At 41.5% G+C, this 143,064-nt stretch overlaps 2 protein-coding genes across 2 annotated transcripts in view; one reads left to right on the top strand and one right to left on the bottom strand.

Moving 5' to 3' along the window:
• Positions 1-5,103, top strand: part of ITIH5 (inter-alpha-trypsin inhibitor heavy chain 5) — a 55,356-nt gene extending 50,253 nt beyond the window's left edge. The window contains exons 12-14 of the mRNA XM_075208592.1: positions 602-718; positions 1,674-2,051; positions 4,505-5,103. Coding sequence (XP_075064693.1) covers positions 602-718; positions 1,674-2,051; positions 4,505-4,782 — 773 coding nt within the window. The 3' untranslated portion in view covers positions 4,783-5,103. The remainder of the gene's footprint in view (positions 1-601; positions 719-1,673; positions 2,052-4,504) is intronic.
• Positions 5,104-32,493: 27,390 nt separating this feature from the next.
• LOC142152212 (store-operated calcium entry regulator STIMATE-like) lies at positions 32,494-109,510 on the bottom strand. The gene is made up of 8 exons (XM_075208591.1): positions 109,195-109,510; positions 67,806-67,854; positions 66,488-66,583; positions 65,209-65,330; positions 48,003-48,115; positions 46,295-46,378; positions 42,014-42,136; positions 32,494-33,178 (listed from the first exon to the last, which is right to left on the bottom strand). The coding sequence occupies exons 1-8, from the start codon at positions 109,358-109,360 to the stop codon at positions 33,140-33,142; spliced, it is 792 nt and encodes a 263-aa protein (XP_075064692.1). The 5' UTR covers positions 109,361-109,510; the 3' UTR covers positions 32,494-33,139.
• Positions 109,511-143,064: the final 33,554 nt, after the last annotated feature.

The raw sequence follows: 143,064 nt of genomic DNA, 5'->3' as shown, positions 1-143,064 counted from the left end.
GAGTATGCTAAATTTGGAACCATGGTCAATTTACTGAAGAACAATGCAGTGTAATGCTGGCCACACATGCAGCAATCTCGCAGCTGTGCTCAAGAGTTAAATTTGGCAACACACATTGGTGACAGAATTGGACAAGATCCAGCTGTTCATCATTCTGGCTGGATCACTTCAGATATCATAAGGCCTGTTAGTGTGATCACAGGTCAATAGCAGTCATCTTCTGATCACATTTATCAACAGTTCTGATAATAATGTCATCGATTTTGGATCAGTTCAATGTAGCCACAACCACTTTAATATCGGGAAGACATTGCAATGTCTGTGATCAGCATAACTTCACCTCCGTTAATATATTGATTCATATAAGACAACAACCAAAAACAACAGTCCGTTTTCTTGGCTGAAACCTGAGAATTACTACAAATGTTTCCAAGTGTTGACTTGAAACATTGAAGAGACAAAAATATTTTTGCATCTGTAAAAACAACAGATTGGGAACTAACAGTAAATGGAAACATTTGCTTTACAACTGGAAATAACAATTCATGTTTAATATTTTGTGAGGTGACCTTTTCTACTGTTTTTTTCTGTATCCTTCCAGCGGATGGAGACCCACATTTTGTTGTCGACTTTCCGTTGAGTAAGCTGACAGTGTGTTTCAACATTGATGGTCAACCTGGTGACATACTGAGGCTGGTGTCAGACCACAAACAATCTGGTAATTTATTATTCATCAAATTACAAAAACAAATCAATTCACCCACACTATCTATCAAATGTGATTGATGAAACTCTTTAAAGAGACACAGCTGATTTCTTACTAGATTAATAACAGATAGTAATGGTATTTATACTCATTCTAAGTTATGTTTACTGCATTTTTATAGCATACAGCATATTTTCCTTTAGTTCCTGTTATCAATTACTGGAATTAATAGGAAGAAGACGTAACAAATGACCTTATTATTTTAGATGTTTACTTAGCTCTATACCAGATGATCTTCTGTATTCAGAAGATGCATCTTCTTGAGTGTCCCAGCTATTACTGGTATCTGTTTCTGCTAATCATATGACCTACCTAGTACAGCAACACCGGGACTCCATGAACTTGAGTGCCTTAGTGATCTGAGCAGCATGTGAGCATCATGTTTGTTCTCCGATGTAACAAACAGTGGTTTATGTCATCAATAGCAACAGATGCCAGTGTACAGTAGGTGTTGGAAACGCCAAAGCAACTGTGGGTGGTAGAGAGCATGCGCATATGCATGGAGTTGGGGGAGCTGGAGTTAATGTAAGAAAAAGAAAAATGAAATGGAAAAATAAATGAATGCAAAAAGAAAAAGAAAAAGGTGTATATGTGTTTCTTTCATAATGTCCCTTACCTTTGTGCTTTTGTCAGTGGTACATGTGTTTTTGCTTGTCAATTTCTTTAAGAAACAAAAAAAACGTTAGTATTATAAGGCATAATATACTCCAGATATTAAAAATCATCTTGAAGTTCCATGACCTGTATTAATAGTCATTGGCCAGTGCTTTTGTGGATTTATATAGTCATAGAATTCTTTAGTGTCTTCTAACACCTTTATAATGTATAGTAAGGGTTATCTATATCATGTGTATATATGTGTAATTAGAATCACTTAAATAAATTATACATTCTGTATTATTTTTAGGTGTAACAGTAAATGGACAGCTGATCGGGGCACCGGCCCCACCAAATGGTCATAAGAAACAAAGGACTTATTTTAGCAGAATTACCATAATTATCAGCAAACCAAAGCGCTCTTATATAGAAATTACTCCTGCCAAGGTCATCCTGGATAGCAAGGATCGGCTCATTCTGACATGCGACAAAAGTGCAACAGTGAAGAGTGATGACCTAATGGTGGTGGTTGCTGCCAAATCCAATGTCACAGTTACCATCCAAGGGACCATCAGCTTTGTAATCCTGGTCCATCATTACAAGAATCCAGCACCATATCAGAGAAACCACTTGGGATTTTACATTTCTAACAGCAAAGGATTGTCTTCTAATTCTCATGGACTTTTAGGTAAGTTGGATTGCATTATGAATCATAAAACACTGAAAAGTAGTATTACATATTAAACCAAAACTGAGTGCATATTATAATTATAAAGTTAACAGAAAAAACTTATACAGCAGAATAGTCATAGATATAGGCGATATCTGTTTCACAAATATTAATTGGTAGATCTCTCAGAAGCTGAAAGGTACTCAAACATTGTTCTTCACACATTACGTTTTTTCTTCTTTTCTTCTTTGATCTTTCAGTTTTCTGGTGCAGTTTAGAATAAAGAAGGCAAAAATCTGGTGGCTATGGAAAACCCCAGTTATTTCCTATACACCCTTTTTCAGACCTCAATAGTAATTGATATACGTGTAGTAGATAGACAAATATTATTAAGTTCTCACTGTGAAAACAGAGTGTCCTAATCTTAAACATATAAAATTGTAAAATAACATTCCTCCTAATCTGTCTGAATATCCTCTTTTCATTTGATCCCACAAGTGAAGAGGAAGTTTCTACTCTATTCTTATCTTCCTACTCTATCTCCTGTCCTCTTGATCCCATACCCTCACTAATTGGTAGGTCCTTGTCTCATGTGATCATTCCACCTCTAACTAAAATCTATAATCTCTCTCTCTCTCTCTCTACTGGTATCTTTCCATTACTATTCAAGTACGCAGTGATTACTCTTACTCTAAAAAACAACATTCTGACCCAAACTTTTTCTCAAATTATCGCCCCATCTCTCAACTCCCATGCCCCTCCAAACTTCTTGAGGGAATTGCCTACACTCACCTCACGTTTCCTTTCTGCAAACAACCTATTGGATCCGCTTCAATCAGGCTTTCGACAGTCCACAGAGACTGTGCTGACCAAGGTTGTCAATGATCTGATCACAGCTAAAACTAAAGGCGATTACTCTCTTCTAATTCTCCTGGATCTCTCTGCTGCATTCAACACTGTTAACCACTCTCTCCTTATACAGATGCTACAATCCCTAGGTCTTCAAGACACATTCCTATCCCGGTTCTCATCCTACCTATCTAATCGCTCTTTCAGTGTTAATTTATCTGGAACAACCTCCACTCCGCTTCCTTTATCAGTTGGAGTACCACAAGGCTCAGTCCTAGGTCCTCTGTTATTCTATATCCACTATTCTCTATCTACACCACTTCTCTTTTTAAAATTAATAAGCTCCTTTGGATTTCAGTATCATCTCTATGCGGGTGATACACAAGTTTATCTATCCTCTCCTGATCTCTCACCATCCGCGTTGTCTCGCGTTACTGACTGTCTTTCTGCTATTTCATCTTGGATGTCCTCTCGCCAACTTAAACTCATTCTTTCAAAAACAGAATTAATAATATTCCCACCCAACAGTAAAAGCTCCCTACCTGACATTTCTATTTCTGTTGACAACATGACCATAAATCCCACCCCACAAGCTTGCTGCCTAGGTGTAATCCTTGACTCACAATTATCCTTTGTTCCCCACATCGACTCTATAGCTAAATTATTTTACATACATCTAAAAAACATTTCCAGAATACGTACATATCTCACACAAGACACTGCCAAAACTTTAATTCATGCACTCATCATCTCCCACATCTACTATTGTAATTCCCTCCTTTACTGGTCTTCCCAAAATCAGACTCGAGCCACTACAATCTATTTTGAACACAGCGGCTAGATTAATTTTCCTTGCAAGCCATTCTTCCTCTGCTGATTCACTCTGTCATTCCCTATATTGGTTGCCTGGTTTTCAATGAATTTAATATAAATTGTTCTACAAACATACAAGGCCATCAACAAAATTGCACCGACATACATCTCCTCACTTGTCTCAAAATATCTTCCAACCTCCGTTCTGCATAAGATCTGCGTCTCTCTTCCAGTCTCATCACTTCCTCCCATCCTTTTTTCGGACTGCACTCACTTTTTGGAATTTCCTCCCTCGCACCACAAGACTTTTCTCTAGTCTTCAAACCTTCAAGTGTTCTCTGAAAACCCACCTCTTCAGACGAGCTTCTAATATTCCTCTGCCACCCTCTTAATCTACATAGGTTACCCTATTACCACCCTCTACACAGCTAACACAAGACAAAAACCCTCTGTCTAACACAGTCACACAACATTGTTGTGTGACTGATCACACAGCTCACTAAATAATTTGTAACCTTACCCTTGTGTATCAAACCATTGTCCCATAGATTGTAAGCTTGCGAGCAGGGCCCTCTTACATCTCTGTATTATCCAGTATTATTACTGTTTGTTCCCAATTGTAAAGAGCTACAGAATCTGCTGGCGCTATATAAGTAAATGTTGATAATCATGATAATAGTGGCACTATATAAATAACTAATGATAATGATGATGATGATACTACAGGGAGTGTTTGTGTTTCTAAAATCTCAGCAGTTATTCAACAGATTTTTTTAGTAACAACAAAACATTTTCATTTCCCTCCATAGGTCAGTTCCTATATAATGAAGTTAAGGTCTCTAAAGTACCATTCAGCACCAATAACCAAGCATCAAACCAAACCTCAAATTCTATTAACATTTTGAAGGTGAGAAATCGTTCGGTCCCTGTAATCCGAAAGCAGAGGAGACTGTATAATGGCCTTCACCAGGTGGACTGTTGGTTTGCAAAGAATAATGCACACAAACTGATTGACGGGCTGTATCAGGATTATCTGGTGTCTCATCCCTTTGACTGTGGGAATGATTTAATAACAAATGATGTGTAAAACACCTAAATTATCACGTACAATTTTAGCTACATTCCACTTTTCATGCGCTAAGTAATGGTGGAAAAGAACAGTTGATTACCAAAAGACCTCCGCATAAACATTGTTTTTTCTACATAAAATGGATCCACCTTGCGTAGTGCGGTGAACCAGTTCTGTGTGTCCGAGTTACAGGATAATACTGGGACTTGCTTTGCACAGAGCGTACCTTGGAAACTCTTTTCAAACGGACCATTGCATAGATTTCCTGTGTAGCTATTGCATTGTTCTAGCTCATTGCCACATAAGTAGATATTAAAGTAAAACATCTTTTTATATGTATATGATATATCATTTCCAAGTTTTTTATCAAGTTGTTTTTACTAAATCACCTTATTTTATCTTATTTCTTGTTTTGGTTTCAGAATGTTATTTATAGAATGCCCTCAACACATATCCAATTTACGATGTGTAGAGGGGCAAGAATACTTAAAAAGAGTGGTCCACTTTAAGTGTGTTATAGAATAAAGACAATCTTTTTACCTTTAAACATATTCAATAGAGTTAGGCTGGGTATACACTATAGAAAATCTCTTCCGATGCAATATCAGTAATGATTTTGCCAACGGCTGAAGAAAAAAAGTCCCAATCAGCAATGCCAATTCATGTGTACACACTATACATGCTTTAAAAGATTTACCTTCACATATGTGCTCTTAATCTGCCATAACCGTCTGATGAAAAGATTGTGATTCTGTAAAGTCTATGGAGATCTGCCTACACTGCTGGTTGTGAGTGCACACACATTGCAGGATTGGAAGGACATTTCTCCATCGTTAAACAAGATTTTTAGTCCGGTTTAAAAATCAAATGAAATGATACAATGAGCTTTGGAATGACCATCTTTCATCGTTTCAGTGTACACACTAATGCTATATCAGGCCGAACAGTCTTTTATCGTGTGATTGGCACGATAATCGTCTGAAAAGCCTGTAGTGTGTACCCAGACTAAGACATCAGTGTAAACACACAGTTTTGCTTTGAATGCCTTTGAATCACGCTGTCAGTTTGACAACCAATGAAACCATTTTAGACCTATTTGGCTGCAAATTATCATATGTGGGCACAAACTGACCACCTCTCCCAATCACAATGTGATCAGAAACAAAAAAGGTTGGGTGTTCATATTTTACTAGAAGTTGACATAAATTTGGAGCCTTGGGTCAGATCTGCTTGTGTATGGGCATTTTAAGATGGACACACAATCTGGTTGGTCTGGCATTATTTTCTTTGCGGCTACGACAAACAATTATTCTGACAGATCAAAACACAAAATGTGTGAGGTTATTGGTCAGATTGCAAGCAGGAAGTGCCCTATTTAGTTTTTTATCTGACCTTTGGACTGATGACCAAATTATCAGATCTGTGGGTGGACAGATATAAAGGGATTGTTCTAAATGCAAATGAACATAAACTACATTCTACTATGCAAAACAATCATCACTCACTATAATTCACAATAATAGTTTAGATAAAGGAACAGTGATTATTCTTTTGGACCAAATCTGTCAGTCTTTGGTGTGTGCAACTTGTGTAGGTGCACATGGTGGAATTTATTCTGTGTGTTAGCAGGGGTTGTTGGTAAGGAAGTGAATGGATGCCTATTATTGCTACTAACTCCCTTAAAAAGAGCGAGTGACTTAGGACAAGGTGCCATTTTCAATCTCTACTAAAGTCACCAACAGACGAGCTGAGAGCTTGGGAAGTGATGTATTTGTAAAGAGCTATAGACAAGATTCAAAAAGTCACTATGAACAAGTATAAAACTATCTACTATTTGATCCTTCACAAATGATATGGTATTCAATAACAGCTGTGTGGAAGGATTACAGTGGTGTAAACATGTATAAATAAACGTACACTACACAAGACATCTGATATACACTGCACCCACGTAAGTATTTAAATTACAGTTCACCAGTAAACAATAGACAATTTGTAGTTTTGTTCTCTTCTGTAACCTTTATCTACTAGAAGCTCTTCTAATAGATGCTAAAATTGCACAGATTCATTAGATACTGTGTATCTACACATGATTGCTGAATTGCCGAATAGCTTGGACAGTACAGCTTTTCATATTGACGGTCACTTGTGAAGACTGGCTAATGTGAAATTATTTTTAATTTGTGAAATCACACAGATTTTAGGTTTAATGACATCCCATTTACTTCTAAGAACCCAACAAAACTGTGGCAAAGTCATTATTAGTTTTATACTTCCATTTATGAACGGAAATCTTTCACCTAAGTGTGAGTAAGAATAGCATAGAACTACAAATCAACCTAAACACATATATAAAAGCAGATGCTCACAGAACAAAGGGCTTACAAGCGCACAAAATTTACATGAAGTTTGTTTAAGGCAGAGAGAGCACTAGCTATGGGTGGATTCAAATCATCCCATGGTGTGTTGTTGACCACTTTTTTTTCAGATGGTAAATACAGCATAGTCATCTGGCCTAAAGGAATGCTGATTGACCTTAAAAAATATTTAATGTTTAGTCCACCAGGCATTTACTTTAGTGAAATAAATCACCTTGAATTGAATGCAACTCAAGACAAATACACCAGTGTTATATGTAGGAACATCTGCTAGTAAAATTGCATAGCTGATTATAAAACAATGCTATGAAGAAAATTCAATTGTTTTAAAATATATTAAATGATCAGAACCATTTTTCTGGTGCCACCTTACATATGTTAACGAAACTGCTAGGAAAAGAGCGGCTATATAAAGATATGATACACTGTTTTGGAAACTGTGACTTGTCTCACTGACTATGAAAACATCTTCATTCTACTGAAACTTTTCTTTATATATTTATATTATATGTATAGTGACAATTTGCCACTGTCTAATAGAGGAAAGAGTGGTGGTTTCCCTGGGAAACCACAGCCTAAAGGTGCAGAGGGTTAAATCTGCACACCCACACAAAGAGCAGGAGACCAGGTGGAGCAATTAAGGAGTCAGCCAGAGCATTGCATGATAGGAAGCTTAAAAAGCTGGGTTTGAGCTCTGTGTGGGAGACTGAAGCCAACAAGTGGCCAGTGCCCAGTTAAGAACCTAACTATGATAGCCAGAGTTTAGGGCTATGGGGCTATGTTTATTTCTTTGAATATTTGATTACTGAAGACACTGCTAAAACGGTTTATTCCATCCTGACAAGTAAAAAAACGTCAGAGTGGTTCAGCAGAAACCTGTGTGAGGAGCGATCTATCTGCACGATTTTCACAAAAAACAAAACAAAAATATTTATATAATATATATCCACAAAGAAGGTGGTGAACCAAAAGCTAAAAAGTACAATGAAAGTTTACTTTATTCTTTATTTAAATTGATTTTCAACTATTTAAATAAACTTTACTTTTATTTCTGTTTGTCTCATGTTGTTCATAGCACTGTATTTAAATGTGTATATAGAGTATACAAGCTAATCAAATGCGTTCTATTTTAACATCCGTTTTCAGTAGAAATAAGCATTCACAAATTAATTGGATACTGATTCATTGAAAAAGGGGTTTCACTCTACTTACAACATTAAGAATTAAAATTAAAAAACACATTGGTAAATAGATGTTAGCAGTAAATAACAACTAACCAGCACTTCTCAACTATTATTATGTATTATAATGCAGTACCGCCACTGTTTACCATGCCAGGGCTGCTTTGGGAGCCCAGGTGAAGATCTTGTGTAATTATCTTTTCCTATTCACCAGCAGCCTAACTCTGACAGTGGAAGGAGAAAGTGCTGTGCTCATGTGTGGCTAACGCATATACATATCATATATTGGTGAGGAATCCAGCGAAGCCAGGAAGGCTTCAAGTAGAACCCACGTTAAAGTCAAATAATGGCATCCTGAAATAATGAAAATACTTCATAAATTGCCTAAACCATTTTCCTCACAGAGGCCTATGGGTATCATTTTAAGCACCGGTAAATATGTTAAGGCCTGAGAAATCACTGATTTTGGCCCTTCACCACTTCTTAAATAGACCCTGAATACTTTATCTATATAACACAAAATAATAGTCCAGGGCTGGGTCCATGTTTGTCGGTATCTAGTGTAACCAATCTGTAATTACATCATCATTACAAAAAGCTCTCATAGGCGAGAGCTGTACATTATACATAATATCTATCATCTGACTCATTTTTGGGTGGGTTTGTCCTAAAAAAAATATCACTTAATTTGAGCCACACATTTATTTTTCCGTAAAAAAAGCTATTTCTTCTCATTTTCTTTCTTAACTTTATTCTTCAACATAACCTTTAATGAATTCAAGTTGGTGATATTGTGGCCTTTCAGTGAACTACTGCGTGTGCTGCTAATAACATACAGATGAAGAGATCCAAATACAATTGCAAAGGGAGTGACACACCAGTGCAGTACTTTACATGTACCTGATGTGCACAATTAATCAGACCATGCAATAGAAAACATAATTCGCAAGAGAAAATAGATGGAATCACTTTTGAACATGTATTATGGTTCAGCCAGTCAATCTATATACAGTGTCTCAGAAGTCTTACATTTCTGCTTAAGGGTCTTTAAACATAAGTAAACTTAATGTAAATTAAAAGGTTATTATTCCATTATTCTACATTGTTTTCAAGTACATTTAATATTGTAAATAGTTAATTTAAAATCAGTTATTTGTAATGGATTATACACCGATCAGTCACAACATTAAAACCACCTGCATTATATTGTGTAGGTCCCCCTTGTTCTGCCAAAACAGCTTTGATCCATTGAGGCACAAGACCTCTGAAGGTGTCCTGTGGTATCTGGCACCAAGACGTTAGCAGCAGATCCTTTAAGTCCTGTAAGTTGCAAGGTGGGGCCTCCATGGCTCAGATTTGTTTTTCCAATACATCCCACAGATGCTTGATTGAATTGATATATCTAGAAATTGGAGGCAAAGTCAACACATAGAACTATTTGTCATGTTCCTCAAACCATTCCTGAACAATTTTTGCAGTGTTATGCTGCTGAAAGAGGCCATTGCCATCATGGAATACTATTGGCATTCTTCCCATAGTGCACCCTGGTACCATCACTTCCCCAGGTAATCAAGCACATGCACCCGGTCATTCACATAATGTAAAAGAAAATGTGATTCATCAGACCAGGCCACTTTCTTTAATTGCTCCATGGTCCAGTTCTGGCGCTGACGTGCCCATTGTGGACGCTTTTGGCGGTTGACAGGGGTCAGCATGAGCACTCATCACCATCCTTTACTTATATAGCGCCACTGATTCCGCAGCGCTGCACAGAGAATTTATTCACATCAGTCCCACTCTGACTAGTCTGTGGCTGGGTAGCCCCATACGCAGCAAGCTGCGATGCACTGTGTTCTGACACCTCTCTATAATAGTCAGCATTAACTTTTTCAGCAATTTGTGCTACAGCAGCTCTTCTGTGGGATTGGACCAGATGGGCTCCCCACAAGCATCAATGAGCCTCTGGCACCAATGACTATCACCAGTTGTCTTTCCTTGGACCACTTTTAGTAGAAACTAACCACTTCATACCGGGATTACTCCACAAGACCTGTAATTTTGGAGATGCTTTGACCCAGTCATCTAACCATCACAATTTGGCCCTTGTCAATGTCGTTCAGATCATTACACTTGCCCATTTTTCCTGCTTCCAACACATCAACTTCAAGAATTGACTGTTCACTTGCTGCCTAATATATCCCGCCACTTGAGATGTGCCAATGTAATGAGATAATCAATGTTATTTAGTTCACATGTCAGTGGTTTTAATGTTGTGACTCATCGGTGTAAGAATGTAGTCAAATGCTCTTGTATTCACAAGGACCCAAAACTCTAGAAATAAATCTAAAATAGAAATTAAAGCATCCAGGTACGTTGGTTGAATAAAGAGCTCAGAATTTTCATCAGCTATAAAATTTATGTTTTATTTGTGCAAAATGTAAGATGTTTTATTTTATTCTCAGCCTTTTTCTTTTGCACTCTGAATTTTCAGCAGACATTCTATTCTATGAAATTCATGGGTAATTGGCACATTAAAAACAAACTTGATGACTATAGGAAGAGTAAGGTGTTCAAAAACAAATAGCAGATAGAGGCACAAAAATAGTGTTTTTTAGTGAATATTACAGAAAGCTCTTTCCTACAGAAGCAGCATAATATATTTAGGCATAACTGCAGGATATCACTATCTATAGTTTTTTATATTGTAATTTACACATACAGAAACATGTAAGTCTGTTTAAGAAAACCAAAAGTATGCTCCTGCACAGACAATATACAACTACACTTGCCAAGTACCTCTGGTTCATTGAACCAAGGATAATGATTCAGTCAGTCTGTCTTTAGCTAGTTTTATTAAATTCTTCAATAGACCAGCAAATGAGAGGGCAAATCCTGGATACTGTTTAGTTTAACTGTTTATTTGTATTGTTAAGGACAATGGCACAGGAGTTAGCATTGATGCCTCACAATGGTGAGGCATTGTGCTTGATTCCAACCAGGATGCTATCTGCATGTGCTTTATATGTTCTCCTAGTGTTCCTGTTTGGTTTCTTTCCAACGCCCATAAACGTGTGTACGTGTGTGTGTGTCTCTGGTGTGGTACAGACATCGGCCATCTTTTCCATTGGGCACGATGGGCAGGTGCCCGGGGGCCCCACGGGCAAGGGGGCCCCATAGGCAGGGCTCTTAATTAGAATAAATAATCCTGCAAAAGAAAAAACCTGCAAAAAAACCTTCAAGGGTCACTGAACAAGTGCATCTATCTATCTCTATATATATATATATATATATATATATATATATATATAATGTGTGTAGGGGCCCTGGTGCACTGCTTTGCCCAGGGGGCCATAATGTTGTTAAGATGGCCCTGGGTACAGAATAAGATAAATGCCACTGGACCAGTGAATGATGTGACTGAATAGATATTTTGTAAATGTGCTACATAATGTGTTCCATATAAAAGTATAATAGTATGTCAAAACAGAGACCATGGGGTAAATTTACTAAACATGTGGGTTTGAAAAAGTGGAGATGTTGCCTATAGCAACCAATCAGATTTTTGTTATCAATTATGTAATACATATTTTAAACTAAACCCGTAGTTTAGCAAATATAACCCCATGACTAATGACTACCTGTGCTGGCATTCTGAGGTTCCTAAATTCTGCTTAGAGGGGAAAGGAACTCTGGTCTTCCTTTTCTATCTGACCAGGAAACGAAGTAAAGAGTGGCATTGCGGAGCACACCTGGCAAGGGGGGGGGAGGGTGTCATAAAAACCTTGGGTGCACATTCAAAATTTTGTAATGGGGCTGCCAAGTTTCTAGATACTCCCTGGTGTCAGTCAGAGAATGCTGAAAACTGAAATAACATAGTTCCCAATGTTATAAAATAATTTCCAGGGACCCTTGCTGAGCAGGTGCAAGTTACAAGCAGTGTCTTGGCTGGCCGTGGTGTACTTATAATCCTCATAATGACAATTACTGATCATGGTTATTTTTTAATTATTTTGTGATTTTAAATACACATCTTCAATAAAATATTTCACTGGAACTCCGATAGTATCAAATATCTTCTATCATGCGCTTCATTTGGTCAAATAAGAGACCCAGGATCTCTGCTCGTATTTTACAATGCTCTCCAATGGCAGGTGGCCTCGGCATACCCAATCTTCACAATTATTATTATGCGGCACGTTTAGCTCAATGTGTCCAATGGCACTCCCTGCCTGGGGCCAGGGTGTGAGTTGATATAGAATCAGATCTATTAGGAGGCTCACCGTTTTGTTCTATCCTCTGGCTTTCAGCTACACAGCACCCAGCCCCCTCTCGAACTCACCCAGTAATAGCCCTCTCTCTATCAATCTGGTCTCGGTGTAGTAGAATGGCATCTCTATCTCCTGCTCCCCAGATACTTATACCTCTTTGGTTGAATCCAGCTTTTACACCAGGCCTATCACGTCCTATGTACACAAAATGGGCAGGGGAAGGTAAAATATTACTGCTAAACCACATAACAAGGACTTTAATGTTCCCTCAGTTCTTAGAGTTGACTGAACGGTGCGGGTTTGCAATGGGACAGTTTCACCAATACTTACAAATCAGACATTATCACCAACAGGTTAAGGTTCAGTTTTCTGCTAGACCCCCCACTGTGTTTGAGAACCTATGCCTATCGGGGACATCCTCAAAAGGTCTCATCTCAACGCTATATAATGCCCTACTCCCCACCTCCACGGAGGCCAAGGACCGTTTTCAGACACAGTGGGAGGCAGATTTGGGAACGTCTCTAGATCCAGAAGAATGGTCGGACATCTATGAGTGGACAGCACGTTGTTCCATAAATGTCCGTATTAAAGAAAACGCCAATAAATTGCAGCATAGATGGTACTACGTTCCCTCTAGGCTCCATATTATATACCCTCAAACAAGTCCAACATGTTAGAGAGACTGTGGCACACTGGTACCTTCATACACACATGGGGAGACTGCCGCAAATTGCACCCATTCTGGACAGAAGTTCTCGCATTAGCAACAGCTATTCTCGATACTTCTGTGCTCTCCGATCCAAAGCACGTATTATTGCCTCTACCTCTCCCAGACCTTCCAACGCATACCCATAAGCTTTTTTGGCATATAATCAGCGCAGTTACCTGTCAAATAGCTGCCTACTGGAAGAACCCCACACCTCCAACGCTCCAGATGGTCTGTGGTCAGATTTGGCACACCTATCAGATGGAACACATCCCCAGCGTGCTTAGGGGCTCCTCCGTGTCCTTCAACAAAGTCTGGTCTCCCTGGGCCTCATATTACAACCAACCCCTGCTTCAATTCTAGTTGTGCCCGATTCGTTACTGGAAATACCAGATTGAACTGATATCTTCTGCTAAAAACATAAAAGCGTGAATTCCCTCTCCCTTCCTCTAACCCTCCCATGCTGTTCTTTCCCCCCCATCTTGCCCTGTAACACCCCTTACCCCCTCCTCTTTATCTTCTCGCCCTTATTTTTATAATTTAAAACAAATTAACATCTACATGGTACCGTGCTGATACGAAGCTGAATTTGTATTGTAAAAGCTCTGTGAGAGAATGTCATACATATTGTTTAATGTATATGTGCACTTGTCATCTCACTGATGTACCTTTCGAGAAATTTTCTATTTTGTAATACTGTTCAAGATAAGATGTTACTAATAAAACATATTTAAAAATAAATAAAAATAGGAATAGAAAGTGAACTTTTTATTGAATATGCAGGATAGAAAAAATGTAATATACAGTTGAATATTGAAAAACAGGGACACTTCCATGGACAAATCTGTAAAACTCCGGATAGTTGGGCTGTGTGATCAGTCACACAGCAATGTTGGTCAGAGAGTTGTTGTCTTGTGTTACTGTGTAGAGGGTGGTAATCAGGGCCTGATTAACCCGAGGTCTAACTGGGCTATAGCCCAGGGGCCTCAGGCATCCAGGGGGCCCTTCAAAGTCCTCAGCAGCATTATTGATCGGTCCGGGGGCGGGGGCGCCCCCAGCCCGATCAATGCTGCTGAGTACTGTCAGTGCAGTCCTCCATCCACAGCGCTCAGTAATCTGCTTACTGAGATCTCGCGAGAGTGAACTCTCACAAGATCTCCTCAGTAAGGAGCTTACAGCACGCCGGGGACGGAGGACTGCACTGACAGGTAAGCACTTGGGGGGGCCTCACGGGGGACGGGGGGGCGGAGGGCGGCTCACATTGGGGGCCTCACGGGGGAATGGAGGCACCCTTAGCCCACGGGCCTCCATTCCCTTAATCTGGCCCTGGTGGTAATAGGGTAACCTAGGGAGATTAAGATGCTGGTTGAGGAATATCATAACCTTGTCTGAAGAGGTGGGTTTTCAGATAGCACTTCATGGTTTGAAGACTAGAGGAAAGTCTTGTGGTGCGAGGGAGGTAATTCCCTCGCACAATAAGTGGGTGCAGCCCCAAAAAAGTCCTGTAACTGAGAATGGGAGGATGTGATGAGAGTGGAAAAGAGACGCAGATCTTGTGCAGAACGGAGGTGTTTTGAGACAAGTGAGGAGATGTATGATGGTGCAATTTTGTTAATGGCCTTGTGTGTTAGTAGAAGAATTTTATATTGAATTTGTTGAAAAACAGGCAACCAATGTAGGGAATGACAGAGTGGCTCAGCAGAGGAAGAACGGATTGCAAGGAAAATTAATCTAGATGCTGCGTGCAAAATAGATTGTAGGGGTTCAAGTCTGATTTTGGGAAGACCAGTAAGGAGGGAATTGCAATAGTTGATGCAGGAGATGAGTGCATACTATATTGTGGAGAGGGAGTATGAGTGGGACACAATCAGTGGATCAGAATTAATGTCACTTATGCCTGGCTAATAAAAAAGTAGCAAACCTGTTAGCAGTCGCGGCGGCCGCGGGCACCGACGCGACTCTCACCTTCCTCCTGCAGGAGTCCCGGCCGTCGCTATGATGACCGGGACATCATTTCCGGGATCTACCCGACAGTTGCCAAGGCAACGGTCGGACACCAACAGCAGTAGCGCCGCGTCCCGGCGGCTGGGGACAGCCGGGCGCGTGCGCAAGAATAAACAAGCCTGTGGGCTAACTAAGTAATTATTACTGTCAGTACCCCTGTCCATGTGATTTAGTGTCAGGCTCTGATTGGCTGGTACTGGTATTTAAGGCAGTGAGGTCTGCAGCCTCACTGCCGGTTATAGCTTCTGAGCTCCAGTCTGCTGACCTGCTTGTTCCTGTTCCTGTATCCTGATACCACTACTGATTTCCCGTGTATGACCCTTGGCTTTGAATTGGACTTCGCTTGTGTTTCCTGTGACCCTGATCTCTGGCCTGTTTACCGTTTCTGCTATCCGCCTGTGACCCCTGACCTCAGCTTGTTCACCGATACTGTTGTCTGCTGCCGGCCCTTGACCTCTGCGTGAAAATCACTCCTCTTGCCTGGGTTCTCCCCAGCCGTACACACTTCACGACCCTCTGTCAGTCTGCGGCCCAGTCTGTCCCCACCATCAGGGGCTCCAGTGAACACCTGATTGGCAGAGTAGATTCCGGGTTGTGTTGTGCCGGCTGGAGGGGTTCCTAACATTATAACCGGCCCCCTCACGGAGACGAGGTTGGAATGGACGCAAGTGGATCTACACCGTCTCCGGCACAAGCCCTAGCAGCCCATGTTGAGTCCTTGTATCAGATGATCCAGGGATTGGCTGAGCGTCTGTCAGTTCAAGAAGAAACCGCAAAAACTTCACAACCCACTCCAAGTTCCACCTGTGAACCTAAGAAGAATTTTCCGGATCGCTTCTCTGGAAATAGATCTCTGTTCCGGAATTTCAGGGAGAGCTGCAAGCTCTATTTCCGGTTGAGACCCCGCTCCTCCGGGTCAGAGCATCAAAGAGTCTGGATTATTATTTCCCTCCTACAAGGTGACCCCCAGTCCTGGGCCATTTCTTTGCCACAGACCAGTCCTGCCATGCAGCCCGTAGACGCTTTCTTTGAGGCATTGGGTCTACTATATGATGACCCAGATCGAGTGGCCTCCGCGGAAGCTCATCTACGGGCCTTGAAACAAGGCCGGCGGTCGGCAGAAGAATACTGAATTCCGTAGATGGTCACCTGATAGTGGATGGAACGACCCCGCCTTACGTAGTCAGTTCCGTCTCAGCCTATCGGAACAGATCAAAGACTCTTTGGTGCAATACCCATCTCCTACCTCTCTGGAGGATCTGATGCACCTCTCCATTAAAATTGACAGGAGGTTTAAAGAGCGGAAAACCGAAAAGGAGACATCATCACCTCCATCCGCCTTCGTTTCTGTTTCCACGGATGGTGAGGAACCGATGCAATTAGGAGCATATCGTCTTTCCCCTGAGGAAAGAGATAGGAGACGATCACAAGGCCTATGTCTTTATTGTGGCACAAGAGGCCATTTCTCCCGTTCCTGCCCAAATAAGCCGGGAAAAGAGCATGCCTAGGGAACGAGGGGAAAGTTCACCTAGGTCTGCAGATTGTCTCCCCGAAAAATGCCGTATTGATTCCTGCACAGCTCACATTCAGTACTCGTTCCATGGACCTGGCAGCCTTCATTGACAGTGGAACTGCGGGTAACTTTCTTGACATCGGGTTCGCCCGCGCTGCTGAAATTCCAATGGTAAGACTCAAGTCTGCTATTACTGTCTGTGGCTTAGATGGAGGTCCGTTACCTGGTGGCAAGATTTCCTGGGAGACCCCGCCACTACAATTGAATATCGGAGCCCTCCATTCAGAGTCAATAACCTTCCTCCTTATTGATTGCTCATCGGTTCCCTTGATCCTGGACCACCCATGGCTTTCCCGGCATAACCCTGTAATGGACTGGGTAAAAGGAGAAATTGTCCAGTGGAGTTCTTATTGTGAGCAGTCCTGCTTGTCACTACCGCTGCGGGTGATCCAGTATATTTCGGAGCAACTTCCCTCACAATACCACTACTTCTGGGACGTGTTTTTCAAGAGAGCGGCGGATACTCTACCACCTCACCGTGACTTCGACTGCGCCATCGAGCTCATACCTGGTTCCAAGTTACCCAAGGGACGCCCGTATTCGCTCTCGGCTCCCGAGACCAAGTCCATGCAGGATTATATTGAGGAGAATTTGGCAAAGGGCTTCATCAGGATATCCAAATCTCCAGTAGGAGCTGGTTGTTTTTTTGTATCTAAAAAAGATGGAGGGCTAAGACCCTGTATTGACTACAGAGGATTGAACCTCATCACAGTCAAAAACACCTATCCACTTTCTCTCATCTCTGTATTGTTCGATCAACTAAGAGGTGCAACAGTCTTCACCAAAATTGATCTCCGGGGTGCATATAACCTCATACGTATAAGAGCAGGTGATGAGTGGAAGACGGCATTCAATACGCTCTCTGGCCACTATGAATATTTGGTCATGCCGTTTGGTCTTAGTAACACCCCTGCAGTATTTCAGGATCTAATTAATGAAGTGCTACGTGAGTTTCTGGGACATTTCGTTGTGGTTTACTTGGACGACATCCTCATATATTTGGACTCGTTGTCAGTACACCAGGGTCATGTCAGACAAGTTTTACAAAAGTTGAGAAAACATCATCTCTATGCTAAACTCGAAAAATGTGAGTTTGAGGTTCAGAAGGTATCCTTTCTTGGTTATATAATCTCCTCGGAAGGATTCTCCATGGACCCAACCAAGGTCCAAGCAATCTTAGACTGGGTACAACCGAATAACCTCAAGGCGGTCCAGAGATTCCTGGGATTCGCCAATTATTACAGGAGATTTATTGGCGGCTTTGCGGATATTGTGGCTCCTATTGTCACCTTGACTCGCAAGGGAGGCGACCCAGCTAACTGGACATCTCAGGCAATAACTGCGTTTGAAACCCTGAAGAACGCCTTCGTGTCTGCTCAGGTCCTCAGACACCTGGATCCTAAAGGCACCGTTTATTCTTGAGGTTGATGCCTCTGACGTCGGTGCGGGTGCCATCTTGTCTCAAAAAGATTCCCAGACTCACCGCTTACATCCATGTGCCTATTTCTCTCGCCAGTTCTCTTCAGCAGAGGCCAACTATGATGTGGGAAACCGAGAGCTGTTGGCAATCAAATGGGCCTTTGAGGAATGGCGACATTGGTTGGAAGGCGCTACACACCAGATCTCGGATCATAAAAATCTGCAGTATATACAGTTGGCCAAATGACTGAACCCTCGGCAGGCTCATTGGTCGCTGTTCTTCACCCGTTTTAACTTTGTAATTACATATCGCCCAGGTTCTAAGAATGTCCGGGCAGACGCCCTGTCCAGAAGCTTTCTGGCACACCATGCTCCGGTTACTAATCCAGAACCTATTATTCCCTTGTCTATGATCCATGCTGGGTTAACCCAAGACCTGAGCTGTACTTTACAAAGGTTTCAGAGATTAGCTCCTGATAATACTCCAGTAGGATGTTTGTTTGTCCCAGTTCATCTGAGGAGGGCAGTTCTTGCTGAAGCACACAATAGTCAAACTGCTGGACATCCGGGAGTCTTAAGACATTAGAAATCCTTTCCCGTACTGTATGGTGTCCATCTTTGTCTGCTGACGTCAAGAGTCACGTCCTGTCATGTGAGGTTTGTGCCAGAAACAAAGTCCCCAGGACCCGTCCAGTAGGTCAGTTAGTTCCTTTGACCATTCCTGCAAAACCGTGGACGCACTTGTCCATGGACTTTATAGTTGATCTACCACCTTCTGCAGGACACACTACCATTTTGGTCGTGGTAGACCGGTTCAGCAAAATGTCACATTTCATTCCATTAACCAGACTGCCTACTGCTTGGGATTTGGCCGTCTTATATATTCAACATATTTTCCGGCTCCATGGGTTTCCTACTAACATCGTCTCCGATCGGGGTTCTCAGTTCATAGCCCAATTCTGGAAATCCTTCTGTACTCTCCTTGGAATCAAGATCAGTTTGTCATCCGCATACCACCCTCAGTCAAATGGGCAAACTGAAAGGGTTAACCAGTCACTGGAACAGTTCCTCCGATGTTATACTTCAGAATTCCATGACAACTGGTCCTCTTTGCTGCCCTGGGCAGAGTTTGCCTACAATAACTCATCTCACTCATCTACTCAAACTTCCCCGTTCTACTGTAACTTCGGTTTCCATCCCAGGTCTAATTCTCTATATTCTCTCAAATCTGCTGGTATTCCGGAGATTCGTTCCACAGCTGCTGATCTGAAAGTAATTTGGAGGAAAGTTCAGTCCTCCTTGAAAAAATCTTCATTGTCTGCTAAAAAAAATTCGGACCGCCTTCGAACCACCTGCTCATTCAAAGTGGGCCAGAAAGTGTGGCTTTCAACTCGAAATGTTAGGCTCAGACAGCCTTGTAAAAAACTGGGGCCTAAATTAATTGGTCCGATCATGATTACTAAGCAGATTAATCTGGTAGCTTTTAGATTGAAGATTCCTGGCTCTCTGAAGATCCCCAACACGTTTCATTGTTCGTTACTTAAGCCAGTATTATACCCGAATCAATCCCAGCCTACAGGGCTTTCTGTGGGAAATAGGAGCATACCACAAAAACTTGTGGTCCAGAAAATCCTCGACTCTAAAAGAGTGCAGGGGCAGGTGCACTTCTTAGTACAGTGGAAGAATCGTGGATTAGAAGAGCGGTCTTGGGTTCCGTGGAGACAACTTCATGCCCCTAAACAGTTGCAGGAGTTCTTCAGGAAATTTCCAAGAAAACCTGGTTGTCGGGGTGCCTTGACCCCTCCTCAAGGGGTAGGTACTGTTAGCAGTCGCGGCGGCCACGGGCACCGCCGCGACTCTCACCTTCCTCCTGCAGGAGTCCCGGCCGTCGCTATGACGACTGGGATGTCATTTCCGGGATCTACCCGGCCGTTGCCAAGGCAACGGTCGGACGCCAACAGCAGTAGCGCCGCATCCCGGCGGCTGGGGACAGCCGGGCGCGTGCGCAAAAATAAACAAGCCTGTGGGCTAACTAAGTAATTATTACTGTCAGTACCCCTGTCCATGTGATTTAGTGTCAGGCTCTGATTGGCTGGTACTGGTATTTAAGGCAGTGAGGTCTGCAGCCTCACTGCCGGTTATAGCTTCTGAGCTCCAGTCTGCTGACCTGCTTGTTCCTGTTCCTGTATCCTGATACCACTACTGATTTCCCGTGTATGACCCTTGGCTTTGAATTGGACTTCGCTTGTGTTTCCTGTGACCCTGATCTCTGGCCTGTTTACCGTTTCTGCTATCCGCCTGTGACCCCTGACCTCAGCTTGTTCACCGATACTGTTGTCTGCTGCCGGCCCTTGACCTCTGCGTGGACCTCACTGCTCTTGCCTGGGTTCTCCCCAGCCGTACACACTTCACGACCCTCTGTCAGTCTGCGGCCCAGTCTGTCCCCACCATCAGGGGCTCCAGTGAACACCTGATTGGCAGAGTAGATTCCGGGTTGTGTGTTGCCGACTGGAGGGGTTCCTAACAAAACCCCATAAAGTATTTACTAAATGCATTAACAAAACCACCCTCTATATTACTAGTGAAGAAAATACTGTAATTATGATAAGTGTCAGCATTTGCCAATTAAGAGACTGTGTAGTCTCTAACATGTATTTGTAAAACAAACAAAAACCGTAAAACAGAGTTTGGCTGCGCAAGCTATTATCACAGAATCGTTTGTATATAAATCAATTTATTAAACTTTATAGGTGTTAAAAAAATGGAAAAATGACTTATGACTTATTACTAAATCAATTGGTAATAAGAATAATGCAGAAGTGATTACAAGGGGAATTAACAATGATTTATGAAAACAAATGATAACAAGATAGTTAGCGATTACTATAGCTGTCAGGTGTTTTTAATTAAGGATTAAGGAAATAAAAGTCTTAATGAGAGCAAGTATAGACTGATTCATTAAGGCTTGCAAACCAAATGTATTGTGCGTTTTTTTGAAAAATGTACGTAAATCAGGCAATGAGCAGATATAAACATACGTCTATTATTGAATACAGGTCTAGGTGCGCTCTGCTCTAACAGACAATACACTGCAGGATACATCCAATACCTATGTGGAATCTAGTTCCACAAGAATGCACAGAAAAAAACAAAAAACAAACTGTCATGTGTTAATAATATAGTCATTAATGACAAAACATTAAAAAAAAAAAGCTCTGCCCCCTCCGCCCATAAAATACATTAGGAGGTTATGAACATCTACAGTACATAAAATGCAGATTTACAGTTGCTCCTGATTGCAAACACATATAATAGCACGCATATCCGACCATTATCATTAGCAACACCGGACCTGTAGCTGGTGCAAGTGATATGACAGTAAAACACATACCTTAGAGATTTCCAAAGCTTCAACCGGACACTTCTGTGCCCTAATTATACATAGATTACGTGCATACACCCAGTCCCCTCCCCGTTCCGCCCCTAAAATTGTAGACTGTAGTAAGGGTCTTTTGTGCTCGAAGATGAATTGGATACACTTGCATTCTCTGGCATATAGTTCATTTCTGGACATGCGCAGAGCAAGTTAACCCAAAATACAGCAAGTATCAGCATTTGCGTTCCTTGTTGAATTATGCCCATTGTCTAAACAGAAGTCTCACCACATTATCCACCAGTGTCCATATCAATGGCTCTCAAGATGTCCAAATATCTGTGGAAATGAAAGTATCTTTTGGTCATGTCCATGAGAAAATCCCTTTGTTACAGCAATGAATGAACCACAATGTATAGAACAGCTGTTCCCGTGGTTTGGAATTATTCTAGACAGTTAAGAGATTTTTGTTGACACTGTATCAAAAATTAACGCGTTTCAGTGCTAACTTCCACTTTCTTCAGGAAGGAGAGGGAGTATAAGTGGGACACAATCACTTCATCAGAATTAATGTCTTAGTTATGCATGGCCAATAAAAAAAGAAAGTAGCATATCCCACAAAACATCCACTAAATGCATTAGCAATAGCAGTGATGTTAGGCAAAACATCATCTTTCATACCAGTATGTTCCTGAAAGCGAAATAGTGAAAATACATTATTAATGATCTTCCAGAATGATTTGCAGCTTTAAGCCACTGCTCAATACTATGACTATGTTTATTGAGTCTTGTTTCCCTAATACATATATTCTGCTTGGGTCTGTAGATACATTGGTTAGCATTGCTGCCTCAGTGCTGAGGTTACAAATTTAATTTTCACCATGTCCTTCTCCATGTGGAGTTTGTATCTTCTTTCCCAGGTGTAGTTTTCTTCCATGTACTACATTTCCTCTCACACAGTCCAAAAACATAATGGTAATTTAATGCCTTTCAAGAAAAATGGACCCTATTGTGTGTGGTAGGGAATTTAAACTGTAAGCTGCAATGGGGCAGGGATAGATGTGAAGGATTCCATAAAATCCCAGCTGACTACACAAAAGATATCTGCCTCACCCTCTACAACAATGTAAACTGCTTAGAGTCCTAGTGGAAGATAGGCGCTATATAAAAAATAATTATTATATCATAAATAGCACCATTTAATTTAGTGATCTTCCACAAGGCTTCTCTAAATCAGTTAGATTCAATGAGATCTGAAGTAACCCAGGGAAGCTGAGATACACGTACCCTAAGTTTACGCTTGGGAATATAGGTCTCATAGTTTTAAGGACTTGGACAGCAAAAATTAAAATGCAGGGTTAGGTATCAAGTTGATTCTATACCAGGAACAGTTGAAATTATCATTAAAGAAGTGATGGTGGCTGAAGTTTTTGAATGTTCTAATAAAAACAATTAAAACTATTTTTTATAAGTTTAATATTTTTTGTACACAATCGCATGGCCACTAAACAATACAGACAAAATACCAGAATGACGGCTATGTTTAAGGGAGGATGATAAGATCCAGTCTAGGGCTGAACAATTGAAAGAATTAAGTTGTGGTCTTAATTCTTAGTTGGCTGTGAAATTAGTTAATATTGATTTAGTATTTTGAAATGGCCATCTATAACTATGGGTTTAGAAAATGGGAGGTAAACTTTTGCAACTAGGTGTAATACAACATTTATAAAATAAGATAAGATATAAAAAAAGATTCCTGTGCATTTTTTTTACTTTCCTGTGTGTAGAATGACCATGGCTAAAGCTGTATCAGCAGTTTTGGGAATTAAGTTTCTGTTAGAAAATGGCTTTTATGCAGAGAGCACAAATACTTTAGTTCTAATTTGGTAGGAGACTATGAACATTTATATGGACAGCAAACAGTCCTTCAGCGAATTTGAAAGCTATAGTATGCAGAACATTGTTATGTGTTGATAGATAAGGCATGGCTTTGATTCAATATCACCTTTCAAGGAAAGAAGCAAAATGCTTTGCATTCTAGTTGCAGGAGATGGAAGGTTACAGGTAGAATGTTCGCCTCCCCTTTACATCCTGTATAACTCTTACTATACTGTGAATTCTTAACACATAGTTCTAGAACACACACCACAACTAACACACACCACAACTAGACCTACTACAAAGAAATCAATGCCCAAGCTTCATTTCCCCAAACAGAAAAAGTTAAATAAAACAATACATAGAAATCTGCATGCCAGAAATAAATAAAATTTGCACATCCTGAAGTTGACTAAATTATAGACATGATTTCCTGCTTGACCTTGTGAAACAATTCAACTTGTGAAATCATGAATGTGATAGATAAAAAGTATGGGGGTAAAACATTGGTCTTCTCTTTCTTGGTGGATGGATGTGGCCTCTGACACCATTTGCATCATTGGGCCCCACCTTCACTGCACCAGGAAGTACTCTTCATCATCACGCAGCAGTGGACGGGAATTGATGCAAATTATGTACTGACCATGCTACCGCTGCAGGACGACGACATTGCATCATTAAACACTAAGGGGCAGGCTGTGCTTACGCAAATCACAAGTCAAGTATGTCTTTACTGAAACACTACCACAAGCCTTTACAATTTCATTTTCAGCTAAAACCTTCAGTTTTGAGAAGTCATGGGGTTTTCACAGTAGAGTTGCTATTGGTATGCTTCAAGCTATATATTTACATTTCATCATCCATGCAGCAACAATAGTAAAATATTAATGTTTATCAAAATATATTACTTAAGATAATAAAAAAGGAGTCTACGGCAGCTGATGAATTGCTAAAAAAAACAAACAAAAAAACAAACCTTTGTATTGAAGTGGAATAATAAATGAGTCATTTTACACATGCTATGTACAGAGACTTTATTATACACACAAATACACACACAGTTGAACTTCTTGATCAAATATGTTTTAAAGCGAGATCAACATTCTTTTCTAGTGCAAAGAGGCAGCTGCATATTTGTGTAAAATTCAAATTTTCCATGTTGGTCAATTAAACAGTTTCATAGAATAAGGTGTAATATGTTTGAATAATACTATAACTTCTCCCATAATATAAAATGTATTAAACACATTTTTGTAAAGCTGCTTAATATTTTCTTTGTGTCATTAATCATGCAATCGGGAATCTTTAATGGCAACCCAAGTCTGTTGTAGATATTGGAACAAGCTGTCATATTACTAATAACATATCTGCACACAATTGGAAGATATTGTCTTATCTATGACATATACTATGAATTCTGTAGAGTAAAAAGCTTAATCTAATGGGTATAGGGAGAATCTTGTGTGCTATGCTACCGTGTACAACTGATTTTTCTTAGCAATATCTGTTTTTTAATACTAAGCTTGTGGTATAATACCCAGACCATAAACCCTGGGGGGAATAGTAGAGGCCTCAATTCTACAATGGATATATATTAAACCAGCTAAACAGAATCTCCTGGCCATTCTTGGAGAGTAGGTAAGTATGAGCTGTTTAAAATGCTTTGCTTCTTTTTTTTTTAAGCTTGAGGCCAGATCTAACATTATTTTCAACTCTTTGGTGTTGTCCTTCAAGGGTCCATAGTGTATTTTGGTAGCGTATGCTCCTGTCCAGCTGTATAGGGACCTAAACAGATAGTTTCTTTTGGCTGGTAAAGTGCAGTGCTCAAAGATGCCAATTTGACAGCAACCCAAAAGAAACACATGATTTAACAAGTCAGACAATCAGTGTATTCTTCAACCTGTCTGTTAGAAAGTTTATTTGCATACTTATTGAGATAAAGGCAGAAAACTAGTATAAAAAGAGCTGACTGTGATTTGTGTCGTCACAGTGTAAGAAGCAGTATTAAGATTTGCTCTATAATAAAAAATAATATTTTTATTTCTACAGACCTGGGCAATGTCCTCAATTACATGCAGCTAACAGGTTATAGAACCACAACAGCAGTGAAGGTCAGGAGCTTAAGAAAAATGTCAGTTAATAGCAACTCAGTGAAGTTCCCAGTGGTCAATCTGACAATCCAGAACTACCAGTCGTAATATAAAGTGAACATGCTGCTAATAATGGAAAGTATGTGGAAATATATACAAGCAACCAGGCACAACTCCCAGATGATTGGATCACAAAAGATCAAAAAGCATCCAGTATTATTGTGGCTGGATCACTTATAAATAACTGATTGTATAAGTATATTTAAAATTATTATCGCAGTGTGACAATTTATAAACTTAAAAAACTATAAACAAAACATACTGATATTGATACCCTGTTATCTTGGTGTATTAGAAATGTACTAATCCTGATACAATAGACATGTGTGTGAAGAAAATGTATTTTTGCAGCTGTCTGAAAAAAGGACCCCATGTTAATCTCATGTTAATTAGACCTTTTCAGCTCAGTAGCCAACAGGCCTTTCCAGCCTGAAAACCCAGGAAGGGGGTAGTTAACTGTATACTGCCTTGTTTAAAAAAGATAGACAAACTACATGAATAATGGTAACAGCAAGTTTTAGGAAATCACAGATTTATGTGAAATTTGTAAGTTAAATTGCGTTAACTCAATGTCTAGAGAAATATCACATCCCGATGTTAAATTGTCTGATGTTATAGCAGACATACCGGGGCCTCATCGGATAAAGGGCTGGGCTACCCCCTGACGTGTGTCAGAATCTGTATAAAAAGGAGCTCTGTTTGACCATGTAATGTATCATTTTCCAACAGACTTCTGGATGATCACCAGTACCACAAACTGGTGTGTAAAGTGTTTGTCAGGACTCTGAGCAATAAACCATCACTGCTTGTGACTATTAACCTGCTGTATACAGTGGCCAAAAGATAAAAGAGTTTACACTTTAATCTGTTCCCCGGCTGTCCTGTGTTGAACCCAGCATCTCTGTGTCAACACTCTGCCCGCTACCCAGCAGCCTTGATTCATAGTAAATGGTTAGGCGGTACCAGCCAGCCCACAGCAAAGAGGTATTACAGCAGCTATACCAGCTACCCCAGAAGTACACAGTTCTGAATGCAGCAATGGAGCCCAGTGGTGGCAGCTGAATTCTCCTAAAACTATTGCACAGTTAACATTCACAGTTGGCGAGTGTCTTGTGGCAAGGTGACACCAGTAGGTGTAGTCAGTAATGGTCAGTTACTGACAGTGAGGAGGAAACCAAGTTAAACTGTGCAGGAAGGACTTCCCTTTGTTCCTCCCTCTTCCCTACAGACCAGTTGGCGAAGTAACCATCAGGTCATAATCCTGTCTTCTATAGTAGCTGATTATCAAATTGTGCACATATGTAAATGTGAAACTACAAAATAAATATTAGAGAAGCTACAGAAAGAGCAAGTGTTATTAATTAATTATATTTAATCAGAATACTTAAACTAAGTTAACTACAAGCCAATAAATGTAGGACTACATAATAGTACTTTAGGAATTATGTAGTGTGCCTATGTGTATAAGTAATGAAAAAAGAAATAGAAACTTCCATGTAGCAGCATTGCTACCCAGTGTTCTCCTAGGCAGTTATGAAATGCTTTGACCACACTTGACGTTTGACCAAATGATAAGTTCACATTTGAATATGTGAAAGCCAAGCTTGAGAATTCATACAAATTGTAAAACATAGTAGAATCAGTATTAAAGACACAAGATTAAGGTAAAAACGATAGTCGGCAACGTGAAACAATTATGTTTTTATGCAAAAAAAATCTGGTCACCTAAGGCCCTGCAGAAGGCTAGAATAAAACCATTGAAGGCAAAAAGTGCTATGAGAAGATGATAACACTTCAGATATCGAGGCGGTCATCAAAGCATGCATGGTACATTAACCATATTAGCCATTAGTTACATGTTTAACAATAAGAGCTCTCATATTGACCAAAGTAAGATGAAATAAGTTTCCGTAGCGAATGGATGATATAGGACCTCATAAGGAGGGGTGGAGGTTGCAGTCTCTGCTCAGTCACTCATATACACATCAGGAACACATCAGTAAATAACGTATTATATGTATCTAATCTTGAAAACAGTAAAAAAATCTTGAAAAGTAAGGTAACCTTGTGACATTCAAGGTTAACAGCTGCATCATTAAAAAAGGGAGTCGTTCTCTAGCATAAGGAAAAACTCACTGATGAACTGTAGCAACTGAAGTGCAAAGTAGCAGTCAACACTGCCAATCAGGGTCAATATAGGAACTGCATCCAGAAGTGGCACCAACATCTAGGACATAGAAACCCAAAGGAATAATTAGAGTAGCTAAAGATCAGCTCACGAACAGTGTCAAGATTGAATAGTTCGGCCAGGTGACAAAATGCACAAGCTGCTTAAAAGGGAAAATGTTTTTAAAAAACTAGCAATGGCAGATCTGAATAGCTGAATAGATGGTTAAGGACCAATGAGCATTGAAACCATAGGCAGGTAGAATTATTTTGTCATGCAAATGGATAATTACTCAATATGCAGATAGTCGATCTGTTTCACAATAGGAATAGAGTACTGAAAAAACAAAGTATAACTTGCACAAGTAAACAACAAGTTTGATAGGACTCCAAAAGCATACAGGACCAGATTCATGTTCAGATGCAAATCCGTTTGCATTTGAAGTCATGCATGAAATAGTTCTGCACATACTGCAAACCGATCTTACACCAATGAACATAATTGCATGCAATTCATGTCCGAATGCAAAAGACACTTATGGCTTGAGGGGCGGGGCAGAACAGAGAGGAAAGGGGCGGAACAACCTAAGCTATGTACAGTAAGGGCGTGTCAAGAGCGTGACAGATGCGGCCAATTCAAGTGCGCTTGGTTATCAATTTATTTAAATGGTGCGACAAAGAGTCTGCAGTGCCGTACATTAAGCATAAGTCTAAACAGAACATGACATACAGGGCAGTACAAAAACATTAAAAACAACTCTGCTTAGAGCAGGTGCACAGGGCAAATAGGTATAAGGTAATGCCAGAACACTAGGAAAGGGGAGGAAGAGAAGTGGGAAATGAACTAAAGTAAGTTGAAGTAACAGGATCAAAGCAGTGATGAAGAAGCAAAGGGAAGGGAGAAGAGGAGAACCAAGGGCAGGTACCTAGTGTCGAGGTGCAAAAATGAAGCTGTGAGCTGAAGGTAAAAGCTAACATGAGAAGGAGGAGGAGGACAAAAGATTAGAGGCCTTGCTCAAGGGAGCTTAGATTCTGAAGGGAAGCGGCAGACTAACAGGAAACACAAAGTGGGGAGTCAGGGTGAGGGGCCTAGAAATCTAAAAGGAGAGATGAACAAGAGCGGGTACTTTGAGAAACTAAGGAAGAATAACGGTGAGGTATACCACGATTAGTGAAGAAGGATCATGAAGGGGAGGGTAGCAAAGTGGTAAGATAGAGGAAAGGTAGGATTTTCTGAACAGGTGGATTTTAAGGGATCATTTCAAGTTATGCATGCTAGGAGATAGCCTGATAGAACAAGGGCTACGATTCCAGAGAAGGGAGACAGCATGGGAGAAATTTTAAATGACTGAGTGAGACGTGGTAACCAGATGGGAGGTGAGGCGGCGGTGGTTAGCTGTCTGTAGAAGGAGATGAATCTAGATGAGACTGGAGATGTTAGGAGCATTGGAGTTGGAGAGGGCTTTGTAGGTGATAGTGAGGAGCTCAAAGAGGATTCTGTAACGCAGAGGAAGCCAGTGCAATGCTTGACAGGGAGGAGAAGCAGCTGTAGACCAGAGAGAGAGGAAGATTAGTCAGGTTGCAGATTGGAGTATGGACTAAAAAGAAGCAAGACTGATTCAGGGAGGCTAGAAAGGAGGAGGTTGCAGTAATCAAAGAAGGAGATGATTAGAGAATGGATAAGAGTTTTTGTGACATCAATGGAGAGGAAGGTTATAATATGAGCTATATTGCAGAGATGAAAGCAGCAGGATTTGGTGAGGGATTGGATGTCGGGAGTGAAGGAGAGGGAGGAGTCAAGGATGACACCCAGGCATCGAACTTGGGGAAAAGAGATGGTGGTATTACCAACAGTGATGGAAAGGGCGGGAGAGGAGGAGACTCTTGAGGAAGAGAAGATTAGAAGTTCAGATTTGACCATGTTGTGACATCCAGAAGTAGATGGCAGAGAGGCAGTAGGACACCTTAGTGAGGAGGGAAGGGGAGAGGGTTCAGGAGATGAGAGGTAGATTTGGGTGCCATTGGCATAGCGGTGGTACTGGAGGCTGAAGGAACTGATAAGTTCACCCAGTGAATAGGTGCACAAAGAAAGCAGCAGAGGGCCAAGGACAAAGCCCTGGGGGACACCTACGGGAAGTAAGGAGGAGTTGACCGAGGTAGAAACAGAGAAAGAGCAGTTGGGAGAGATTGGAGGTGATCAATCATATGTTACACATATGATTGTGCAGTCTGTTTTGTGTATCTACATATGGCAAGTAACTTTTAGGCAGAGAGTACTTACATCCAAGCTCTTTTTTAAACCCCAAGTTGTGTCAATACATGAATCAGGCCCACTATGTGCAGATGATGGAACTGAATACACAAGTGGTAAGACACACACCATCTTAAAAAAAAAAGAAAGGAATTGTGTTCCAGACCACACTAGCATATAAACCTGAACAGAATGGTATAGCAGAATGAAGAACAATACTCACTTTGGACACAGGCAACGTAAGTTCTTTGACGCAGATATATCAAAAATGTATTTGAGCGAAGCAATCAAAACAGTCTATGTACAAAACAAATTACTCCGTAAGGCCACAGAGAAAACTCCATATGAATAGTGGAAGAGAAGGAATCACATCAATTGATTTATTTAGAAGAAAGGCCTATGTACACATCTCAAACGAAAAGTGTGGCAAGTGGGAAACTTATGTGAGGAATTCTGATATGCTAAAGAAAGTGTGATGAAATTTCACCTAACCCTGAGCAACAAGCTCAATCAGAAACACAGGGGAAGGTGACTTTTCATGAATTTGGCTTCTGTTGTGATAGTGTTTGAAACATATAGGATAGACTTTTGGCTGGAATGCTCATGCTCCATATTGTGGATCTTCTAATACACTAAATGCAGAAATGGATTAAAAGTAACTGATTAGTAGATAAAAACTCCAAACCTCTTCCAGACCTTGGCACTTAGAAACAAGACTCACATTATAAGTAGTTGAATGGGGGTATTTGAATGTTTATTCATATATTTATTGTGACAACAACTTTACTGTGTGTGTGTGTTGTGTTTTTTTTGCTTTAAATACAATTTAATAAAAGAAACCCCTTTAACTTAATTATCTATAGACAATGTCCTGAATTATCTATTGCTATTACAGTGACAGATCAAATACTAAAAAAAAAAAAACAGAAGGTCAGAGGCAAAGCTATGGGACATTATTAGCCAGTAGTGTCCTGTTTTGAAGGGATTCCTACTATTATAGGCTAAAGGTATGTATTTATTATAATCATCATACACTGTGTGACGATTATGTAGTATATCTAATGACTGATTGTTATTTTCTGTTGAATTCATGTATGACAATGTTAATATTTTATGTAACCTTGTAATGTAATCTCAACGTGTGCTTTGCTAGATGACATGAGTTTGAACTTATGCAAGTGTCATCAATCTTTTGAAACTAGCCAGGCCCGAGATAGATAAGGGTCTTGGAGGAGTTTGAAGCCCCAAAGTTGTCAACCATCTAGCCACTCAAGCTAAACAGAGGTGAGAGATTCTCTGAGGTGCCCAAACATATATCTTAGTGACAGATAATTTACTTTGGAAAGCTCAGTGTCATTTTGGGAATCAATCTGACTTAATTGAAAATGTAATTCCTAAGGTGGGGGTGAAGAGCCTGTAAAAAGGGTTTAAAATCTTCTGACAACAATGTGTGCATTTTCATGAGGCGATCTATCAAGACTGAAATGTCCCATATTCCTCAATTGTGTTCCCTCACACTCAAGGTCTTAACTAGTAAGTAATAATTCTGATTGTATTTCCTATTTTATTTTCTGAAACTTATTTGTTAAAATATTGTATGTCTTATTATTCATTTTTGCAACTAAGCCTTGGAACCATTTTTAAGATTAAATAAATTTGTTCTCCGTGATTCTTTGTGAGGTTACGATGCCCAGGGAGGCTCATGCTACATGTGTATGTGATTTAAGTGTGAAACATTAATAAGTGGTTCTGGTGAACGTAAGGACACGATAAATCCTTTGTGGTGGCAGAAAAGGTGTATTCATCGCAAAGTGACTAAGGTGATGCCAGTCACGGCCACCTATTCAGATCGCTGTATCTGGGATAGGCTGAACGTTAGTGACACATTGAATTGTAATATTGTTTTATTGCATTAATTGAATAACTGAATTTAGTCTTTTATTTTATCAAGTGTTTAAACCGTCCCATAAAACAACTGCTTTTTAGATCATTTTATTTGGTTAAGGTTTATGTGTGTGTATCATCCGAATATAATTTTCTTTTCTCTTACTGTGAAGGAAGCGGTCTGCTGGGTTTGTGAAGGGATCTGTAGAGAATGTGCCACACAACTACAGAAAGGGAGGTTTTGTGGGAACATGCTCGGCCCTGCATGCCAAAATTTCCAGGTATTACTAGTAGAAACCAGCTTTGAGAGCTGCATGCAATATCATCTTTTAGTCTACAATACAAAATATGTATGTAACAGTGGGTGATGGCCATAATACAGCAAATTCAACATTAATTGGTAAATTAGTAATCCACTAAAGTAAAAAAAAAAAATTACATCATTATTCTGCATAGACAAAAAGCCCATTTGTATGACTAAAATATTTAATTTTCAGAAAAGATAATAAAAAAGATTTATTTTCCCCATAAAACAAGAAAACACAGAATATCAAAATACTTGCATATATACACACACATAAAGACTGTTTTTAATCACAAATAATAGGTTACTCACAAATGGACGGAGTCATATAATTTATCACTGTGTTTCGTGTGCTAAACACTCACACAGATGCAACACCCTATGGAAATAAAGTGTCAGAGAATGTAGTAAAGATGCACAAGGGCATATACAGCGACACTGTATATTAAACTAACTGCGTATCAACGTCAGACTTTTGTTTGGCCTCTGACAGCTAATAAAATCCAATAAAGCACAAAACATATACAAAGATAAACACTTTTGAGCATTTCAACAGAAATATATTTTTTTGAACCTGGTATATTTTAATAGAGAAAAACAAGTTTTAAATATTATGCAAAGAATATGATTACAACAATGTAATTATGTCAACAGCACATATCTTTTGGAAGCAACATTCTCTTGTGATTTACCACGAATATAATGTAAATTGTAATAGTTTTCTCTGGATGTCCTTCAATAATTGGAATGATGTGTGCTTATTTCTAAACCACATGGTACCAATTTCATAGGCGATGGTCAAGCACAGCAGGAGCAGAACACTTCACAATATCATCCGTGTTAACAGTACATACGAACAGGGGAAGGCCCAAGCAAAACCTGAAACAAGGAGAGGTAGTTAGACAAGTTTACAAAGAAATCAATATAACTTCCACTTTAGGGTAAAAACTAGGTAATTACCATTTATTAACAGAAAGATTAAAGTGGAAAGTATTGAAGGAACAATATACTTAACATTTATCTACAAAGCCTGGAAACTGGAAATATTTTATTGTGCAAGAGTAGCTTGATAATACATATAAGTGTACTCCCATTTCTTAGCCATTTTGCTGAAAATGTACATCTTGCTATTTGCAAACTTATTTTCATCAAGCTCAAGGTGACTGGAGGAACTGTTGTATAGGGATGACATTTCATTCTATCAACCAAGCAAACAATATGGCAGCAACTACTTGTTAATGAATTTAAATGTGTAGAAAAGTGAATAAGTCATTATTTTACTGAACAGTTAATTGCACAAGTGAAAATAAAATAATTTAAACATATAAGAAACACTGGCAATTAAATGGTTTCCTATACAGTAGGCACTCAACTGCTAAGCACATAACTAAATTGTAAATAACTAAATTGTACAGATTTAAATACTGGCATATTGATTGAAATGCTGGTATAACGCAAGAAAACACAACAAATATATATTGCTGCCTTAGTAAGTCATCCAAAGTGTAACCTAATAAAGAAAACTAAAACTTAGTTGCAACAGATTAGTTTTAGGAGGTGAACAGCAGTGATTTAAATTGTGCAATGCTAACCAAATCTCAAGTTAAGATGTTATCAAAGTGCAATCTCTATTATTGGCTGTGTGGCTCAAAATCGGCTCAAAGCAAAAGGTAATTTGGTTTTCCAGAAATGCTGCAGGTTAGATACATTTTTGTCTAAATAAATTGATAGAGAGAGCTTAGGTTTCCAACAAGCCTTTGATAGTGCATATAAAAATAAATGACATGCCATTATATCATCACGTAAAGCTGTTCCAATTCATGGTTCAGTCATTTATTAATTATTAATGGAGCAGAGCACTGATGCATATATAGAACCAATCGTCTCAGAGCCAAATTGCATTAGGAATCAGTATACATGCAATAGTTTTCCTTCTCTTCCCCATAATGACTTTATTTTCACACAGATCTCTCCTGACGACCTAATTGCCCTGGGGGCATGGCCTAGTATCCGGTTAGCATAGAGATGAGCTCCACCCCACCCCTTTATAGGGCACAATTGAGTAAGGTAAGTAACAAATCCCCTACTGTAGAAAACATATTAGAGGTATGGATTATAATACATATAGTGGAGGGTTTCACATATGCCTTTAAATGTATCAGAGGTGGAGGTAGGCATTTGCAGGACTCCAATTCAATAAGTGGAATATTGTTCAATGAATCAAAACCATACTCATACTGGCTTACTCTCCTGGAACATCCAGGAGATTCCTGAACTTCGGTCAGAGCCTACTTTCTAAGTCAATATTGGAAGAACAAACTAATTCTTATTTCTACATATCTGACTGGACATGCTTGAAGGAAACAGTGATCGTGCTTTCACAAACAAAACAAAAAGCAATGAAGCAAATATGTTCTTACCTCACCATATATCATTTATAGTTACACTCAATAACATTCTTGTTCTATTCAATTCCTAAAGAACAGCAGCTGCATGGTACACATAGATGAGATCATTATGAAATACAGATGAAATAAAGGAGCACGACGGACAGTCGTATGCAGTGAGATAGAATTCTAAAAGTGCATTACCATGGCAACTAAGAGGGAAATACTGATCTGAGGGGAATCATTGTTATATGGGTCGGGCAAGCACTAGAACTAGAGAATGAGGGTCAGTAACGCAAGTTGCAAAGTCCAATGCATTACACAGAGTGGTTTCTTTCTGCAGATTTATTTATTTTGTGCTTTGGAACAAAAGGCAGAATGAGATCAAAAGACTTGGGAAATATAAAACTTATTTTGTTGGGGATAAAAAGTTCACCTTCAGCATAGTTTTTTTTTTATGGTGGACACAAATTATTTACAACTTCCATTTAGACAATAATAATAGTCAGCGGTTTGCAGGTATTTATCTTTACTAAATATAACGCTCGCTATAACTAGCAGAGTCACAAAAGCTCACTAGTAGAATACGAAATCTCTTGTGCTTTCTTTGTGTGTGATTGGCATTTCGTTATATTTTACTCTGAAAAGCATCCACTTTATTTGGATTTAAATTTATTTCAGTTATTAATATAATGGTGTGTACTGTACATGCCTGAGGTATGAAACATCTAGCAACATCCAAGTATCTAGTCATACATGGAATATTCATATATATTCTTGTACCAGCATATTATGGGAATATACCCATTGTTGTTTGAGTTATAGATTTTATATAAGCTTCAGCTGTTCAGAGCTTGGTCCGAGTGGCCAGCAGACACAGTCAGATAGTGGTTTTCTTCTAACAGCATTTTGCTTTCATGCCAGGTAATGATTCTGGCAAAACAAAAAACATTGCTGTTCCTTGTTTCCCACAGAAAATGGACTGCGGTCAGGGCAGTTTTCACCCGGTTATGGCCCTCTGTTTCCACTGTTAAGTAGAAGTGGGTACAGGATACATTCAAACAAGGTTAAGACTGCCTGGATCCTCTCTTTCAGACACCCCAAATCCTGTTTTCCTGTGTGATTTGTGTATGTACTGTGAAACAATATTTTCTAAGAAGCTGTAGCCACTTTAGGGAGAGCAACCCTACAAAAACTGTCCCAATCGCAGCCTGCTCCAAAGGCACGCTAACTGCTGGTTCTTGCCACTGCTGTGTATCCTGAAGTCAGGCCAGTCTTCACCATCAGTGCCTGTCAGCTTGGAGCTCGCTAATCTGCAGAAGGCTATGAATGGTTTAATCCAGTGAGGATGCCATCAATAATTACATTTCCAGGGATTAGGCCTTTTCTATTGGAATGCATTGTGAGAACCAATCATCTGCAGACAATGTGGAGTTGCCACCAGATGAAACGCTCCTGAATCCTGATCCAGCCCACAGGAGAGAAGAGCCCCCAGTCACATAACGATCGTGGGAACTGGAGCAGAAAAAGAGGCCATGTACGGAGACCAGGGATAAATCAGTGGTGAGATTGTGGAAGACGGAACTTAGGACTGGTTTGGGGTTACAGCTCATGTTGTTACAGGAAGGACTGCAAAGATCAGAGATCTTCTTCCTCTGTCTTCGCTCCCTACGGGACGTAGATTTGTGTGCTCAACGAAAGAGGGGTGACATTAAAGCAGCACCAATGGATACCTTAGGATTGGCTATAAGGAGTCCAATATTGTATTGTACGGTGCTCCCTAGCTAAACCTGCATTATGATCTGTTCTCACTGGTTTTCCTATTTCTGCATTCACTTGCTGGTCTAAGCTGACGATGCGCACATCTGGTCTGCTCATCACTTGCATTCTCTTGACTGTTTAATTGCCTGTCAGCTCTGTCTATTTAAAACACCTGCTTTCTCTATTTGCCAGATCTTCAGGTCTCTTCTCCAGGTTAGACGTGTCCCTGTTACGAGCCGCGGCGGTGCCCAGCCGCCGCGACTCCCTTACCTCCGTCCCGGCCGTCGCTATGACGACCGGGACGTCACTTCCGGGGGCTCGGCCCGGCCATTGCCTAGGGAACGGTCGGGACGCTGATTGTGAGAGCGCCCCGTCCCAGCAAGGGGAACTGCTGGGGGCGTGCACATCTAGATAGCCTGTGGGCTAAATACAATGGGCTGTATTCTTGCAGAGCTAGGCTCTGATTGGTTGGGGCCAGTATTTAAGGCAATGAGGTCTGCTACCTCATTGCCGGTTATAGCTTCTGTCTCACAGTCTGCTGACCTGCTTGTTCCTGTTTCTGTGTATTGTATCCTGCTGACCTCTCGTGTATGACCCTTGGCTTTGGATTTGGACATCGCTTGTGTATCCCGTGACCCTGACCTTTGGCCTGTTTACCATTTCTCCTGTTTGCCTGTGACCCTTGACCCCAGCCTGTTAACTGGACTTGCTACCTGTTGCCGGCCCTTGACCTCTGCGTGGACCACACTCCGCTTGCCTGGGTTCTCCCCAGCCGGTACACACTTCACGACCCTCTGTCAGTCTGCAGCCCAGCCTGTCCCCACCATCAGGGGCTCCAGTGAACACCTGATTGGCAGAGTAGACTCCGGGTTGTGTTGTGCCGGCTGGAGGGGTTCCTAACACCTGTACTGGCTCCTGTATCTCTGCTTTATTTCTTGTGTTCCTGATTCAAAGGCGTTACTAAGCACTACTGGGTTCATCCGCAGCCGCCGCTGCAGAACCTCTTTCTACTGTATTTTGGCTCACAAGCTCTGCCTAGATCCACTGAACCTCTTCAGTAACCACTACTGCAAAACATCTTCTTCTGCCCCCGTTCCTCAATATTTCAGGCTCTCCTACAGGTTTCGCCCGTTGCCCTCTGAGAGGATCGCGACCTGTGGTTAGGGAGCCGCCAAGAACATACTCCCTTGCGGAAGCCTCTGGTGAAAACCTCCCTCGTTAGGCTCCGCACCTCAAAGGAGGGTAGTGCTAAACCGGGCAAATTAGTCGGGCACTGCTAGTCCTCCGTATCGTGACAGTTACACTCAGGGATGACCTTTGCCAACGCTTGTCACATGTCGTCCTGCATGGTTGGCAGTCTTCCTTCAGGGAATAGCCTTGTGACCTCAAGTCATTCTTTGCTCTCCGGAACGAGTTCACTATCTCAGAGGGCATCCTCTTGCGTGGTCAGCGGTTTGTAATGCTCTTCAAGGATTTTATGTCCAGCAGGCCTATCAGGGGCACCCGGAGCGGGAGACCACTTTTCGACGGGCTAAGGATGTATTGTATTGGCCCTCTATGGCTGTTGACATTGAGCTGGTAGTCTCTGCTTGTGCTCCCTGTAATGCTCTGTAATGCCAATGAACCACTCACTCTCCATGAGGTACCTGACCTCCTTTGGTCTATCGTTGCTGCAGATCTTTTGTGTGGATGGGGAAAAAAAGCACCTTGTGTTAGTGAACTCCTATTCCAGTTGGTTCGAGATAGACTATCTTCCTAAACTGACGAGTGCCAGTCATTAACAAAACGAAAAGACATTTCTCTACCCATGGCATACCACGTAAGTTGCTCACTGACAAAGCCATGCATGACTTGTGAGTTCCAGTCCTTCAATGAATGGGACATCTCACGTGTCACTAGCAGTCCACGCTATCCACAATCTAATGGACTAGCAGAAAGGGCAGTACGTTCTGCAAAGCACCGGTTAAACAAATGCTACAGAGATGGTTCAGACATATTCATGGTGCTCCTTAATTTGAGAAATACACCAAGGGATGAGCTCCTTTCTCCTTCTCAACCCCTTCTGTCCAGACGCACTATTATTCCTACCACCAAAGCCAAGCTTACACCAACCATTGAGATCAATGTGTATACTCCTCTGGAGAAGTCCAGGCTACAGCTCAAAGCCAATCACGACAAAACCGCTCATCAACCGAGACCATTGTCCCTGGGGATGACCGTCCGCATCCAGACTCCAGTCGGGGTTCACAGAGTCGGGACTGTGCAAGGATCCTCCAACAGGCCCAACAGTTATGTGGTGCAATCCGACGGTGCTTTGTATGAGCGCAACAGGCATCACCTCTTAGGGGTATTACCCAGCACCCCCACCCCACGGAATACTGCCTGAGGGTGTCGGAACACCTATTAATGTGGACAATGGGTCCGCTGAAGAAGCATCTATTGCAGTGCAGGACAGTCCTATACACCTGACCAATAGTGAGCCCTCTTCCAGACAGGTCACATCACTACCTCCTTTGTTCATCACGAGGTCTGGATGAATCTCCAGGCCGAATACTAAATTCCAGGACTTTGCTATGTAACTTTCGGTATTACCAGTTCATGTATATTTTCACTTGCACACTGTTCTCACATCCAACACCTGTCATACTGTCTTGCACCCACACACCTGTTGATTGTTACTTTGTTCTAAAAAACGAAGAACGTAGGTGTATGCTATGTGTGTTTGGTGGAAGGGACATCACTGCCATCCACTTGCCATTCAGGAAGTGCTGGCTGACAGGAAATACCTGGCAGCCATCTTCAGTTCCCAGTAGATACCACACAGTAAAGACATGTTCTCACAGTTCTCCAGCCTCTGCTTTTAATTTGAACTCTGACAGTTCTACATATGTCACTACATCCGTGTGTATCTTAAAGCTTTTTATAATTAAGGGTGTCTGATGGGGTGTGATGAGGTACTTTAGATAGAAAGGGGAAAAATATACTTTTGTGCTTATGGTATAAACAATTAAATATAGTTGTGTAGCTCATGTACTGTCTGGGCAATTCTATAGATGCAAAAAAAAATAAAAAATGCGGTGTATAGTTACGACATTCCGGTCCAAATGTCCATATGGTGGGAGAGAAGACAGTGGGAGAGGTATGGATATATAGAGAGAATAATGGAGAGAAAGACGGCATCTGCAGCAGAGCCCTAGAAAGCAGTGTTTGCAGATAGAAAAAAAACCCAGGTTTCTGAGTTACAAAGAGTCTCAGACCTTTTAGGTAAAACTAACCAGAAAGAAAGCGAGACTACTTAGCCAGTGCTTGATAGGATTTGTTCTCCATATACAAATGTAGTAGAAGATGAAAGTTTCCAGTAAAACTCTTCATAATACAATAGACAATGTACAATGAAGAAAAAGGCAGCATCATTAAAAACAAAAAATCTGAAACATTATATTTTAATGCATGCTACAAAAGTGCAACATTTTTGTGTTTAGGACAAATCCCCTAGTTGGCTCACACACCTTTTTATATTTCTGCATTGAGCACAGTGCTGGATTTTTATTTTTTTTTACAAGGAAGAAAACAAAAAGAAAAGAAAAAAAAGAGAAAACCCCCCCCCCCCCCAAACCTCCACCATGAAACAAAAAAAATCAACCACTCCCAACTGAAACATGGCTGGGAGGACGTACATTGTTCACCAAAACTGCGGTTTGCACTGTAAAGTGCCTGACATCTAATTAACGTCTGGATTGTGGAAATATTCTGCACAGGTAAAGTTGAGAGATCAGTTAAGGAGAAAAGTTGATGTGTCTCTGGTGGCCTTGTTAGGAAGGCGTTTCGACATTCTTTGCAGCAGTGTAAATATTATGCACTTGACAAAACTCAAAGGTGTAGAAATGATTTCACAAGATGAATGGTTGTTGCCATATTGAATATCATTAGCAATGGGAAAGTGACACCCATTGATCAACTTACCATACAACTTGGATTTCGTGTTTTAAAGAAAAAGTCCACATGATACTTCATATAGAATGGGAAACATTTTCTCTTAAATTAAATGTAAATTAAATTGATGTAGATTCTGAATATTTTTTTGTCTAAAAATAAGTTGCAGCTTCATTCCCTGTCAAAAAATTCAGCATACTTCTCTGGTGACTAGAATCTCACTTTAATCACTTTTCTTTTCAGAAAAGCAAGATATTAAAAAGATTTAATGTTGTCCACAGTTTAAACATCCAAAATGAAATGGATCAATGGATCACTGTGCCTCTTGTTTCCAAAGCCTTTTATCTAGAGTACAAAGTAGTACATTTATGCTCTAACTGATTTGGAAAGCAATTGCTAAGAAAGCTCAAAAAAATGAAAAAAGAAAATGATTGCTGCTGCTCAGAGATATTGTTACACACACACAAACCCAACCACACAAGTGTCTTATGTTGTAGTCACTGTAAGGAACAGTGCTACACAAGTTAATGGGGAGAAGCAGTGAGTACAGCTGACCATGTAAAAAGTTGAAGTTTATTGTGGCAGAGATAAGGTCTGCCCTATACCTGCCATTTACACACACAACCCGTTCTTGTTATTAGTTGGCAGCTTTGGCTGTGCCACATGAAACAGTTATTATTATAATAGACTATTATTTGCTTACACTGAATAATAAATATAGAGCTTACAAATCATAACAGAGCGCTATATGAAAAAGTAGCTATAGTTCTGGGATACTACACTGGCAATATCCAAGTCGGGACACGGCTCCGATAGGGTATGTGACTGCATCACGCTTGGGGACGTTGTCACCGTGCAATGGGCGTCGTAACTACCAATGGGGTAGAGGCACTCTGGGCTAGGCCACCCCCAATACCCCTACCCTCAAACCACTGCAGCCACCACAGACACCTGCTTATGGTGCCCGTGGACATGCCTCCTGTGAGTTGGGACAGTTGGGAAGATACATGGTCAGCAAATCACTGTATTAGAGGAAAATAGAAGGATAATTTATTCTGCAGAACAGGATTAAATAGCCCCCATAACGATAGCAGGTCCAACAAGTGAGGAAATCGGTTCAAATAAATCCAGTGGGATAGGTACAGCACAGTCCCCTTAACAATAGCAGGTCTAACAGTGAGATAGATTCCACAGCACATCTCTGGCAGAGCATCACCTCTTGGCCAAAGTCAGTCACCTCATAATCCCACCTTGGGAACGGCCTGCCCAGAGAAGTTGCAAAATGACTTGATAGGTGGGTTCCTCACACTATCCAGCCCCCTCCCCTACCTCCCCTGGTTTCTTCCCTCAGGTGACCCCTGCTGGGTCCAGCTCCTGGCTGCCTGTAGAGTTCAATAAGGAGCAAACAGAAATAACAATGATAACTTAATTCACTCAACTCCTGAGTGTTCCCCCTGTGGAGGTGGAATTTAACCCCTGAAGTACTTTTCCATTACTGATACTTCTTGATAACACCATGGCTAAAAAGTGCAGTTCAGTTAGGGATTAGATTAAGGGGCTGTAACACCATATACCATGCCCGTTGCTTTACAGAAAGTATGGCATTAAGTTCCTGTGACCTTTTTGCACTCACCTGTGTTTCATCATCCCTTACTGGTGGACTCTCTGGGGTTAATTTATTTTCTAAAGGATCATCCACTTTAATTCTTTTGTATTTCCTCATTATTAGGCTGTCCACCAACCAAAACATTATAGCCTGGAAATAAACAAAACAAAACATTATTTTCTATGTTTGCCATTTCAGCTCAATATGAAATGAACAGGTGCGCTACAAATTTCAATGGACAGGAGGTTACACAAAACGCACAAACTCATAATAGTGCATTTCTTTCTCTTTTTTTCACTCTATATCAATGAACAAAAGTTTTTGAAAACCCACCCACAGAACACGACTATCATCACAAATGGCAGGCCAATAAATAATGGTATATGCCAATGCTCACTTACAAAAGTGCAAACTGGCAATCACATGGGATAAATGCTCTTTTATTAAATTCTATTTTGTGCAAATACACCTGGGTTTAAGGGAAAGCATATGGATTTGCAGGCCATTGTTGGCATTTGTGGGTTTGCTAAAGTTTCTACCATTCCAGGGGCAAGGAACTGGCCATATTGGTAGTTTTCTTTGCTGAATACAGATTATCTGGATAAGTGTGTCTTCTTTTCACCAAATTTTTAAAAAGAGGATTCATTTTGTAGAATGAGATTATTTAAATGAGATCAAATTTGGGTTGGGGATTGCATTTACAGAACTGTCCCCTGTTTTACAGGGTGGACCACAGCTCTTTTCTCCAGCTACAAGGTTGAGGAGAATGGGTTTTATCCTATATATTAATGCATACTTGCCTACTCTCCCAGGATGTCTCCCAGACTTACGGAAGAACAGCACACCCTACCAGGTGCCACCTGATAGTTTTGCATAGCTGGCAGAGTCATGATGACATAATTTGCTGTGAATCACGGCATTGTGCAGCTGGGGTTGGGCCTTGATGAAACAAATGGTATAGTCCCATAGATGGTGTGAGGAAACGGGGTGCTACTGGACTGAGAACTTTGTATTCATCACCGGTTTCTCACGGTTTAATGTACTTTTTAATCTTTGGCCCAGTCTAAGTATATACACCAGAGCATCGGTGTATTATTATTTCATGTTATTAGGTACATTTTGCCCATACTATTACCTGCGATATTGTATGTAGTATAAATATAAATAATATTGCCATACTGTGTGAAAATAACAGAACAGCAGCAGTCATTTTGCTTGTGCTAGCTAATGTAATTACCATTTGTCTCTAATGTCCATTGTTATGGGGGGCAGCTGAAATTTGGTTTGTAATCAGAACAATGTCTGAGTTAACTAGTTGGCAGCCCATGTTAATTAGCTAGGTCAAAAGATAACCTGAGAGGTAATGAGGTTAGATCTTCTAATGATATGCAATGTGCCTCCACAGTAATATATTGGTTAAATAGCATGGGGAAATGTATCAATATGTATCAATATAAATGTAATTGTATCAAAAGGTATCACAGACTTATATTGTGTAACCCTGCTGATATAATGTGTCAAAAGTCTTATTGTTCCATGTAAGCGTGCAGTGTCATTCCTTGATGTACTATTGTAACCCCATGTGTAGTGTATCCAGCCAAAACAGCTAATTGAGTCAAGCCATTCTATTGTCTAATCAAGGTAACAGGGACAGTATGTCTAGCAGCTAAATTGTTGACTGGGAGACCCCTTCTGTAAAGGGGAGGTTTGAGACATTTGACCCGACTTCCTGTGTGTACAGAAAATAAGATAGGGCGAGGAGAATGCCAGGGGGGCTATGCTAGTTTGGAGGGTCCTGGTGTAGAAGACATCAGTGAACAGGCCTTTTGGCTAAGATCAAGTGCAGTTGTGGCAGAGCTGCACTTGGTCCTCTGGCCAGGGGCTGGGTGAGCTGCGTTGAAAGCCCGGGACTATTGTGCCCCCGGAGTGGCGATCCGGGGGTGCCAAAAAATCACAGGTCAGCAGCACCTTGAAACCGATATATAATATGATTATGTTGGCACCGAGCACTTTAGACCACTTTCTATACGCACCGCCTTTTTATTCTTTGCCCCGGCCTTATGGCTGGACGAGAACATTTTTACAATAGCCCAGCCATGAGCCTGGGGCCGTAACCACTCGGCACTTTATTATTTTTATTTATAACACTTCTTGTTTGTCACTTTCACTTTTATGTTGATTGCTTCACGGATTTTTAGGGGTGCGGGTAGGCCCTTTCTGGGCTCTGCGTCCCCTAAGATCTAGGGGAGGTTGTGCAGCCTTATGGCTCCTACCCCCCTGAAACCCCATCGTTGGCTCACCCTCCCGGGGGTGAGCTAGTTGTCGAGCCCTGGGTGAAGCCTCGGTGGATCCCAGGGCCAAAGGGACCCCCCCTAGCCTCACAGCAAAGGGGGGTCTGAAGACCCTTGCCCCCTAAGGGTCCTTATGGATCCGGGGGTCGGGGACTAGGGCCTATCCTTTTTCGAGGAGGGCCATGGACCGCACCCTAGTACACGTTTTTTAAGTTTCGCACTTTTTTCCGTTTATTAGGGCATGAAAGCACTGTTCCCGGGCTTTCAAAAAAATACATCAGTGAACAGGACTCTGGGCCAGGCATTGTGGTGCCGCTGGAGGAAACCCTACCAGGACAGGGGCGGTGTGAGCCAGTATCCCAGGCTGGGGGACACCCTGACTGTTTTGCTAATCGGTAGTGGTAATATTGCGGGAGGATAAGACCCTGAAAGAGACAGAGATTATTACTTTGGAGTGCTGACTGCAGGAGGCTGCTGGAGGATACATGCTACCATTTACCCTGTAACTTGTGAACGTCTTGTGGTGTTGTGCGGTCGTAATAAAGTCTTATTTTGGATATATCCTGGTGTACCCGAGTGAGTTGAATCCCACAGAGGGCAACTTCCATCCCAGCTAAGGGTAGTATCCTCACAGATGGTAAGCTTGCGAGCCAGGTTCTCTTACCTCTCTGTATGTATTACCCAGTATTCATTTATTAATGTTTGTTCCCAATTATAAAGTGCTGTGAAATTTGCTGGCACTATATAAATAAATGTTGATGTTGATGATGATTGTCACACCACCTACACTTGTCCCTTGGACCTCCCCTCGGGGATCTCTCGGACGGGAGGTATAAAAGTAGGCAAATATGTTTTAATGGTATACTAGTTGCACTTCTGTGAAAAAAGATATTTCTAAGCGCTGATCCAAGCACTGGATTGGCATATGCTTTAAAATGTGGTAGGTTGACAAGTAGACATACTCTTACATACATGGAAGCTTACAGGCCAATATCACTTTAGCGCTGGTTTCACCAGACCCAAACCAAGTTCTTTGAACAAAATAAACCCCAAAAAGTTGACGATTTCCTTTTTCTTTTTTTTTTTTTAAATTAGCAATTCACTAAAAAGCAATATTTATTGTACTGACGGACAGTTACATGTGACAAATTTGTTTCATGCTTGACAAAAGGGAGACCAGTCTTGCCAGTCAATCCCCTATATGTTGTGCGTTTCTACTGCTTTTAGCTCTTGGGAAACTGCAGGTTTAATTGCTTCTCTTATACTATACTACAATGTAGTCAGCAAGTCTCAGCCTAGCCCTCTAAGTGCCCTATTATGTAGGATGTATGAATATTCCTGATCTACCATAGAAGGCTACGGCTGGCAGTGGTCTTTGAATTTGGCTTACAATAAAACTTAGAGTCTTTTCTTGCCTTTCTTTTGTTTGTTTTTGTAAGACAGGGAATTAGTTATCGGATGTATCATTGATTTTTATGCAGCTTTCATAAATAGACAATAATACATTTATGTAGTAGAACATTTTGGTGTGTACTAACAACTGGCTTGAAAGTACAAATTGAACACTGGTTTAATGTATTTGAGCTTATCTTATGACTTGTACAGTCTGTTCACAAAGAACAAGCAATAATTTCCGGTTGTCAAGACTCCCCGATAAATAACCTATGTTTGGATTCATGTATTGTGGCAGACATTTACCTGTAGCATTATGCTTTATAAAATACATAAGGCTGTAAAAGTTTCTGGCCAGCATAATAATAATAATAATAATAATAATAATAATAATAATAATAATAATAACAATAATAATAGCAATAATAACAGTAATAACTTCTTCCATAGATTATGGGGAAGTAGAATTTAAATATCAAGTAACTATTAGTTTTAGGTGGTAAAACAGAACTTTTAAATTGACAGACATTAAGTTTCTTTCCCATGATGTAAGAGCACCATCCCCACATAACAGACAATGCTCTAAATAAGGGCATTAGGTTGGCATCACAAGAGCTGCACTCACATTGACTATAAAAGGCACCACCAGCATTACCAGGACGAGCTCCAGCTTGGGATTTGTAATGTAGTCCAACAAAATTTCCTGAAGCTGCACAGAGAAAAACACACAAAGAGAGAGGATATACGTTGTACAAACAGACCTGTCACTTCAGAGGTTTCCCAGCCGGAGTCCACACATAGTTATTGGAACATTAAAGCAGAGATTCAATAACATATTACACAGTAGAATGGAGAGTGGGGACATTAACTGCAGACAATCAGGATCACATACACAGAGCAGTTTCAAAGACATCTGTTAAATGTTATGTTTTGACAGGGCCCAAGTGGCTCACATGTAAAACTTGCCATATAATAATAGAGTACATCACATTAATTTGTTTGTTTATGCAGGAAAATCAATATCAAAATGCAGTCTCAAAAAGGTTTGTTTCATGTATGTGAAAAACTGCCCAACTAGAAAGTGAGCTGGAAATCACACTCAAAATAAAATGACCCTATTTGCTAACGGTGACTATTCCAATAATATGTTGTGTCACCACCTGGCAGTTATACATTACACTTTGCAAGTATACACTTATTTCATGTCCGGTAGATGCTCATTGATAATAAGTCAATAGGCAACATAATATAAGACAGCTCCAAAATATAGGCTATATATTACTGCCAGCTGGAATCCAAATTTAATTTTGACCTTGGAAGCAAATGATGGATCATATCAAATACTTCACAAGATATCACTGGATTAATTAACACCGGCAAATAGGGTCATTTTACTTGTGTGTTATTTCCCAGCTCACTTCTATTTGGTTAATGAATACAGTGTTTAGTGCAGTGTTTTGAGAATGTCGACTGGATGGCTGCACTAGCCTTATCTTGTACAGTGGAGTCTATGGTGGCTGTCATGGGTCAAAAAAAACAACCCACCACAAAAAAAGCAAACATTAAAAACCAAAAAGCTTGGTGAACCACCGCTATTAGGCCACCCCTGGCTTAGAATAAGGAATTTACAGGAAAATTTTTAAAGTCAAACAGTATAAAACTCTATTGTAAGCATAAAAAAAAAGCAGCTGATTTAAATAAAAACACAAAGACCAGCTTTTCTTAGCATGGTGCTTTAAGTTAAAGGTCCTACAACATATATGCACAATTCTCTACTCTCAAGTACAGTGGTGTCCAATGTACAGGCTGAGAAAACATCATTCATACGTTTCTTACCACCATTAGCACAATTGCTCTTGTGAATCGCCTATAACTAAAGTGGTGTGAGAAAATCCTGTAAAAAGTAGTATTTATAGATATATATATCTGGCTCCTCATCCTGTACATGTAGCTGTACATACAGACAGTACATAGTCATTTGATAGCTTAATGAATGTAAACAGACATGGGCAGTATTGGCTGTGACATAACGCCTAAAAATGTGTTTATATATTAAAATAATTTACTACTCATTTTAGGAAGATATTTAGTACAACTGTCTTGCTCTATACACAGTATATGTCATGCTAGCAATGCAGTAATGTGTGCTCACTACAGTACAGTCTTACACACTGTTAGGACAAACAGTTCTATAGAATTTTACTATTAAACATACATAATGAAATAAATACTATGCATTTAATGATTATTAGCCACCTAGAGAAAAAAAAAATCAAAAATTATTAAATTAGAAATGTTTTACCCCATCTCTGTACACATTTATAACCATTTACCTTTATCCATACTTTGATGAGCAGGACAAGGCTTATTATGGTCTTCTCAATAATCATTATTAAAAGATAGACCACACACTGGCCAAGCCATGCAGCTGCCTGTGGAGGGTCCCCTGGAAATGAAAAAGAAGATTCAAATTGAAATGTTCAAACATTTCACGAAAAAGCACTGAGTCACATGCATTACTTATTCATTTCATTAATTGCAATGATTGATTTATTATGGACTGCTATCAGCACATAAACATTCATTAGACAAGTTTTAAAATGCTACGAACTCAAGGTAGTGCTAGTGCCGACTAAAATCTCTTGTTTAAAAAAGGCATTTAATATCTAGAAAGAAAATGTACCAGTCTGTTAATTTCGTAGAGTTGTGTATTTTGCACAGATGGAAATTCTATAAATGTCGGTGAGGAGAGGTGTGTGAAAATTTTAAACTTCTCATTTGTATGTTTTAAACACAAACTAAAGATTGGATACAAAATATTAGTGAATTGAATATTGGTTAGTTGAAGGAGTGGCTCAGTATTTATGTATCGTTGCTGCAAACAATTAAACAAATTATTTTATTTTTTCTTCAGAAGATTTGGCAATCCATCCAATCTGACCATTGCTATCTCTATTACACATTTTGCTTTTTTGTTTTAAAATGTCCTATGAAATTCTTGTTTTGCAGCACAAATCCATATCACATCCAATGGATATCTTGTGTAGGTCACCCTATTTTTTATTTGTTAAAGACCCCCCCCCCCCCAAAAAAAAAACAAAAAAAAAAACTATATTAAAAAGATTGTCAACACCACTGTGTGTAATGGCTAATACAGTATACAGGACTACTATTCTCTTCTGGCTTATTTGTGTGCCGATTTTGTTTCTTACAATATTGGGAGGTATGAGATAGTACAGACAAATATTGATGAATAGTGCATCATTATTGTACTGTACCTATTCACTTGGGCCAATCCTGTAACTTAGGCAAAGCGCAGGGATTCTTTTCAAATTTTACCATGGACATGTTTAGCCAAACTGCAGTAATAAGAAGTGACATGTTTAGCCAAACTGAACATGCCAATATTACACTGCTCAGAACTAGTTGACAGATGCAATACGAGCCTGTTAGTGTGCTCAGCAGATGACCAAAAACAGACAAGAAACAGTTTACCAGTATGACAAAAAGGGATTTTCTGCCATCTACAAAATTAAAATCATATAAAATAACCCCAATGAAATCAATAATTTCGGAGCCCCACACAAAGTGTTCTCAAACTAATTTGCCAATGTTGGCATGGATATTAGCCAGCATTAAATGAATTTATTCAAATCTAGTATAAGATGTGTCAAGTTTAAAATAAATTTTCACCTCAGCTACTTTTCAAAACTGCCCCTGTATTGGTCCTACATTGGGGGCCACAAGACACCATGATGCATACTAACAGTGGGACAATGCATGGGCCCTGGGGAGTGGTTTGGAATGAAATGTGACAAAGCAATCAATCTCAAGGTGTACACATGAACAGAAAAAATAGCTATATTCTAGACTAAAACGAAAGACAATTTGTATCCAGAAAAAAATGCCAAAGGTATGCTCAGCTGGACTATATAAAATATGTTATTTTTGTCTGCAAATCCAGCTGCAAAACTTTTAGGTCAATTTATATGATGTAACCTCCATCCTTCTGCTAGAGAAAATCTGTCATCCAAAATGAAGCCAAAAAAATTCCATTTCAATTAACCCTAAACAGTATACGTCTAGAACGCTACAATGCACCAGCACCAAAATACTACCTTTTTTTTTTTTTTTCTTTTTTTTTAGAACACAATATAGCAATGCACAGATTATATACAGATAGGTAGCATGTTATGGTATAGAACATGACTTTAAAGGTGTTATGCCACCCTATGAGCGACATTTATAAAATATGTTTTTTACCACTAACAACATATGTTGGACAAATAAAAGTGCCCTGTAGTTTGCAGTATTTGCCTATTTTTATACATTAGAATCTACATCTCTGAAATCTCCCATAGCTATTTTCAACTAACGTTTCCGGTCCACCTGCAAAAAGATAAGTCTGTCTATCATCTGGTGGAAGTATTCGGGATCTTCAGGGAGTTAACTGAAGGGAGTCATTAAATCAGCTAGGTGGGGCCAGCATCTGTTTATCTGTACAGAGTTTCTCACTATTTAGTTTAAATGGCATATCAGATAGCAGTCATTGCAGCGTTTTCAGGGATGCCAACAAATCTGCAGCAACTGTGTGATGCTATCATATCAACATGGACCAGAATCACCAAGAAAGGTTTCCAAAACCTTGCTGAATCCATGCCACAAGGAACTCAAGCTGTTCCAGGGGCAAGGGAGGAGTTCTACCCAGTGATAGAAATGTGTACCTTATAAAGTGGCCACTGAGTGTATCTATTTTAACAAGTATTGCTCTGCCTTAATTAGCTTCTCCTTCCTGCTTTTAATAGAATAGTCTTGGCGCTGCAGCTCACTTGACAAGAGAGATAGCACAATCACCAGTTAACAAAAATGCTGGCTTCAAGCACATGCACAAATATGGGCGGCACATCTCTTTATGTCGCTGCTGCATATCAGTCCCAGTCTGGTCCTGATCTTATGGTTTAATAAACTGGTTACTCATTTGGTGTTGCCAATTATTCTGCTTTCTACATGTGAGTGTTCTGATGCATTAAGCATAATAATTGCCACATGATATGTTTATTTTTAATGAACCATACTTCCCCTTTCACCTTATTTTTAATGAAGGATATGTCCCCTTTCACCTTAAGTGTGCCCTTCATTATATTATTAGGAAGTGCAACTTGAAGCCTCTTATACCTTTATGCAAAATTACTTTAAAAATACTTCATGAACAATAGCTAACTAGGAGGGCATTTCCTTTTGGATGTTACCATCCCACTTAAGTGTAAATGCAGGGAGTTCTCAGCCAAACAGGAAATTTCAACTCTAAATTGCAAAATAGTAAGGAAAACAAAAATTGTATTTTGGTATTTTTTATAAAATCAGGCTTGAGCAGAAGCTTGCAGTAGTCATGTTCTTCAAAAAGTCATCAGACTTAGGAGTATTATATTGCACTAGTCACAAACAGATCAACCAATATCATCCAAGAATAGCTATAATACGAGCATAGTAAACTGCATTTGTGTTTAACCCCCTCCAAAATTGTGTTTGGGACAGATTCTGCTTTAGTCTGTTTGGGATATCGTTTAAGTTTTCTTTTCATATTGCATAGTCCAGGGTTTCCCAAACCCAGTCCTCAGGGCTCCCCAACAGTGCAGGTTTTCCATATCTCCTTGCTGGAGCACAGGTGTATTCATTACTGACTGACACATTGTAACAGATCCACAGGTGGTCCTAATTATGTCACATGTGATCCAGAAAACCTGCACTGTTGGGGAGCGCTGAGGACTGGGTTTGGGAAACCCTGCTAGGCTATCAAACAGTGCAAATTATTTCTTCTTAGACCTAAAGATAACATTTCATTGACGTCATTGCAAAAATTAGACATGTGAAAATCAGGGGAAAATAAGCCACGTCCAAACCTCGCCTCAATTAATCCAGGAACGCCTGCTTTTGAACAAATTGCATCTACTTTCATGTAAGCCCCTCCCTTTTCAAGGTCTGCAAATTGGGACTGTTGGGAGGAGTGCCAGTGTATGGGACAGATTGGGTCATGTTTGGATTAAATTAACATTATTTAATAACCTTATATTTTTTGTGTGATGTGCAGTAAATTAAATACCGTTTGTTGATATGTTTTATCTCTGGAAGAAAACATAATTCTGTTGAAGGTAGTGAGTTTATTCACACATTAAGCATTCAGCCTAGTGATGTTCCCATTTGGTCCTTGCATCCACTTTAAAAAATGACTAGTAACAGTGATAAGAAAATAAAGTACTTCTATCTGCAGTACAAAAGGGGAGTGGAAAAAGATGGAGATTGAGGACAGGAATTCTTAGCACACACATATAGGAGAAGGTCTTTCCTTATCTGGAGCTTTACATTGGCCTTTAACTGCTGTTTGGTGCAGACACTGCCACGGAAAGTATTGAAAGCATTTCAGTGGAATTTGTTCAAGAAATATATTTCTTTACAACTTCAGTAGATAAATCATATTGGAAAGGTTTAAACACTCGTGTTAATGTGATTTTAATGCAAATCCAATATGGCACCTATGATAACTGTTTTAGCACACTCTTCATAGTAGAGTAGCCAAGAGGTTGGTTAAACATGTTTACCAATCAAAGTGTAGTACAAATGGATTGATCTTTTTTTTATCATACACATTATTCTGTTTGTGGCATGGGGCTTTGAAATGTGTTTTATTTTCTTTATTTTCTTTTGTAGAGCAGGGTGTTATTGAACTATAAACACCGGTGGTCTTGGGATGTTATAAAAATGATGCGCTCTTTCCAAAATTACTGGTGTGAATAGCACATTTAATGAGGCACAGTATAAGGCACCAAAAAAGTTTAATATATTAAAACAAACAAATAGTATAACAAGGTGAGAGCAGCAAGTATGTAAGTAGAAGTAACCAGCAGTAGAGGGCCGTCCAATGCACTCTTGGATGTAAGACCAGCAGGCCCGAGTATGCGGGAGAGTGGCAGAGGAGAAGGAGGTTGGCCATACTTGCCAAAACTACAAGAATGTCTGTGAGACTTCCGAATTTTAGGTAGTTCTCCCGGACCATCCTAGTGAAGTGGGCGTAACAGGGGCCTAAATGACGCAAGTTGCATCATTTTTCCCTGCTTCTGCAGCTCGATAATGCAATCACAGGATGTTGTTGGGGGATGGGCCAAAGCGACACATTTTTCAGCGCCATAACACCCTACACCTGCCACTTGACAGAAACAATGTCTGTACAGCTGCTGAACCTGCTGGAGAGGACGTTACACTTCCTCAATGAAAGCAAGTACTGTGTTCATAAATGCCCTAAAGCCTGGCAGAACAGCAGAGATCGTACACACCACTAATGATTATTTTTTTTTTGTTAAATCAGTGGAACAGAAAGCCCAAGTCTGGTCTTTCAGTTCCACGGTGTATGTGTGTGAGCCAGTTAGCCGGGTCATTCATGCGATATCCACCAAGACTGAACCAGTAAAGTGGTAGTTTAAGCCATACAGCTCTAGGCCAGTAGCACTAAGGAGGCCACGTAGCTTCCCTGGTGATATTTTATTGATAAATTGTGGGAACGCCCTTATAGATTGATAAATAGGTCACATGTAGGACATAAGAAGGGCTACACATCCCCTAGAGAGCGTCTCTTAGAGCAAGTTGAATTTTTAACAGAAAAAGCTGTCAACCTTACCGACAAGACCATATCACAATAAAAACTGCACTCACTACAGACTCTTTCAAATGGTGTCAAATGTCCAGACCTCATGCAGGCTAAATAATATTATCCGATATATACTATAAATGTGAGATCATTGAATATAGAGAGTAAATCAGAAATGTGACTTTTCTTTTGCTCATAGTGTTTAGATTGTGGAAAGTAGTGTATAAGAGTGATACTGATTAGCTATTTTTATATTTACGTGTATTATTATTGTATAGAGGAGTTTGAAAAATTGCCATGATATATTAGATGTGTGCTAATTTGGAACCATACCGTAGATATAAAAATAGCAAGATGGATAAAGTTTACCTCAATAAAATAAGATGAAGTTAAAAAGTTTTATTGGGTACTAGAAAAAAAATAATCATTATAAAGATCAAGGTGCAGAATTAATATTGTGCAATGTGTCACTGGATAGCACCACAATGTCTGTCTGCGCGTACTTCTGATTAAGACAATCCTGAAATCTTTGCTTATTTTTTTATTTTTGTTAGCATCTCAATGAGTTGTGAGCAAAAATAACAGAATATAAAAGAATATTTCAGGTTAGTCTTTGCCATGGAGTGCCTTAGTGGACTGTTCCAGAAGCACTTTGTGACACATTGTGTAAAATTGAATCAGTCCCAAATTGAATCAGTATAAAGACGGTTCTCAAGTTTCTCGTTTCTAGTCTGTGCATACGTTGTGATACAGCTTCAGATGTTCGTAGGAATACATTGGCTGGGACGAATTGCTACTACTTATCTTCTATTGTATTGAAACTGTTTATGTAATTTTCATTCAGATGTTATCTTCTTGTCTTAAAGTGTGACCACTGTGAATTATTGTTCAGAAAATCTTACGATGAGAGTATCCATTTATCATCTTGCAGTTATATCACTCTGCACCTTTTACTATTCATATAAAGAAGTGGAAGTTGCTCAATCAATTTATAGGCTATAGCACAGTGGTTCCCAAACTGTGTGCCTAGGCTCCCTGGGGTGCCTCGGCAATCTCACAGGGGTGCCTCAGCCAGAGCTTGTGGTAAGCAAGGCGGGGGACTACTTGGTAAATATTTTGGCTTAAGGGTGCCTTGAAAAAAATTCTGGAGACCTAAGGGTGCCTTGAACTAAAAAAGTTTGGGATCCACTGCTATAGCAGGTGCTTGAAAGGGTGGGGTTATCCTGAAAGGAACAAACACACACAGAGATCCCCCAGCACACTGCTATAGCCAGCAACAGATCTGGCATTTCTACTGTAGATAAAAATGCAAAAGTCTTAATTGCACACATTTGCAAATGCATGTTAAAGCCACCCGCCACTCCACGGTGCTGTTGCTAATAGGATGGTCCTAACTCTAAACAATGAGAGTCCCATATATTTGGGCCATACATATGTGTTTTTAAATTGAGAGCTAACTTACTAAAGAGGTACTCCAGAGGCCTCCAAATAGCAATCCAATGTCAGCACTACCCCTCAGCTACTGACACCAACATGCCTCTCAGACAAAATATGCCTCTTCACCATATCAGAGACTAAACTATTTATTATAACAGTTTTTGAGGGGGCTCTATAATACAATTAAGCTAACCACCTTTAAATGGTGGGGAACAGTGATGTGTAAGCTTGAATACCAACCACAAAACCACATCTATTGATTGCAGCTTGTGATAGTCCCTCACGCTCACAACTTCCCTTCACTGAGGGCTGTAAGAGAAATGTAAGGGCCCATCAAAAACAGCTGTAGGTCCAGGGGGCTATGGTAAGGGAGGGTGAAGCCCCTGTACTACCACCTATTAATAGCATACTTGCCTACTCTCAGAATTGCCGGGGGGCTCCCGAATTTCAGGGAGTCCCCCCGGAAGAGTAGGCGACCTCCCGGATCCTGATTGCATTTACTAGAAAATGCTGAAATTCACAACATTGAATAGAGGAGGTGGGGCTTAATGACATCAATAAGTCTCACCCCTGCTATTCAATGCAGTGAATTTTCTAGTATGGTGACGTGATGACGCCCCCTTGATTGAGTGATTGTGGGTTTTTTCCATGCCTGCCTGGGAACAGCTATAATCACATATCTTTGGGAAAGGTGTTTCATATTGTTATATCATCATCATGTTTGGTATTTAAATGTGTGGGAGATTATGACCGGTTTATTGACGTGGAGTTATGTTTCTGGGATATATCTAAGAAAAGCTAAGACAGGTCCCCACATTAGCATCCACACTGTCCCTGTGAATGCCATTTGGTTTTGCTTAAAAACCTGGGTTGTGAAGGGACAAATTGTCAGTCTTTTGGGAAAACAATCATTGATAAGTTGTCCATTTTCCCATGAAGCAGATTACACAACTCATGTAAGTTTATATTCTGAAATTTTGTCTTTTTATTTTTAAATTAGTTTTGCTATGCATTTCATGTAATCTTAGTTGTTTTTATAACCTGTAATTTCGTATATTAAATCTAAAAATGTAATAGCGATGTCCTTATTGCTCTAAACAAATTTACTGCCTGTTTAGAGGAGATTGATTGCTGGACCATGCCAAGCCTTTAATTGCTGAGGTGTGAAATTTTGAATACATTGGTATACCAAGCGGAGTGTGTGCCTGCATGCACATATGTGTCATAGGGCCTTGAGAGGATAAGTGTCTCCCCTTTGATTGCTGGTGTGTTCCTTGCTAAACTGTGTGCAACAAGGAGTGCTCATTGTGTGCCGGTGCGAGACAGTATATTGCACTTGTTCAATAGGTGGTGGCAAAACCGAAGTGGGTGTGGTTGTATGAGTGCTGTTTGGGGGCGATTTAGCACATCTGTAACCTGTGCGATAGGTGAGAGGAAGATTGAGTGCTTTATGAGGACACACACAATTCCAGCAAACACTTCCAAGTCACAAGCGCGCAGAGTGCGGGTTGTGACTGCTAAAGGCAGTTAGGAGAGGTTTCCTGACAAAATAGAGGTGATATATTGTTTGACTGTGTGAAGATATGATCAGATATTAAGCCAGGAGGTGACTAGAGATGGCTATTTGTGTCAAATGTCCTGTAAGGTTACTTGGGCACTGTTATAGGTCAATACCAATGTACACTTTCCAGAATAATGTAGACACATAACAAGTTTTAACTGTAGTCAATGGGTCTTATCACAAAATCAGCAAAATGGATAGTTTGTAAGCTTTGTTTGTAATACTGTGTGACATAATATGAACTGGTGGCACAACATTAATACAGTTCAAAGCACACAACTATGAATTTTGTATGTAATAATTATATAAGTTAAGAATATGCAGGAAGTTTGACCTCCCAGGGAGTCAATAGGGTCTCAGGCCCTTTAGAGCAGGGTGTTTTGGTATTGTTCTCCTCTCTTCAGGAGCACTTCCAGATCCCGGTGTCTGACTTCTACAAATACCTCCGGGTACGACACTGGATCCAGTCGCAGAAGTCCATATTACAGCGCCGCCCTTCCCCACTGCTAGTGAAGATCTTGATCACATTCCCATGCTGGGGGCATATCAGCCTGGTACCAGTGTCTCCTGACAGCACCCAAGCACAGTAAGCTGCCAGCCCAAATGCAATGGGAATCTGACCTTGGTCACCCCCTAGCAGAGTAAGACTGGGAACATATTTTCAAGAATATATACACAATGTCAAAATGTATTTACCACTCAGAGATGCCCGTTAAAACGATCCACAGGCTACATTACACCCCAGTTAAATTGCATAGAATTTGGCCCATGGTATCCCAATTGTGTTGGAGAGAGTGTGGGGACACCTAATCCCTATTTCATGTTTTCTGGACCTGTCCCAAAACTAAAACTGGATGACATGTTTGAACTAATCTGACAAGTAACTTCATTAGTTATCGCACCACAACCAACTTTGGCTCTCCTCAATCTATATCCTCCTGATTTCCCTGCTCACTACTGGGATGTTGTGGGTCATATCTTAATTGCTGCTAGAGCGGCTATTGCTCAGCACTGGGGAGCCCGGCCTCTCCACCACCTTCCTCCAAAGTTATACCAAAGACCCAGCATAATTATACGATGGAAACTCTTGGCTTCAAGTATTCTACTTCAGTGTCTTCCCACCTGATGAAGTGGTTTATCTTGTCTGACTATTATGCTACTCATATGGTTGCGGCCTCATCCTCTAACCCCCATTAGAACTTCTCTTTATTCATCTTGACTTATCAAACGCAGGGTCCTCCATGTACTCCATTGACTCCCCTTCAAGAAAAACTCCTGGTGATGATTCCTCTCTCCCCCCCTCCTCCTTGCTTCTCCCCTGTAGGTTGTAATTACCCATGTCTTGTCTTTATGGTTTGATGTCTATTTGTGACTGATACCCTATGCGTTTACCTATCATTTAAACTGAGATTGCTTCTATATACATTTTTCTCTGGAAAATTTTATAAAAATTATTTTGAGTTAAAAAAAATAAAAATTAATATGCAGGAAGTTTTCATCTTGCACATGTGTAAACTGTTCTTAACCATATCACATTGAATTTAAAACATGCTCACATTCAGATGCATGCAAGTTTTCAACTGCGACTCCCTGCTATAGATGCACTGGACCAGAACAAGAGGAGTGTAAGAAATGCACTGCAGCACCAATGAAAACATAAAAACCTTAGGGGGCCACAGAGGTACACACTGCAATTTATTCATGAGTTTCATTTTTAAAGCTGTGAATGATCAGAAACAACATGGTCAGGGCCATTGGTAAACTCTGTGAGCACCCTAGAGATGCTCACTCATATTTCCCAGCTGTTTTTTACCTTAGCACGTAGGAAGTGTGAGGCAGCAGACCCTGTTCCTCAGATTGGGAGTGTGATGCTGGATTGTGACATCATAGCCCAGCGCCACAATCCCAGTATATATCATATGGACATGGAGGAGCAGCAGGCAGCAACTTCACAGGTTAAGCCGACAGCTGCTTCTCCTCCCTGTCAACAACCAGTGGTCAATATGGAAGCGCCGGAGGGGACATTAAATACAATTAATCAGTGACATTATGTCACTTATTCAGTGTTTTAGGCTCCCACATGATCAGCAACATTTTTGGCACAGAAAGACAGTTTCTGATGGAAAATACTGTATATTGTAGTGGTTTTGACACCTTTTAATAAAAAATGGTCTGTAACTGTTTGTATTTTATTTTCTTCCCTTTAGCCACATATCCTGAAACAGAAAACTAACTTGGCCAAGTCAGAACGTGGGAAAAATCTGTTATGGAAATATCAAACCCTTCCATGACAACAGTGCTAACAGCATCCCACACATCCTCCCTCTGGAGACAAGTTGCCTGTGTCTACACATCTGCTTTAATACACTGGCTGTCCACTCACTGAACAAGAGCCCGGGACATTACATAAATATCATTCATTTACTGCACACTGGCCTTAACACATTTAAAGGCATCAAATCCAGCCGACAAGTAAAATAAAATTTAGGCAGCCACATTTTAAAACCGACAAACAGGACATTTCTGTGACATCAAGGTTGCTCAAACAATTAAAAAAAAACAGCTCTTTCAACATTTAGATGTCAAAAAGCAACAAACCACCAGTAATGTGTTTCTATTAACATTACTGACCTAGGTGTGACAGGAAAACGGAGTTTAAGAAATTGAGCACTTGGGAAATCCCTCCTTTGTAGCAATTCGGTGGGGATCCTTTCCCACCTTCAAACATCTGTTATAAATACAGAATTATTGACATGGGGAGTAGAAACCTGTATTATGGAACAAACTGCGGATTTCCCAAGACTAACACAGCTCAATGTAAACTTGTAAAGCTATTAGCATGATATAAAGTAAAGATTGTCAAATTACATGATCTTCAGCTTTACCTACAGATAAATAAGGTTCATAACAAAACAGTCAAAATTGAAATTTGACTTAAGAATAATTTCACAAGCGCCCTACCACACCCTAGTGTTTTATGCGCTCTGCTGGTTATTTCATGACATAGCACTGAGGTTCAGTTATACATTTAAATAATATATTAACATACTAATTTGGATTATATTATGTTTGCCCACAGAAAATCCATGAGGACAAAATTAAAAATGATCTCTTAATTTTTTTCCTCATAGTTCCATGGCAGCCTTTACTAGGAGTTTGCTTCCATTTTGTTTAGCTACAGAGTGGTCAAACAAAAATGTCCCCCTGTAAGTATATAAGACAGCTCCTCCACTTTCTCCATGTCCTTTGAGCACTTCCCAAGCGGCCATCTGAAACATATAAAACAACCGGGGTGCAAATATATTGGGCTGCCATGGAGCACTTTGAGGACATGGAACTAACCGGGAGATAATTCCCATTCTTCCTCTTCACTGACAGCCTTTACTATAGGATTTACCTTATCAATATATGGAGGGGGAAGAGGAGAGCAATAAAGAACCAATTAGCCTTTGTATGTTGCACAAATAATTTATTTAGTAACTTAAAATGACGAACATGTCTGCCAAACTGAGAATCTCCCGATGACATCAAGGTGATAAGGACTAAAAAAAGGTATGGAAAGATGTCCATCCTGCGGCCTTGCATAAGTCAGTCATAGGGGGAAATTCAACTAGCCGTGAGGTGTCTCCGTAATGTCTGCGAGTGGAGATCTGACAGAAATCTCTGTTCAATTTTCCTTGTATCCCATAGAGGTGTGAGGGAAAATGAGCGGAGATTTCTACCAATGTGCGCAGCACTAATGTCCATGCTCCACATCGCCAGCAATTAAATATCTCCTGTAGAGGTCTAATCTTATCTTCTTGGCCCAAGATGTCGCTACCACTGGCGTTGAATGGGCTTTCAGTACTGCCCACACCTCTTGTTATGATTGTATGCCAATCACTTCTCTGATCCATCTGGACATAGCTTGCTTAAAAGGAGCATATCCTTTCTGATGGCCTGCAGGTATCACAAACAGTTCTGTTTTTCTGAAGTTCTGTGTCTAAACCAGAATATAGAAATGGCTCTGACCAGATCTAGTGAATGCAGTTTCTTCTCATTGTCATCCTTAGGTTGTGGAAAGAAAGCAGATAGTTCTACCTCTTGAGTGATGTGGAATGTAGATACTACTTTTTGTAGAAAAGCAGGATTGGCTCAACACTACTCTAGCTGAATAAATATCCAGGAGTGGTTGTGGTTGTTCCTTGCACCATAGTGCTTGTAACGCCCCAATTCTTCTGGAAGAAGTCACTGCCACTAGGAATAACACTTTTCAAGTCAACCCTTTCACCAGTACTTATTGTATTGGTTCAGAGGTCAACCATGACCATATTGAGGACTAGATTGAGGTCCCATGGAGCCACAAAAGGTCTGACTGAAGGACAGATCCTTATTACTGCTTGGAAAAAAATGTATAAATTATGAGGTTAATTTGGTATCTAGCAGGATACCTGTACGTTTAGTGTAGCTAAGGCAAGACTTTTAACAAGTCCATCTTGTAATAAGTAATCAAGACACAAATCTTTTCCATATTCTTTAGTATTGTACGGATTACTGATTCTGAAACTGGGCCCTGTTTAAGTAAATTTGCCGGAAGTGGTAGAGGCCATAGGCTTTCTCCGGGCTTATAATAACCTGGAAATGCTCAGACTTTGGTTTCTAGTTCCAGATTTGCAAACAAAAAAAAATAATAATAAAAAATATGTTTTTATAAACGGTAGAAAGAAAATAAATCATATCATATCATATTTAAAAAAGGAAAATGTTTTATTTGACCAATAAAGCATTTTTTTACTTTGTTAGGAGGAAAGCGGCAATACTTGTATCACCGCTGTCCTGGTTATATAGACTTCCCATAAGTGCCACCAAAGTTCTCCCAGTTTAAACTATTTATACCATGCTTATGATAGAAAGTCACTAACACCAGAAATGACAAACACATACAGGGTTAATCCCATCATACATTCAGAAGCAGTGGTCGAAGTGGTGATATGTAAATTTAGAAGTGGCTGTATGAAAAATGTAATGGGAATGAGTGAACAGAATTTGAAAACCAGTACATGAAGCCATTGTTCAGAGAGGTCTAACATTTATCCATCTTTATTCATTTCCCGGTTTTACAGGGATAATTAAAATGAGAATTGATGGATCAGCAATTTAATCTACAGAAAAAGAAGCAGTTCGTGTGGCAGGGACTATAGACTAACAACTGATGTGAATGATTACATTACTCAGCTTTTTTCAGAAAATATTTAATCTCTATAAAAATAACGGTGAATAATAATATTAATAATACATGGCAGTATAATAGTATTGGTAATTCACAATCATTCAGCTTTTAATTACTGTTAATTTCAAGATATGTACATTAATAAATTCATAAAGTAATAAACAATAGAAGAAGACTGCACCTATAAACACATATGGACAGAACTACTGTATGGAGATTGTCTGCAAGAACACAAGGAACAACAGTGCCCTCTTGTGGGAAAACTAGATTCTCCTGTACATAATGATAAAGCCTGTAAAGGTTGATTTTCCTACCTTTTCTAAAATTGATCAAAATCCCTAGAAACCCCCAGCAAAAAAACAAAAAAAACAGGAATACCTTGTCTCCCAATATCTAATCTGTTAAACAGAATTTTTCTTTAGAACTCAGCTATTTCAATTTATTTAAAACATGTTTTCGCCTGTACTTTTTATAAAAAAAATAATAATATCTAAACTTTTCCTTTTAATGGTGCTTCCAGTGTATGTGTGTGACACCCCAATGAATTAATGAAAAAAGCTCAAATCAATAAATAATTAAAAGCCTCCTCCTAAATCCCCAATCAGCCCCAGCAGTAGAGACTTGTTTGCAATAAAACAGGGAGACTACAATGACTTTGGGGACCCCTGCTATTATGAATGTATGAGTGTGAATGCTACAAGTAAATGCGCATGCATGGCTAAAGTCCACGCAGGCACATATGGACCTTACTGGAAGGGATCATGGGAAGCCATTCGGGCTTACCTAGACCCTATAGGAACATGTAAGGCCACCCTGTGATGGGATTAATTGCAATGCTTTTCACTGCTTTGTAAAGTACTAACATCATAGTCCCCATGGAGTTCTATGGGTACTGCGGTAAGCAACGAAAAGTAGGTTAATCCAGGAGAAATGTTTGACTTTTCCTGTGTTAACCCCTTCATAAATTGAGACGATTGATGTGATGGACATTTAATGGAAAAACAACTATACCTCTCAATGAGACTTTGCATTGTTGGTTTAAATCAGTACGATCTTTCATGAAAAAAAAGAAGACAGAGCTTAAAATAATACGAATATACAAGTTTCAATTTTTAAGGACCCCCCCCCTCCAAAAAAAGGAACAAAGCCCATAGTTTTAATATATAATCATAATCATCATCTACTTCTAAACCATAGCCCAAAACAGGTCTAATCTTTATGTGTTAGCAGTCGCGGCGGCCGCGGGCACCGCCGCGACTCTCACCTATTTTCTGCAGGCGTCCCAGTCGTCGCTATGGCAACCGGGACGTCACTTCCTGCTTTGACCCGACCGTTGCCAGGGCAACGGTCGGACGCCATTTACAAGGGCGCTGCGTCCCGGCAGCTGGGAACAGCCGGGTGCATGCGCAGAAGCGCCCACAAGCCTGTGGGCTGATTAATATGGCAGGATTGAGCCTGCCCATGTGATGTCAGAGCTAGGCTCTGATTGGCCACTACTGGTATTTAAGGCAGTGAGGTTTGCAGCCTCACTGCCGGTTATAGCGTTCTGTCCTCAGTCCTGCTGCCTGCTTGTACTATCCGTTTAGGTTCCTGCTACCTTAGATTTGACCTCCCGTGTTTGACCCCTGCTTGTTATTTGACCTGTGAACCTTCTCTTCTGACCTTGACCTTTTGCCTGGAATTCGGATTTTGCTTCTTTGCCTGTGAGTTTGACCCTTCGCTTGCCCTTGGATATTGCATCTGTGCCTGTGACCTTTTGACCTTGGATTTCTCTTATATACCGTTCACCAATCACTCCTGGGAAACTCCTTTAAGTCAGTATACGCTACTCGACCCTCGGTCGGCCCGCAGCCCAGTCTGTCCCCACCACTAGGGGCTCAAGCGAACACCTGGCCTTCTGAGTAGTTCCCGAGTTTCACTGTACTGACTTGGGAGTTCCTAACATTATGCTGTGCAAATATAAATATACATATATAATTATAATTTTTGCAGCTCTGCATTATGTATTGACATTATATAAACAATCAAAAAACTTGATTTATAAACATCAAATCAGCCTGACATGTGGCGCTAACAATCTCAATTTCCTATTGCAAGAAACATACACCAGGGCCAATACATACAGAGAAGCGGCAATGGAGGAACTTAAAGATTGAGGAGGTCATGCTACTTGTTTAGATCAGTTGTTTTGGAACGAATTGAGGAATCTCAAATCAGAAGATTTGTTCTTAACCCAGATAATTAAAACAGCCATCTTCAAACAAAGGACTGCTAAACCTAAGAAAGGAGTTGTATTTTACAACAGAGCTACTTAGAACATTGAATATCTTATACATTCTTTTATCTCCCATCTTGACTATTGCAACCTCCTGCTATCCTGCGTTCACAACACCCATATAGCCACACTTCCATCCATCTTAAATGCACTTGCAAGTCTGATCTTCCTCTCTCACTGCTCCACATCTTTGCACCACTTTCCAGAATGATATTCAAATTACTCACCCTTACCTACAAAGCCCTCAACACCACCACCCCTTCATATATCTCAAATCTCATATCAAAATACCCCTCCTCCCATTCTCTTAGATCTACCTCTGACCTGCGCCTTGTCTTGTCTATGGTTATCACCTCTCACTACTCCCTACAAGACTTCTCCCATGCTGCTCCCCACTTAAGGAATTCCCTACCATGCTCAATCAGACTTTCCCACAACCCTCAAATCTTTAGACGCTCTTTGAAAACCCATTTTTTTTTTATTTTTTTTTTAGAATTGACCTTATCCCCGATAATACCATTCACAATAATGCACCCTCACAACTGTCCCAATCTCCACTCTGAACCACATTTGCTCATCTTGTTTCAGCTGTGCCCCCTTCCACTTAGAATGCAAGCTCTTTAATGAGCAGGATCCTTCACATCCTTTGTTTTCATGTCTGCGTTTTGTATACCTTGTATGTCCCTGTTTTATGTACTGTTTTCTCTACTGTACGGCGCTGCGGAGCACTGTGGCACCTTACAAATCTAAGATAATACCTTGGCAAAACAAAACACTAAAACCTTAAACATTAAAATTAAACAAGAATTTTGCAGGTTAGTATAAGTTCTGAAAAAAGCTCATGTTGGAGCGTACAAGGTCCAGACATTATAAAAATAAATTTTGGTCAAGTTGGATGCAAATAGCATTTTGTAAATGACACCACACCCTTCTACAAACCACCATAAATATTTGTAAAAGTAATGTGAGCATCTAAAATGTGGACCTGTAATCAAAAAATGAAAATCCCAATCTGCACAGCAATGTATGTGTAAAGAAAGATTACAATAGTCTTTCAATGTAAGTAAAAGTTTTGCTCCTTTCCCTTGGGGCGGTGTCTGTATTGAAATGATGAAGACTTGTAGGCTCTTATGTCTCATTGCCTCTCTCTGGCAGTTTTGCAAGTCCGAGCCAGCCATGTACAATGTACAGTCTGTGAGATTTATGAACTTAGGCAGGTATACAAAATATCACCTAAAAATAAGGTATTATACATTTTATAACTGTTTTAAAGTGGCACAGGTGGTTTTAATAGCAGTGTCAGGTCTTTAAATTACAGATATTGTCATTTGGTTGCATTATTAGGTCTAAAAATAAGGCAAATGGTACTAATATGTGCATTTTGTAGATTTTTAAACGCACTATAACAAAATCCTTACCATATTCACCAAACACAAGTAATGTGCACTGTCGCCGTTCTACGATTAACGATACAAATTTCACACAAAGCCAAATGACCAGCATTCCAAGTGTGGCATCCAGTAAAAAATGCATAAGGTACCTGTATAGAGGAAATATAGGCATCACTTTTCAACACACTGCCTGGAATCATCTGCAGAATTATGCTACCTAAGGAATAATTCCAAGCATTTGGACATGATTTTTTGCCCCAATAGTTTGTTGCTAAAAGCGAACGTAACAGTGGTTAGTTTGTCACATAAGTAGAGTCAGGACCAGTGGTAACCTACAAAGGCTCTAGGTGGCACCAATGTTACCTTAATAAGCTACACAGGTTCAGAGCTATTTGGCTTTTTCTGCCGATGGAAGCATCAGAATGTCCCGTTTAGCGGTTATTGTCAAAAGCAGACATTTAGCAATATCTATGAAACAGGGCACACTGGTGCTTCCACATGTAGGAGGGCCACAGGCTCAGGGGCTTTTAGCTACATTTCAGGACCATCCTTAGCCGTTGCCCTGTACACAGAGTAAAATACAGTAAGAGATCAGGCTTGTCATAACTTACTGGATATGCATGTTCAAACCTTTACACCCATACCCACAATTACTATTAATATACTGGTTAACACTTCATCTTGATATCAACTTGTGCATCTTCAAATGTCACACTCTAAGACACAGACTATGAATGAAAGAGGCGGAATATAGTTCATCTATCCCCTTTAATCTGCAAGCTGTGTGCTCACCAATAAAAAGAACCAGTTACCTACATACTATGTTAGCAGCCATGTTGTGGGATTCAGAGAATGAAGCCTATAGTACACAAATAATCAGTACCGCACTAATATTCCTGTCATATTAGACAGGTAGGGCTTAAAATGTCACTAATTCCTAGAAAATTAGTAGGCTGCATATTAGTTCAGCTCACAAAAATGGATGACTTCATCATCCATTTTGTGAGGGTGACATTGAGCTATGAGTCATTCTGCTGGCTTAACTGGATAATACCTATGGCTGTTAAATAGATCCACTCTTCTAAAATTTGCTCTTATTATTAGTGCGACTGTCTGTAAAAATTAGTGCAAAGCTTGCACAGGCATCAGTGAAAGCTACTTCTTCGTTCTTACATACATATACATAATATATATATATATATATATATATATATATATATATATATATATATATATATATATATATATATATATATATATATATAGTGCAGTTTAATATATAATGGTGACAGTATTTGATACTCACAATGAACAAGGATCCTCTTCAGTCAGTTGTGACAGGAAGACATTTGTAAAATGAATGAAGAGAGCACCAATAGCTTGTTTAGACGTGTCAAAACACCTAGTATTTAAAATAAAAATAAATTAAGTTTGCACTCTGCAAACAAGTCACAACACTGAACGGGGGCAGCTTTGACAAACAAAAGCCTAAAAAGACAAATATCGCCCATTTACCTTTTCTCTGCTAAGGGATTGTGCCAAAATTGTACTTTGGTGTGCAAAACAATTTGCACCTCCTTTTTTGCAAGTTACTTTCTTAATGAATTACTCTGTCCATTTAATTTTAGATTATTTATTGTTTCTGGACAGATAGGGCTTCATTTTGTGCTTTAGTCAAGTTAAAAAAAACAAAAAAAAAAACACATGTATGCTTGTTTGGAGGATGGCCAGAGTGCACTTGTTTGCAATTTCTCCTTTAGTTACTTTAAAGCATGGTAAAGACATCCCAGCCAATGTCAGAGTATACATTAGCAAGTCACTGAGGTTTCCTGCCTGCACTGGGGTGCCAAGATGATGCTTTTTATAGCGTTCTCTAGGAGAGGACTGAAACTGCATGCCTAGGTAGTAATCAGGTGGACTAGAAGGACCCCCAATTGCTAGTGCCATGTGTGCCAAGTGCTCCCAGCTCTCTAAAGTACCGAGCTACAGTCAATTACCAAAGTTTAGAATACCATCAAAGCACGTGGCCACATAAGTGTGGGGCAAATCCTAAACCATTGATGGTGAAAGGGTTAAAAAAAATGTGTCTGGTTGGTTCATATCTTGCATGACAAAGACAGCTCTCCCCAACACACTACTTCTGCAGTACCCCCTGCTCCCACTACCTCTATCAAAGAAATAAGCCCCTTCTATGACCAGTTCTCCCAATGTATTTCTCATGTATGTATCCTAATGTATTTCTCATGTGACAATAAATGACAACAAAATCCACACTCCCCCCCCCCAAAAAAAAACAAAAAAAAACAAACAAACTGCCCTTCCACCACCACCAAAAAATAAATAGAACATGCCTGTTTACTTTCTCATATTTATATTTTCCTGTTTGTATGTCTCCAAAATGTCCCAAATAAAAAGTCTTTTAAAAAAAGTAATAAGGCCCAACTCCTACTGATTAGATTTCATGGGGGCAAAATAGAAAATGCAATTAACTGACTCAACTATGTTATCCAGTCACTAAACCAAACTGCTGAATGATCCTGTATGTGTGTAATCACAATTGGCCATGGATGTTTTTATAAAAAAAACAAAAATAAACAATTCTTTGCTCTAAAGTAACTGCTCACCATATTCTCCACGGACGTCTCTCTTCTTTTGGTTCCCTCCAACGTTTCACTGAAAAATTAAAACATTGATAAATTATTGAGCAAAAAGATAATTTTACAATTAGGTTCCTTAGTAATAAATATAGTAGAGCTTGGTATGGTCAGGTAAATAGATCTATATAATTCAATAAGACTTTTGTACGAGCATATACAGTAGGAGCCATTAAAGGGGATTTTCATATCCACATGGTTACTTTGTTGGCTTATAAAAGGCTTCCTGATTTTTTTGCATTATCGTTCTGTCTTCCTTATGTGCTTTTCGCCTATCTGATTCAATTATCAGGCTATACAATGTAAGCAGGGCCCTCTGACCTCTTTGTCTGTTTTGTAATACTCAGCATTGTAATGCGCTGCAGAGTATGCTGATGGTACACAAATATATAAATAAATGAGAATAGATAAAGACAGACAGATTTGATTATTTTCGCTGCTGTGAGATACAAAACAAAGCTAATCCGTGGCAGAGAGCAGAGCAGTGTGTCCTGTCCTAGGGCAGTGATGAGCAACAGGTTGCCCTCAGGTAGCCATTGGTCGCAGAACCTTCACCTGCTGACTTCCTCATCACGTGACGTCTTCCACGCAACACAGGGATATCATGCAGCATAGCAGAGGATAAGGTAGTGCAATATGCTCTCCCTCCTTCTGTGCAGCCCTTTTGAATGTTGGTGGGCCATACCTCTCAACTGTCCTGATCCCAGTGGGACAGTTCCGATTTCAGTGGACTGTCCCGCTCACAGTTTGTCCTAAGTGAGGAAAGGGGTTTGCGATGGACAACAAAGTAAATGTCAGTTGCACTAGTTATAATCATTTGCCACTAATATTTGGAACCATACAACAGAAACACTACTTCCAGCCTTTTGCAACAGACACTTAGTGATGCAAATGCACTTTTCCAATATGGTCGGTAATGTAATTCCGGGACGGCCATCGTAGTGCCCAATCTCATCTCTGTGGTAGTTGTTGGGTTGCACTTGCATTTGTATTGGCTGAGGACCCAGAAATCGCATCTCTTTCTCCTTCCCTTGGAAGTCGGTTGAAAGATGGTGACAACCGTGGACTGCGATGTGATGATACCGCCAATGGAACCAGAGAGAAGCGCGGATGAGCTGGAGAGGTATATAGAACAGTGGGTGTGTGCACACTGAGGGACAGCGGGAGAAGTGGATGCGTTTAATCACATGTGATTGGGTCATTTCTGGAGGATAGAGGAAGGGGGAGGGCAACATGATAGCTTGAGATATTGGTAGTTGGCAACTATGTCTGTAAACAACAGGGTAAGATATTGTTTCTAGACGTCACGTTGACATTAGTAATGTAATTAGTCAATAATAATACATGCTTGATGACATACCTCCCAATGGTCCTGATTTTGGAGGGACATTCCAATTCGGGTGTCACAAAAGAGGCGAGTCTTTATTGGAAAGTGGGTGGCATTTTTAAATTGCACATTTGTGGGCAGAGATTGGGCTAAACGGAGGCGTGGCTTATTCTGTCCCGCTTTCAGGACTCTAAATGTTGGGAGGTATGCCAAGGTAGGCCAGGTTTCCAATCACTGTGTTAGGGGAATGAAAAGAAAGCGAAATAGAACCCTGAAACAAACGATTCTCTGCCTGCAAAGTCAATGCCAAGTCCAGCAGCAGAAAAATGCATCCCGGGGAAAATAGATCACGTTAATGTTTCTGTGTCCTGTAGTTATACAGACATGGCTAACTCGTAAACAAGTAGGCTAGAAAGAAAAAAAGAAAGCAGTATTTGTAAAAGTTGCAGTAGAGAATTTACAAACGAATACATTAAAGTTATCTGAAGGTTGAAAAATCCTTTATTAAATCAAATTTCTATGTCTGTACTGGCACCAAAATTATTTGGAATCGTGGTAAATATTTGGCCTTGGCTACAAGTTAAGTTAGTAAAACTGAGAACCTTGAGGACTGAGGATGACTCTACCTATAGTGAACTGATGCAACAGGAGTCTTAACACAATATTTTAATATTCATGTTTTTGCTGCTTGGCTGCCAGAGAAACCATGTAAAACAGAGAAAACATCTGGAGAGTGAAGTGACATTTTTTAGCAGTTTAACAAACACCTTAAAATAATCCATTAAAAAGAAAATCATTCTAGCATTCAGAGACATTTATACAGTTTTTTTCAATACTTTTTAAATTCATATGTTTGAAAGTCCACAGATTTAATACAGTTATGGTGTTGAAATAGCCGTAAATTGCAAAAATATAATTTGAAGTGTTTATGAATTGTTCAATATTCCTAAAAGACTGCACTGACAACACAAACCAATAGGATCATTATCAGGTACAGTGAAAAACCACTTGGAAGATGACCGCACTGATTGTAGTGAAGCTACAAGTGATACGGCCAGTGTGTCAAATATCCGGATCTCATTCGCTTTTGCCACCTTTGTGTGGGGTTAAATTAAACTATTATTCTGTCGCTTGTGCCAAGTATGGATGAATGGTTAAACATGGTCGAGATCCCAATTTCTGATAAGATCAATATACTGCAATATTATTTCAGTGACTAGTGACAAACAGTGGTCAAAGAGGATATTTAGAAGAGGTGCTATGGAAATGTAAGTGAATGGAATTTGATAGTTTTACAATGAAAGCAGGAGGAGAAATGACGGTATGTCATACCAGCATATATACCCCCACTTAGTGACAAAAAAATACTACTCCCAGCATCAAAACACAGTAATGGAAAAATCTATATAGTCAAATGAATAACAGTAGTAAACACAATCAAAATGAAAAAGAACAAAAAAATGTTTTAAAATGAAAAGAACAAGTAAATGAAAACCAAGCCTACCCACCCCGTCATACATTGAATCATGAAGTGTGGGGGGGGGGGGGGCAAACGCTGATAAAGATATTGTAATTTAAGAGCAGTACATAGAGAAAATGTTTTAACGCAGCGTTTCACCCATCCACAAATTGCACAAATTAGCTAATTCAACAATCTGAACCAAGAAATGTTTTACAAAGAGTACCATTTACTGTAAGTAAAGAATAAAATTCTTATTACACCATACATACATTTACCACTTTGATGATCTTCAGCGCTAAAAGTCTGAACACATTACTGTTTTTAACGCATTCAGTTTACCGGTGAAAAGAAAGCACTTCAACAAACAAACAAAGGAGAAACTGTCCGTAACAAAAAGCTGAGCGGTATGCAGGGCCGGATTAAGGGAATGGAGGCCCGCCCCGTGATCCGAGCCGCCGCCGCCCCCCTCCCCCCCGTGATCCGAGACGCCGCCCCCCCCCCCGATCCGAGCCGCCCCCGAGGCACTTACCTCCTTCTCCTGGCATTGCAGTCCTTCCCTGGCGCGCTGTACGCTCTTTACTGAGGAGATCTCGTGAGAGTGAGACTCACAAGATCTCCTCAGTAAGATAACTACAGCGCGCCGGGAAAGGACCGCAGTGAAAGTGCTCAGCAGCATTGATCGGGCCGGGGGCAACCCTGCCCGACCGATCAATAATGCTGTTGAGCACTTTTAAGGGCCCCCTGGATGCCCAAGCCCCCTTGGCTGTAGCCCAGTTAGCCCTAGGGTTAATCCGGCCCTGGCGGTATGCGAGGACTATGCTAAATGGAACCAAGACAAAATGTTCAATCTGTTTTTTTGTGTGTGTTTGTTTCTTTGCCGCAAAAGTGATAATAGCATTCAAATAAGTGGCTACATTGCAAATCCAAAATAGTGGGGGGAAAAAACAAATAGTGACAGCATAGTATTTACACTCTATGTTACACCAGGGAACAGTTAATGAGGTTATAGTATTCATACCATGCTTCTCAACTACCTATCTGGATAAATGGTGTACTGGCACAAAGCTACAAGCAGACAAGTACTGAAAATAACATAATGTTGCACTATCAATATTTAAACTGTGTCCCCTAGGAAGGATAATTTTTCCACACAACATAGCTCACCACAGAGCACAATGGCATCTCCACACCTATGTAGAAACGGATAAACAATGGATTGGTGCATATTTGCCAACTGTTCCTAATTTACAATAGACTGACTGATCCAGTCTCTAAAGAATTGTCACTGGAAATAGTTGTACCTGGGAATTTTTCAAAAATAGTCCAATACTAAAAGTATAATACATTCTATTCTACAAATGAGAACTAATTCTTAGTACATGTTTTAGTCTGTGTCTTCTGTATGTTAATATTTGGTAAAGAACATTGAAATTACAAAAATATTACATTATAAATATGTTCAGCGAAGCTCTCATGATGACACCTGTAATGTACCAAGGACAGTCTACATTTTACCACGTGAACTGTGTCTATAAGCAAATGCCCATCAGAAGGGCCAGTGCTGGAATACTCAGCAGTTTACATAAGAGGAATAACTGTACTGACACCAATGCATATATTGTAATACTAGTATGGAGCTGAAGGAATTTAAACAAAATGATGAAACCCTACAAACATGCTGTCCTACAGAGCAAACTGTGTGACCTTTACTTCCACAAACAGCCCTGTCAATGGGAACTGCAGCCCTGGAAGATGGGTTACTCATAAAGGCACAATAGTAATGAATGAAAAAATGTATTTCAGAGGTGATTGGCAAGAACTTTACAACGGCCCAATCCAACTGCTGGCCTGTGAGCCACACTCAACCAGACACTGGTTTACAGCTGCTGCTCCTGCTGAGATATGAAGCAGCACTTGTTGTTCGTATAGTATGGAAGCCGCATTATTTCACTACAAATGAAATCACCGTGGATATCATTTCAACATTGACTTCACTTGTACTGGTTTTACATCTTAGCAGAAATATGGAATGCCCCTGCAAGTAAACAAATACTGGAGTCCATAGGGGACTTCAACCTGGGCAGGCGCTACCATTAGGCAAGTCTTAACCTGCGGTTACTTAGGGTGCCAATGGTTAGGGGGCACTTAAACACTGAGGGGTCTATTAAACAAGCGGTAAAGAGCCAAAATGCAGACGTAAATACCAGCAAAAGCTTCTTTCACTGCCTTTTCTTATTTAACAAAAGATGTGTATAAAAAGTGTATAAAAGATGGTGCAGTGGCACATGCAGGGGGGAGTTTCTGAGTCTCCAGAAACCCCCCCCCCTGCGCTAACTAAATGGCCACTATAGCGGCAATGTCCTATACAGTAGCCGCGGCGCTGTCAAAGAAGCGTCTGCGGCGGTGCTGTAGTGTATACAGCACCCTCCCCGTCCATCTGATGCTGTGCGGCGGCCGTGACAGGTATGGTCAGCGGTCGCCGCACAGTTTTAAAGTATTTTAGAATTATGTGGCGCCCTCCAGAGCCCGGCGCCCTAGGCAAGTGCCTAACCTTGCCTAATGGGAGCGCCAGGCCTGAATATACATATAAAATAATAGGTACTTAACTGTGGAATACAAATTAATTGTTGAGAAATGTCGTGACCCGTTGTTATATAACACTCTGGGGTTTATTTACTAAAGTGCGGATTTGAAAAAGTGGAGATGTTGCCTATAGCAACCAATCAGATACTAGCTGTCATTTTGTAAAATCTACTAAATAAATGATAACTAGAATCTGGTTGCTATAGGCAACATCTCCACTTTTTCAAACCCGCAGGTTAGTAAATATACCCCTCAGTGTATTCAGGATTTTCAGCTTTTATCACGTTCTAGTCAAAGCTAAAGCTATCTGCTCGTTGGCTGCCTAATTACACTCTGAATCCAACCTTCCTCTTCTCCCTCCTGAGATTAGTTAAAACCAGTTCTTTGCTGGACACACATTAGTACTGCAGAACAGTGATCATTGTGTACATGTTATCTACTAATCAGGGGATGCTTGCATGAGTCCATCCTGTTACACCTTTCCATCACACTAAGTTGTAGCTTATTGCAATCAGAATTCCATACTTGGGATGGACAAAATTATTTACACCTTTTAGAAGTAGTTAGAATTAGATTTCACACAGGTGATTCCTGATTCCTCCGTCACTTAGGATCATGTGGTGAGTACAGGTACCTGCACTATAAAAAAATAACTCAAACAAGCTTGATTAGAGAAAATGACTCCAAGTCCTGTTTATGTCAATGTGTGTGTTCTGCAGTGAGCATGGAGAAAAGAAAGACAGCCAGAGAATTGTCTGAGGAGGTTAGGCAGAAGATTGTAGCCATAGGCAAATCAAGGGGGGAGAGGAGGGGGGGGGGGGGGTTCCTAGTGCCTGTAGAGCCTTCTCCAAGGCTGGGGCACTGTATAATTGAGGTGGCTGGACCCTGCTCCCGCTTCACACAGCTCTGCTTGAAAAGGGAGAGCTGCGTGCACCTAACAGCATTGAATGCAGCATTGCCCATGTATATTATGGGGATAGGAAGAGTTCGAGAGCAGCCAAGCACTGTCTAAAATTATAGCTACGCCCCCATGGATGCTGGTCACGCCCACTGGCAGTGTGGTGTGGAAACCCCTCTCTACAAATCCTGCGTTTGCTCCTGTGGTGGACTGCGCAATTCTCAGCTGCTGCTGTTTCCTCTTAAGGGAACCACACAAATGTTCCTGAAAAGTAGAGATGCTCACTGACCCCCGTGTTTTGGTTTTGGATCTGGATTACCTTCGTGTTTTGGTTTTGTTTTGCTATTTTTCATTAAAAAAATCAATGTTTTTGGCCCTAAAATAACCAAATTTAGTGCTCCACTTGTTTCTAGGATAAGTAATGTAATTGTAAAGCTAATAAATTATCCAAAAAACAGTTTAATTCCTGGTAGGCCTTCATTAATTCTACACACAAACCAGATTGTCTTCCTCTCCATCTATGAATATTGGCAATGTAGCCATCGTCTTTGGATGTATATTACACCCTACACTTATACTTAAATATGTAAAGAAATGGACAAAGCCAGTTTGGTTTCGGTCTCTCTAGGCCCCCCTCCACTTGTATAAAATACAAAAAAATTCAGCCGTTATAGACAGTACAATATTAAGAGAAATGGACAAAGCCAGTTTGGGGTCACTCTGTCTATGACACCTTACCCTTAAGGAGAAATTGCCCAAACAGCAGCCTTTCAAGACGGTACGTGATATGGAAATGCCCCAAGTCCCTTTCCTCTTTGGGGATAGATTGCACCCTACACTTACATAGAAAGTTTTAAAAAGATGTTATCGTCATCATCTTCAGCTTCATCCTCACCCTCATCAGTGTGTACGTCATCATCACAGACTATCAATTCATCGCCGCTTGAATCCGCCATTAGAGAACAGTCAGTGCTTGGATGGTAAAGGCCTTCCTCGTGGAAGATGTAGTTCATTTTTATAAACAGAATTTTCTCCACATTTTTGGGAAGTAACCTTCTACGGTGATCACTGACTAAGTTCCCTGCTGTGCTGAACACTCGTTCAGAGTGCACACTGGAGGGTGGGCAGCTTAAGTATTGCAAAGCAAGTTTGTACATGGGTTTCCAAATGGCCTGCTTTTCTTCCCAGTAAGGAAAGGAACTGTGACATTTCCATATCAACTACCTCTTGAAAGTAATCCTCCACCATCCTTTGCATGTTTATACTCGTATTTACACTCTATGTTACACCAGGGAACAGTTAATGAGGTCATAGTATTCATACCATGCTTCTCTGGGCAAGGTCACACATTTTTCAGAAAAATCCTTCAAACCAGCCCAGATGTTAAACTGTTCTGGTCTGCCCTCTGCGTCCTCCCTGCTTTTTTTTGGAAAATTCTATTTTTTACGAGCAGCAGCTGCTTGAGAAACTGAAGGAGGACATGTCGTCAAGCCAAGGCCCAGTTCAGCGGACAACTTGCTGAGCAATAGCTCCTTGCAAAAGTTCACATCTCGTTCATTTTGAAGCAAAGACTCAATGTAGGTCTTAAACCTTGGATCAAGCACAGTGGCCAAAACATACTGATCCGAGCTCAAGATCTTAATAACTCGAGGATCATTGTGAAGCGAATGAAGTACTTGATCGACAAGGCCAACATACTTTGCGGAATTGCTTGCTTTCATCTCCTCCCTCAGTTTCTCAAGCTGCTTTTCCAATAGTCTAATTAAAGGAATGACTTGGCTCAAACTAGCAGAATCTGCACTCACTTCACACGTCACAACTTCAAATGGTTTCAGCACCTTGCACAGCACTGAAAGGATTCCCCACTATGCAAGACTGAAATACATGCCCCCTACTTTTCCAATGTCATGGCTTGTGCAATACGCTTGGATGGCTTTGCGCTGTTCCTCCATCCTCTGCAGCATGTACAGGGTGGAATTCCATCTAGTTACCACCTCCTGCTTAAGTTGGTGGCAGGGCAAGTTAAACTGCTCTTGGAGCTGCTGCAATCTCCTACATGCTGTGGCTGAATGCCTGAAATGGCCTGAAATCTTACGGGCCACCGAAAGCATCTCCTGCACCTCACGGTTACTTCTTAGGAAGCTCTGCACCACCAAGTTGATGGTGTGAGCAAAACAGGGAATGTGCTGGAAATCACCCAGCTGTAATGCTCGCACTATATTGTTGGCGTTATCAGAAATGACATATCCTGGGGAGAGTCCAAGTGGTATAAGCCATGTATCAATCTCATATCTTAGTTTGCGTAACAAATTGTCAGCTGTATGCCTGTTAGTGAAGCCGGTGATACAGAGAGTGGCCTGCCTGTGACAAATGTTACGTAGTGGTGTACATGCTGCTGCTGTTCCTGCTGGTGAAGGTGAATGACCAACCCAGTGGGCTGTCACAGTCATATAGTCTTTGGTTTGACCACTTCCACTTGTCCACATATCTGTGGTTAAGTGGACAGTGGGCAGAATGGCATTTTTCAGCGCAATCTCTACATTTTTACACACTTTTTGGTATAGTTGTGGAATAGCTTTACGGGAAAAATGGTGTCGCGATGGAATTCTGTAACGCGGACACAAAACGTCAATTAACTGTGAAAAACCAGCTGCGTTTATTGTGGAGATTGGAAGCAGATCTAACACTAACATGGCAGCCATGGCATCTGTGATTCGCTTGGCGACTGGGTGACTGCTGTCATATTTGCTTCCCCTAGCAAATGATTGTTTCACAGTTAATTGTTGAAATGTAGGACTGCTCTTTTTCTTGGCCTTCCTCTGGGCTGACGATTGACCCCCAACAGCAGCAGCAGCAGCAGCAGTGGGACCAACGCTTTCTTCAGAGGAATTAATAATAGTGCAGGAGTCATCCAGCCTTAATAATTGGGATGCAGGGCTAACTCCGAGCGCTACTGAGGATATTGATGAGAATGGTGTGGTGGGTGTATTTTGTAGCCGTCGGGATGTCGGTGAGCGTCGGGATGTCGGTGAGCGGAGGGTCCTAGCTGATGATGGACTGCTTGTAATTTTTTTGGAAGAACTTTCAGCTTTTCCCAACACTTTGCCATGAACTCTCGTCAAATGGCATAACATAGACGAGGTTCCAAGATGGTTAAGGTCCCTCCCTCGACTGATTGTGGCTTGACATACACTACAAATGGCTATACAGTTGTTGTCTGGATTGGGGTAGAAATAATTCCACACATAAGTGGATTTTTTGGTTTTATGGCCTGGCATGACAATGGCCTTTTTCTTGTCACGTGCCAGAACTGCTGCCACTGGTGCAGGACTGACACCTCTTTATGGGTACACTAACAGAATGCTCACAATTAGACATCCCACTGTTGGATGGACTCTCCACAGGGATTGGTGTCATTTGTGATTCAGAGCAAACATTATCCTCTAATGCCTTATTGTTATCTTGCAGCTCGGCTTTGACCCATAACAGTAGTTTTGCATCACTTGTAGGCTCGGTAACATTTTTTGATCTGCCACTAATAGACAAATGTGAAGGCCTCATTCTCTCTTTACCACTGTGTGTATAGAATGGTATGTTGGCAATTGGGGTTTTTTTATCGGCACTTAATTTTTCCTCAGTTACACTTCTTTTGCGCTTCAACACGGTAAAAAAAAAATTTGGTGTGTGTTTTTTTGACTGATTTCAAAAGACTGTAGTTTGACATTGCCTTTCCCAGATGACGTACTGGGAACACTACCATCAGGACTGGTGACAGAACCTGGTTGCTGATTCTGCTCATATGTGGACTGCTTAGAATCCATTATGAGACCAACGCACTTGTAATGCTACAAATTATTTTTTCAATCTGCTGACAGATACTACTTTTGACAGCCAGAAATATTAATGCAAATCCTCTATCCTCCTCTCTAACGATTGTTAGCAGAATTGGAATCAGAATTGTATTGTCTGTCCCTGCTCTAATCAGCCTGTGACTACACCTTGCTCTCTCCCTCTGTCAAATGGCGATGGACTGCTGTGGAGGCGGGTATTTACAATTTTTAAGTATCGCGAGAACCGAGCCCCGACGTCACAATGACGTTCGGCCTCGTTTTGGAATCCGAGCGGGTGGGAGAGTACCGAGCCTGCTCAGCTCGGTACTCGGATAGCCTAAGTTCGGGTGGGTTCGGTTCTCGGGGAACCGAGCTCGCCCATCTCTACTGCAAAGTGTTAAATCTAAAAATAAAGAGTATGCTGCGCTACTCCGTAGCGCAGAATACTCTTTATATTTAAATTTATTTAACAAAAGAAGGTTAGCACCAGAGAAATCAGAGATTTACTGGCACTTGCCAAGGTCCCCATAGAACTCTACAGGAGGGGGGGGGGGGGGGAGAATAGTGGTATTAGGCAAATTATTAAGCAGCAAAAAGCTCAGGATGGTGTTACTTGACTGACATGGGATACAACTGAAGCCTCTCTGGCTTTACTGGATCCCTCATGGGTCAAAAAGCTATGCACATGCACTGACATTAGCTGCACATGCTACTTCCTCCTCCTGCGGGTGAATAGGAAAAAAGTCTTCATAGAGAAGGGAAATGTCTTCACTGGAGCTACCATAGTACCCCCGGTATGGTAAATAGCAGTATATGGTTACCGCGACCCAAAAATAAATAGACCCCAAATCAGTTACATAATGTCACTCAGTCAGTGTTTTCAAATGTCCCTGGCAACACCCCACCATGGAGCGCTAGCTGCTGAAAGAAGCAGATGACAACTTTATACCTGTGACACTATCCACTACTGCTCCTTAATGTCAGTGCTGGTCTGGAAGAGTGGCCCTGAACTATGGGGTCACTGCCCAGTGCTACACTCCCAGAGTGAAGTGAGCAGGAGATGCCATACGCTTCCTTCCTACTACTAAGGTAAGCAGTATTGAGGAGTGGGGGACAATGCCTAGGATGCTCACAGTTCTGCCGCTGGCCCCGACAACAGACAGAAAAAGAAGGGAACAATATGAAGGTGAAAAAGAGAAATTTTGACATATTACTGAACAGTGGGTTTTTAATGAAAGGGTATGCTCTAATCACCAATGGAATGGGGGATTTTGTAAACGAAGTGTTTATAAATTATACCACAAATGGCAAGTATTTACTTATTCAATATAAAGTGTAACCTACAATACTTTGTATTATATCCAGGAATATACGTTGTAGGTGCAAAAAAAAAAAAAAAAAAAAACAGCCTAGCACAGTGAATTAATGACATGATGCATATATATATATATATATATATATATATATATATATATATGTGTTATTATTACATCCATATCTTATTCTGCCAGAAAATTTGCCAATTTTGTAAAATTCCACAAAACAGTTTTAAAACAGTGGCATTTTGAGCTTATATATAATCACTTTTTGAAGCCTTTGTAAAACTGCACTGTAGGCATTTAGTTTGTCCTAAATCATTGTGTAATGTATGTTTTCCATGTCAATGTATGCATAACCTTAGCCACCCTAGATTTTGTGCCTTGTGAACTTAAAAAGCTTTAGTATTTTTCTTTACATGACCTTAATTTGACCCTTACATGGATTAAAAGACACACTAAACCTATAGTTTATTTTTACTTTGTATTTGCCTAATGTAAATATGAACAGATTAGTGTATAATTGTAATTTTACAAGTTAACTTTCAATCAATTTGTCATTCATTCTGGTTAGCGTATATATGTTTAATGGACTTCCACTGACACACATCTATCTATATAATGACAAATATTCTCTGTACAGCGCTGCGGAATTGGTGGTGCTATATAATAAAATTTATAAATATATATATATATATATATATATATATATATATATATATATATATATATATATATATATATATATATATATATATATATATATATATACACAAACACATTATAAAATGGGTCTTTCCGAAGATCTCAGTGACTTGAAGTGTGGTACTGTGATAGGATGCCACCTTTGCAATAAGACGATTCATGAAATTTCATCTCTGCTGGATATTCCACTGTCTACTGGAAGTGATATTATTAGAAAGTGGAAGCGTTTAGGAAAAACAGACCATGTAAAATCACAGAGTCACGACTGCTAAGGCACATGGTGCGTAAAAGTCGCCAACGCTCTGTTGATTAAGAGTTCCTGAACTTCCACTGGCATTAATGTAAGCACCAAAACTGTGCGATGGGAGCTTAATGGAATGAGTTTCCATGGCCTGAGCAGCTGCATGCAAGCCTCACATCACCAAGGTCAATGCCAAGCGTCGGATGGAATGGTGTAAAGCACACAGACACTAAACTGTGAAACAAGGGAAACGTGCTCTGTGGAGTGCCAGATCACGCTTCTCTGTTCCTCTGTTTGTCAGTCAGATGGGCGAATCTGGGTTTGGCGGATGCCGAGAAAACGTTACCTGCCTGACTGCATTATGCCAACTGTGAAGTTTGGTGTGGGAGGGATAATGGTATGGGGCTGTGTGACAAGATGCCACCCTGTCTGTTGCTGCTGGGACCCAGCTGAGCTTACTTTGCCACCGTTCCCTTTTGTTATCCCAAGTGCACCCTCTTCCCTCAGTAGGAGGGGCTTACAAATGCTGCCATCACTGGACTCCTTACTGGCATCCAGTACCGGGATTGTGGGTAACTGATGATGCGAGTGTACCCCGTTACTGGTGTACCTGGGCTGGTACTCCTGACCTCTTACTATGGATCAGGGTTGCTGTGGATGGATCCCCCCTGGCTTATCACACTGACCAGAGCTGCTGGGTAGCAGGCAGAGCGGTGGTACCGGAAAAGCTGGGTCCAAACCTCAGAAACAGCTGGGAACGGATTAAATTATGGGTCTAATCTGTAGGTCACAGGATTTTCAACATGGAAGATATTTTCAAGCAGGTCTTTGAAGCAAGTGATGTTTATTTGCAGTCACACCGATTGGAGGTACCAGTGCTAAGGTCAGATGAAATCAGAAGAACATTTCAGTGTACAAGACAGTGCTTTTTATGACCTGCTCACTGTCACACTGCTCCCTCTTCCGGAGCGGATAGTGGAGTATTTAAAGGAGCTCCGAGTCTATTCAAGTAAGTTTTTTTTAAAGGACAGGTGACCGAAGGAACCACATTGCAATTGGTTTTGGTAAGGAATTCAGGTGGGGAAAGAAAGGCTGAGGCACGTCAGAAGTAAGGATAAAAAGTAAAATCAGGGGGGAAAAAGTAATCGAAAGGAGGAGAGTAGAGGCTGCCACCGAGATGTGCAGATGAAAACAAGTCTAGCATCTCATGGCAGCATCATTATTTAAGCCAAAATAAAATCTTCTCACATTCCAAGAACGAAAATAAATGGTTGGAAAATCTAAAGGTTGGTGCACACACAGGAAAGGGTACAGGTATAGAGAAAGTTTAATGGAATGGATATTGCGAGCCTTCTCGTCCAACATCAGTGTCTGACCTCATAAATGCTCTACAGAATGAACGGGCACAAATTCCCACAGAAACACTCCATCATCTCGTGGAAAGTCTTCCAAGAAGAGTGGAAGCCGTTATCTCTGCAAAAGGGGGACTAACTCCATATTAAAGTATATGTATTATATATTAATAGAATGCCAATACAGTCCATATAGTATGTGTGCATGTATGTGTGATACACACACACACACAATTTATGAACTATATGTAACAATTTATGAATTGGGTTATAGCATCATGATAATCGCACATCGCAGTCTCGAGGAGGGCTTATATACTGTATTGAGCTTAAATTTTTTATTTTATTTTTATTTATTTTTTTAAATATAGGCAGTTTATAGTTTAAGCCACCACAATTTGTGGGGACAGCCCCGCTATATAAGGACTTTTTTTCCAATTCAGAAATAGCTGGGAGACATGTCTCACAAAGTTATGCCCCTTCAATGCTGTGCGTAACAGTGGCAGGTGCATGTGGCATTGAAGGAGTGATATTTGAGGAGGGGATGCACTAGAGTGATTTGTGTGTTGAATTTCAATATTTTCCAATATTTCCAGAGGTGAATGGAGACTATCCATTAGCGATTAAAACGACTCCATTCCTCAAAAAAAAAATAGTATATGTTGTGAACAGAGATATCTTACAGTTATTTATAAGGGTTAACCCATCACATAATTGTGGGGAATAAGGCCTAAATCATAACTGCAGTGTAAATATGGTATATCAAATGAATCCATTGATACGTTAAGCTACTAAAGTGTCAAATGTGAAGCCAGAGAGTCTGTGTGTATGTGTATTCGGTGGCTCTGCACATCCCCATGTTAGAAGATAGTAGTGTAACCTGTAGCAGCTTCAAAGGGCCCCTGCTGTGAGATATATCCTGAAAGAAGCTAGTTTTTGGACACCTGAATAGACTTTGTCTGCAAGGATGTCAAGCTGTGACCAGCCCTACAAAGGCAGCATTTGAAAACCTATACAGGTAAATAGAAATATGAGCTTCAAAAGGAAAATGTCTTCATAGTTCATATTTTGGGAAATCTGGGAGCCACTCTATACTGAGGAGCAGATATCACACCAGGGTTGTGAATGACAGGTACTGGTGGTATCTGGGAACAGCTATAATCCCATGTCTGTGGGAAAGGTATGTCACGTTGTCATAATTCCATCATGTTTGGTATTTAAATGTGCGGGAGATTATGACCGGTTTATTGAAGGGGGATTTATGTCTCTGGGATATACCTGTGAAGAATTACCCAACGGTCAAAACTATGGAAATATTTGTGAGCAAACTATAGTGACACCCAGGGAACATCCCTGTCCCCCTATTAGCATTAACACTGCCCCTGTGAAGACCGTCCCATTTCATTTTGCTTAAAAAAAAACCTGTGTTGGGAAGGGGCAAATTGTCAGTTTCTTGGGGATCAATCTAATTGAAGGACTGCCCATCTTTTCTGCCTACTCCCAGGCACACAGATTATTATACGCAAGTGATGCTCTTTACTTTCAACCCATTTGTTTTTATAACTGTTTGCAATTTTTTATTTATATGTCAAATCTTTATCCAATTGGTTTTTTTTTTATTATCTGTAAGTATTGTACCTTTTGTATATTAAATCTAACAATTTAATAGTTCTGTCCTTATTGCTCTAAACTAATCCATTGCCTGTGTAGAAGAGATAAGATTGTTTGACCATGCTAAAACCTTTCATTGCTGAGGTGTGAATTGCGAATACATTTGTATACCAAGCCTAGTGTGTGCCTGCATGTACATTTGTGTCATAGAGCCTTGAGGGGTTAAGGGTTAACCCTTTGATTGCTGGTGCCGTGCTAACTGTGTGTAACAAGGAGTGCTCATTGCGTGCCAGTATGAGACAGTAAATTGGGGTTCTATTGCTCGTATTCAATAGGTGCCGGCAAGACCAAAATGGGTGTGGTTGTGTGAGCGCTGTTTGGGACAATTCAGCAAATCTGTAGCCTTAGGGAAGAGGTGCGTGTGAGATTTGGGCTGGAATCCTGTGTGTTCCCTTACAGTAAGTTTCCAAGTCACAAGTGCGCAGAGGGCTGTTTGTGACAGATAAAGGGGTCAGGAGCGGTTTCCTGACAAACTAGAGGTGATATATTGTATGACTGTTAGAATATAAGATAAGATATCTAATCAGGGAGTAGCTAGAGGGGCTTATCCCTGACAGTATATTACCGTTTGGGCACATCTGGATTCCTTTTCTTTTGCAGAATTATAACTTTTGATCTACTACTTTACCTTCAATAACTTTTTTCTGTGTTTAACCAACAATTTATTGCCATAGCAGCCAAGTATTTAATCCCAACACTTTTACAGCACGGAGTACACATCTATTAGAATTGGCATCATTATACTCATATGGCTTGGAGTGTGTGTAGTAGAAGATGTAGACATTCCCCCTCCCACATTGTTATACACATTATAGAGCACTTAGATTTCCCCTATGTACAGAAATCCCTCCCATTGCAGATTCCTCACCTTTATACTAGGGATGTGCACGGGCGACTTTTGAGGTCTCGTGTTTTGTGTTTTGGATCCGGATTTTCTCGATGTTTTGGGTTCGGATTTGTTTCGCAAAACACCTGCCGAAAGGTTTTGGTTCGGATTTAAGGTTTTGGATTTTTTTTGAAAAAAGCATAAAAAGTTAAAAAAATCAATTTTTTGGGCTTATTTTCACTCCTACGCTATTATTGACCTCAATAACAAGCATTTCCACTAATTTACTGTGTATTCTGAACACCTCACAATATAGTTCTTAGTCCAAAACGTTGCAACGAGCTATCTTTCTGGACTGCGTAGTGGAGTGGTCCCCACAATATAATAAGAAAACCATCAACTGGTCTTAATCGCACCAATAATGTACCTGGACTGCGTAGAGGAGTGGGTCACCACAATATAAATTAAAAACCCTGAACTTGTATGATTCGCTCCAATAATGTACCTGGACTGCGTAGAGGAGTGGGTCACCACAATATAAATTAAAAACCCTGAACTTGTATGATTCGCTCCAATAATGTACCTGGACTGCGTAGAGGAGTGGGTCACCACAATATAAATTAAAAACCCTGAACTTGTATGATTCGCTCCAATAATGTACCTGGACTGCGTAGAGGAGTGGGTCACCACGATATAAATTAAAAACCCTGAACTTGTATGATTCGCACCAATAATGTACCTGGACTGCATAGAGGAGTGGGTCACCACAATAGAAATTAAAAACCCTGAACTTGTATGATTCGCTCCAATAATGTACCTGGACTGCGTAGAGGAGTGGGTCACCACAATATAAATTAAAAACCCTGAACTTGTATGATTCGCTCCAATAATGTACCTGGACTGCGTAGAGGAGTGGGTCACCACAATATAAATTAAAAACCCTGAACTTGTATGATTCGCTCCAATAATGTACCTGGACTGCGTAGAGGAGTGGGTCACCACAATATATATAATAAGAAAACCCTGAACTTGTATGATTCGCTCCAATAATGTACCTGGACTGCGTAGAGGAGTGGGTCACCACAATATAAATTAAAAACCCTGAACTTGTATGATTCGCACCAATAATGTACCTGGACTGCGTAGAGGAGTGGGTCACCACAATATTATTAAAAAACCCTACACAGGTCTGAATTCCACCCAAAAAGTTTATGGACTGCGTAGTGTAGTGTTCCCCACAATATTATTTAAAATTTTTGCAGCAACAGTCAACGTTGTTTAATATCCGATACACCTCTATCTGGACTGCATAGTGTTTGGGCCCCCACACCAAAAAAGCTATTCATCTCTCCCTGTACAGACTAAACAGGCTCTACTGAGGCAAGATGTCATCCTCATCCTCAACCTCTGATTCCTCTCCCCCTACAGTGTGTACTTCCTCCTCATCACACATTATCAATTCGTCCCCGCTGGACTCCACAACCACAGGTCCCTCTGTACTATCTGGAGGGCAGTGCTGTACTTCATTGAGGAATTGATTATTCATTTTTATAAACATCATTTTTTCAACGTTATGAGGAAGCAACCTCCTTCGCCGCTCACTGACCAGGTTCCCCGCTGCACTAAAAACTCTTTCCGAGTACACACTGGAGGGGGGACAACTCAGGTAAAATAGAGCCAGTTTGTACAGGGGCTTCCAAACTGCCTTTTTTTCCTGCCAGTAACAATATGGACTGTCTGACATGTCTACTTGGATGGTGTCAGCAAAGTAATCATCCACAATTTTTTCTATTGTGACAGCATCCAATGCAGCGAGAGTAGACATGTCTGCAATGGTTGGCAGGTCCTTCAGTCCGGACCAGATGTTATCAGCATCCCCGCCAGCGCCTCTTTTGGGAAAACTGAGCTTTTTCCTCGCAGCCATAGATGTGGAAGAAAATGAGGGTGGAGCTGTTGGCATGTCACGGTCCTCTTCAGAGGACAATCTCCTGACCAGCAGGTCTTTGCACCGCTGTAGACTTGTGTCCGCCGGAAACAGAGACACAACATACGCTTTAAACCGAGGATCGAGCACGGTGGCCAGAATGTATTCCTCTGACTTTAAAAGAGTGACCACCCTCTGATGCTGGCAAAGCGTACGAAGGGCTACATCCACAAGAGCTACATGCTTGGTGTAATCGCAATGGCTTACCAGCTCCTCCCTCACTTTCTCCAGCTGCTTCTGCAACAGCCTGATCAGGGGAATGACCTGACTCAAGCTGGCAGTGTCGGAACTGACTTCTCGTGTGGCAAGTTCAAATGGCTGCAGAACCTTGCACAACATGGAAATCAGTCTCCACTGCGCTTGACTGAGGCGCATCCCCACTCCTTTGCCTATGTCGTAGGTGGCTGTGTAGGCCTGAATGGCCTTTTGCTGCTCCTCCATCCTCTGCAGCATATAGAGGGTGGAGTTCCAGCGTGTCACAACCTCTTGTTTGAGGTGATGGCAGGGCAGGTTCATGCTTTTTTGATGTGCCTCTAGTCTGCGGTAGGCACTGGCTGAATGCCGAAAGTGTCCAGCAATTTTGCGCGCCACCACAAGCATCTCCTGCACACCCCTATCACTCTTGAGGTAATGCTGCACCACCAAATTAATGGTGTGGGCAAAACATGGGACGTGCTGGAAATTGCCCATATTTTATGCCCGCACAATGTTACTGGCATTGTCTGACACCACAAATCCCCATGAGAGTCTAAGTGGGGTAAGCCACTGGGAGATAATTTCCCTCAGTTTCTCTAATATGTTGTCAGCGTTGTGCCTCTTATTAAAGCCTGTAATACACGTTGCCTGCCTTTGCACGAGCAGCCATTTGTAGATGCTGCTACTGATGCAGCTGTTGCTGCGGAAGGGGATGCATCTACCCAGTGGGCTGTCACAGTCATATAGTCCTTCGTTTGCCCAGAACCACTTGTCCACATGTCTGTGGTTAAGTGGACAGTGGGTACAACCGCATTTTTTAGAGCACTGAGGACACTTGATCGTACTTCTCTGTACATTTTTGGTATCGCCTGCCTAGTGAAGTGGAATCTCGAGGGGATTTGGTACCGGGGACACAATACCTCCATCAACCCTCTAAATCCCACTCCACTGATGGCGGACACCGGGCGCACGTCTAACACCAACATTGCAGTTACAGCCGCAGTTATACGCTTTGCAATAGGGTGACTACTATCGTATTTGGTGGTCATGGCAAACGACTGTTGGACGGTCAATTGTTTTGTGAAAGACTTAGCGGTCTTACGACTTCCCCTCTGGGAAGATGACCGACTAACAGCAGCAACAGCAGCAGTGGCAGTAGTAGGCGTACCGCTGCAGGATTCCTCGGATGAATCCCGTATTAAGGAGGACTCAGTCTGGCTGCTGACTTGGGCTGCAGGACTGAATCTGATGGAGATTGTGGAGGAAGTTGACGAGGAGGGTGTTGCTGGTGTGTACCCAACTGGACCACGGGATTTAGGTGTCCCTGTACCGATGAGGGTCCTAGCCCCAGTTCCTGAACTAACCACTGAACTATGAAGGTTATTCAGGTGACGTATAAGGGAGGATGTTCCTAGGTGGGCAAGATCCTTACCCCTGCTTATTTGAGCTTTACATAAGCTACATATGGCCATACATTGGTTGTCTGGATTTGGATAAAAATAACTCCAGACCGAAGAGGTGCATTTTTTGGTCTTCTGACCAGGCATGACTATGGGCTTTTTCATCCCATGGACATCAGCTGTTTCCCCCCCTGGTGCCTCATTTACAATAACCACATCACCATCAAGTTCCTCCACAGCGCCAGCTACATCATCAATAGGCTCCTCCTGAGCCACCTCTTCCCGTACAGTGATGGGAAGGTCAGGCTTGACAACCACCAACACCCTTGGACTCGCCTTGAGGATTTGTGATAATTTCTCTTTAGAAGGCAGAGTTGTTTGCTGTTTTGTTGCTGACAGCATAACTCTCTTCAATTTTTTGGAGGGGGGGGGGAGGAGGAGGAGGGATAAGATCCGTGGGTGAAGCTGAACCACTAGTCATGAACACGGGCCAGGGCCTAAGCCGTTCCTTGCCACTCCGTGTCGTAAATGGCATATTGGCAACTTTACGTTTCTCCTCAGATGATTTTAATTTTCTCTATTTGCTACTTTTTCTTAACTTGGGCTTTTTGGATTTTACATGCCCGGTACTACGAGATTGGGCATCGGGCTTGGAAGACGACGTTGATGGCATTTCATCGTCTATGTCATGACTAGTGGCAGCAGCTTCAGCATTAGGAGGAAGTGGGTCTTGATCTTTCCCTACTTTATCCTCCAAATTTTTGGTCTCCATTATATGTAGCACAAGATACTGCAGAATGTGTGAACTTGGTAATATTGCAGTACCAATGGACTTATACTGCTGGATTGGTTTTGCAAATTTGGTTATAATTACTTTTTTTTTTAATTTTTAATTTTAATATTTTTTATAATTTTTTTTTTAATTTTTAAAAACTTGGGAATAATGGGGAAATAACTATGCCCTTAGAAGCACAGAGCACAGGACACAGCACCACTGGACTGAACAGGACACAGCACAGGACCCAGCAGCACTACGGTACTCAGCAGGACAGAGCACAGGACACAGCACCACTGGACTTTTACTGCTGAATGTGTGAATTTGGTAATATTGCAGTACCAATGGGCTTATACTGCAGGATTGGTTGTGCAAATTTTGTGGTAATTAAAAAAAAAATTCAATTAGTTTTTGGTATTTTTTTAAATAACTTTTTTTTATTTTTTTAAACACAGGGGAATATTGGGGAAATAACTATGCCCTTAGAAGCACAGAGCACAGCACACAGCACCACTGGACTGATACTGCAGAACACAGCACAGCACAGCACAGCACATAACTAAACAGCACAGCACAGAACTAAACAGCACAGCACGAGATCTACCAGGACAGAGGACCACCTAACACACCCTCCCTCTACCCTGATCAATGCCCGAGTGAAGATGGCGGCGACTAGCGGGGAATTTCTAGGATCCGAGTATCGCGAGATCCGACAACAGGATTATGAGTCAGAGCCTCAGTTTCAGATTTGAATTTGGCGCCAATACCCGGATCTGTCTCGGATCCGACTCGGATCGGCAACGTTCGGGTGGGCTCGGAAATCCGAGTGCGCTCATCTCTAATTTATACACATGCTCTCTTTTGCACAGACATCCTTTGCTGAAGGAGCTGCCCCCAATCGTTACAATAGCCTTCCAAATAGAGAATAAATGTGTGCTTATGAGTAATAGATACAGTCTTTAAACTAAAAAGAAATATTACAATTTTAAATAGTGAAAAAAATAATTTAAATAAAATATTGAAACTCATTGTTATTTCTTCTTTTTTCTACATATTATTGTTTATTTTTTACTGTTCAAAATAGTAGAATTTATTTTTTAGTTTATAGCATAAGCGCCAATTTCTTCTCTATTTGGAAAGTTAATTTTGCATTTGGTCTCTATGCCGCAATCTTGCTAATAGACCAGCTCGTGTGAAGTGATAGAAATGACCTGTATAACCCTCTCACTCCTGGGGGGGATTGTATAAATGTGAAGTGATAAAGAGAATATATACCTAAGAAATATGACCTATGTTGTACAGTGTGGGTATATTGGTATCTATTCCACGTCTATAGTCCAGGTGAAGGAGAGGAGCGTGCAGCCTGCCAAGGAGGGATCTTAAGCGATCCCTCTATTCTGTCTCCAGCGGGCCTTTACAATGAGGAAAGAGCTGCTAACGCCATCTTCAGACTCTTCATAAATAGGTCTGATACCTGAATCTATAATCCTATTAAAACTTCAGTTTTCGCAGGATTTAAGGCATACAAAACCTTCATAAATAGGTCCTTTTGTGACATAACTGTTATTAGCACAACATGGACATCTAGTGGTACACTGAAGTATCGCAAACAATTTCTTTTTATGGTTAGTAAAGATTTCTAAAAATAAAGTAAATAAGATACTGTGCTCTACAAGCAAGAATGATTGCATTTTTGTTCAGCAAATTTAAGGAAAAGCACCTAAAGGTGTACCTGTCCCTTACATACAATTGGCAGAGGATGCAATATATTAATTCGTGAGATGAGAGTGATGTCACTGTTTCCTAGTGAATGGACAGGCTAATGACTACTGTTTCAGCCCACAAAAAAAATAAAAAAATAAAAAAAAAAAAAATGGTTGCCTCCATGATGTGCCTCAGCAAGATCACTGGGGCGGTACACCTGTCGAACCATAATGCAGGCTCCCTAAGGCGAGCTCAGGGAGGACAGAAACCTCCTGTGGAGCAGAAGGGCAAAATTTAAGCTTTCACCCTTCTGCTCCATGGGCAGTTTCTGTTCTACCTGAGCTCGCCTTATAAGGAATATCTTTTGAGGTTAATGGATAAACATATTCCCTAGCTCCTTAAAAGATCCTGCAGATGGGTTCAATGCTACTAATAGTTGAAACTAGGCGGTTGCCTAGGGCACTAACAGTTAAGGGACACCAAAAACACTGAAATAATTACATAAATAGGACTTACCCAGTCCGAATGCTGACATGAAGGAGAAACAGCCAACAGCTTCTTACATGTGATGCCAATGTCTGCAGCTCCTCCATGTCAGTATTTCTCTGGGAGCATGTCACTTGGCTATGATGTCATGGTCTGGAGCAGAGGATGCTGGTCCCAACTCCCACTTGCCAAGGTAAGAAGCAACGGAGATGGGGATGCAATAACTGAGAAGGGGGAGGGGTGCCACCATTGTTGCTTCCAGGGCTTTTGCCAGCCCTGTCTGCAGACTCTAATATTTGATGGTCTGGCTAATGAATTTTACATTATTTTGTCCAGCTTGAACTGAGATCTGGGGAATTTAGAGGCCAAGTCAACATCTTGAACCCTTTGTCATTTTCCTCAAACCATTCCTGAACAATTTTTGCAGTATGGCAGGGCATATTATACTGCTGAAAGAGGCCACTGCTATCAGGGAATACCGTTGCCATGAAGGGGTGTACTCGGTCTGCAACAATGTTTAGGTAGGTGGTACGTGTCAAAGTAACAACATCATGAATACCAGGACCCAAGGTTTCCCAGAGCATCACACTGCCTCCGCCGGCTTGCCTTCTTCCGAAAGTGCATACAGGAGCCATCTCTTCCCCAGCTAAACAATGCACACTCACCCAGCTGTCCACAAGGTGTAAAAGAAAACATGCTTCATAAGACCAGGCCAGCCTCTTCCATTGCTCCATGACCCAGTTCTGGTGCTTATGTCCTCATTGCAGGGGTCAACATGGATACTCTGACCGGTCTGCAGATACGTAGCCCCATACACAAGCTGTGATGCACTGTGTGTTTTGAAACCTTTCCATCATAGCCAGCATTAACTTTTTCAGTAATTTGTTTTAGAGTAGTTCTGTGGGACTGGACCACACTGGCTAGCCTTTACTACACGCATCAATGAGCATTGAGTGCCCATGACCCTGGCGCCACTTCAATGGTTGTCCATCCTTGGATCACTTTTGGCAGGTACTAACCACTGTACATGCATATATTAATAATACATATTTGATCAACCACAGCATTAAAATCACTGTCAAGTGAAGTGAATCATTTTAGAACTGGAGGATTGTTAAATATGTTTGGATATGTAAATACAGCTTAAAAAATAGGGTGTGCAATCTTTTTCACATGACTGAACTAATTAAGTTAAGATTGTTGCACTAAATGCCCAAGAATTTTAATATTTTATGTTATGTTACACACTGAACACTGCTGTTTAAATAAGGAAAAATCTGCCGGATACCCACAGTAGTAAAATTGCACTGTGATGGGATAGACTTGCTCATATTTGCCTACTCTCCCGGAATGTCCTGGAGACACCAGAATTTCTTGGAGTCCACCCACACTCCCGGGAGAGCAGGCAAACCTTCCCGGGAGTCCGTGAGACTCACGCGAAATGTGGGAGTCTCCCGGACATTCCGGGAGTTGGCAAGTATGAAATACCACCCCCCCCTGCCAGCTATCTGGGAGAGCAGCTTTAAATAACTATCACAAAATGTGTCCTACATCAATGCTTTTTTGGGGGTGAAGTCAGTGACGTTAAGATGGAAGGGGTGGCATTAACTTACAACAACAAATACAATACAACTCATTCTCACAACTTCAATGTACAAAATAAAAAACTGCATATTCAATCAATGAAGTAAATGTTGCATTTGTTTTTGTTTTGTAACTCAAACTGCATTTTAAGGCTGCACTACTTTAAACTTAAAATATTTTTTACCAAGGTACCCCTCCTCCTGGCCAGATACCAGGAGTACCAGAATATCAATTTTGGCCCCCAACTTTAAATGCCACAGGCGGGCTGGGAGCGGGAGAACTAATTACGCAAAGTCGCAATCTCTATATTCAAGCAACACACAGCAGGTGTTCGTATACACAAAACCTTTAATACTTTAGCATAACCCCAACAAATTAAGATAGGAAAAAGTGGGCAGCATGGTGGCGTAGTGGTTAGCACTTCTGACTTACAGCACTGGGGTCATGACTATGGCCTTATCTGTGTGGAGTTTGTATGTTCTCCCCGTGTTTGCGTGGGTTTCCTCCGGGTACTCCGGTTTCCTCCTACACTCCAAAAACATACTGGTAGGTTAATTGGCTGCTAACAAATTGACCCTAGTCTGTGTGTGTGTGTGTGTGTGTGTATGTGTGTGTGTGTGTGTATTCGGGAATTTAGATTGTAAGCCCCAATGGGACAGGGACTGATGTGAGTGAGTTCTCTGTACAGCGCTGCGGAATTAGTGGCGCTATATAAATAAATGGTGATAATAGGAAAAAGTGCCTAGTTTTAGAACAACAAATGCCATCTTTAACATGATATGAGCTGTTCCTTCATCTGCCCTAACAAGCTAGGCCATTAAATTTAAGGTTTTTGCATAGGACCTACATTGGAAAATATATGTTTTTTAAAAAACATTTTATTGAAGTTTCAACAGGAAATTAAGGAACAGGGGAGGGGACATGCAGAAGTTAAAAACTGTGCATGGAGGTGGGGAACAAAGTGTAGCACAATCCATAACAAAAGAAAAACCACAGCTCAGCAAGTAGTACAGTCATTGACAATATACACTCAGTCTAGAAGGCTATTATAGTAACAGATGTCAGCAAAGAATAAGAAAAAGCTCTACTGAGGAATGTATAGGACCAAAGTAAAGTTGGACAATTTGAGTTCATAGTTGAGAAAATTGTTTACCTGAAACCAAAATGAGCTTGAAACAAAAAGGCACTGATGAAAGCGCACTATTTCAAAGCAGGCTTAAAAACTGGAAGTGTGTTGTTGCCAGAGATGGTAAAATACAGGGACAATTCTTAAATGTTTTATAAGGACGTGAATATTTGTGTTTGCAGATCTCTACAGACTAACAGATGAGCTGTGTTCCGTGTGGAGTTTCTTCATTCAATCAATTCAATGAAAGAGTTTAACACATATTTGGAAACTGACACTCTGTTTTGTGAAGTTGCAATCCTCTTTTATAATTTATGTGTTAAGTTTGTGTATATTTCGTTTTTATTAATTAGAATGTCATGTTTTTCAACGGTACAAGTCTTGCCAGTATTGTGACGTTATTAAGGATTCCTTTCTGATTACTTTTCCTTTTCCCCCAAAATGTTAGGAACAGCTGGCAACTGCTCTGAGCAGTTAGAAGGTAATAGTCTTGTTGGTGCTGTTAATGAGCATTCAGGTCTTAATCTATGTAATGCGATTAGAGGATCTGTTGTATCACCTGGAGGCTGATCAGTGGCTATTCCTCATTGGTGCTTGGTACCTTAAATATCTACCCGTGTCAGTGAGTAGATGCTGGTTATAGTGTTCATATGCCAGCATTTCTGTGTGCCTATTCAATGATGAAGCCTGTCTCCATCCTGGTATCTGACCCTTGCTTGTGACCCTGACTATCCCATTTTCTGTCTGGACCAAATCACAGCCTGTGGCTACAATTATCTGGTTTGCTGTCTGGGGAACATTTATCTCTGATCCTCTGTTTGTCACGTTCTTCAGATTCTGTACCACATTATTCTGCACACCTTGGGCCCGATTCATTAAGGAAAGTAAGGCAAAAAAGGAGTAAATTTTCTCCTGGAGAAACCATGTTACAATGCAAGGGGTGCAAAATAGTTTATTATTTTGCACATAAGTTAAATACTAGCTGTTTGTTCATGTAGCACACAAATACTTGATAGCTTTATGTTTACACTGAATGTTAAAGTTGTTCTACCTCCCCCTCTAATGCAACGTGGTTTTGCCAAGGTGCAAATTTAATCCTTTTTTCTTTGCTTCACTGTCCTTAATTAAACAAGCCCCTTGTGTATAGACCATAGCAGCCTACTCTCCCGGAATGTCCGGGAGACTCACGATTTTTTGGGAGTTCTCCCGGACGCCCGGGAGAGTAGGGCAACCTCCTGCCCTGTTCGATGGTGAAGTGGGTGGAGCCAATTGTGGCATCCTGGCCCCAACCCCTGCTGTAATTGGAAGAAATTGGTAAGATTTAGCAGAGGGGTGGAACCTAAAAACAATTTGCGTGGTCACACCTCCAGGGTGCTGCATGGAGATCTCCAAATTAGGAAAGTATGTTCATCATTTGGATGAAAAGGTCATTTTTGCTCTGCATGGACAATACTGCTACTGCTCTGTCAGGTTTTACCTATTATTTTGTGGCTCACTATACTACTCAGTATTCTCTACTGCCAGGTACTAGATAGGCAAGTCTATTATCTTTGCTTTTATCCTATTGTGTCAATATACACCTGTTATTCACTATTTGAGATTAAGTTCTATTGGACACTCAAGTATTGGCGAAAAAAATCAAATTTCCTGGGAACTTGGGGTTACTAAAGGTGAAACTCTCATCTAGATCAGTTCCGATAACTTCGCTAGTAAGGGTTTTGCCAAACGTCTTTTAAATCTGGAATCAGAGTTGGGAGATTCCTAAATTCCCCCCCAAAATAAAATATATCTAGCTATATCCAGACTACAGGCCAGAGCCTTCAGTGAAGTCATAGACTACAATTTAGTGGCCGGAGCTCCACAGTGATCTAACTACGGGGGACCCGATGACTATGAAATAATTGGTGGATTTATCAAACCTTCTAAAAATTGTAACCAATCAGATTCTAGCTATCATTTTTTACAATGTCCTAGATAAATGATAGCTAGAATCTGATTGGTTGCTATGGGCAACACCTTCACTTTTCCTTTTTAGAGGGTTTGATAAATGTACCCCAAATGTCTGCGAGTTCGAGATAACACAGCAGATATATTCCATGCTGTATAAATATCAAATCATGGGGTCTATCATTGGAAGCTAGAGGGAGGCTGTCAGAATTCCACAACTAGACAATATGTCCTGACACTGGCATTTAAGAAACTAGGATTATAGCCCCTTCTCCCTCCTAAAATATCTAAAACCTCCTTAACTATCAGATCAGCCTAACATTGAATCTATTTTCTCCAGATTTTTGGCTCATTGCAGCTTAGTAAATAAAAGCCTGTGTCTAGTACTCAGGAAAAGAGGGGATGGGGGACAGAATTTTTTCCAGCACAAAGTAATGTCTGCGGCATTTAGTATGTGCCAGAATAGAAATAAAATGTATTAACAAATGGTGACCTATTACTACAGACTTAAAGGATCTAAAGAGGGTAAATTGTCCCTACCCATTCATACTGCACCAAAACCCCGAGTTTTTGCCGGGGCAAGCCCAGGCGACCCTGGTCAAGGTGCAGTATGAATGGTCCCAGATCTAATTCCCGGGTCATCAGATCCGGGAATTAGACCCGGGTCTTTTGGTGGGGTAATTCCCGGGTCTGCCCCGGGAAGCCTGCACTATGAATGGTGTGACCCGGGTCTCACCAGACACAATGTTAAAGTGTAAAAAAAAAAAAACAAGAGGAGCCAATCAGAGCTCCTCTTGTGATGTTGCCATGGACACCCCAGGCAGACCCGTGTTCAGTATGAACGCGGTCTACCCGGGAATTTGACTCCTCTGTCCCCCGGCAATATCCGGGGTTCATGTACCTGGGATATTGCCTGGGCGGCAGTATGAAAGCGGTATAAGTCAGCAAGTCATCAGTACTTTACATCAAATAGCTACTTCCCCTGTAAAACCTTTATTTTTTCACCTATGAAATCAGTAATAACATTTACAATCTTAACACACAAGCAAATAGCTCAAATATACAGCACGTGTATACCATTATGTTTCTAATCATTAATCCCCAATTCTAAATTTCACAATGGGTCACTTTTGCTGGTCGTCTACAGATTTCCACAGATTGAATGCTACAGTTCAGAATTTAGGTCTAGATAATCAAGTTACAGAACAAAACAATGAAACCAGTTTAAGCTGCCCAATTTCAACTGAACGGTTCCTTAAATAATACAATTTTGGATGAAACCATGTGATATTTTGGTGGCCTAAAATAATGAAGGCATTCACTTACATCTACTTTGAACATTCAAAGACAGACCTCAGCCAGATATCCTTTACATCAAATTAACAGTGTGACCGTCAAGGGGACCTGTAACAAATGCTGTTCTTATATTTATGGAATATAAACTTTTTTTTATTTTCTTTTTTTAAATGTTGCTTTAGATTTATGAAATCTAAACTAGGGATGTGCACCGGCGACTTTTGGTGTCTCGTGTTTTGTGTTTTGGATTCGGATTTTCGTGATGTTTTGGGTTCGGATTTGTTTCGCAAAACACCTGCCGAAAGGTTTTAGTTCGGATTTAAGGTTTTGGATTCGGATTTTTTTTGAAAAAAGCATAAAAAGTTCAAAAATCAAGTTTTTGGGCTTATTTTCACTCCTACGCTATTATTAACCTAAATAACATTCAATAACAAGCATTTCCACTAATTTACAGTGTATTATGAACACCTCACAATATAGTTATTAGTCCAAAACGTTGCAACGAGGTATCTTTCTGGACTGCGTAGTGGAGTGGTCCCCACAATATAATAAGAAAACCATCAACTGGTCTTAATCACACCAAAAAATGTACCTGGACTGCGTAGAGGAGTGGTCACCACAATATAAATTAAAAACCCTGAACTTGTATGAATCGCACCAATAAATTTATCTGGACTGCGTAGAGGAGTGGTCCCTACAATACAATTAAAAAACCCTCCACGGGTCTGAATTCCAAAAAAAAAAGGTTCTGGACTGCGTAGTGGGGTGGCCCCGGTACACAATTTGATACCGGGCCACAATATTATTAAAAAACCCTCCACGGGTCTGAATTCCACCCAAAAAGTTTAAGGACTGCGTAGTGTAGTGTTCCCCACAATATTATTTTAAAATTTTGCAGCAACAGTCAACGTTGTTTAATATCTGATACACCTCTATCTGGACTGCATAGTGGAGTGGCCCCGGTACCCAATTTGGTACCGGGGCCACAATACCTCCTCCAACCATGGTACAGAGCATTCATCATTGAGATCCCATCAAGTATGTTAAAGACAGACAGGGTCGAAGTGTTATTGGTTGACTTTGTAAACCAAAAAATTGTCCCTGTTGCACATAGTCGTGCAATGAAGACTGACTTTTTCATTTAAAGGCACGATCTTTCAAGTGTAGTGTTTGTAAGTCATATTATACTTTTGGTAAAATTTGTTTAATTTGTTCCTCTTTATGGTAACTACTAATAGAATTAAAGTATTAAATAGAATTAAAGTATTAAATAGACTGGTATAGAATGGTAGTGTGGTATAGAGTGGTCCCCACAATATAATAATAAAACCCTCAACTGGTCAGAATTCCACCAAACAAGTATCTGGACTGCATAGTGGGGTGGCCCCGGAACCCAATTTGATACCGGGGCCACAATAAAATAAATACACCCTTAACTGGTCAGAATTCCACCAAACAAGTATCTGGACTGCGTAGTGGGGTGGCCCCGGTACCCAATTTGATACCGGGGCCACAATACCTCCTCCAAGTTCCAAGTGTAGTGTTTATAACATCTTAACACTACACTAATTCTAGCACGTCAAAACCTCTTGTTTTAAATAATGACAGGGCATTTAACTTTTGATTTAATTTATTGAATTTGTTGGCATTTTCTTTTACTTTTTGAACATGGCAAATGACTGTTGAATGGTCACATAATGCCAAAAAAATAGTTGCAAGATGGAATTGTCCTTGGGCCCTCCCACCCACCCTTATGTTGTTGAAATAGAACATGCACACTTTAACAAACCAATCATTTCAGCGACAGGGCCTACCAAACAACTGTGGCTGAAATGATTGGTTTGTTTGGGCCCCCACACCAAAAAAACAATTCATCTCTCCCTGTACAAACTAAACAGGCTCTACTGAGGAAAGATGTCGTCCTCATCATCAACCTCTGATTCCTCTCCCCCTACAGTGTGTACTTCCTCCTCCTCACACATTATCAATTCGTCCCCGCTGGACTTCACAACCACAGGTCCCTCTGTACTATCTGGAGGGCAGTGCTGTACTTCATTGAGGAATTGATTATTCATTTTTATAAACATCATTTTTTCAACGTTGTGAGGAAGCAACCTCCTTCTCCGCTCACTGACCAGGTTCCCCACTGCACTAAAAACTCTTTCCGAGTACACACTGGAGGGGGGACAACTCAGGTAAAATAGAGCCAGTTTGTACAGGGGCTTCTTTTGGAGTCACTACCTCTAGTTAATTTAGATTGCAAGGCTTGTAAATACTTTGAAGATAAAAAAAGCAGGCTGCACAGACTGTGGAGCTAGAAAGTGAAATTAAATGGACCACGTTACTTTGGTGGCTATCTTTGCCCCCCCGCCCTACACTTGTAGTTGAATATAAATAAAGCAGCCTGAATAGACTGTAGAACTAGAAATTCAAATATACAAAGAAATGGACAAAGGCAGTTTGGTATCTGTCTGCATCAGATCCCCTCTCCACTAGGAGTAAAATAGAAAACTATTCAGCCGTTATATAATCTAGAATATAAATAGAAATTGAGAAAGGCAATTTGGTATCTGTCTGCATCATAATCATCAACATCCTCCTCAGCGCCACCTACATCAATATCCTCCTCCCGGTGTACAACATTCACACCTTCATTAGCCAAATCTGTAACTGGACTGTGGGTGATCCTTTCAACATATGCAGAGGGCGTGCTGCAAATGCTGGATGGAGTCACCTCTTCCCGTACAGTGATGGGAAGGTCAGGGTTCACAACCAACAACACCCTTGGACTCGCCTTGGGGATTTGTGATGTCATCTGTTTAGAAGGCAGAGTTCTTTGCTGTTTTGTTGTTGTTGCTGACAGCATAACTCTCTTAAATTTTTTGTAGGAGGGGGGGGGGGGGAGGAGGGCTTAGATCCTTGGGTGAAGCTGGACCACTAGTCATGAACACGGGCCAGGGCCTAAGCCGTTCCTTGCCACTTCGTGTTGTAAATGGCATATTGGCAACTTTACGTTTCTCCGCTGATGATTTTAAGTTTCTCTTTTTGCTACTTTCACTTAACTTGGGCTTTTTGGATTTTACATGCCCTGTACTAGGAGATTGGGCATCGGGCTTGGAAGACGACGTTGATGGCATTTCATCGTCTATGTCATGACTAGTGGCAGCAGCTTCAGCATTAGGAGGAAGTGGGTCTGGATCTTTCCCTACTTTATCCTCCAAATTCTTGGTCTCCATTATATGTAGCACAAGATACTGCAGAATGTGTGTACTTGGTAATATTGCAGACAGTACCAATAGACTTATACTGCTGGATTGTTTTTGCAAATTTAGTTATAATTATTTTTTTATTTTTTTAGTGTGTTTTTATAACTTTTTTTTTATTTTTTTAAAAACTTGGGAATAATGGGTAAATAACTATGCCCTTAGAAGCACAGAGCACAGAACACAGCACCACTGGACTGAACAGGACACAGCACAGGACCCAGCAGCACCACTGAACTCAGCAGGACAGAGCACAGGACACAGCACCACTGGACTGGACTGATATACTGCAGAATGTGTGAACTTGATAATATTGCAGTACCAATGGTCTTATACTGCAGAATGAGTGAACTTTGTAATATTGCAGTACCAATGGTCTTATACTGCAGAATGAGTGAACTTTGTAATATTGCAGTACCACTGGACTTTTACTGCTGAATGTGTGAACTTGGTAATATTGCAGTACCAATGGTCTTATACTGCAGGATTGGTTGTGCAAATTTTGTTGTAATTAAAAAAAATTTTAATTATTTTTTTGTATTTTTTTTTAGAACTTTTTTAAAAAAATTTTAAACACTTGGGAATAATGGGGAAATAACTATGCCCTTAGAAGCACAGAGCACAGGACACAGCACCACTGGACTGAACAGGACACAGCACAGGACCCAGCAGCACCACTGAACTCAGCAGGACAGAGCACAGCACACAGCACCACTGGACTGATACTGCAGAACACAGCACAGCACAGCACAGAACTAAACAGCACAGCACGAAATCTACCAGGACAGAGGACCACCTAACACACCCTCCCTCTACCCTGATCAATGCCCGAGTGAAGATGGCGGCGACTAGCGGGGAATTTATAGGATCCGAGTATCGCGAGATCCGACAGTGGGATTATGACTCAGAGCCTCGGTTTCAATTTTTCATTTGGCGCCAATACCCGGATCTGTCTCGGATCCGACTCGGATCGGAAAGGTTCGGGTGGGCTCGGATTCACAAAATCCAAGTGCGCTCATCTCTAATCTAAACATGTTTAAAAGGAAAGTTAATGCTTAAACACAGTATTTTTAACACTTTTATATGCTGGTACTTATATCTGATCATGCTTTATATGGAGTTTGGCTGAGAGACGCACTTTTCATATATCTATCAGACAGCCACATGAATTCTTTTGTTTCACATTGACACAAACACGAGGACGACTTCATGCACCTCTCATGTTACAGTGCCAGACCCAAATACATGTCTTGATTAGAGCAGAAGTAACTTACATGCAGTGGTGTAGGAACGAAAATTTTCATGGGGGGGGGGGGGGGGGGGGACAAAAGGCCAAGGACTACTATAGGGCACGTAGCCCCCTTTTCCTCACGTTTGGTATCTTGTTTTACAACAGTTTTAACAGTGACTGTAGATATACAAAAACTCCCAAACATGTTATTTTTATCAGTGTTTCAGGGGTTGTTCAACCCCAGTTTAATTTTCTGATGTACTATAAAAATGTATTTATACATTATTAAATACATTATTAATATTATCTACCAGTTCGTACAATAGCTGCTAGAAAGAAAGAGAAATTCAATTGTTCATCTTAAAAATGTATTTTTCGTAGTCATTAACCTAGTTTTTATTCAGATTTCGTTGACATCTTAATCTCATTTGGGAGTATTTGTAAATCTATAATCACTGCCTATGGTATGTGTTATAAATTTAAATTGCAATACACCGCATGAAAATTCAGGGCAAAAGTAAAGTGAACTGTTGTTTATCATCAATACAGGTTATTTATTAAATGTTTATGAACGGAACAATTAACATAGATTTAATACAGATTCATTGATTTGTTTATTTCAAAAACTCTAAGGCAATCTATATTAAAGAACATTTGATAGCTATACGAAGACGATCTATAATTTAAAAAAGTTTCACAAGTTTAGAATAGATATCAAGACTTCAGAAAGAAGCATGAAGGCTTTTGTGTATAAGTTCATATGGGGGGGAAGGAAGGGGGGCAATTAAGTCTTTGCCCACCCAATAGAAATTATGAGGGGGGACAACTGCCCCCTCTGACCCCCGGTTCCTACACCATACTTGCCAACATTTTCAAATGGGCTTCCGGGAGCTGCGGGGGAGGAAGGTGGGCGTACAGGGGGCGGGGTAAGAAAAATTGCGTCATTTGGCCCCGCCCCTGTGATGGAATAACACAAAACGCGTCATTTTACAGCGGGGTCGGGCCCAAACGCCGCGATTCCGGGTGAATCTTGTGAACCGAATTCTGCCCACTTTGCCACACTCTCCCGAGTGTTCGGGAGACTCTCGCGAAATGCAGGAGTCTCCTGGACATTCCGGGAGAGTTGGCAAGTATGTCCCACACCCCTGCTTATATGGTAGTTTGATATAGGGTACAACTAATGCTTTCAAAAGTGCTAAAGATGTAATAATGCTTCCTGACAATTTTAGGATACAAAGGCATACATGTTTAAATGTGTTTCTAGTACAAGAGGAAGCATATGTGAGACTGTTTAAAAACTGGAAGAAAGAAGACCCCCCTGGATTTAGGTCAATAATAAGGATAAAGTGTGTGTCTGGGGAAGTCTTTACTTAAATAAAGTATTTTGTCATAGTGTGTTAATATTTCTCCTGCGGCACTAAAGGTCCAGCATGCTCTGACAGCAATGGGTATGCTGGCACTTGTAGTTCTAAATTACCCACCCACCGGCAATGGTGTTGAGAGGAGTGCTAGTGCTTTCAGCTTTGGGCTGCTTTAATCTTGGGAGGGTTAGCGTGGGAAGGTGGGGTGCTAGGGAATTCAGCCTGATGCCGAATAGGCTAGAGCTGAGTGACATTATGACTGAGGGACATATGCATCAAGCTAATGATAACTAACGATTAGAGCGTATCATGAGCTTTAAACTTATCTTCATGCAGAACATGTATTTTATGTAGTATGCAGCTACGTGTATCATAAGATACATGCGGCTCAGCATACAGAATTAATTGCATCTTTTTGGATGTATTTTATGTCTGCGTTTTCTGACATCCAACTCTACATATGGCCAAGTTAAGGCATCCATTTTGTTACATCACTGGTTTCTATCAATTTGCTAGGAAACCGTGACATAGCAGAAACGCTATCTAATATGCATGAGGTCTGGTTTTTAATTATGAGATACTAGTTGCTAGTGGTTGATAGGCTACATTTACCTGAATAATAGTTTAGCCCGCAAAATAGCTGCCTAAATAGCATGTAAGTGGCAGGTCAATTTTAAGAAAGCCCTTCATAGAACCTAGTTAAAAGCTGATAATTGTATACATTAATCCTCTAATATTTACATCAGCAAAATACAAAAAAGGTAAAATAAAGGATATAATTTATTGAAATGTCTTTGTACTCACTGCAGCATTCAGTGGGGTAGAGATCAAATATCTGTGAATGAGACTTGATTATGTCACATGATCAAAGTCTCTGTTTATGAGCAGTTTTGCTGAAAAGTGCACCACAGCGGTCACCATACATTCACTGCTGGAAGTCGCCAGAGTCAGATATCACAGTCACTCACCTTACCCAATCCTCTCCCACATGATACAACACTTGATTATTGTGGGGTATTACCCATACTTGCCTGCTTTGAGGGATCTTCGTCCGGGAGATCCCTGAAGAGCGGTGTGGTGGGAGCGGCAGAGCAAGGTGAATTGCTTCATTTGGCCCTGCCCCCACACCAAAATGACGATTTTATTGCGGGGTGGGAATAAAATGACGCAATCCACCACGAATCGCGTCACTAAGGCCCTTCAGCGACAGGCGTGGGGGGGGGGGGGGGGGGGGGAGTCTCCCGGACATTCCGGCATAGTAGGAAAGTATGGCATTACCTGGTGGGGAATCAATAATGGGGGTATGACCTGGGTGGTGGTATAAAATTGGGGGGATTTAAAGACTTACAAAATATAGTTTTCACAATTTGTAATTTGTAATGATTATAGGCATACAAAACATGCGTCATGTATTAGAGATTAGATTCTAGGTTCCTAAAGTGTGCGCCGCGGCTCCCAGGGGTGCCGCAACGCTGTCACTGGTGTGCTGTGGCCAGGGGACGGAAAAAAGAAAAGAGAAACAACTTACCAATTCGACGGCGCCCGGGACCCAGCATCCTCCTCGCTTCTCATTGGCGTTACGTCATCATGTCCGACATTCAGTGATAGGCAGCAGGAGAGAGGATGCTGGGTCCCAGGCACCGCCGAATTGGTAAGAAGAAAGAAGAGAAGACAGAAGAAATAGAAGAAAGAAGGTCAAGTATGGTAAGTAAAGAAACGGAGGGGAATAGTGATAGGAAACAGCAATGGAGGGACAAAAGAATGAAGGAGGGGGCAGGGTGAGGATGCAGAGGGGGCACAGAGAGTGTGGATGATGACGCAGAGGGGGCACAGAGAGTGTGGATGATGACACAGAGGGGGCACAGAGAGTGTGGATGATGACGCAGAGGGGGCACAGAGAGTGTGGATGATGACGCAGAGGGGGCACAGAGAGTGTGGATGATGACGCAGAGGGGGCACAGAGAGTGTGGATGATGACGCAGAGGGGGCACAGAGAGTGTGGATGATGACGCAGAGGGGGCACAGAGAGTGTGGATGATGACGCAGAGGGGGCACAGAGAGTGTGGATGATGACGCAGAGGGGGCACAGAGAGTGTGGATGATGACGCAGAGGGGGCACAGAGAGTGTGGATGATGACGCAGAGGGGGCACAGAGAGTGTGGATAATGACGCAGAGGGGGCACCGAGTGAGTTAGCTGTAAATTATTCTTTGACAGAAATATAATTGAAAAGAAAATCTAAAAAAAATTAATTTCCCTTGGAGTTATTTGTATCTTTGCATACCACTAAATAAGTATTTCTGTCCTGACCTAAATACTTATTACATTTTTTGACCCAACTACTTATAAAACTGGACTACTCGGTAATTCTCTTGGAGGGGTGCCTTGAAGAAATTATGGAGACTCTAAGGGTGCCGCGAACTGCAAAAGTTTCGGAACCACTGGATTAGATCATAAAGGAAGTATATACATGTTATGCACTCTTTTAATGTCTTTCTATATACTAAAAAAAGGGGGGGTGGGAGGGAAACAATTGCATGCGTTAACATTAGTTGGATGACATCCAAGGCTATTTTATAGCATGTTAACACATAGGGTAACACCAAGTAGCTGTGGTTTGGACTGCTTTAGGGTTTTATAAGTGCAAGAGTTCTTCCTTCCAGCAGAAAATCACTGATGATGACTGTGGCTGGATCACTTATAAATAACTTATGGCATAAATTTATTTAAAGGAAATGGAGCAAGGCACTTATTATATATCATTGCAAATGTACTTATTTTTGATATTGTGTGTATTTTGGTATAGGAAATGTCTTGTTTGGGGTTTTGTAACTTTGATAGAGGAAATCTCCAATTAGGCATATGTGGGGAGGGAGTCTGTTTTGCTGATAGCAGGAAATGCTAACTGAAGGCACGGCAGGGAGTCGTACCTGTATCCTGGTTGCTGCAAATTTTGTTAAGTATAAAATGCATTTAAAATCCATGTTTAAGGAACATCTCACATCCTGATGTTAATCTTTGAAATAAATATCGCAGTCTGTGCGGAGCCATCTGATCAGGGGCTGGCTTACTCCCTGCCAAGACTAGTCTCTAAAACTGTATAAAAAGAGACCCCTTGTACACTGTAATGTACCATTCTGTTTCTTCTGACCTCTTGATCACTGGTACCTTCAACCAGTGTGAACTGTCCTTCTTAGGACTACTTGAGCAAATAAACATCACTTGCTTGAAAGACCTGCTTAACAACTTCTTCCATGCTGAAAATCCTGTGACCGACATTATCATCATCATTTGTTTATATAGCGCCACTAATTACACAGCGCTGTACAGAGAACTCATTCACATAAACGTAACAATCCTTCTGGTGTTGTTATTCACACATTCCACTGACCATGTGTAGCATGGCTCTATGACCCAGGGGACACAAAGAGGAGGGAAGGAGGGTTGAGAAACATTACCCCCTCCCCCAAAAGAGGAAGGTTGAGAAATATTAACCCCTCCCCCCAAAGAGGAAGGTTGAGAAATATTAACCCCTCCCCCCAAAGAGGAAGGTTGAGAAATATTACCCCCCCCACCAAAGAGGAAGGTTGAAAAATATTACCCCCCCCCCACCAAAGAGGAAGGTTGAAAAATATTACACACCCCCAAAGAGGAGGGGTGAGAGAACACTAGTGAGAATTTAGGGTGAGCTAAAAATAACACCATTTTAAACGTGACTGCCCCATTAAAATTCCATTCCTGTAGCTATTAACTGTGCAGAAGAAGACAGGAGATGTACAGTGTCACAGTCACTGGACTTTTCAAACTCTTCAGAAATGCCTGGTTTGGTTTTACTGAACCCAGAGGTGCGGAGTCTAAAAAAGCAGACCCATTGGGAGAACCCAGATGTCTTGGAGTAACTGGGAAGATAGCTGATCAGACAGCAGGTAATAGGAGAGGAGACCACCACTAATCAGCAGAAACAGATACTGTAGAGTGATAATCTGCGGACGGATTATATCACTGCAGACAATGTAACTGGATCTTCTGATTAGGTAGTCTGCAGTAAGATATATTACCACTGTGGGCAGTGGAGCAGGACACACAACTATGCAGAGTAGCGCTAGGAGAGCACAGGGAACCACTGAGACAAAGAACAGGCACTTGGCCTTGCACCAGATGCCTCAAATGTCCTCCAGGTAATGAGTGGATATCCAATGAAAAACAAGAGGGCAGCCAGCAGGGGAAGATCACGATGCTCATCGCCGGGCTGGAGGGAGAGGTAAGCATGCCGGTGCCTGAATAGGGGAACCGAGGGATTATCGTGTGACATACAGTTTATATGAACTGTACATGTTTACATATGACTTTAGACATGGCTACACAGGAACGCCTATATTGTATATTGCCTACGTGAATCTCCCCATTCCCCACCCCATTCACGCCCCTAAATTGTAGCATGTGTCATTTTGCGCTTGAGGCGGACTTGGATTTGGCTGCGTTCTGTTGCGTATCATCCGTTTCTGAGCATGCGCAGCGAGATTTCTGAGAACCATACTGACAAAACTGGCAGATGCCTTTCTTAATGACTCAGGCCCACTGAATGTACTTCACGCTATAGGCACCTGTACTTTCAGGGTCGATTTAGGTGTAAGTGTATCTGACAAATGCCTGCCTTAAACATTGCGCACATTCTACTAATGTAGGACCTGCCACATCTTTTAACCTCAGCATATGGGCGCAAGCAGGTTTTTTTTTCCCCACATGCCATAAATCGGGTGCATATGCTAGAGCCAGACACTTCTTGAGATGCACCACAATATTTTTTTTTTTTTTTAAGTGAATTACACCCAATATGTAGCCATCTCAGCATCAGGCCCCAAGACTGCAGTTTATGTAAAGCTGGAAAGTGCTCTCTAACTTCCATATAGTACAGGGATCTCTCCTTTAACATCCACTTTCCCCTTTTTTGCTCCACTCTCACTTGCAACCAGGTAAATTCTCTGCACAAATGCATATGGCAATGTATTTATCCCAATACAGATCACCCTCTTTATAAATCCACCTTGCTTGGCCTGTGTTTCCATCTGGTGTGATAAAAAGAAATCGTAATTGGTGGGTTTTAACCAACAAAAATAATTAGATATAACAGAGTTGTGTTATTTTGGCTTCCTCGTTGTTGATAGCATATGCACAGATGATGTCAGCCAATTTGTCTAATTTCAATTAAATTAGACATTGTAAAATGTATGGTCTATCAGACCATACATGTTACAATGTCTAATCAAAGTCCCACCCGAATGAATTAAATGGACAGGAAAGAAAATCCTGCAGGCTGATGATCATCATCATTTATTTATATAGCACCAGCAAATTCCGTTGAGCTTTACAGTTGGGAACGAACATTAATAAAACAATACTGGGTGATACATACAGAGAGGTAAGGGGGCCCTGCTCGCAAGTTTACAATCTATGGGACAATGTGTATTTGAAACACAAGGCTCATATTGCATATCAGAAAAAGTATGGAGTCACTGGACGCTGGAATATGGACGTTTCTTACAGCCATGGCAAATCTAGCCAGTCAGCCCGAATTGTGAATTACCAGATAGGTGAAACATTTGGCATCAGCAGGCGTGGCTAAATATGCTATATATTCATACATTAGCTGCTCCCTGTCCCCAGACAGTGTGTGACACCACCCTGTCCTACAGCTTGCAGAGCAAACCGAGGATCTTTAAATCTTGCAAGATTTCCCGCCCACTGTGCAGGACATTTCCACTCCGATGGATGTGCTCAGCACAAGTGTGATGTGACTGGAGAGGGGGTGGCGTGATAAATGTAATATTTTATCACTATGTATGTATTATATACTGCGTGATCTGTGTATTGTGCTCACTTATTGCTTGGTTTTCCATATTTCATGTACCTATACATTTTCCATTTTTAACTGTGGGCACCCGCCCCAGATGGTGTTAGCCATCAGAGGACAGCGGCAGCTGTTTTGCATGGGGAAGCATCGCAAAAAGTCCCTGGCAATGACTACACTCCTTTATTAGCCATTACAGGCCATGGACAATGGCAAATTGGGAGAAGCCTTAAATCCTGCTTAAAAAACCCTTTATGCAGGATTTAGGGCTCGTCTCCCTTGAATAAATAAACCCCAATAGTCACAGTCACTTGAACCGTATAAATATAATCATTGATGTGCATATCCATATTATTACAAAGCCCTAATTTGTTACAGACAATAAGCTTACTTTGACAAACCTAAATAATTCATGCATCAAAATTGTTTATGAATGGTAAACATTATTTTTGTTTTTGGCATATACAGCTATTCTACTAACATTATCTTTTTCCATCCTGTTCTGTAAATAGCAACAAATCATTTCCTGTATTGTAACAGTTCTCCTAGCATTATACCAATGTAGATAAATCCACAGTAAATAATTCCTACAATGCAACATGATGCACATTTGCGCCCTAGAGGCTAGTGGAGCACACTGTTCATAAGCAGCTAGAGAGCCTTAGATTACCTTCTGTGTATGTACTAAACTAAAGGGATCCTCCTTGCAAATTGCGCTTTAGCAGAGGAGTCGCCAGACAGCATGGAAAGATAAATAAGCAGTGAGAGGAAACGGCGTGTGAGGTCACATTACATACCACGGTAACCAGTTGTTGGCAAACTCCAGGGAAAGTTGCGCATGTTATATAATATATAGAGAATACAGTATGCTTCGTATATATTTACAGGTTAAATCACTTTTATAACTTATAACGACTGTTAACAATGCCATATGCTTTAGAGTACTTACACAATAAACCACTGAATGCCACCGCAGCTAGCACCGCCTGGATCAGAACCCCAAATTGATCAGTGAGCGCCCCGTTATCGCAGCCCTGCGGAATGGCCTTCACCAGGTCACTCATGTTGGAGACAGTTTGGAGCATTCTCCGACCACCCGTTTCTGAGGGAACCATCGCGTCTGCTACTTGCAAGGAAAGGGGCAGAGTTATCCCGACAATAGAACTCCATGTAAACAAGGCAGGGAGACTAGTGAAGAGGATGTAACGCTCTCCAATTCTCACCTCCTACTAGTCCTGCTCCGCATTCCACTCCCAGACTTTCCTAATCTAGACGGTCCTGTGTGCAACTTTATTGTGATCATTCCAGTTTCCACTGCTTTCTGGCTGCTTCGTTACGATTTCCTATTAACTATTCATATTTTCGGTAACTATAATCAGTTTAAAGAACTCATTACTTCATCTGCTTACATATTCTTTATGGTTTTGTTTGATGGAATAAGTAACTTAAAGATTACTAGTCAATTCATACCTGACAACTTTTTATTGTTTAGAAACATCTTTATAGCAATAATTGTGCACATGCAATACAACTGTTAGCCCAGGAACTCAATGGGCAGATATATCTCTATCTTAGCTATATACATGTGTGGCTGAATTGAGCATAGATGAGGTTGATCATCCAGAACTGACCATGTTAGTAGTACCTCTACTTGGAACCAATATAACAATTTCTCCAATACATTTTTTTCTGCATCAACCTGGCATATATATATATATATATATATATATATATATATATATATATATATATATATATATATATATTATGCATACATACATCCATCATATATTGATATAGCATTAGAAAATTCTATAGCGCTTTACAATTGGGAGTACACAATAATAAAACAATTCTGGGTAATACAGACAGAGAGGTAAGAAGGCCCTGCTTGCAAACTTACAATGTATGGGACAATGGGAGTTTAACACGTGAGCATGTAATGAGAGTGGAAGAGAGATGCAGATCTTGTGCAGAATGGAGGTGTCTAGTTGGGAAATATTTTGAGACAACTAAGGAGATGTATATTGGTGCAATTTTGTTGATGACCTTATATGTTAGAAGTATTTTATATCGGATTCAGGTAAAAACAAGCATCCAACATAGTGACTGACAGTGTGGCTCGGCAGAGGAAGAACAATTTGCAAGGAAATTCAATTTAGTCAATGCATGCAAAATACAGTCATGGCCAAAAGTTTTGAGAATGGTACAAGTATTGGTTTTCACAAAGTTTGCTGCTTCCGTGTTTTTAGACCTTTTTGTCAGATGTTGCTATGTATACTGAAGTAAAATTACAAGCATTTCATAATTATCAAAGGCTTTTATTACATTTTATTACATTAAGTTTATGCAAACAGTCAATATTTGCAGTGGTGACCCTTCTTTTTAAAGACCTCTGCATTTCACCATGGCATGCTGTCAATCAACTTCCGGGCCACATACTGACTGATGGCCGCACATTCTTGCCTAATCAATGCTTGAAGTTTGTCAGAATTTGTGGGGGGTTTTTTGTCCACCCGCCTCTTGAGGATTGACCACAAGTTCTCAATGGAATTAAGGTCTGGGGATTTTCCTGGCCATAGATCCAAAATTTCAATGTTTTGATCCCTGAGGCACTTAGTTATCACTTTTGCCTTATGGCAAGGTGCTCCATCATGCTGGAAAACAGTCGGTCCCTAATGTTTTTCCTGGAGAGAAGTGTTTTCCTTGCTGGACTTCTTCACACCAAGCAATCCTCCAAAAGTCCTCACCTCACTGTGCATGCAGATGCACTCACACCTGCCTGCTGCCATTCCTGAGCAAGCTCTGCCTTGTGGTGCCCTGATTCTGCAGCTGAATCAACTTTAGGAGACGGTCCTGGCGCTTGCTGGACGTTCTTGGGTGCCCTGAAGCCTTATTCACAACTATTGAACCTCTCTCCTTGAAGTTCTTGATGATCCGATAAATGGTTTATTTAGGTGCAATCTTACTAGCAGCAATATCCTTGCCTGTAAAGCCCCTTTTGTGCAAAACAATGAAGACTGCACATGTTTTCATGCAGGTAACCATGGTTAACGGAGGAAGAACAATGATTTCAAGTACCACCCTCCTTTTAAAGCTTCCATTCTGTTATTCTAACTCAATCAGCATGACACAGTGATCTCCAGCCTTGTCCTCATCAACACTCTCACCTGTGTTAAAGAGCGAATCACTGACCTGATGTCAGCTGGTCCTTTTGTGGTAGGGCTGAAACGCAGTGGAACTTTTATTTTGGGGATAAAGTTCATTGTCCTGGCAAAGAGGGACTTTGAAATTAATTGCAATTCATCTGATCACTCTTCATGACATTTTGGAGTATATGCAAATTGCCATCATAAAAACTGAGGCAGCAGACTTTGTGAAAAATAATATTTGTGTCATTCTCAAAACTTTTGGTCATGACTGTAGATTGTAGGGGTGAGAGTCTGATTCAGGGAAGACCATTAAGGATGGAATTGCAGTAGTCAATGCGAAAGAGTGCATGAGTTAAGTTTTTGCAGTGTCTTGTGTGAGATATGTGTGTATTCTGGAACTGTTTTTTTAGATGTATGTAACATGATTTACATATAGAGTTGATGTGGGGAACAAACGATAGTTCTGAGTCAAGGATCACACTTACACCTATCTGGTTCATGCATGTGCAGTGGAACTGAAAGCCCGACTTGGACTCTCAGTTACACTTAGTGGGAAAAATTTTTATAAAAATATATATATGTAAATAAAATAATTATTTTAAAACCTTTATCTGTTGAATTTTTTTTTATTTAAATAATAAAGCCTTTTTTCCTTTCAATACCTTCTGCTAAAGGAGGATTGAGCTGGTACATGTACTTCCACGGTTCTTGTTAACTAGGTTCCCCATGCTTTGCAGAAAATCTGTTCGTCTGTGTGACGATTATGTAGTATATCTAATGACTGATTGTTATTTTCTGTTGAATTCATGTATGACAATATATATTGTATATAATCTTGTAATGTAATCTCAACGTGTGTGTGTCACGGGCACTAGGAGTCTTTACCCAGGGATCACCAGATGGTAGGCTTACCAGAGCAATGTAGATGGTAATAGGGTACTCTGGTAGCTGGGTGATCACGGAACATGAAATGATGACCGATGAGATGCTCAGGAAAGTCTATGACTAGCAACACTGGTAATAATGAGGTAATGATACACAAGGAACTGTATGGACAAGGACACGTGAAGGTAGTCAGTGGTCTGCGATAGCAAGTTGTACCACTGCTATAGTGAGGAGGAATGTCCAACAGAAACAAGGAGGTGATGAGAGTCAGCGGTCTGCGGGTAGCAAGTTGTACCGCTGTCTGAGTGAAGGAATGGAATCCAAGTGGAGGTATCCAGGTAGTCAGTGGTCTGCGGTAGCAAGTTGTACCACTGCATATATATGTGAGGAGGTGCACGGGGGAAGACTGCAACACAGGATATACACAGGCACCTTATACACGATCCACAGTAATATGCACAATATAGGTATATATATATGTAAATGACTGATCAGGTCTGCAATCTAGAAAGTCTCTTGAAGTAGTCCAGCACAATGATAACACAGTCAATGATGGCAATAGACTCAGCGGATAGCAGACTCCAGAGAGAACCAAACACAGTCCAGCAAGATATGCAATACACAGCACAGTCAATGAGAAGTATGCATACCGTGGTTCAGCAGTAGCAGTCAGATGGGATTGCAGCGGTACCTGAGCGGCTGGAGACCGACTGGATAGGAAGTCCCTGGATAGGAGAAGCAGCGGTCTAGCAGGTGCAGCGCACAGGTGAGTAGACCGACAGGGACACGAATCCACAGGAGTCAGCAACACGTGGAACTGGACTCATAGGAAACCCAGGAGAATGGAGATGATCCAGCAGAGGGTAGTAGAAGAGATACAAATCCAATGCTGACAGGAGGGTAGAGGCCAGTGGAACACGTGAAGGCGCGGAGAGTGGATCAGCAGGAGATGGACGATAGCGCTGACCACAGCGGCAGGACTCAGCGGCACACGGAGGTAACCAGTAGCAACCACAGGAACCAACAGCGATGGGACACAGGAGTGCAGCGCAGGGCAGGAGCTGTAGATCACGAAGTGTAGCAGATGGTAATGAAAAGCGGCAGTCTCGAGGAAGACACAGCAAAGATGAGATGAGAGTGTAGTGCACGGAGGCAGCGGATAGTAATCAGCTGGCAGTCACAATGTTGAACACAGGCGAGTTGCAAGCAGGAGACTGTAGTGCACAGAGGCAGCGGATAGTAGTCAGCTGGCAGTCACGATGTTGAACACAGGCGAGTTGCAAGCAGGAGACGGTAGTGCACAGAGGCAGCGGATAGTAGTCAGCTGGCAGTCACGATGTTGAACACAGGCGAGTTGCAAGCAGGAGACTGTAGTGCACGGAGGCAGCGGATAGAAATCAGCAAACAGACTTGATGAGAAGCAGGTGAGTGAGGTAAAAGCTGGAGTGCACGGAGGCAGCGGATAGCAATGAGTAAACAGTCACATAGATATAAAATAACGTTGAAGTGGTGTAGAAGACTGTAGTGCACGGAGGCAGCGGATAGGAATCAGCAAACAGTCATGATGACACAGTTGATGGTAGAAGTGGTATGGAACCACAGTAGTAGAAGTGGTTTGGAAACCACAGGAATCAGCAGCACTGAATACACAAGTAATACAGGAACACCTTCAGAGACTCATGAGGAATGAGACTCCAAGATCAGGCAACGTGGTGGTGACCACAGGTGCTTAATATAGGGAGGTTGCCTGATCTGCCAATTAAGTTAAAGGGGTATACACTGAAGTATAGAAAAGGGCTGCGCATGCGCAGACCCTCAGGATGGTGGACGGCCACGGTTCCTAAATGTCCGGGAAGAGGCACTCACGGTCCGGTGAGTGACAGTACCCCCCCTTTTAAAGGTGGGCACAGAACGCCTGGAACCGGGCTTGTCCGGATTTTTGGAGTAAAACTTCTTCAAAAGGGCAGGAGCATTAAGATCTTCAGCTTTGATCCAAGAGCGCTCCTCAGGACCAAAGCCCTTCCAATGAACGAGGAAGTGGAGGACTCCTCGCGAAATTTTTGCATCTAGTACCTCGGTAATCTCAAAATCCTCCTCCTGATGGACTTGAACTGGCTGCGGAGCTGAGGGAGGAGTTGAAAAACGGTTGATAATAAGAGGTTTGAGCAAAGATACATGGAAGGCATTAGAAATCCGAAGACTCTTAGGAAGAAGGAGTTTCACACATACTGGATTGATAACTTGAATGATCCTATATGGACCAATAAAACGAGGGGCGAATTTCATGGATGGAACCTTCAAACGAATATTTTTTGTGGATAACCAGACACGATCTCCAATTTTTAGTGGTGGAATAGCCCGCCTCTTCTTATCAGCGAAAGATTTATATTTGACAGATGTCTTCTTTAAACAGGTTCTAACCTGAGACCAGATATTTTTAAAGGTCTGACAAACAGTCTCCACCGCAGGAACTTGGGTGGGTGGGAGGGCAGGAAATTCCGGAAAAGACGGATGGTGACCGTAGACCACAAAGAATGGAGTTTTGGATGATGACTCATGGTACATGTTGTTATGGGCGAACTCAGCCCAAGGGAGTAACTCTACCCAGTTGTCTTGATTGGCTGATGAAAATATCCTTATAAAAGTCTCAAGATCTTGATTGACACGTTCGGTTTGTCCATTGGATTGTGGATGGTAAGAAGATGAGAGTGCTAATCGTATGCCCAAGGTTTTACAAAGGGCTCGCCAGAATCTGGACACGAATTGTACTCCTCTATCAGACACAATCTCAGATGGACATCCATGGATACGGAAGATCTCTTTAATGAAATGTTCAGCCAGGATAGACGAGGAAGGCAAACCAGACAGAGGGATGAAATGAGCCATCTTCGAAAATCTGTCCACTACCACCCAAATAGTGTTATGGTTCTTACTAGGTGGTAAGTCAGTAACGAAATCCATACTAATATGGGTCCATGGTTTGGACGGAATGGGTAGTGGTCGCAGCAACCCTGCTGGGGTTCTGCGGGAGGATTTGAATTGCGAACATAATTCACAGGAAGCAATGAACTCTTTGACGTCTCTCCTCATTGAAGGCCACCAGTAACTTCGAGAGAGGATCTCAAAAGTCTTGTGTTCACCGGCGTGTCCAGAAAAACGAGAGGCATGGAACCACGAAAGGATTTTCCTCCTTAGAGTAGAAGGCACGAGGGTCTTCCCAAATGGTAGCGTTTTGGTGGATGAAGCAGCCAGTGAGATACATTTGGGGTCTAGAATGGTATGGTTGGAAACCTCTTCTATATCAGAGGACGTAGCAAAGGCTCTAGATAAGGCATCAGCTTTTTTGTTCTTGGCAGCTGGTTTGAAGGTAATTATTAATTCAAAACGGGAAAAGAAAAGAGACCATCTTGCTTGACGAGGGTTCAAGCATTGGGCAGACTGGAGATATGACAAGTTCTTATGGTCCGTGAAGATCGTCACCGGATGGCGAGCTCCCTCCAACAAGTATCTCCATTCCTCTAATGCGGCTTTGATAGCCAGTAATTCCTTGTCTCCGATGGTATAATTCTTCTCTGCGGGTAGGAGACCCCGAGAATAGAAGGCACAAGGGTGGAATTTTTGCTGTTCCGAGCGTTGGGAGAGAATAGCTCCTAAGCCCACATTAGAGGCATCTACTTCTAGGAAAAAAGGGAGTGTCACATCAGGCTGACGAAGGATTGGAGCCGAAGAGAAGGACTCTTTTAATGTTTGAAAGGCTTGAATAGCCTCAGTAGACCATTGCTTAGGATTAGCCCCTTTACGAGTCAGGGCCACAATAGGAGATGCAATGGAAGAAAAATCTTGAATGAAGCGTCTATAGTAATTGGCAAAACCTAAAAAACGCTGGATGGCACGAAGAGTAGTTGGCTGGGGCCAATGTAGTACAGCATTTACTTTGTCAGGATCCATCTTCAGACCAACTCCGGAAACAATATACCCCAAGAATGGAATCTGGGGTAATTCGAATGAACATTTTTCTAATTTACAGAACAATGAATTTTTCCGTAGCCTGGAGAGGACTTCTACCACATGTTGGTGGTGAGACGGCAGGTCCTGTGAAAAAATCAATATGTCGTCCAGGTAGACGACGACACATACATATAATAAGTCCCGAAAAATCTCATTAATGAAGCCCTGGAAAACAGCGGGGGCATTACATAGCCCGAAAGGCATTACCAGATATTCGTAATGCCCGTCTCTGGTGTTAAACGCCGTCTTCCATTCGTCACCGGAACGGATTCTGATTAAATTGTAAGCACCACGAAGATCCAACTTAGTAAAAATACGGGCTCCCTTGATGCGGTCAAATAGCTCAGTGATCAACGGAATGGGATACCGGTTCTTGATAGTAATGGCATTGAGTCCACGAAAATCTATACAAGGGCGTAATGATCCATCCTTCTTTTTGACAAAGAAGAACCCAGCTCCAGCGGGCGAGGTGGAAGGTCGAATGAACCCACGCTGGAGGTTCTCCCGTATATATTCAGATGTAGCTTGAGTTTCAGGTAACGAGAGTGGATAGACCCGGCCTCTAGGAGGAGTCTTGCCAGGAAGAAGATCAATCGGACAATCCCAAGAACGATGAGGAGGAAGACGTTCAGACTGAGCTTTATCAAAAACATCGGTAAATGAAGCATATTGAGGAGGGAGTCCCGGTGAAATAGCTGAAATGGAAGCTTGCTGTACCTTGAGAGGAATGACTTGGGAAAGGCAATGATGGTGACATTCAGGCCCCCAAGACGTGACTTGAGGGGTGCGCCAGTCAATCTGGGGAGAGTGACACTGAAGCCATGGAAGGCCTAGGACAATCGGACTTGTCGTAACAGGAAGAATTAAAAACGATATCTCTTCATGATGCAGAGCACCAATCTGAAGGGTTACTGGAGACGTACTCTGGGTGATGAGACCGTTGATGAGACGTGATCCATCGATAGCCGTCACAGTAATGGGAGTTTTTAAGGTAATCATTGGTAGAGACCATTGATTAACTAACGATTTGGAAATAAAATTTCCTGCTGCTCCGGAATCAATCAATGCCTGTGACTCAAAGGTCTTGGTAGCAAAGGAAATAGTCACATCAAAAGCGCAGACTTTAGATTTCATAGACGATGGAGAGGACTCCAGGGACCCTAACTTCACCTCTCCAGAACTAGTTAGGGCCTGGCATTTCCCGATCTCTTAGGGCAGGAGCTGAGGACATGAGTGGAATCAGCACAATAGATACAGAGTCTATTCTTGACTCTTCGTTTCCTCTCCTCAGAAGATAACTTGGAACGTCCAATCTCCATGGGAATCACAGCGGGTGACACTGGACGAAATTGAGGGTTAGAGCGAAAAGGTGCTTTAGCAGAAGTCGTTTTCTCAGCCTCTCTTTCACGAAATCTCATATCAACACGATGGCACAGAGAGATCAAATCTTCAAGTGACGAAGGAAGCTCTTGGGTAGTCAGTGCATCTTTAATTTTATCGGAAAGCCCCTGCCAGAAGGCGGCAACTAGGGCTTCAGTGTTCCACTGAAGTTCAGAGGCTAAGATCCTAAATTGAATGACGTACTGGCCTACAGTATGAGATCCTTGTCGCAGACGGAGGATGCTGGAAGCAGCGGAGGTCACACGACCTGGTTCATCGAACACACTTCGGAATGTAGAAATGAATTTGGCACTATCTTGTAATATTGGATCGTTCCTCTCCCACAGAGGGGAGGCCCAAGCCAGGGCTTGTCCTGAAAACAAAGAGATAAGATAGGCCACTCTGGAACGATGGGTAGAAAAATTTTGAGGTTGGAGCTCAAAATGGACTGAACATTGGTTAAGGAAACCCCTACAAGTTTTGGGGTCTCCATCGTACTTTGACGGAGTAGGCAGGTGAAGCGTGGAAGCTATAGACACCTGGGATGGCAATGGGGAAACGGAGGAAAGCACAGGAGCTTCAGTAGTAGCTGTCACAGTCTGTCCAGATGTTCCTTGGGAGGTTAATGACTGATAACACTGAAGTAACAGCTGTTGGCGGGCATCCTGTTGCTCCACACGGCTAACCAGATGTTGCAGCATCTCTTTGGCGGTAGGTTCCACATCTGGGTCTGTCATGGCCTGATCTTACTGTCACGGGCACTAGGAGTCTTTACCCAGGGATCACCAGATGGTAGGCTTACCAGAGCAATGTAGATGGTAATAGGGTACTCTGGTAGCTGGGTGATCACGGAACATGAAATGATGACCGATGAGATGCTCAGGAAAGTCTATGACTAGCAACACTGGTAATAATGAGGTAATGATACACAAGGAACTGTATGGACAAGGACACGTGAAGGTAGTCAGTGGTCTGCGATAGCAAGTTGTACCACTGCTATAGTGAGGAGGAATGTCCAACAGAAACAAGGAGGTGATGAGAGTCAGCGGTCTGCGGGTAGCAAGTTGTACCGCTGTCTGAGTGAAGGAATGGAATCCAAGTGGAGGTATCCAGGTAGTCAGTGGTCTGCGGTAGCAAGTTGTACCACTGCATATATATGTGAGGAGGTGCACGGGGGAAGACTGCAACACAGGATATACACAGGCACCTTATACACGATCCACAGTAATATGCACAATATAGGTATATATATATGTAAATGACTGATCAGGTCTGCAATCTAGAAAGTCTCTTGAAGTAGTCCAGCACAATGATAACACAGTCAATGATGGCAATAGACTCAGCGGATAGCAGACTCCAGAGAGAACCAAACACAGTCCAGCAAGATATGCAATACACAGCACAGTCAATGAGAAGTATGCATACCGTGGTTCAGCAGTAGCAGTCAGATGGGATTGCAGCGGTACCTGAGCGGCTGGAGACCGACTGGATAGGAAGTCCCTGGATAGGAGAAGCAGCGGTCTAGCAGGTGCAGCGCACAGGTGAGTAGACCGACAGGGACACGAATCCACAGGAGTCAGCAACACGTGGAACTGGACTCATAGGAAACCCAGGAGAATGGAGATGATCCAGCAGAGGGTAGTAGAAGAGATACAAATCCAATGCTGACAGGAGGGTAGAGGCCAGTGGAACACGTGAAGGCGCGGAGAGTGGATCAGCAGGAGATGGACGATAGCGCTGACCACAGCGGCAGGACTCAGCGGCACACGGAGGTAACCAGTAGCAACCACAGGAACCAACAGCGATGGGACACAGGAGTGCAGCGCAGGGCAGGAGCTGTAGATCACGAAGTGTAGCAGATGGTAATGAAAAGCGGCAGTCTCGAGGAAGACACAGCAAAGATGAGATGAGAGTGTAGTGCACGGAGGCAGCGGATAGTAATCAGCTGGCAGTCACGATGTTGAACACAGGCGAGTTGCAAGCAGGAGACTGTAGTGCACAGAGGCAGCGGATAGTAGTCAGCTGGCAGTCACGATGTTGAACACAGGCGAGTTGCAAGCAGGAGACGGTAGTGCACAGAGGCAGCGGATAGTAGTCAGCTGGCAGTCACGATGTTGAACACAGGCGAGTTGCAAGCAGGAGACTGTAGTGCACGGAGGCAGCGGATAGAAATCAGCAAACAGACTTGATGAGAAGCAGGTGAGTGAGGTAAAAGCTGGAGTGCACGGAGGCAGCGGATAGCAATGAGTAAACAGTCACATAGATATAAAATAACGTTGAAGTGGTGTAGAAGACTGTAGTGCACGGAGGCAGCGGATAGGAATCAGCAAACAGTCATGATGACACAGTTGATGGTAGAAGTGGTATGGAACCACAGTAGTAGAAGTGGTTTGGAAACCACAGGAATCAGCAGCACTGAATACACAAGTAATACAGGAACACCTTCAGAGACTCATGAGGAATGAGACTCCAAGATCAGGCAACGTGGTGGTGACCACAGGTGCTTAATATAGGGAGGTTGCCTGATCTGCCAATTAAGTTAAAGGGGTATACACTGAAGTATAGAAAAGGGCTGCGCATGCGCAGACCCTCAGGATGGTGGACGGCCACGGTTCCTAAATGTCCGGGAAGAGGCACTCACGGTCCGGTGAGTGACAGTGTGCTTTGCTAGATGATAGTGAATTTATGCAAGTGTCTTTAATCTGTTGAAAATAGCCAGACCAGGGAGAGACAGGATCTTGAAGGAGTTTGAAGCCCAATGTTGTAAACCTTCTAGCCAAGTAGAACAAGCAATGGTGGGAAATCAGGTCCTGTGAACATTCCGATCTCAGGACATCCCTAGCTCACGTAAGCCCTGGACATTTGGGAGATCAATCTGTCCTTATTGATAGCTAAACCCCAAAGTTGGGGGGTGAAAGCTATGTGGAAAAAGGTTTAAAATCTTCTGACTTAGACAATAATGTGTGCATTTTCATGAGTGGGTTCTATCAAGACTGAAATGTCCCATATTCCTCAATTGTGTTCCCTCACACACCAGGGGGTAAATGTATCAAGCTGAGAGTTTTCGGTCAGGTTTGAAAAGTGGAGATGTTGCCTGTAGCAATTAATCAGATTTTAGTTATCATTTTGTAGAATATACTAAATAAATGATAGCTAGAATCTGATGGTTGTTCAAACCCGCCAGAATACCCTCAGCTTTAAACATTAACCCCAGGTCTCATCGAGTAAGTAGTGTCTCTGATTTTATTTCCTATTTTATTTTCTGAAACTTATTTGTGCAAACATATTGTATTTCTTGTTATTAATTGTTGAAACTAAGCCTTGGAGCCATTTTTCAGATTAAATAAATTTAATCTAGTGTATTCTCTGTGATTCTTTGTGAACTTACGAAGCCCAGGGAAGCTCATGCTACATGTATATATGGTTTAAGTGTGAAACATTAATAAGTGGTTCTGCTGAACGTAAGGACACCATAATAAATCCTTTCTGGTGGCAAAAAAGGTGTATTCATTGCTTAGTGACTAAGGTGATGCTAGGCACGGCAAGCTCTTCAGATTGCTGTATCTGGGACAGGCTGGGTGTTCGTGACAAACTGGTTGTTAGCGGTGGGATTGATAAAAAATTTCTTTTTATCATAAGAACTTAGTGGTGAATTAGTGGTGTGTGATTCTAGAGAGAGTTAGTATTGTAATTGACCGGAGATTACACTCAACGCTTACAAATTTTAAAAGACATACTGCACATATAATTCTGTCCCTTCTTTTTTCTTGTTTTCTTTCTATTTTTTATTTGGTGGAAGTGTGAGGTCCAGGATGGCCCCTGACTATAAGCAGTTGAAAAGGGATGAACTTTTGTGTGTCAAAAGAGGAATTGCTGTTGTCCCCGACAGGAACCGAGAGTAGGAGGACCCAAAGAACGCCCCAGAGGCAATCTGCAAGCGGTTAAGGTAGGACACCAGGGGGTAAATGTATCAAGGTGTGATTTTCCAAATCCAGCGATTTTCTCGTGAGAGTTGAAACTCACTGATGTATGAAGCTGAGATTTCATGTAAAATCGAAGAGATGTTTCTGTCAAAATGGCTATTTCCAAAACCGATAGAGTTCAAAGTCCTTACTGTTTGCCTCTCTAGCTATATAAGTCTCAAATGTATGAAGCTGCGATTAAGCAAACTCTGCTGAGTTTGCTTTAAAAATTGACAGATACAACATGCTGCATCCTAGTAGCGTGATTACTAAACACATCACTGTTACACTGTCTGACTATATAGCCGGAGGTCTTGGCAGCTGTCAACAGTGTAAAAATAGATAAAACTTAAATTTTTCCCGATTTTACTGTAACTAGCAGGAGGCTGGCAACACTAAGGTTAATAGTGGCCGGGCCCCGGGACCCCACACTTCTTTTTTTTTTTTTTTACTTTTATCTATTTTTACACTTTTAACAGCTGCCTGACCTCCGGCTCTATAGACAGAACAGTGTAACAGTGATGTTTTTAGTAATCATGCAGGAAACACAGGAGGAGATGGAAGTGTTTGACATTGCAGCAAATCGCCAGAGATGACCAGCAATTTTTAAGATCAGAGTAAAAATCGCTGTTAATACATCTGGCGACTTTGGGACTAAAATCGCGGGTTATCACCTGCGATTTGCCACTGGACGTTCATGACAGTCTGCGTAACCTAATCCAGGCTATAGTAAAGCTCAGTACACACTACAGTGTTTTCAGCCAATTATCGGGTCAATCACACGATAAACGACTGATTGACCCGATATAACATAGTGTGTACCCTGGAACGAGGATCGATTATTGTTCCAAAGCACATGAAATCATTGATCGAGATTTCCAAACGGAAAAAATCTCGTTCAACGATGAAACAATGTCGTTCCAATTCTGCAGTGTGTGTGCACTCTGCAGCATTGAAATGACAATTTAGCTATGAAGCAGCAGGGGTGTTACCTGTCAGTGGAGGAGCTAGCGTCCAGAGGTTCCACTCTCATCTCCCTGGTCACCTTTTGATAGTGACCGGAATGGAGAGCAGTAAGATGCGCAAAACTCTCTCCAGGGCCAGTGCAAGGATGCTCTGCGCCCTAGGCAAACCTTAAGCTTGCCGCCCCCCCAAAAAAAAAATTAATTCCCCAGCCCCTTACACACTTGACATTTCTAAAATAAAAATAATCACTCTTACCTCCTCTTGGCTGTCTAGAATGCAGTCCAGATGTCTGACTCAGCACTGATGTCTGATGCAGAATGCTGTCCAGGCTTCACTGCTGCACAGGAGCAATTACAGGATATCTTGAGGAGAGGCTCTAAATGTTAGATTTTCAGAACAAAACAAACAAAAAAAAGACAACTTGACGTCACTCACCTGTTTCAGACTGACACGTACCCCGCTGCCCACCAACTTCTCTCACACATGTCCATCTGCCCACTGGCTATTTTCACATATGTCACCCCTTGCCCATCAGCTTGTGTCACATATGCTAGCCGCATAACACCAGCTTTACTCACATGCCCCTCTGCCCTCTACATGGCTTTTATTTTTAGTATTTGCCCACTACTTGGCTCTCCTCTGTTGCTGTCTATTAATGTATTCTGTAGATAATATATTAAATATACTAACACATGCAAATAAATAGAGAAAGGTAATCTAAATGACAGCTAATCTAGACCGTTCTATTTTATTTGCATTTGTTAATGTATTCTGCAGATGTAAAATTAATTATACTAATAGAAAGCAACAAAGGAGAGCCAAATAGAGGGCAAATACTAAAAAACATATATGGTTCCTTAACTATCCTAGAGTAACCCCAGCAATGTGAATTAAAGCAGTGCTTCATTTTGCATAGCTGCAATTTGTCAATGCACTATTTTAGTACATAGACCCCATAGTCTCTAACTCAAGGACATTTCTAAGTGTCATCCCCCGTCTCCCCATTTTCTCCAGCCTCCTCCCCCTCCCCAATATTCTGCAGCATTCACCCCCCCCCCATTTTCTGTAGCATCCATTCTGCCCCCCCCACACATTTTCTGTAGCCTCCATTCCCCCCACACATTTTCTTTAGAATCCACCCCCCCCTTTCTGTAGCATCCATTCCCCCCTTTCTGTAGCATCCATTCCCCCCTTTCTGTAGCATCCATTCCCCCCCTTTCTGTAGCATCCATTCCACCCTTTCTGTAGCCTCCACCCCCCCCCCTTTGTATAGCCTCCATTCTCCCCCCTTTGTATAGCCTCCATCCCTCCTTTGTATAGCCTCCATTCTCCCCCCTTTGTATAGCCTCCATCCCTCCTTTGTATAGCCTCCATTCTCCCCCCTTTGTATAGCCTCCATCCCTCCTTTGTATAGCCTCCATTCTCCCCCCTTTCTGCAGCCTCCATTCTCCCCCCTTTCTGCAGCCTCCATTCTCAACCCTATGTATAGCATCCGTCCTCGGTCCTCCCTATTTTCTGTAGCCCCTTTCCTGTACTCACCTTAGCTTCTTAATTTTCCTTCCTTTCTCTTCTTGCTCGCCTCTGGCTTCTTTCTTCTATCTTTGTCGGCTCCTCTACACTGGCAGCGTCGTGACGTCACAACGCTGCCGGGCGCCGGGTACATTTTAAAATGCGGTGCTGCACTGTAGCAGCACCGCATTATTGCGGGCGGGCGATCGCACCGCCCGCATTCATTTAACAATTAGTACTGGGTCCCCGGCCTTAGTGCCGCCACCCCAGAAGCCGGCGCCCTAGGCAGCTGCCTAATGGTAGCGCCGGCCCTGGCTCTCTCCATAGGATCTATGACTAACTGTCATCATGCAATAGTTCTGAAAAATTTCGATTTTCATAACTTGTTAAATTGTGCAAAATAGCAGTCCCCAAAGATATCTATAGGGACTACTTTGGAGTTTGAAGACAAATGAAAGCAGCAGATATCTACGATATCTGCTGTGATGCCCTCTTAATAAACTTTAGCTTTACTTTAAAATGCGGCTGAAAAAATTGATTAGTATATAGGCCCCTCTATCTTTAATCGTTGTATCCTATTCTTGTTCAATCACTCAAACTGTGGTTCAGATGAATAATATTTAAAATATAATGCCTCTAGCTGTCCTGCTAGCACCAGTGCCATTAGTAATTTTCGGCTGAGATGCCGTTGCCTTGCTTTGTGAATACCAGTTTGCATTATTTAACTAAGATTTACTGTTTAATGGCAGTCTACACAACTGGAACAGCCTTATAATAACTTATCCTTATAATAACTTAAATACTTAAATACACACTATGGGGGGAATTCAATCCCCCCCGAATTAGCGGATCGTTAAATGTATTACCGTTACTACAGTAATTTTAACCCGGCTTTCTGCTTGCAGCTCAGAGAGCTGAGGGCGCGCAGATCTGCTAAGTTTGGGTGTGTTCGGTTCTCAGGGAACCGAGGCTGAGCATCTCTAGTTGTAAGCACCAGTGAGTTTAGTGATATATTTCTATGTATCTAACTAAAATTATTTCTCTAATCACTTTAGATTGCCATTGGGATAGAGAGCGGTCATTTCTAAAGGACATTGTTGTAAAGGAACACAGGAAATCTGCAGAATTTCTAATTTTCCAATTACACAGTTATTTGTGAGAGATTTCTTCTAATTTTTGCAAATGCTTTATGGTTATATGTACATTACAATAAAGTAGAAAGATTATGATTTGAATAAATACACTTTTACTATGTTTATATCTTACAAGGTACAAGGTTAGTTGGTAAACTTCAGTGGTTATAAGAAGTGTTGTGCACTGGGATTTATGAAAACTGATTATGCAGTTTTAGAGAATAAAGGATTTCATGAAAAAGTTTAAAGTGGGATCTACAAGGCACACACGCCCAGTGCCAGGTAAACTCTCTGTGGATCCAGTAGCTTTGAAACTCTGGACACTGTCACCACCAAAGTGTTGGTGAACAGGGTCTTGTCCTCTTCTCTTCCCAGCTAGTTGGCAGCAATTTTGGGATTCCACTGTCCATTAAATGCTCGTTTTCCTCTTGCATCAGGGCATCAGCATCCGATATTTCTCCTGTGTCTGTAGCATGCTGCAAACACCTCCAGCCCATGAAGCTCCTGAAAACTGTGTAGGTGGGATCCCGTACTTACAGGATGATGAGGTCAGACCTTAAATTAGTTAATTTAACATGCAAGCAACCATGTCAAAATATACTACCACTGGCTGGGTAGAAATGCTTGGATCAATTGGAGAAAATGCTTCATGCCTGCAAGCCACAGTTCATACTGGAGGGAACCAACTGCACTGCTCTTGGGCCAGATGAAAAGCACATATGTGAAGGTAAATCGTGTATAGTGTGTACACATGAATCCGCATGCTGATCCCGACATTTTTTTTTCCTGTCGTAAGTAAATTTGCTAAAAATATCGTATCGTTAGAGTTCTGTTGTAGTGTGTACCTAGCCTAAGTTGGTAGCCTTTGATAGATAGATCACTAACTCCATCAAAAATGCGGATTTTCGTCAGAAATAGGTGTTAGGGCTGGCAGAAAATATAAACTTGTAGTACATGCAGGAGAGGTCTTCACCTATAGCAGCCGCCTTTCCCGTAGAGCTGTATGCGCTCACGGGTACTCAGATGCCCCCAGGTCTTTAACTCAGAGTAGTACAAGTTTATATAATTTCTGCAGCACAGGCGAAGGCCTGATGGTAGATGGTACTGGAGTCCAGAAACAGGCCGAGGTCAGAGGGGAACAGCAGGTAGCAGAGTGAAAGCAACATATCCAGAAAACAGGCATAGGTCAGGGTCACGGACAGTAAGCAAGCCAGGGGTCATACACACGGAATCAATCCAAAATAGCACAGGAGCAGGTCAGCAACCGAGACAGAAAGCTATAACCGGCAGTGAGGCTAAGCCCTCACTGCCTTAAATAGTGATGTGGCCCAATAAAAATGCAGAGTTCCCAGCAGACTAATCAGCCCAGGTGGTAATGGAACACCCCCCAATCAGCCAAGGAGGCTGAGCTGTACAGACCTGCGCGCTCGGGCAGCTGTTTGACAATTGGCCGGACGTGGCGGCAGGGAGAGACAAGTGTCCAGGTTGTTGCCCAGACAACCAGGACGAAGAGGGCGGAAGTGACGTCCCGGTCGTCATGATGATGACGATTAATGCGTACACACTAGTCCCGTTTTAGACGATTAACAAAACAACGACTATCGGGGCAGCCAATTTTCACCGCCTTATTGTCATGAGCAACGACTAGAAAGTTGTACACACTGAAAGGACTATTTAACAATATCCCCAAGAAATTCAAATAAGGGGCAGAGCATGTTCAATAGTAACCACCCCAAACCTCCACAATGCTCCATTCTGTACAGGTACCACCACTGATTGGTCCACAACTGAAATGAACGCCCATGTCCGAGTGTATAAAATTACCAAGGAGCCTGTCTGGCACCGAGGCACGAGAGAAGATGGCAGATGAGGAGCAGGTGTCGGTGGGGGTGCGAGAAGTAGAGAAAAAATATGTAGAAGTAGTAGAGAGGGATGGAGTAGGAGAAGAAATACAATTAATGGGAGTGAAAAGAGCAAAGGCAATGAGCCCGAGAGAGGTGGAGATGAAGGTAAAAGTACTGGACCAGTACGACTACGACTGCCAAAAGAGAAAATACTGAAGAGTTAATACCAGAAAAAACTAATAATGCAGAAATTACTAAAATGAATTATGGAGAAACTTGGAAAGAAAATAAATAAATTTCAAGTACAGAAGCGTAGGTCAGACCTAAAAAATAAAGAACAATGGAGACTGATGCGAATTCGTAGAAATATTTTTAAAAAAGCAAATTTGACTGTTTGAAGGACTTGTAATTGAATTTGTAGATAAACGACTGACAATAGTATATAGTGTATTAAAAATGTTGTGTTATTTCAAGAAGGAAGAATACACGATGACATGTGCTGCATAGGTACCGAAAATGTTAAAGATGAACATGTACTTATTAAAGCTGAAAAAATAGATACATCTTTTTTTCTTATAATTTGGTATTAAAAGAAGGTATTTGAAGTCACATGTGGAAACTAAAATGTTTTGTCGAGAAACGTATACTGTTATAATAACCAAAATGGCGCCTGTTTTACAGAATCAATGGCGGTAAAGGGCACCTTTGCATAGATGCAACAAGAGAGACCACAACATAAAGTTATTACGAGCAGCGTAGAAGGTGAGCACAGTGGGACTTTACTTGGTGTTGGAAAAGAACTAAGCTTTATTACAGATATAGAAGTTAAATGCTAAACTTATTTTTTTCCATTTGACGTAGATACCATCGTCATATTGGATGAAAGTTCTGAGGGAGAAAAGAATGTTGGCTGCCTTTTGCAGGGTGTGGTAGAGAAGATGGAAAAGCTTGAATATTTTACATCAGTGGTGTAAAAAAAAAATTAAAAATACTTCATGGAGATGTTTTTAGTTTTTGTCAGAAGTTTATGCCACAAAGAACTAGCCACTTTCACCATTAAAAAAGTCAAATGTTATTGCAATAATATATATGTTGAAACATTCACTTGTTATTTTTTGAAGCATAATACAGCAATAAATATGTTGGATGTACAATGTGTGGTTTATTCTGTGTATTTTACAAATATATGTGTATTAAAAAGTAAATAAAGGTTTGATTATAAAACATCTTAAATGTACATGTAAAGGGTTTTACAGAACACAGGTGCAAGATGCAGAACAACTTACACAGGTGTATTAATATGCAACCAGACATATATAAAATACACATCTGTACACATCTATAGGAAAAATGTGTTAAATACAAAAATGTATTTAATTATGCATGCAGGCAAATGCAATACACATATTTAACTTTTTTATTTATGTGTATTGAGTGTACAATAAAGTAATACATAGCTATAATTAAGGAGGCTGACATAAGTAATACACATATAAATAAAACGTTGTTGTTTATAAGACTACACTGAAAAAGGTTTATAATTAAACTGGCAGACATATGCTATATGCATTAATGCAAACGACACTTGCTATTGCTTTACCACTAGATGCACCTAAGTACAAAATGAGTGACGTGCAGGTATCACACCACGTGGGACTGGTAGAGGCATCAGAATTTAACATACACACGCCCCCAAAGGAGTCGCAGGTTGAGGAACTATCAGCACTTGGTTGTGGATCGATCAGAAAATTATACACACTGCATGATCGTTAGGTGGATTGGTTGGAAAATATTACACAGTATGACCAACCAAATGAGCCGACAGTCGACACTGGTATGACTTTCGACCATCGTGTCACTATATACACTAACACGACTTCCGACCCAACGGTCATATGTCGGAAGATTTGCCCAATTATTGGACGAAAACGCTCCAGTGTGTACCTAGCCTAAGAGTTTCTCATTTGCAGATATCTATGACTTGATTTGGATGTTGAAATCAGTTGGAGAGTTTGATGGTGAAACTGATATTGTCTGGCCAATCCAAATGCAATTTAGTGGATTTTGCGTCTGTTGATTTACCAGTACTTCATTTATCAAAAGGCAAATAAAAGAATAAAGTGAGTGATAATATCAGGTCTAATTAACTGGGTAATTGATAAGAAGCCAAATAAACCATTGTCATGGAGAGTAAGCATGCATTATCTATTTCACAACTTGTGTCAGTGAAAAGATAAAAGGTTGGCAAACACACACCTTACTTTCTATTATGTAACACTGTAGAAAATGTGCAAAATTAAGCTGACCACACACAGGCTAATCCTGCCTTATACCTGTCTCCGTTTTATTGGATGAGATCTGGCTGTTCAGTCCAGGGGCGGATTGGGAACTTAAAGTGGCCCTGGAAATAATTATTGGCCTCATGTGGGCGGGACCAAAATAATTGTAGGCGGGGCCCAACATAAAAGTAGGCGGGATTTAGAACTACTGGAATCTGGTTGTAGTAAAATTTAGGAAAACTTAGATGTGATAACTTTACACACAGTGGGTCATTTGTAAAGCAATGCAGGGCAAATGCTGCCAATCCGGTGTCATAAAATTACACGAATCCTGTTACATTATCTGCGACTGGTTTATGCCTCTGTGCTCCAACTTGTTTAGTAGCTACTAACACGTACTTCCAAAATTCCCTTCATAGAAACATACCTGACTTTGTTTAATAAGTGTAACTATTACGAAAGTTGTTGGCACAATCATATTTGATCAGTCTGCCAGAGCAGCATATGAGCAGCTCATGCACTGTTGTTTCCCTGACATCATGAGACGCAAACTACCAGTTAAATCTCTCTCTATATATAATATATAAATATGTGTACTGTGTTTCAAAAATGCATTAATAATAAGCCTTATAATAAATGGCTGTCTAGGTGCGATCATCACAAAGGTGAAACAACATCTGCAAGAAAACACTTCATTTGCAACAAATGTGTATGAGCCCTAAATGTGCCCAGTGATTGGGGGTGGTTTGAATTTACGGTGTAGGGAGGGTTGACAGACAATGGCACAAGTGTTTGCTGGTGATATACTAAGTGCAAAGGAGGTAGGATTAATGATATTGTCAGTACAATGGGGGCTGGTCATATTTTCAACAAAGTGATCTGAGAATGGGACCAGTGCAAGGTAGAAGGAGGCAATGGAATCAATGCAAGAACCACTAAAGTATCACCAGAGCTGGAATAAGGCTCTGGGGGGGCCGGGGCACTTAAGACATGGGGGGTTATTATATTATTTTAGATACATTTTAGACAAATACACAGGCAAAACTGTTAGATACACGCATCTCTGCCTTCACGAGCAGTACAGTGTGAAGCGGGACATACCTCCCAACTGTCCTTGCTGACTGACCAATTCCTGACTAAGCGAGACAGTCACCCAAATTCGGGACTGCCCCATCAGATTCGGGACAGTTGGCAGTCTGTCCTGCCCTCCCTACCTGTTCTTGTCACTTACCCGACCTGTAGCTGCTGGTTTCTTTAGATCAGTTGCTGCTTGTCTGGATACTGGAATCCTGGAGGCCCTATTTGGAAAAAATAATGGGTACATGAAAATTAGAAAATGCCAACCAGCCCCAGCATTAAATCAGTAGCATTCACAGTAAATAATTAGGCCTCCCTCTAGCCCCAACATTAAAATAATAGTACTCACATTTGATAAACAGATCTATTTTCCTCCAACCAGCCCTGACAATAAATTAATAGTATACACATTTAATAAGTAGACCTACTTCCCTCCAATCAACCCCAGCAAAAAATTAATAGCATTTACGTTTAATATTACCATTTCCCACAACCATTCCCAGCACTAAATAATTCATATTCACATTTAGTAAATAACCCTCCTACCCACACTCAGTCCCACATTAAATTAAATTAATAGCCCCATATCACATCAGCTTTGAATTAAAGATCCCGCCACCCCATCTTAATTTAATAGGCCCCACTATTTAATGTAATAGCCCACAAATAAATTAAATTGCCCCACCATCAACCCCATAAATAAAATAGCACACATTAAATAATTAGCCCCCACCTAAACGCCACCATTAAATTATTAGCCTACCTTCCACCGATGTGCTACTAAGACAGCCCTCCTCCCTTCCCTCATATCACACATTATAGCAACATAACTTCCTTTCCTTCACAATTTATAGTAGCCCCTCCCTGTCCTTCACACTCCCTATAGTTTAATATAGGCAGCTCTCCCTTAGTATAGTATAGGCAGCCCCCCTTTAGTATAGTACAGGCAGCCCCCCCTTAGTATAGTATAGGCAGCCCCCCCTTAGTATAGTATAGGCAGCTCCCCCTTAGTATAGTACAGGCAGCCCCCCTTAGTATAGTACAGGTACCCCCCTTAGTATAGTATAGGCAGCCCCCCTCTTAGTATAGTCTAGGTAGCCCCCATAGTATAGGTAGCCCCCCCTTAGTATAGTACAGACAGCCCCCCCATAGTATAGTATAGACAGACCCCTTAGTATAGGTAGCCCCCCTCACTTACCTTCAGTTACTCAGGCCAGTTACTTTTCTCACATCAGGCAGACAGGAAGTGAAGTCAGACTTCCTGTTTGTCGAACAGCAGCCTGGGAGCCCACACAGCAACAGGCAGCCTAGCGATTGGCTGCCTGTTGCTGCCCACTGAACACCAATGGTTAATATCACTTCCCTGCAAACCCCCCCATTATTATTTTTTTTTTTTAACTCTGACACAAAGTGAGGTGGGCTCCGGGCGGCCTCGCTAGGCCATCGGCCTACCGGGAAACTTCCCTGTAATGTCTATGGCCAATCCGCCCCTGGTTCAGTCCCTTGGGACAATTGTCCACATCACTTCTGGATGCATTGCAGCTTTTTAGTGTGGAGGAAATAGGACCTCACATTCAGGCTGACAGCGGTAATTTTTCAATGCCATAATGAGCTTCTTGCTTTTGATAGAGTTATAGTCATTTGCAGCCCACACATGCTGCAATATTTGGCCAACTGCCCAATGTCGTCTGCAATACTGCAGCATGTGGGCACCGTAAAGGTGATTACAACTTAATAAAGTCATGTCATTAATATTTTTCTTTGTATAGCTCCAACAAAGGTCTGTATGTAAATGGGATTGGAATACAAATTTCTATACAATGAAGAAAATGTCCTTAAAAAGTAATAACGAAAGACTCCTGTTCTATATAGCATACAGTTCAGAGAGGATATGTATCTGTGTAATTATTATTCGGAAGGGCTTTTAAAGTAAAGTACATGTTACTTTAGATATACAGGCTGCTAGTAACATTGTAAATATATCACCCTGTGGATATAGTGTTGCATTACCATGGTGACCTTATTATAACCAACTGGGATCTGCTTTCATATGCTATATCCAACCATGGTGCCAGGTGTGGTGGTGTATTCATACCTTCTAACATTTACCCAGCAATATTTGAACTAAATAAGACACTCCCTGATGCAGACAAGACTGCATTTTGTACAAAACACCACTAAATCTGCTCAGCTGGGCACACTTTCTGATAAAGCTGCACCCCATTTCCAATAAATCTCATCCCTTTCAGGGTCCATTAATCATGACTGTCCATGCTAATTCAGGACAGTTGGGAGGTGTGATGTATTCATATTAGTAGTTGTCTGTGTGGAGGAGCCATTTTTGCAGGGTTTTTGTGGACACAACTTCAATCATCATTCTGTCACAAACAGAAACAGGACTCCTCTCTGAAGATGAATTGGAGCCACTGTGCTACCTAATGCATGCTTTAAAACCAAAAAAGTCTTTGCTGTATGAGCTAAGGTGAGATACAATTACAAGTAGATTATTAGTCACTGCTAATAATATAAAAATGTCCAAAAATTCTTCAGTTGGAATATCCACAAAATAGCAAGCTCTCTGGAGCAGTTGTTACAAAAGTGAAATATCAAATTATTTTATATAGTAGTAGGCTGCGGTAATAAACAGATTCACAATATAGATCACGTTTTTAATAAAAAGGTGCTGTCCAGTGCATTCCCCCACTGTGCGGTTGCCACTCAGAATAGGGTTCTGCTCAGCTCTACAGAGCAGAGAGGAGGTCTTAAATGGTGGTGTGCAGGCCTGGGGAGGTGGGAACCATCTAAATGGGTCCAATAGTTGAAATACCGTGGACCCCATAGCCCCCACCATAGTTCAGCTACAGCTTAGGGCTGTTCCCACACCAGGGAATATATTTACTAAACTACGGGTTTGACAAAGTGGAGATGTCGCCTACAGCAACCAATCAGATTCTAGTTATCATTTATTTAGTACGTTCTACAAAATGACAGCTAGAATCTGATTGGTTTCTATAGGCAACATCTCCACTTTTTGAAACCCGCAGCTTGATAAATCTACCCCATTTTTGCGCGTTATTATAAATAGTTAACAGAAAAATAAATCATCTAAAAAGAACAAAATCAAAATATTCATTAAATCTCTGTAGATAAATGATGTCTAATTGAAAAATCCACTTAATCGCTCACTTTCTAAATAGTGCAAGTTGATTACCACATCTCATCCAGTTATACATGTTGAATTCCAAAGCAAGATAAAAAAGCACCATAAATTTAATGAGCAGCTGATTTTATCTGTCTTTGATGACCACACCAGTGGGCATAAAGATTGAAGTTTCTGCCAACAAGCATTAATCCACATGGACACTTTAAAATATAAATGACTTATGCAATATCACAAGAAATAAATCCTATCACTTTAGAAATGTAATTTGATCTAACAGCAACACAATATATACACAAAATGTACACAGGCTGCATTTTGTCTACTTTTATTAAAAGTAAATTGAATTGCCCTTTTTTGAGGTAACTAAATATAACTAAATTATAGCATAAAGGGGGACAATTATTATAAGGAAAAGCACAAAAAAAGTATTAATAGTGTCTACTGTAGACTGGATCACCAGAGCAGGTCAAAACTAATGCTCAGTTTTCCAAGTTCCCTATGATTACTTTGACATAAGGTGCTGAAAGATATGAAAAAAATATGTGCTCTATTCAGTAATCATTTTAGCCACAGGGTCAAAATATAAAACACAAACAAAATGGGAAAATTAAAACGGAAGAAAGGAGTCAATTAGACAAAGCAAATATACATGTAATAGAAGCTCAGAGGTTTGCACTTAGGGTGGGTACATACTGCTGTGTTTTGAGCTGATTAGTGGAACAATCAGATGATAATCGACCTGTTGGCCCGATATCTCAGTAGTGTGTACCCTGCAATGAGAAAGGATTATTGTTCAAAGCATATCATATCCTTGAACAAGATTTTTAAACTGAACTAAAAATCTCATTAAACCTGCAAGTTAATGCAAATATTTAGTCAGCCAATCACGTGGCAGAAACTCAATGCATACAAGCATGCAGACTTGTTCAAAAATTAGGCTGGGTACACAATACAGGGTTTTCAGTCGATTATCTGAATAATCACTTGATAAACAAGCATTATTGCATTAATGTGTAGACTTCAATGATGAATGAGTATTGCTCCAAAGCTCATTGTATCCATAGCACCACGTAGCCTGAGGGAAACTTCGGAGGGAACCAGCTACTAGATGGTTTGATTAGTCTTTATTTGATTCTTAAACTGAACTAAAAATCTTGTTCCATGATGGAACAATGTTGTTCCAATTCTGCAGTGTGTATCCACTCACAACCAGCAGTGTCCATAGATCTATATGGAGTGTGCAGAGTCACAATCTTTTCAGCCAATGGCTATGACATATGAAGAGCACACATCTGTAGGTAAATCGTGTAAAATGTGTTTACTGTGTGCACATTGAACATAAATCCATCAATCACCATGCTGCACGGGACTTTTTTTTATTATTAATCATTGATAAAATCAACCTTGGCAAAAGTATATTGCTTCAGGAGAAATTTTGTAAAGTGTGTACCCAGTCTTACAATTGCTGTTCAGACCAAATACCAGAATGGAGAAGAAATGTGATCTAAGTGACTTTTACTGTGGAATGATTGTTGGTGCCAAATGGGTTGTTTGAGTTCCTCAGAAACTGTTGATCTCTTGGGATTTTTACACACAAAAGTCTCTAGGGTTTATAGAGAATGGAGCTCAAAGCAAAAAACATCCAGTAAGCCGCAATTCTGTGAGTGGAAGCGCCTTGTTAATGAGAGACATCAGAAGAGAATGGCCAGCCTGCTTCCAGCTGACAGGAAGGCGACAGTAACTCAATTAACCTTGGATGGTATACAGAAGAGCATCTCTGAATGCACAGCACATCCAACCTTGAAGTGGATGTGCAACAGCAGCAGAAGACCACACAGCATCCTTGCGACCATCACACAATACATAGCACCCATGTGACCGCCACACAATACATAGCACCCTTGTGACTGTCACACCATACATAGCACTCTTGTGACCGCCACACAATATATAGCATCCTTGTGTCTGCCACACAATACATAGCACCCTTGTGACTGTCACACAATACAGAGCACACTTGTGACCTCCACACAATACAGAGAGCAACTTTATCACCACCACCCAATACAGAGACGAAAATATATATAAGTAGATGATGATAATGAGTAGAATGAGCCGCTGTTTTCTCCATATTTAACTTGATACATGATGTCTTTAGGGTAGAATACAATAGGATTGGCAGGGCTGAAAAGAGGAATTCAGGGCCCCGGTACAACAAATTCATGGGGCCCCCCTTATAGTTGAGTAAGCAAAAAAAAAATTGCGCCGCCAATTTTTCAGGGGTGTGGTCGCACGACTGGGGGCATGGCAATGCACCATTGGGGGTGGCTAACACATCAAAATCACTAGGTCCTGAATTCACCGGAGCGTGACATTTGTCCAAGCACTCCTGATTTTCAGGACATCTAGCACCCTTGTGTAGTATAGGAAGAATGCAGTGTGTACACAAAGAGTTCAGTCTTGGCCTGCGCCCACTGGGCTCACCAAACACTCACCAAACATTGGCATTGTCCCTACTAGAATCACAACATTTCACACACTATGCTGCTCTGTCCTGCCTGTTCTTCTCACTTTCTCCACCTGTGGCTGCTGGTTTCTTTAGTTGTGGCTTGTCTGGATCTTGGAATGTTGGAGGACCTATTTGGAAAAAAATGGCTACATTTAGAAAATTACAGCCAGACGCAGTGTTAAATCAATAGCACCCATGATTAATAATTAGGCCTTCCTCCAGCCCCAACATTAAAATAATATTATTCACATTTAATAAATAAACCTATTTCCCTTCATGCAAATAGCCTAGCAATACCTATTTCCCGCAACCATCACTGCCATTAAATAATTCAGTCACATTTAATAAATAGACCTTATTCTCCCCAAACTCACCCCCACATTCAATAGCCCCCAAACCACCCCATCTTAAATTAATAATCCCCACTATTAAATTGCCTCACCATCACACTACAAACAAAATAGCACCCATTAATTAACCGCCACCTACCGCACACACACGATATTGCAACAAGCCCCTGTGCCATCACACACGAATTACTGTGCCCCTTCTTCACAACTACACTGCACCCTCCATGCTGCTTTCCCCCCATTTTATTCACTCTGTGCCTCTCTCCCCTTTTTTTTTAACTCTGTGCCTCTTTGCCCTTTTTTTTTAACTCTGTGCCTCTCTGCCCCTTTTTTTTCCTCTGTGCCTCTCTGCCCCTTTTTTTATTCTGTGCCTCTCTGCCCCTTTTTTAGGGTAGGGTGGGGCTAATTATGTCATCCTGGCCACTCCCCCTATAGTAATAAGTTGAAATAGGTATAGTTTGACATGAGGTGGGACTAGGATGACACGGATTGTGTGGCAAGCCCTTCAGAACGCAGCAGCTTTGGAGATCTCCCGGAGATCTATTTTTCAAATGTGAGTATTATTATTTTAATGTTTGGACTAGATGGAGGCCTAATTACTGAACGTGGTTGCTATTGATTTAATGCTGCTGCTGGTTGGAGCTTTCAAAATTTAATGTACCCATTCTTTTTCCAAATACAGCCCCCAACATTCCAGGATCCAGACAAGCAGCAACTGATCTAAAGAAACTAGCAGCCACAGGTGGTGAAATTGACAAGACAAATAGGAGAGAATAGGACAGTCTGCCATCTGTCCTGAATCTGGCAGGGCAAGCCAGAATTTGGGTGACTGTCTCCCTTAGTCAGGATTTGGTCCGACTGCAAGGACAGTTGGGAGATATGTCCTACCTCACACTGTAGTGCTTGTGAAGGCAAAACTGTGTGCTTCTAGCAGTAGTGCCTGTGTATTTATGTAAAATAATAACACCCTCTTTCTAAAGTGTCCCACTGTGTCTTAAGTCATTGCATCTAGGTTTTTGTGAATGTTAATACAACCAAATTCCAGTAGTTGTAAATACCACCCACTTTTGTGTTGGCCCCACCTACAGTTGATTTGGTTCTGCCCCCACATGAGGCCACTTAAATCATTTTTTCCAGGGCCACTTTAAACTCCCAATCTGCCCCTGACTAGAAGATTCAAATACAACTGGAGATGAAACGCAGTCAGAATGTCTCCAGAGCTGCCTTTCATGGTGATTTTCCAAAGGTCAGTGGATCTCTGTTCACATATAAAGGCCAATCAAGTGATGTGATCCTACCTGTTTTTTTTATATCCCTGATAGTGCCTGTTTTTGCATATCCATGCTTATCACATATCCCCTGGTGTCACATATCCAGTGTTGTTCCCAATTGTTTTCTCATCTCCCCTGTTGTTACTACCTGTTGTTACTTATTGTCACGAGCCGCGGCGGTACTCACAGCCGCCGCGGCTCGCTTCCTACCTGCTCCAGTGTCCCGGCCGTCACCATGACGACCGGGACGTTACTTCCTCTTCCTACCCGGCCGTTGCCTTAACGGCCGGACGCCTGTTACATAGCGCTGCGTCCCGGCGCTGTTGGAAGCCGGGCGCATGCGCAAAAGTGGACACAGCCTGTGGGCCAATTAGGGGACTAGTTACAGGCATTAGCCTGCATCTGGGTGCACCTATCAGGGACTAGCCCTGATTGGTCTGGTGCTATGTTCTCATTAGTCTGCAGGGGTGCATGTAAGTTTTGATTGGGCCAACTATGTATTTAAGGCAATGAGGTCTGCTGCCTCATTGCCGGTTATAGCGTTCTGTCCTCAGTCCTGCTGCCTGCTTGTGCTATCCATTTAGGTTCCTGTTACCTTAGATTTGACCACCCGTGTTTGACCCCTGCTTGTTATTGGACCTTTGACCCTTCTCTTCTGACCTTGACCTTTTGCCTGGATTTCGGATTTTGCTTCTCTGTCTGTGAGTTTGACCCTTTGCTTGCCCTTGGATATTGCTTCTGTGCCTGTGACCTTTGGACCTTGGATTTCTGTTATACTACAGTCCACCAATCACTCCACTTCTGGGAAACTCCTTTAAGTCAGTATACGCTACTCGACCCTCAGTCGGCCCACAGCCCAGTCTGTCCCCACCACTAGGGGCTCCAGCGAACACCTGGCCTTCTGAGTAGTTCCCGAGTTTCACTGTACTGACTTGGGAGTTCCTAACATTATAACCGGCCAGGAAGATTGGTATCGTACGGCCATGGGCGGAGAGGAGTCGAATCTGTCCCCAGCCCAGATTCTGGCTAACCAGATACAGGCGGTTTCTCAAGTGGTGCAGGCTTTATCCCAGCGCCTGGCAGTCCAAGAAGAGGCTTCCAGAGGCCGGCAGCCCCAGCAAGTTCCCGCTGGTGACACACCGGAGCCTAAGATGAATTTGCCTGACCGATTCTCTGGAAGCAGGCCAGCCTTCCGTAATTTCAAAGAGAGCTGCAAGTTGTACTTTCGTCTGAAACCACGTTCCTCTGGTTCCGAACAACAGAGGGTAGGGATCATCATCTCATTACTCCAGGGCGACCCTCAGTCTTGGGCCTTCTCCTTGCCTTCCACAAGTCCAGCCTTACAGTCTGTGGATGCCTTTTTTCAAGCGTTGGGGTTATTATACGATGACCCGGACAGGGTAGCCTCAGCTGAGGCTCATCTCCGTACGCTAAGGCAGGGACGTCGCTCAGCGGAAGAGTATTGTGCGGAGTTTCGGCGATGGTCCACGGATAGCGCTTGGAACGACCCCGCATTGCGAAGTCAATTCCGCTTAGGACTTACCGAGCAAATTAAGGACTCCTTAGTCCAGTATCCGATATCCGACATGCTGGAGAACTTGATGCAACTTGTCATAAAAATTGATCGTCGGATCAGAGAGAGGAAGGCTGAACGGGAGTCCTCTGTTCCGATGGACGTTTTCAATAGCTCCAACAACACTCTGCCCGATTCCTCTGAACCCATGCAATGGGGCGCTTACCGCTTGCCTCCGGAGGAGCGCTCCAGAAGACGCTCACTAGGCCTGTGTATGTATTGTGGTCAGACAGGCCACTTAGTTTGCTCATGTCCCAATAAACCGGGAAACTCCAAAGCCTAAGTGCAGGTGAAGAGGTGCGCTTGGGTTTTCAGATTACCTCTTCAGAAAACTCTTTATTAGTCCCTGGACGTTTAACTTTCCGTGGGAGATCCATGGACCTGAAAGCTTTTTTTGACAGTGGTGCGGCTGGTAATTTCCTGGATATACATTTGGCTCAGACGCTTGATATTCCGCATATCAGGTTAGGATCAAGCATCACCACGTGTGGTTTGGATGGTAACCCCTTGCCTGGGGGAAGGATTCTCGCTAGGACTCCAATGGTTCGGTTGACTGTAGGAGTTCTCCATACAGAGGAGCTCTCCTTCTATCTCATTAGTTGTCCCTCTGCTCCTTTGATATTGGGGTATCCCTGGCTTCGCAGTCACAATCCCCTTATCAACTGGAAAAGTGGAGAGATTACTCGTTGGAGTCCCGAGTGTTCCACGTCTTGCTTGACCCTGCCGCTTAGAATCTTACAGCCTAGTACAGACTTGTTGCCGCTACCCTACCAGGACTTCTCTGATGTGTTCTGCAAAAGAAAAGCTGAGTCCATTCCACCTCATCGAGAGTATGACTGCGCCATTGATTTAGTCCCGGGTTCCAAGTTGCCCAAAGGGCGGTTATACTCCTTGTCCATTCCAGAGACTCAGGCCATGGAGCTATATGTGGAGGAAAACCTGAAAAAAGGATTCATACATCCTTCTAAATCTCCCGTAGGCGCAGGTTGTTTCTTCGTGTCAAAAAAAGACGGCAGTCTTAGACCGTGCATCGATTTCCGTGGACTGAATAACATCACTATTAAGAATATGTATCCGTTACCATTGATTTCGGTGTTGTTTGATCAATTAAAATCTGCCACTATATTCTCGAAGATTGACCTCAGAGGGGCGTACAATCTTATTCGAATCAGGAAAGGGGATGAATGGAAGACTGCCTTCAATACCCAGTCGGGACATTATGAATATCTCGTGATGCCATTCAGGTTATGCAACGCCCCGGCGGTTTTCCAGGACCTGATCAACGACGTTTTACGAGAGTTCCTGGGTAAAACGGTAGTTGTGTATCTGGATGATATTTTAATCTACTCGGAGTCTTTACTTCAGCACCGTCAGCATGTTCGACAAGTTCTGCTGAAATTGCGGGAACATCACCTTTATGCAAAAAGGGAAAAATGTGAATTTGAGGTGGGCACCGTGTCATTCCTGGGATATATCATCTCCTCAACAGGATTCGCCATGGACCCTGCCAAAGTTCGAGCAATCCAGGATTGGGTCCTCCCGACTAATCTGAAGGCGATTCAGAGGTTCCTCGGATTCGCGAATTATTACCGTAGGTTTATTGACTCTTTTTCCTCATAAGTAGCTCCTATCACTGCTCTCACTCGAAAGGGAGCTAACCCAGCGAAGTGGCCTTTGGAGGCATTGGCGAGTTTCTCGGCACTCAAAGCTGCGTTCATTTCTGCTCCAGTGCTGAGACATCCTGATCCGGAACTTCCATTCATTGTAGAGGTGGACGCTTCTGACATCGGTGCTGGCGCTATCCTTTCTCAAAAAGACCCAAGGAGCAAAAAATTACATCCTTGTGCATTCTTTTCTAAAAAATTTCTAGCGACCGAATGTAATTATGATGTCGGCAATCGTGAATTGTTGGCCATTAAGTTGGCACTGGAGGAATAGCGGCATTGGTTAGAGGGAGCTACCCATACCATTACCATCTTCACGGACCATAAAAACCTCCAATACATTCAGACCGCTAAAACTCTGAATCCTAGGCAGGCCCGCTGGGCCTTATTTTTCACCAGATTCAACTTCATTATTACATACCGTCCAGGTTCAAAAAATACTAAGGCCGATTCCTTGTCCCGAAGTTTTTTGGCCCATCATCCTCAGTCTCCGGACCCGTTGTCTATTGTTCCTACAACTGCTGTTCATCTTGGTCTCACCCAGGACCTAGGAGCAACCATCCGGCGCTTCTAGAGAATCGCTCCAGTTCAGACACCGGTCAACAAATTATTTGTCCCCGTCCATTTAAGGAAATCTGTTCTCATTGAAGGCCACAACAACTGCTCTGCTGGCCATCCGGGAATCCGTAGGACTATTGAGGTTCTTTCTCGTTGGTTGTGGTGGCCCACCTTGTCAAACGATGTGGAGAATTTTGTTCGGGCTTGTCCTGAGTGTGCTAAAAACAAGACCGATAGGAACCGTCCTTCTGGGCTATTGTTACCTTTGCCGGCACCGAGCAGACCTTGGACCCATCTGTCGATGGATTTCATTGTTGACCTACCAGTATCCGCAGGACATAACACCATCCTGGTAGTTGTCGACCGGTTCAGTAAGATAGCACATTTTATATCTTTGCCCAAGCTACCGGATGCCAGGACCCTGGCCACCTTGTTTTTGACGCATATTTTTCGTCTTCATGGGACTCCTGAAGATATAGTATCAGATCGAGGATCCCAGTTTATTGCCCGGTTTTGGAAAGCCTTTTGTAAGTCCATCGGGATCTCTATCAGTCTGTCTTTAGCATATCATCCTCAGTCGAATAGACAGACAGAGAGGACGAACCAAGCTCTGGAACAGTTTTTGCGCATTTATGTGTCTAAATTTCACGACAATTGGTCCTCTCTCCTGCCCTGGGCAGAATTTGCGTACAATAATTCTTGCCATTCTACTATTCACACATCCCCGTTTTTCTGCAACTTCGGGTTTCACCCAAAATCCAATTCATTTTCTACTATTGTTCCCTGTGGAGATTCCGGAACGCCTGCTTTTACGGCCAGGCTAAGGTCCATTTGGAAAAAGGTGCACGCTGCACTAGGTCAAGCTTCCCGAAAATCCAAGATCTTCACGGACCGTCACCGTAGACCCTGTTCATTGAAAGTGGGGGATCATGTTTGGTTATCCACACGGAACATCAAGTTGCGGCAACCTTGTAGGAAGCTGGGGCCCCAATACATCGGACCGTTTCCAATTGAGAGGAAAATTAATCCAGTGGCATTTAGATTGAAACTACCCACTTCCTTGAAAATACCTGCGACCTTTCATTGTTCACTTCTGAAGAAAGTCGCTGCTCCCAGCAAGTTTAATCGGTCTCTCTCTAACAGGCCCAGGCCTCTGATGGTGAACGGGGACCACGAATATGTTATTGAAAGAATCCTTGATTCTAGGAGGGTTCAGGGTCAAGTCCAATTCCTCGTTCATTGGAAGGGTTATGGCCCTGAGGAGCGTTCTTGGATACCGCAGAGACGTCTGCACGCTGGAAGACTCATTAAGGAATTTTTTAGGAAGTTTCCCACTAAGCCTGGATGTCGGGGTTCCTTAACCCCTCCTCAAGGGGGGGTACTGTCACGAGCCGCGGCGGTACTCACAGCCGCCGCGGCTCGCTTCCTACCTGCTCCAGTGTCCCGGCCATCACCATGACGACCGGGACGTCACTTCCCCTTCCTACCCGGCCGTTGCCAAGGCAACGGCCGGACGCCTGTTACATAGCGCTGCGT

The sequence above is a fragment of the Mixophyes fleayi genome, chromosome 4 (genome assembly GCF_038048845.1).
Source record: "Mixophyes fleayi isolate aMixFle1 chromosome 4, aMixFle1.hap1, whole genome shotgun sequence".
NCBI lineage: Eukaryota > Metazoa > Chordata > Amphibia > Anura > Limnodynastidae > Mixophyes > Mixophyes fleayi.
This window is presented reverse-complemented; position numbering and strand designations above follow the sequence as displayed.

Coding starts and splice junctions, on each gene's coding strand:
- LOC142152212 (XM_075208591.1), bottom strand. CDS start 109,360: ATGGTTCCCTCAGAAACGGGTGGTCGGAGAATGCTCCAAACTGTCTCC. Junction 67,855..109,194: donor GGCATTCAGTGGTTTATTGT/GTAAGTACTCTA, acceptor TTAATTTTTCAG/TGAAACGTTGGAGGGAACCA. Junction 66,584..67,805: donor AGACGTCCGTGGAGAATATG/GTGAGCAGTTAC, acceptor TTTAAATACTAG/GTGTTTTGACACGTCTAAAC.